The sequence below is a fragment of the Euleptes europaea genome, chromosome 17, assembly GCF_029931775.1.
Source record: "Euleptes europaea isolate rEulEur1 chromosome 17, rEulEur1.hap1, whole genome shotgun sequence".
Classification (NCBI taxonomy): domain Eukaryota; kingdom Metazoa; phylum Chordata; class Lepidosauria; order Squamata; family Sphaerodactylidae; genus Euleptes; species Euleptes europaea.
The window spans coordinates 15,844,231-15,988,409 of NC_079328.1; the positions used below are offsets into that span (position 1 = coordinate 15,844,231).

At 45.2% G+C, this 144,179-nt stretch overlaps 3 protein-coding genes across 3 annotated transcripts; 1 reads left to right on the plus strand and 2 right to left on the minus strand.

Moving 5' to 3' along the window:
• Positions 1-15,201: 15,201 nt before the first annotated feature.
• Positions 15,202-65,981, plus strand: RRBP1 (ribosome binding protein 1). The gene is made up of 22 exons (XM_056862466.1): positions 15,202-15,898; positions 17,980-18,128; positions 20,995-21,117; positions 21,735-21,887; positions 28,855-28,973; positions 30,818-30,971; positions 36,179-36,317; positions 38,261-38,442; positions 39,147-39,184; positions 41,665-41,755; positions 42,566-42,658; positions 42,996-43,088; positions 46,249-46,326; positions 50,391-50,480; positions 52,914-53,006; positions 57,215-57,286; positions 57,827-57,922; positions 58,479-58,562; positions 62,039-62,122; positions 63,493-63,591; positions 63,746-63,889; positions 65,787-65,981. The coding sequence occupies exons 1-22, from the start codon at positions 15,220-15,222 to the stop codon at positions 65,826-65,828; spliced, it is 2,895 nt and encodes a 964-aa protein (XP_056718444.1). The 5' UTR covers positions 15,202-15,219; the 3' UTR covers positions 65,829-65,981.
• A 204-nt stretch (positions 65,982-66,185) lies between these two features.
• DSTN (destrin, actin depolymerizing factor) lies at positions 66,186-86,400 on the minus strand. The gene is made up of 4 exons (XM_056862519.1): positions 86,356-86,400; positions 78,264-78,571; positions 77,389-77,465; positions 66,186-66,424 (listed from the first exon to the last, which is right to left on the minus strand). The coding sequence occupies exons 1-4, from the start codon at positions 86,356-86,358 to the stop codon at positions 66,315-66,317; spliced, it is 498 nt and encodes a 165-aa protein (XP_056718497.1). The 5' UTR covers positions 86,359-86,400; the 3' UTR covers positions 66,186-66,314.
• Positions 86,401-107,242: 20,842 nt separating this feature from the next.
• LOC130489167 (uncharacterized) lies at positions 107,243-119,553 on the minus strand. The gene is made up of 6 exons (XM_056862903.1): positions 119,515-119,553; positions 116,234-116,313; positions 114,685-115,518; positions 112,112-112,292; positions 109,714-109,861; positions 107,243-107,627 (listed from the first exon to the last, which is right to left on the minus strand). Exons 1-6 carry the CDS (start codon positions 119,539-119,541, stop codon positions 107,323-107,325), a joined length of 1,575 nt encoding a protein of 524 aa, XP_056718881.1. The 5' UTR covers positions 119,542-119,553; the 3' UTR covers positions 107,243-107,322.
• Positions 119,554-144,179: the final 24,626 nt, after the last annotated feature.

Consider the following 144,179-nt stretch of genomic DNA (forward strand, 5'->3'; position numbering starts at 1 on the left):
AGTAGTGCTGCCCTCTAACTTCTCATGGGCCGGAAGGGGCGACTCCAAGGTCTTCTTTGGGCACCGGGCAAATTATGGAATTCTGAGGCTCGAAGGAGCAGAGGAGCAAACTAACAGTGCAATCCTAAAGAGTTATTCCAGTCTAAATTTAATAATTTCAATGGGTTTAGACTGGAATAACTGTGCCTGGGATTGCACTTTATAGCAAGAGATTTAGACTGGAATAACTGTGCATAGAACTGCACTTTAACGCAAGAGATTCAGACCAGAATAACTGTGCATAGGATAATTCACAGTGGGTAGCCGTGTTAGTCTGTCTGCAGTAGTAGAAAAGGGCAAGAGTCCAGTAGCACCTTAAAGACATCTGTGGATTCACATTCTAGCTGTATCTGAAGAAGCGAGCTGTGGCTCACGAAAGCTCATACCCTGCCAGAAAATATTTTTGTTAGTCTTTAAGGTGCTACTGGACTCTTGCCCTTTTCTACTTGTGCATAAGGTGCAGACTGGAATAACTGTGCATAGGACTGCACTTTACCGCAATGGTTCAGACCAGAATAACTGTGCCTAGGATTGCACTTTAATGCAAGCGGTGCAGACTGGAATAACTGTGTCTAGGACTGCACTGTAACGCAAGCGGTTCAGACCAGAATAACTGTGCCTAGGACTGCACTTTAACGCAAGCGGTTCAGACCGGAATAACTGTGCCTAGGATTGCACTTTAATGCAAGCGGTGCAGACTGGAAGAACTGTGCATAGGACTGCACTTTAACGCAAGAGGTTCAGACCAGAATAACTGTGCCTAGGATTGCACTTGAATGCAAGCGGTGCAGACTGGAATAACTGTGCCTAGGATTGCACTTTAATGCAAGAGGTTCAGACCAGAATAACTGTGCCTAGGATTGCACTTTAATGCAAGCGGTGCAGCCCGGAAGAACTGTGCCTAGGATCGCACTTTAACGCAAGTGGTGCAGCCCGTACAAGTGGTGCAGCCCGGAATAACTGTGCCTAGGATTGCACTTTTAACGCAGCCCGGAAGACCTGTGCCTAGGACCGCACTGTCAACCTCTTGCATTAAAGCAATTTCCCAAAGTATGCCTCCCCCCCCCCCCCCCACCACCACCACTAGACAGCTCTGGGAGGATCAGCCAACTACCGGGAACCCGGACCGACCACACCACCTCCCCCCTCCCGGCTGGGTTAGGGGGCCAGCAGCCCCTTCCCTTCCCCCCCCCTCCCCTCCTCCGGCCACGCACGTGGCGTGGCCCGCCGGCCTCCGGCTGGAGCCGTGCGTCCGGCGTCCCCCTGGGCCCGGCTCCAAGGCCCATCCCGGGCGAGGGGCGGGGAAGGCCCGCCTGCCTCCGGGACGGACGGAGGGAGGGAAGGAGGGAGAGAAGTGCCACGACTCCACGCACGCAGGCAGGCAGGCAGGCGGGCAGGCAGCGGAGCCTCTGCAGCCGCGCGCCTCCGGGCGGAGCAGCCACAGGCCGGAGCGCAGCAGCAGCAGCAGGAGGAGGAGGAGAGGAAGAGGCGGCGGGCGAAGCGCTGCAGGCAAGGCGGGGAAGGCTCGCCCTGGGCTGGCCGCGGAGGGACGGAGGGAGTCCGGGGGCCGCGCTGGCGTGGCCGTCCCCTGCCCCGCGGAGGCTACATCCCTGGCTGGGATGGGAAGGGAAGGGGGTGCCGGGGAGAAGCGGCCGTGCGCCTTTACGCAGCTGTGCCTGCCGGCGAGAGGAGGAGGCGCCGGGCAAGGGGGGGGGGGGAACCGTGCAGCCTGCAAAGCCTGCAAAGCGGCTGCCCGGAGGGCTGCTTCTCCGGCTGGCCGGCCTGCCCCGGGCGGCCGAGCCAGCCAGCCAGCCTGCAGCCTGCAGTGGCGACGTGTCCACTTCTCCCGGCGGGCGGGACCGAGGGAGGGGCGGCGCTGCGCGGAGCTCCGCGGGCGGCTGCGCCGGGGAGGGAGGGATGGATGGATGGGGCGTGGGGGGGAGGCGCCGCTGCCTTCTTCTGGACCAGACCCTGGGTCCATCCAAGTCAGTATTGGATACGCTCTCCAGGGTCTCAGGCAGGGGTCTTTCGCATCACCTACTTGCCTAGTCCCTCTATGAGATGCCGGGGATTGAACCTGGGACCTTCTGCGTGCCAAGCAGAGGCTCTCCCACTGAACCACGGCCCCTCGCCATGACTCTCCAGGGTCTCAGGCAGGGGCCTTTCACATCACCTACCTGCCTAGTCCCTTTAACTGGAGATGCCAGGGATTGAACCTGGGACCTTCTGCGTGCCAAGCAGAGGCTCTCCCACTGAGACACGGCCCCTCGCCATGACTCTCCAGGGTCTCAGGCAGACCCTTTAACTGGAGATGATTGAACCTGGGACCTTCTGCATGCCAAGCAGAGGCTCTACCACTGAGCCACGGCCCCTCCCCATGACTCTCCAGGGTCTCAGGCAGGGGCCTTTCACATCACCTACCTGCCTAGTCCCTTTAACTGGAGATGCCAGGGATTGAACCTGGGACCTTCTGCGTGCCAAGCAGAGGCTCTCCCACTGAGACACGGCCCCTCCCCATGACTCTCCAGGGTCTCAGGCAGACCCTTTAACTGGAGATGCCGGGGATTGAACCTGGGACCTTCTGCAGGCCAAGCAGATGCTCTCCCACTGAACCACGGCCCCTCGCCATGACTCTCCAGGGTCTCAGGCAGGAGTCTTTCACATCACCTACCTGCCTAGTCCCTTTAACTGGAGATGCCAGGGATTGAACCTGGGACCTTCTGCGTGCCAAGCAGAGGCTCTCCCACTGAGACACAGCCCCTCCCCATGACTCTCCAGGGTCTCAGGCAGACCCTTTAACTGGAGATGCCGGGGATTGAACCTGGGACCTTCTGCAGGCCAAGCAGATGCTCTCCCACTGAACCACGGCCCCTCGCCATGACTCTCCAGGGTCTCAGGCAGGAGTCTTTCACATCACCTACCTGCCTAGTCCCTTTAACTGGAGATGCCGGGGATTGAACCTGGGGCCTTCTGCGTGCCAAGCAGAGGCTTTCCCACTGAGACACGGCCCCTCCCCATGACTCTCCAGGGTCTCAGGCAGACCCTTTAACTGGAGATGATTGAACCTGGGACCTTCTGCAGGCCAAGCAGATGCTCTCCCACTGAGCCACCGCCCCTCGCCATGACTCTCCAGGGTCTCAGACAGGGGCCTTTCACATCACCTACCTGCCTAGTCCCTTTAACTGGAGATGCCAGGGATTGAACCTGGGGCCTTCTGCGTGCCAAGCAGAGGCTCTCCCACTGAGACACGGCCCCTCCCCATGACTCTCCAGGGTCTCAGGCAGACCCTTTAACTGGAGATGATTGAACCTGGGACCTTCTGCAGGCCAAGCAGATGCTCTCCCACTGAGCCACCGCCCCTCGCCATGACTCTCCAGGGTCTCAGGCAGGAGTCTTTCACATCACCTACCTGCCTAGTCCCTTTAACTGCCGGGGATTGAACCTGGGACCTTCTGCGTGCCAAGCAGAGGCTCTCCCACTGAGCCACGGCCCCTTCCCATGACTCTCCAGGGTCTCAGGCAGACCCTTTAACTGGAGATGATTGAACCTGGGACCTTCTGCATGCCAAGCAGATGCTCTCCCACTGAGCCACGGCCCCTCCCCATGACTCTCCAGGGTCTCAGGCAGGGGCCTTTCACATCACCTACCTGCCTAGTCCCTTTAACTGGAGATGCCAGGGATTGAACCTGGGACCTTCTGCGTGCCAAGCAGAGGCTCTCCCACTGAGACATGGCCCCTCCCTGGTGGAGAGGGAGAGGGGAGCCGCCTCCGCAGCCGTGCGTCGGCTCAGTGGCGGGCCGGATCCCCTGCTTTCCCACGAGTTGTGGGTGGGACCCTGGTAGCGCTTTCACACGCACCGCATATGGCACTTTCAGTCCGCTTTCAGTGCCCTTTAAGTGGGTCTGGCCCCTTCACACAGTAAAGTCCGGCTGCACTTTAAGGGTCATTTGCAAGTGGATCTGGTCCCTTCACACAGTAAAATCCATCTGCAAAGTGCATTGAAAGTGCATTGAAAGTTCTTTATTCGGCATGTGCGAACGGGCCCTGGTGGGGTTCTCCGGGACCATTTATGCACAGGAGTTTTGCCTTGGATTTGCTTGTGTGTGTGTGTGTGTGTGTGTGTAAAGTGCCTTCAAGTCGCAGCCGACTTATGGCGACCGCTTTTGGGGTTTTCATGGCAAGAGACTAACAGAGGTGGTTTGCCAGTGCCTTCCTCTGCACAGCAACCCTGGTATTCCTCGGTGGTCTCCCATCCAAATACTAACCAGGGCTGGCCCTGCTTAGCTTCTGAGATCTGGCGAGATCAGGCTAGCCTGGGCCATCCAGGTCAGGGCTGCTTCTCTCTAGAGGCACATTTCCCCCCATCCGAATCCTCAAAACTCAACAATAAGCCCCCGTGCACAGTTTGGAGAATTGGGATGGGGAGAACGTGCCTCTAGGGAGCAGCAAATCCAAGGCAAAGCCTGCCTTGCATAAATGGCCCGGGTGACCCACTGAGGCAGCAGCGGCACCTTTTGCTCCCTCCCAGCCAGGCCCGGCCAAGGGATCCGCAGCCCCGACAGTGCCTCCAGCCCTTGTGGGGGATTCCTTGGGGCCGCTGGAGCTGGAGAGGCGGCTTCAGCTCCTGAAGGTTCCTCCAACGATCGTGAAGATCTTGCCTGGGGGTCCTCCGTTTTCGGGATGCAGTTGTCGGCTTAGCGCAACAGATCACAATGGGTAGCCGTGTTAGTCTGCCTGTAGCTGTAGAAGAAGAAGAGTTGGTTTTTATATGCCAACTTTCTTTACCTCTTAAGGGAGAATCAAACCAGCTTGCAATCCCCTTCTCTTCCCCTCCCCACAACAGACACCCTGTGAGGTTAGGTGGGGCCGAGAGAGCTCCAAGAGAGCTGTGACTAGCCCAAGGTCGCCCAGCTGGCTTCATGTGGAGGAGTGGGGAAACCGACCCGGTTCACCAGATTAGGGTCCGCCGCTTATGTGGTGGAGTGGGGAATCAAACCCAGTTCTCCAGACTAGAGTCCACTGCTCCAGACCACCGCTCTTAACCACTACACCATGGTAGAAAAGAGCAAGAGTCCAGTAGCACCTTGAAGAACAAAATATCTGGGAGGGTATGAGCTTTCAAGAGTCACAGGTCACTTGTTCAGGTATCTGAAGAATATCTGAATCTGAATCTCAGAGAGAGAGAGGCACACAGAGGGAGAAGTGTACATTTTGGAGCCTAAAAGACGAACAAAATTTCTGGGAGGGTATGAGCTTTCGGGAGTCACAGGTCACTTCTTCAGGTATCTGAAGAAGGGAACTGTGTGACTCAGGAAAGCTCATACCTTACCAGAAATTTTGTTCGCCTTTTAGGCTCCGAAATGTACACTTCTCCCTCTGTGTGCCTCTCTCTCTCTGAAGTGGAATGTAGTCATAAAATGGAGCCTAGGATAACATCCTTTAAAGATTGTTGGAAACTTAAAGGAAAGAGCGGATCAGCCCTCTCTAGCCCTTGGTGAGGATTCCTAGCTACTCAATGATGATAGAGTAGTAATCATGATTTCTCAATCGATGATTTCGAGCAATGATAATGTCTGCTCACTCATTGATGACTGGGTAGGCAAGGTGGGCACAGAAGGTCATTTTAGAGCAGCTTTGTAGTGAAGCCAGAGGGGCTTTTCCTAGGCTTGACCATTCTGAAGCATGGAAATTCTCTTACGGCATCGGGAAGCTTTGGCCTGTTCGTTATGGCGAGAAGTAAAATCTGAGTTGCAACGAGCGATTCCGGGAAGTGCAGACGTCTCGTGCATGCGCCCACCCCGAAGCATATTTGCAATCTGTCGGTTTAGATTCTGTTACAAATTGAAAGCGAACGCAGGCGGAAATATTGCAGTAAAATAACCGGGAGGCTTTGGCCACCTTCATGCTGGTTTAATGCTAGCAGAAGCATTTGTGGAGGTGTTACCATCAAACGTGGTGACGGAGGCATCTGAAGAAGTGGGTGCGAGTCCACAGTCTCTTCTGCTAGAATAAAGACTTATTAGCCTTTAAGGTGCACAAAACTCCCACTTCTGCCTTTCTGAGGACTCAAAGTTCCTGTTTTCCACTATTATGTAACTAGTGGCAAGATGTAAGCATATGTTTGGCCAAGGCACATTTCCCAGGTGGAGTTCCGTGCGGGAGAGAGAGAAGGCATTTATTTACACACTGTCTCCTCGCCCTCCCTCATGTGTGAAATGGGTAAATGTTTTCTGTTGCGATCATACTGTCCTTGTACAAATCTATGGTGAGTCCACACTTGGAATACTGGGTACAGTTCTGGTCACCCACACCTCGAAAAGGATATTGCAGAGCTTGAGAAGGTGCAGAAAAGAGCGGCCAAAATGATCTTGGGACTAGAACAACGGACCTATGAGGAGCGGCAGAACGCCCAGGCTGTTTATCTTAGAAAAAAGATGAGTAAGGGGAGACATGATAGAGGTCTATAACATTATGCATGGTTTGGAGAGAGAGGACTGGGAGAAGCTTTTCTCCCTCTCTCGTAATACCAGAACGCGGGGTCATCTGCTGAAGCTGGAGGGTGAGAGATTCCAAACAGATAAAAGGAAGTATTTCTTCCTGCAATGCATAGTTAAATTGTGGAACTCCCTGCCCCAGGATGTGGTGATGGCTGCCAACTTGGAAGGCTTTAAGAGGGAAGTAGACATGTTCATGGAGGATATGGCTATCCATGGCTACTAATCAAAATGGATACTAGTCACAATGCATACCTATTATCTCTAGTATCAGAGGAGCATGCCTATTATATTAGGTGCTGTGGAACTCGGGCAGGATAATGCTGCTGCAGTCATGTTGATTGTGGGCTTCCTAGAAGCACCTTTTTGGCCAGTGTGAACAGATATTTGGACTTGATGGGCCTTGGTCTGGCCCAGTTTGCAGGGCCATCTTAACGCATGGGCCCGATGGGCACTTGCCCGGGCCCCCCACGAGCATAGGGGCCCTATGCTAATCTGCGTATGTTAAGTAACTTTCCATAAATAAATACTACTACACAGTAGTCTAGACTATACTAAACTTTTTATTCCTGTGAGTGGTTGTCTTAGGGGCCCCAGCACACTGGTTTGCCCAGGGGCCCCTAATGCTGTTAAGACGGCCCTGCCAGTATGGCTTATGTTCTTATGTAAGTATATGTTTGGTCAAGGCACATTTCCTAGGTGGAGCTCCGTGTGTAAGGGAGAGAAGGCATTTACACAAACTGTCTCCTCTCCCTCCCCTGTGTGTAAAATGTGTAAATGTTTTCTGCAATCTTAATTGTTCCACTACATGTTCTGTATTGGTGACCTTGAGTCCAGTAGCACCTTTTTCCCCAATTTTTTTTTAGTTGCAGCTGACTTATGGCAACCCCATAGGGTTTTCAAGGCAAGAGACATTCAGAGGTGGTTTGCCATTGCCTTTCTCGGCATCACCCTGGATTTCCCTGGTGGCCTCCCATCCAAATGCTAACCAGGGCTGACCCTCCTTAGCAGCCAAGATCTGACGTGCCTGGGCTATCCAAGTCAAGGCAGTAACAGAGACCAACAGGGTTTTGGGAGTATGAGCTTTCAAGAGTCGAAGCTCCTTTCACCAGATACCTTAGTCAGCTTTTGACTCAAAAATCTTGTTTGTCTCTAGGGTGCTACTAGAGCCAGCGTGGTGTAGTGGTTAAGAGCGGTGGTTTGGAGCAGTGGGGTCTGATCTGAAGAACTGGGTTTGATTCCCCACTCCTCCACATGAGCAGCGGGGGCTAATCTGGTGAACTGGATTTGTTTCCCCACTCCTACACACGAAGCCATCTGGGTGACCTTGGGCTAGTCACACTCTCTTAGCCCCACCTACCTCACAGGATGTCTGTTGTGGGGAAGGAAGGTGATTATAAGCTGGCTTGATTCTTCCTTAAGTGGTAGGAAAAGTCAGCATAAAAAAACCAACTCTTCTTCTGGACTCAAATCCAGTTGTTCTGTTGCGGACCAACATGGCTACTCCCTGAAACTATTGATCACCTTGGTTCAGGTGATCAAGGAATCTGCTGTGTTCAGAGATCTCTGCCATGGCTTGGCTTCAGCTGAGACAACAGTGACCTCTTGTCGGATAGTCCGAAGCCCTCGGCCTCAGCTTTAGAGCCCCTCCCTGGCCACGTGGGGATCACAACAGTCTCCTTCGAATGCCTGGTACAGTTCTGGAAACAATGGACAAGCCGTGAAAATAATACGCGCATATAAGTCATTTGAAACAGAGCCAACCTGTTGCCGAGGTTGATGTAATGCATGTTGACTCATGAATGTGGCCTTTCCCTCCGTGCTCCCCCGTCCTCTCGCTGCCTTGTGTGCCTGCCTGCCTCAACGTTGTGCCGTCTCCCTCTCTCTGGCCATTTATTCATAGAAGGTTTTGCATTGGATTTGCCACTCTTTAGACCAGTGGTTCCCAACCTTTTTTTGGCCAGGGACCACTAGGACTTTTTTGTTCGGTGCAGGGACCCCAAGGTTCAAAATAAAAATGCAGAGAATTTGAAAATAAACTTTAATCATAAGTGTTAGTTAAACAATACACTTAGAATAATATTTGAATATATATTTTTATAATAGAGAACTTTTAATTGAAAATATTAATTTATTATGGGTTTCTAACTTTGTTTCGCGGACCTCAATTTAGTTCTCGCGGACCCCTAGGGGTCCACGGACCCCTGGTTGGGAACCAGTGCTTTAGATGCACTTTTTCCCCATCCATATTCTCAAAACTCAACAATAAGCCGCCATGCAGAGTCTTGAGAATTCAGATGGGGGAAATGTGCATCTATAGAGTGACAGATCCAATGCAAAACCTTCCATGAATACATGGCCTCTTGTCTCCTCAATGTGTGAGTCTGCCTTTGTCCTCCCCTGCCCCCCCCCCCCCAGACGCAGCCTGACTTCTGCGTTCCATTCTCTGGAACCCAAAGGAAAACATCTGTGGGAAAGTAGGGGGTCCGTGTGCGATTCTATGCCCGCGGGTCCCATCGGAACCTGTGTTTCAGTCCTGCCTCCATACGCAGACCAAGAGATTTGGGACTGAAAGAGCAAGGGAATGTGGGGTTGCCCGGAGGCTAAGTTGTAAGCGAGATCCGCACCTGAGACACTGCAGAACCTGTTGACTGCTTCTGTGCTGTGGAGGTTACAGAAAGAGGGCCAGTGTAGTATCGCAGTTGAATGCGTTGGACTGGGGACACCGTGTTGAAATCGCTGTTTACCCGGACATTTACTGGAGGACCTCAGCCTAGTCATTCTCTCCCAAGCCTGCTATCTCGCAGGGTTGTTGTGAGGATAAGATTTATTTATATATTTACCTCCCTTATCATGTGCCTTTGAAATGCGAGGTGGATTTTGTGTGTGTGTGTGTAAAGTGCCGTCACTAGGTTGATACCTGCACACATAGTATTTGAGAGACTTATACTAACCAGTATTATAGCAAGAACCTATTATACCAGATGTTTGAGTAATGGGAAATAGAATTTAAAACATATACACATGCCTGGTTGGGTTTGAACTGTTTGTATTGGTATTCATTAATGTATTTCTGTAAATGTGTGCAGGTTTAACAAAGGGTTTTAATTAACCACTGATGAAGGCCCCATAGGCCGAAACGCGTTTGGTATGTGGTTATAGTTATCAACCTCAGGAAATGCCATTGTGCTATTTTAATCCTTTTAAGTAATTTTAACTTTTATATAGCGCTTCTAATAAATTATACTTTCAGTATTTATACATAGACTTATATATAGGTACCCAACTTTTGTTTGTAGGTTGGGTTTTATTCCCCCCCTTTTTTTCTTCCGGTTACAGAAAGAGGGCCAGTGTAGTATCGCAGTTGAATGCGTTGGACTGGGGACACCGTGTTGAAATCACTGTTTACCAGGACATTTACTGGAGGACCTCAGCCTAGTCATTCTCTCCCGAGCCTACTATCTCACAGGGTTGTAGTGAGGATAAGATTTATTTATATATTTACTTCCCTTATCATGTGCCTTTCACTTTGAAATTCGAGGTGGATTGTGTGTGTGTGTGTGTGTAAAGTGCCGTCACATGAAGCTGCCTTATGCTGAATCAGACCATCAAGGTCCATCAAAGTCAGTGTTGTCTACTCAGACCGGCAGCGGCTCTCCAGGGTCTCAGGCAGAGAGGTCTTTCCCATCACCTTCTTGCCTAGTCCCTTTAACTGGAGATGCTGTCAAGTCACAGCCGACTTCTGGCGACCCCAGCAAGGGGCTTTCAAAGCAAGTGAGAAGCAGAGGTGGTTTGCCATTGCCTTCCTCTGCAGAGCCTTCCTCGGTGGTCTCCCTTCCACATATTGACCCTGTTTAGCTTCCGAGATCTGACGAGATCAGGCTATACCATGCTGCTTTCCCTCCCCGAGGTGGATTACAGAATTATAAAACAATACAATGAAGACCAGTATAGTACATACATAAGTGGAAAGGTGGGGTAAAAATGTGTTAATTTATAGTTTCCGTGCTTTGGGGTGTATAAGTGACTGTAAGCAGCTTCATTCTTCTATGGAACACTGATGTCATTGGGTGAAAACGCATGGTCACTTTATCCTCCTTTAATCCCTGTTTTGGCCAGGATTCAGCCAGGATCGAACGCATGCGTTTCACCTAATGTGCGTTCGATCCTGGCTAAAATAGGGATTAAAGGAGGATAAAGCGACCATGCGTTTTCACCCTTTGTTCCTTCTATTTGTCACTCTCCAAGAACTTCAGAATGAGTACCTGAGGTTTCTTAGTCATATATAGACACAATGACCACAATTCAAAGTCCTGCCTAGCTGCACCCCCAAGGGGCTTTGGACTGGTGTTTCTCAAACAGCCCCCCACAAAGATACATGGCGCACCATCCTGGGGGGATCCCGTTCACTGGAGGACTGAGCCCTTCTGTGTCTGGAGTGGAGGGCAAGTGCCACCTTCATGGCAACAACAGTGTTCTTCTCATCCTTAGGAGTCAACGACAGCCATTTGTGCATATGGGGGAGCATAGATGAGGAAAGAGTGCTAACTTTGGTGACCCCAGGCCTTGACCAGCCAGCCTGGTCTTACCGGGATGAGCACAACATTGGTTGTTGCTACTGCCTGATTTTAATTATGGCTTCCTGGGCGAATCTGATGAAATTAAATTGGAAAACCTATTGTCCGATAAAAATCACTGGGCATCCAGCCAAGCTGTGAAATTTTGCCTCGGGATATGCAAGACTCGGGGAACGATAGTAAAGCCGTTGTAAAACTGTAGACTTTTATTCTTCCGTTGTACTGAATCATTCTTTTAAATCTGGAACTTTTGTTAAATCTTGTTATAACTTTTGTCATACTGATCAAAGACCGCAATAAATTTTATGATATGAATGGGACCCTGGAGATGTTCCAGGAGCCCAGGTGGATTTTACACTGGTATGGTCACGAAACATTCATGGGTGCTTTTTAAGGGTAGATGCCCAGTTTCAACCAGCGTGGTGTAGTGGTTAAGAGTTTGTAGTGGTTTGGAGCGGGTTGGATTCCCCGCTCCTCCACATGAGTGGCGGAGGCTAAACGGGTGAAATGGATTTGTTTCCCCGCTCCTACACATGAAACCAGCTGGGTGACCTTGGGCTTGTCACGCACTCTCAGCCCCACCTATCTCACAGGGTGTCTGTTGTGGGGAGGGGAAGGGAAGGGGCTTATAAGCCAGTTTGAGTCTTCCTTAAGTAGTGGCAAAAGTCGGTATATAAAAACCAACTCTTCTTCGTCCACTTAAACAAGGTACTGTGTGAACGCAAAGTCTTATGGCTATGTAATTTTGCCTCATCATGGTTAATCCAGCCTTAGTTCTAATAGTGGATGACAGTGAGTTGGGTTGCTGATATGGATGATGCCTAGGCTTGCCAAGTCCCTCTTTGCCACCGGCGGGAGGTTTTTGGGGCAGAGCCTAAGGAGGGCGGGATTTTGGGGAGGGGAGGGACTTCAATGCCATAGAGTCCAATTGCCAAAGTGGCCATTTTATCCAGGGGAACTGATCTCGATTGGCTGGAGATCAGTTGTAATAGCAGGAGATCTCCAGCTAGCACCTGGAGGTTGGTAACCCTACTGAGGCCCATAGCCCCAAACACCTGCTTTCAGAAGCCGAGACACTGTAATAAGGAGGCCAGCAGCGTCGCCATTCAACTGGTGCTGCTGTTCCACTACTTCCCTACTGCTTAGTTTGGGAGGGGGTGTCTCTTGTTCCACCCTGACATTCTGGTCTAGGCAGGAGGTCTGAGGTTTGTGGTTAGCTTGCGGCTGGTAAATAAAGTTTGTTTCATGTTTCGCAGCTGGTGGCGGCAGCTTTAAGCTGGCAAAAGCTGCCTTGCTTGGGAAGAAATGTATTGACCCCTCGGGTGGGTCTAGGATTGGTGGAGAACTGGCTGACCTGGAGCTTTTGGTTCAAGGACTTTCCCCAGCAGCATCCCCAAACTGCCTGGGGCTCTTGCAAGGAGCGGTGCCAGCCCTTAATATGAAGGTGGCTTGGCTCTATGGAGATACAGAAAGGAATTGCAACTCAGAAGAAGAAGAGTTGGTTTTTATATGCTGACTTTCGCTACCACTTAAGGAAGAATCAAACTGGCTTACATTCACCTTCCTCCTCCCCACAACAGACACCCTGTGTGGTAGGTGGGGCAGAGAGGGTGTGACTAGCCCTAGGAAACCCAGCTGGCTTCATGTGTTGGAGTGGGGAAACAAATCCAGTTCACCGGATTATCCCCCGCCGCTCATGTGGAGGAGTGGGGAATCAAACCCAGTTCTCCAGATCAGAGTCCACTGCTCCAAACCACTGTTCTTAACCATTGCACCACGCTGTCTCTCCAACATGAGAGAGAAGAGGCAAGAGGGTGCTGATCTATGTGCTCTGAGAAGGCTGATAGTGATTTCCCTGGTATTCCCTGCCCAAGCCATGTTTTAAGTGAATGAGATGTGGGACTGGTAGTTTCGGGGCAGGGGGGGTATCCAGAGGCAAGCCCTGAAAGAATGATTTGGGACAAGCCAACTTGAAAATGGATTAATAGGGGAAGCTTCATAGCCTGTGGGTTGAGGAAGCCTTCTTAGATAGTCCTTGGCTTCCGTTGTGAGAAGTGTATGTGGAAGCAGAAATGGGTTATCTTCCTTAGAGATACCTGCTCCTAGCTTTAAGCTCCCGAGTGACTCTTTCATGACATCAGCAGCCCAGAAGGTTAGACCAGAAACAACGTGTTGAAATTAAATCAAAAGTTGAAACTAAATCAAAAGAGTTTCTGTCTAGACATTAGGAAATATTTTCTAGCAGAGGGGTTCCTCAGTGGAACAGGCTTCCTCAGGAGGTGGTAAGCTCTCCTTCCGTGGAGGTTTTTTAAGAAGAGGTTAGATGGCCATCTGTCAGCAATGCTGATTTTATGACCTTAGGCAGATCGTGAGAGGGAGGGCATCTTGGCCATCTTCTGGGCATGTAGTGGGGGTCACTGGGGGTGTGGGGGGGGAGGTAGTTGTAAATTTCCTGCATTGTGCAGGGGGTTGGACTAGATGACCCTGGTGGTCCCTTCCAACTCTATGATTCTAGGAACAGCTTGCCAAAGGCAACGTTCAGCAGCCGGAGAAGGCCCAGGGGGCAAGCAGTTCACAAGCAGCCCTGGGAGGGTGGATCCAGAAGCAATTTCTGAAGGGACTCCCAGGCCAAATTATAACACGCAGGCAACGTGGAGAACAAGTAGGGTTGCCAGGTCCCTCTTTGCTGCCAGCAGGAGGTTTTTGGGGCGGAGCTTGAGGAGGGCGGGGTTTGGGGAGGGGAGGAGCTTCAACACCATAGAGTCCAATGGCCAAAGTGACCATTTTCTCCTGGTGAACTGATACCTATTGGCTGGACATCAGTTGTAATCGCAGGAGATCTCCAGCTAGTACCTGGAGGCTGGCAACCCTAAAGACAAGGTCATTGGAGGAGGAATTGCCCACTCAGAAGAAAGCTGCTGATATAGAAGGGTCACCATCTGCAATAGTAAGAGTAGGCCAGAGGAAGATCCAGGCATCTGCTGGGCTGGGTAACCTCTATGTTAATGGGTTCATGCTCAGAACCCAAGCCTTGTTCTTAGCAGCCTCATTCTCTGAAAGGAAGGAGAACGGTTGCATCTGGCTTTCATACTAACCACAAATAGCGCTAGTTGAGTGCTTCCGAGCATGCCTGGAGTATCAGTAAAACACGTTTGTTCTTAGACAGTGTTCAGATGCTTTTTCTGACTGTGCTCTGGATCTTGAAACACTGTGTATTAGCCCAAAGATTGGCCTGGGTCATGCCAGCATGGAGATGGAGAAGAGCTATATCCTGTGGTGGCTCAAATCGAGTGATACCTCTCTGGTGCTCTGGTACCTCTGGTGGCAATGAAAGTAGAGGATTGTTTCAACCCACCACCATCCATTCAGTCTTATTGTCCAGCAGAGCTGTTTGAAGCCGGGCCAAAAGTTTAGTTCTGGGTTGGAGCACTCCATATGACTGAACAAGAAGTACAACTAGGAAAATAATAATAATTAAATTGATGAGCTGAGTCTGATGTGTTATCAGACTGGGACCTCTTAGTTGTTCTTCCAAATTTTAAGCCATTAAGCCTTTGCCATCTGTATTAAACCAATACGGTTGCCAGCTCCGGGTTGGGAAATACCTGGCGATTTTGGGGTCGGAGCCTGAGGAGGGAGGGGTTTGGGGAGGGGAGGGACTTCAATGCCATAGAGTCCAATTGCCGAAGCATCCATTTTCTCCAGGTGAAATGATCTCCATCGGCTGGAGATCAGTTGTAATATCAAGAGATCTCCAGCTACTACCAGGAGGTTGGCAACCCTATAAACCAACAATACTATTTTTAGTTCAGGTGGAAGGGGAAAAAAGATCAAGATGGTAGATATTTGTTTAAAAGGGAATTTTTTAACCAAGTTACTCTTCACGATATGTATGCAGCAGTCTCAACAATCTAAATTTTTGAAGACCTTTTTTGGAAATTATCAGACATTGCTGGGAAAAGGCATTATTATGTAAGGTGATTTCATTGGTATGATTGGTACTTGTTTAGTGGACCAGGCTCTGTAGAAACCAACATCAGATGTTTGTGTGTCGTTATTTTATCATTAACTTGCTCTGTTGTTTTGCAGGTTAAGACAGGAGAGTGAAAATGGATTTTTATGACCCTCAGATGCTGGGTGTCGTGGTCTTCGGTGGATTCATGCTGGTCTCGGCTATTGGAATATTCCTGGTGTCCACCTTTTCCATGAAAGAGACATCTTACGAAGAAGCCTTGGCGAAACAGCGTAAGGAGCTGGAGAAAGCCAGCCAGCAGAAGGTGGAGAAGAAAAAGAAAGAAAAACCTATTGAGAAAAAAGGAAAGGCCAAAAAAAAGGATGAGAAACCCAACGGAAGACTACCTGAGCTGGATCAAGATCCGGCTGCTCCTGTTAGTTCTAATGATATGAATCCTGAACCAACTCCAGATGTTGAGCCAACCGTCTTTGAGTCCCCTGTTATAGTGCTTTCAGCTCCTCCTCTGGAGAAGGAGAAGCCCACCTTGTCCCCTGGAGACAAAAAAAAGAAGGAAAAGAAAGGAGCAAAGACAGAGCAGGCTGCCAGCCCGGCAGTTTCTTCTCTGCCAACTGCTGTCTCTCAAGCTCTGGTTTCTGAAGTGATTCCCAAGGAGGAGCCAGTAGTTGCTGTTCCACCAGTTGGGGCTCAACAAACGCCTCCGTTTACGAATTCTGAGATAGTCAAAAAGCAGGAAGTGCCTCAAAACCAGGAGGAACTGAAACAAGATACAAGTTTGAAAAAGAAGTCCGTTGCCAAAAAGAAAAGAGAATCAAGTAAGTCTCTTTCCGCAAACACCATGTTGAAGACTGTAGGTTGCGTGTTTTATAGTTTGCTTATTCTCAAAGTTGGCATATCTGAACATATGAAGCTGCCTAATACTGAATCAGACCCTTGATCCATCAAAGTCAGTACTTCTACTCTGACTGGCAACGGCTCTCTAGGGTCTCAGGCAGAGGTCTTTCACATCACCTACTTGCCTAGTCCCTTTTAACTGGAGATGCCGGGGAATTAATCTGGGACCGCCTGCATGCCAAGCGGATGCTCTACTACTGAGCCAAAGCCCCTCCCCTATGCATAACTATGTTTAGTTAGGATATCCCAAGCTCAGGTGATTAAATTCTCATCTCACCTTCTCACTCCCTTTCCCTGGCCTCCAAAAGACAACCTGAACGCACTAAGTTTACACTGTTCCCTGAAGTCACCCAGACTGTAGCTCTGGTGAGACTTTTGTACCCAGGAGAGTGATAAGCACAATAAAAGTAATAGGTGGTCCGTGGCCTATTGCAGCATCTTTTTGAGCATAAGCATATAGAAACAAGTACATATGTCATCCATTGAGCACAATCCATTCAAAGCTAAGCACTTTACAGTGCAACTCCTATGCAGAGTTACTTTAGTCTAGGCCCACAGAGATGGTCCTCTTTAGGATTGCACTGTTAAAGTCCCGATTCCTGGTAGTGGGAGAAATTCAAGCACTTGCATCACTTTCTTGTTGATTTCAGTACCTTTAAAAATGCTGAACTTTAATTGGATTGTCTCTGTGATGCACATGCCTTTTCTCACGTAGAAGTAATACCTATTTCGGAAAACTGTTATGAAGTGGACTAAGAGCCTAACTTAAGTATTCAGAAATAAGTTGGACATGGACTATGCCCCTTTGAGATACACCTGGGAGAATTTCACCTGACGTAGAGTTTTCCCAAGAAAGCTGTGGCACCATAGAATCATAGAGTTGTAAGGGACCACCAGGGTCATCTAGTCCAACCCCTGCACAATGAAGGAAATTCATAACTACCTCCCCTCCCCCACCCCAGTGACCCATACTTCATGCCCAGAAGATGGCCAAGGTGCCCTCCTTCTCATGATCTGCCTAAGGTCATAGAATCAGCATTTCTGACTTCAGTGCCATAGAGTCCAATTGCTCAAGGTTGACTCAGCCTTCCATCCTTCCAAGGTAGGGTTGCCAGTTCCGGGTTGGGAAATACCTGGATATTTTTGGGGCAGGGCCTGAGAAGGGTGGGGTTTGGGGAGGGGAGGGACTTCAATGCCGTAGAGTCCAATTTCCAAAGCAGCCATTTTCTCCAGGTGAACTGATCTCTATCGGCTGTAGATCAGGTATGATAGCAGGAGATCTCCAGCTAGTACCTGGAGGTTGGCAACCCTACCGAAGAGTCTTGTAGTGATCCCTTCTCAATAGCTGATGAGGTGCTGAGGTGTAAATCTCCTTGCACGTTTTCCCCCATATAGCTGAGCTTTGTAAGGAAAGAAAGTAGTGATTAAAAAAAAAAAAAAAGAAACCTGGAAGTTCAGCAAGGTGGCTTAGCATTTCTGCAAATTTAAGGTCTCTTCTGGTGGCTTATCCGAAGTGGCCATATACCTATATAGAATCATAGAATCATAGAGTTGGAAGGGACCACCAGGGTCATCAAGTCCAACCCCCTGCACAGTGCAGGAAATTCACAACTACCTCCCCCGCACCCCTAGTGACCAGAAGATGGGCAAGATGCCCTCCCTCTCATCATCTGCCTAAGGTCACAGAATCAGCATTGCTGACAGATAGCCATCTAACCTCTTCTTAAAAACCTCCAGGGAAGGAGAGCTCACCACCTCCCGAGGAAGCCTGTTCCACTGATGAACCGCTCTAACTGTTAGAAAATTCTTCCTAATGTCTAGACGGAAACTCTTTTGATTTAATTTCAACCCGTTGGTTCTGGTCCGACCTTCTTGGGCAACAGAAAACAACTTGGCACCATATGATCTTCTTGAACCCATGTTTTTTAAATTGTTGGTGGCAGACTGTTTATATCTCTGTGGTTTGTACATTGTCAGCTTTTCCTTCCCCTCCTCTCTCTAGTGACAGCTGATGCTGATTGTGAGCTTTACCTTCCATACAAGACTTTGGCCTCTACAATTAAAAGCATGGTGTTTGGTGAAGGTGAGGCCCAGCAACTGATAGAAATTCTGTCAGAGAAGGCAGGAGGACCTCAGGACATATGGCACATGGTATGTACATCTTTGGATATGGAAAGCCCTGTTTTGAATGTAGACCCATCCTTCAACATCCCAAGTAAACACTTTACAGTTCTGTACAGCTCTTAAATGGCAGCATGAGGGGGAATGGCATTATGATGAAGCCAGAGGTAGCCCTGCACCCAGCAACAGATTTTGGATTCAGGTAAGGAAGGTAGAGTGGGATCATGTGAACACATGAAGTTGCCTTATACTGAATCAGACCCTTGGTCCATCAAAGTCAGTATTGTCTACTCAGACTGGCAGCAGCTCTCCAGGGTCTCAGGCTGAGGTCTTTCACATCACCTACTTTAACTGGAGATGCCGGGGATCGAACCTGGGACCTTCTGCATGTCAAGCAGATGCCACGACCCCTCCCCCAGTTCCCAGGAAGGTGTACAAACTGAGTTTGAGCTTTGCAGCTGCCATGGTGGGAAATTTCAGATAGGTAGCCATGTTAGTCTGTAGTGTCTTAAACACCAATAGCATTTTCCAGGGTAAGTCAAAGCTCTCTTCATCAAATGCATGATGCTCTACATAAAGAATTCCTTCTTCATATAAGTTAGCATGTTAGAATAGGCTAGGACACTTCTCCCAGATATCCAGTTTTCTATGCGGAGGGAATATTTTTAACACGTTTGAATTTTTATTATGTGACCCCACCCGCACGATGGCTGAAGTGGTACAGCCCAGACTCAGGTGTGTCAGTTCAATGAGAACCACACCTGACAGGCAGACAGATCTGAACCCCCTGGCATAGTCCTCAGGGAGGTTCTTACATGTAAACACGAGTGGAAGTATGAAGGGGAACTCCACATGAGCATCTACCCATGGACCGTGTTCAGAGGTCAGTCCCTGGGGTAATTAATCAGTGGGAGGGTGTTACTGCTTGTATTCTTCTGCCACTGGCAAACACGTTTCTTGGAGCAGCCCCGGTTCAAGGTGAATCCAGGTGTTATATACTATTCTGATGTTGTACTTATTTCTCAAATTTATTGTCAATAGAAGATTTCTAAAACGTGAGGTTAGTTTGTCACAAAGGATTCTTTTCTTCACTTGGGAATTTCTGCAGTCAGTTGAAGTTGGCTTAGCCTCCCTAGTGAGATCAGGGACCTGTGGGATCTCAAAAAATTCCGCAGGGCCTGCAAGGCGGAGCTATTCCGCCAGGCTTATGGTTGAGGTCAGCTATGGTTCTCTTTATAAATACTGGCCTCCCTAAAGAAGAAGAAGAGTTGCTTTTTATATGCCGACTTTCTCTACCACTTAAGGCAGAATCAAAGTGGCTTACAGTCACCTTCCCTTCCTCTCCTCAAAATAGACACTCTAAGGTGAGGCTTAGAGAGCTGTGACTAGCCCAAGGTCACCCAGCTGGCTTCATGTGTAGGAGTGGGGAAACCAACCCTGTTCACCAGATTAGTGTCCGCTGCTCATGTGGAAGAGTGGGGAATCAAACCTGGTTCTCTAGATTAGAGTCCATCGCTCCAAACCACCGCACTTAACCACTACACCCCCCACTGCTGATTCCCCATTTCTTGCTTTTACCATCTCTTGGAGCTTGCCCATCTGCTCGCCCGGCTGCAGACTGATGTTCGTTTTTGTTGGCACCGTTGAACATTTTTGTCCTTTAGCAGATTGCATAGCAAGCTTTTTAAACAGTTGTTTTAAATGCTTTTATTGTGTTTTTATTACATGTGGTATTTTTGTGAGCCGCCCTGAGCCCGGCCTCCTGGCTAGGGAGGGCGGGCTAGAAATATAATTAAATAAATAAAAAACAGCTGCCATGATGAAAAATGGTGGCTGGGGGGGGGGGGGCGGCATATATACCCAATTCTTAATTGGCTGGAAAGGCTACAGCTGCAACTCTGCAATACTTACTTAAGAGTAAGCCCCACTGAATATAGTGGAACTTTTAAGCAATCAGACAATAGGGCTAGATTGTTGATCTGGGGAGACATAAGCAACAAACGTATGGATGTACCAATAATGGAAGTGAAAGAAATATAGTACATAAAGGGTCCATTGATGCAGCTGATGAAAAAATCATGGCTGTACAGAGTAGATGTTGTGTTTATCCTGTGGCTTGTCTTGAGCGGTGATGCAAAGTTTCATTTTATTTTTCAAAACACTTTTACCATCTCGCTCCATCCTGTTACGATATTCAAGGGTACAAATATTACATAAACATAATACAATAACAGATCAAAGAAATGAAACAGCATATTAAAAATAAGTAAAAAACAAACCAGGATCAGAAGACACAGCTCGGTTAGCTGTAACCCTAATGGGGCACTGCAGTAGTAGCCTCTTGAGCTGGTATCTGGGTGTAAGCAAACATGAGCCAAAACCAGTCTTTCAAGGCAGAGAGAGTTCCACAGGCCAGGTGCTGCAAATAAAAAGGCAAATTCTTGTGTAACTGCCAGTTGTCTATAAGATGTTGGTGGGACACAGCGCAGGGCCTCTGACTGGTCACGTGCAGGTAGGTTGATGTGGGCGGACCTTAAAATGGTCAGGTCTCAAGCCTTTAGTATACAGCAGTGGTTCCCAAACCTTTCGGGCCACCGTCCCCTTGGTTCCACAAACTCAACCCCAGCGCCCCCTACCCAATCCTATAAAAGTATTATTCGAAATAGGGGTTTGCATGACTCACTAAAGAAGATAATGACAATAAAATTTCAGAACAGTAACAATTAATTGCACATCTTTTCAAAATCAAATTAAAACTTGATCCAGTGGTACCAGCTCTTCAAAGTCTGAAAAAAATTGTGATAGTTTACACCAAATTTGCCAGCACTTAGCTGATCCATGCACAAGAGAAGCTCTGAATTTGTTTGTTTTCTTCTGATGTTGGTTCTTGTTATAGGCAACTCAGAAAAGCGACCCTGTTGTTGTTCTGAAGCGACAGCTAGAAGAGAAAGAGAAGCAACTTGTAATGGAACAGGAAAACGCTACTGCTGCGAAAACTAAACTGAGGGAGCTTTCAAAGGTAGGTTTGATAGAGCTTTTGAAGTACTTCCATAAGAAAGCTTCGGAGTATTTGGAGGGAGAAATGCCTAAGTCCCTGTGCTTTTCTGTACTCACTGTCTTCCTCATGTCTTCTGCTGATAATGTGAACATTCTCCTATTAAATGATATGTGTGTGTGTGTGTGTGTGTGTGTGTGTAAAGTGTCGTCAAGTCGCTTCCGACTCATGGCGACCCTATGAATCAAAGTCCTCCAAAATGTCCTATCTTTGACAGCCTTGCTCAGGTCTTGCAAATTGAGGGCTGTGGCTTCCTTTATTGAGTCAATCCATCTCTTGTTGGGTCTTCCTCTTTTCATGTAATATACAGCTTGTCTATTTGCTGTACTCTGGACACTTTAGGTGATCATGTTCTCTGATAGGCTGGTTTAGGGTGGTTTTTTTCAGTTATCGACCACTCACCTGAAGGTTTTTTTGTACATGCATGAGTCAGCTCTCAGCTCTAGGTGGAACCTAGCCTGTCCATCACACGTATTTTTCAGGTAAAGTGATCCCTACCATACCTGTGCTGATCAACACAGCGTGTTTGGAACCCTCGCTCTCTGTTGGGTCTTACTTACGATGTCTGTCTTCTCTTGAAGGAAGTTGCTGCTGAGAAGGCAAAGGCCCTCCTTGTTGAGAACAAGCTGAAGGAGCAGCTCTTGGCCCATGAGCAGGAGATAGCTGCCGTGCAGAACCGCATGCAGGCGAGTTACCAGGATCACGTAACTGAGACCCAGCAGTTACAAGGAAAGGTGGGAGAAGTTGCTGCACAATTTAACACTGACCTCTTTCCTTAAGTTGTGTTGATGTCAAGGTACGGAGTTGGAGAGCTGATTCATAAACGTGTCCATTGAGTCAAGTGAAATTGAGTTTATGTGCTAAAAGCTAAAAGCACTCGTCCTCACAAACCTGAGAGAACAACATAATTTTGTACACAATTCAAGTGACTGGGTGTAGCATAAAAAGAAAGTATTGCAGTTTTATGATAAATTATCCCTGGCATAATAGATCACAATTTGCAAGATACCTAATGCTTTGGATGACTTGTGCAAACATATAACGTATGCTGAATATTCACCTTATGAAACAATTAAAGGAACACCTCTATACTAATATATAATCAACAAAGTCAGTATAGAACGCCAAAAAAGAAACATATACCATTTCGTAATTAAACTTCTTCAGTATGCCATGCAAGAGCTAGCCTGCAAACAAAATATATTAAAATTAGTTAAACATCTAACATTTCCAAACATGCATACATTAAGTACAAAGGACTCATAATAGGCTTACCTTATTACGTATTAATACAATTCAATATAAGATGAAACGACTTCTCACGTTCCCATTCACCAAAATGTACAGTGACATTTGCAAACAATTTTACCAGGCTTCGCTTAAACACCTAACAGTGGATATCAATTGCAGGTGTTCTAATACATTGTGTCTCAACCTGAAAAAACTTGCAAGCCAACCAATTACATTAATCAGAATAGTGGCTGCATAAATCCTATTACAAGCTTCCTCCCATCTAAGTTCATAAATAACAGGAATAGTCAGTTTCAGTATTAAGCCCAATTGGGCTAACCGTATTCAAGAGCTGTAAGAAGAAAACCTCTTTCTGAAGGAGTATCCCTTCCACATCTAGTCAGTGATATGGTCTACTTTTTAAATGCCACAGAATGGTGTCCTATTCACCTTATGAGACATGAAATGCATGATTCTTGTTTTGTAGAGTCAATGTTAGGTAGGCCTCTACTCCAGGAGATAGAAAGCAGGACAAAGTCAGTTATTGGGTACTGGAACCTCCCTTAACTGCAAAAAAAAAGGAGACTGCACAATCCCACCAAATGTGCTTGAAAAAATGCCTTTCTTACTCACCAACTCAATGGGATGCCCTTGGATGGGAGAGTCCATGTTGAGAGAACACTGCAATGCCTTGGAGTCTCCCACGGGGGAATACCTCCCCCATACTTGTCGGAATAGTCTCCATGTGAGCTAACAAGGTGTTAACTACACTGGAAATAGCCTAGCTATCCCAGCTCATGTCAGACGCCATGCAGATATTAGTTTCAAAAAATATATTTATTTCAAAAAAAAAAAAAACCACTGGGACACAGATTCTTGGCTTCCATAGTTGTGGCAAGACAAGTGATTATGCCATTGGTGGGGTAGTGAGACAGCCCTTTGGGGCCTCCTATAATTTTGTGAGAACCAGGATGCTTGTAATAAACCCTCACACCTCTTCCCCAAAGTGAAAATATGGTAGACTTGGTGAGGGGAGGGGAGAGGGCTGTATAATGCAGTGTTTGCTGCTGTCAGGTAATTATATTTGAATTATAGCAGGACTCCGAGACCTCTGAGGCAAGAGTAAAAGAGAACAACAAAAAACGGTTTACTTAACTTATGAGAGTTGTTTGAACAATTCAGCAGGCTTCCAAAGTGCCCAGCTGAGGCACTTACTTGCTTATGCTCTAATTACAGCTTCAGCAAGGTTTGAAGTACATGTTTACCATTAGAGTCACAGAGACTTTCAGCTCCAAACCACCTCTGAATGATATTTATCCAGCCTGCTATCTCTCAAGGCCTTTTGTTAGAAACAGGTACATTTCTGTGAGGCTTACTCAGCCTAAACACCAGATTAGATCCTCTCACTCATAGGGTTGTAAAATCACCAGTCTGCCCTCTCCCCAAGAGAAAAACATCCCACATTCACTGGACTGCTCACTACTAGAGATAGGCCTAACCTGTCACTTTGGCCTCATTCTGAAGCAAATCTGGAACTGTGGCTATTGAACTCTCCCGGCCTTATGATGAAGTAGACCATTAGTCCATCAAAGTCAGTGCTGTGTACTCAGACTGGCAGTGGCTCTCCAGGGTCTCAGTCAGGTAAAGGTCTTTCAGATTACTCTAGGGGCTCTTTCACACATGCCGATTAATGCACATCCAATCCACTTTCAATGCACTTTGCAGCTGGATTTTACTTTGTGGAACATTCCACCAGTCCTCTCAAATGTGATTGGTTGTTAGAGCATCATTCTGATCTGCTCAGGCTCTTACAGCTGGGTGGCTGTTTCACATTCATCAGCTGGATAGCCACTTGTTTATCGCAGGTAGGCATCCTATCCGGTCAACCTTAATAAAGTGCCATATTTGGGCCAGAAGTTCTTAGGAGATATCCTTGAAGTAGTGTGAGGTGAGGAAAAAGAAAACTCTTCCTTTTTCACCCAAGACAGATTGGAAGGCCTCAAACCCTTCATGTTCCTTTTATATCTACTGTCTAATGTAGAATTATGATAGTGGAAGGCTGCCCCCCGCTAGACTGAAGAGGAAGAAGAGTTGGTTTTTATATACCAGCTTTTTCTACCACTTAAGGGAGAACCAAACCAGCTTAAAATTCCCTTCCTCTCCCCACAACAGACACCCTGTGAGATAGGTGAGGCTGAGAGAGCTCTAAGAGAGTTGTGACTAGCCCAAGGTCACCCAGCTGGCTTCATGAGTAGGAGTGGGAAAACCAACCCCTGTTCACCAGATTGGCGTCCACCACTCGTGGAGGAGTGGGGAATCAAACCCAGTTCTCCAGATTAGAGTCCACTGCTCCAAACCACTGCTCTTAACACTACACCACACTGGCTGAAGGAATCCTAAAATCATCAATGAGTGGCCATTACTACTTTTCAGCATTACTTGCAGACCACTCCAGAATCTTTGGTTCCAGTAGGTTGACCGTCAGCGTCTGAGTGATTGAAGAGGCAACACTGAATTAACAGGTGCTATCAACAAATTCTCAACTGTTGTTTTATTTCTTCATATCATTCCAACAATCCAAAGAAGCACATCAGGATCTCCAGAGTAAAACGTGAAATCCTGAGTGACAAGCATACGTTAGGGATATTTTCAGTCTTTCACAGTTTCGAAGAAGTCAGGCAACACCAGCAGGATGTTAGTTTTCAAAAGGATAAATACATTCCGGAAGGAAGAAGTTTTCAGGATGGAGGCTCTTTGCTCAGTCCTCCATCTTCTGACTTCCTGGCTTCCCTGGACCACACAGAAGTACTTTTCCATATCCTCTTACAATCTAGTCACCAACATTATCAGGCCTTGCTCTGCAGTCAGTTGTCATTGTCTAAAGTCCACCGATATCCTGACAGCCCTTCTGAGGTTTTTGAGGATTGATGTCTCCGCCTATCTAGATGCCTTTCTGGCCCTCCTTCAGCGTCTCCAGGATGCCAGAGCTGTAGTCCAGAATTTTGAGAGGCATGGATTCCTGACCAGCCTGCAGAAAAGTTGTCATCTATCCATCCAGAGGCTCCCAGATTCTGGGATAATGATAGATTCTCATTCAAACACTATCTGTCTTCCAAAGCAGAGGGTCACAACCTTCCACTCTTGGTTGTGAAGGATCGCGAGGTGCGGATCCACAAAAATCTAGTCATTTTCCGGGCATGATGGTGTTTGGATCCTTATTTTGGACATGCCTACATGGAATACTGTTACAATACTTCCTTCTTCCCTTCCAGAAATAGATAGCTTGAATATTGAATCCCTCAATCTGAACATCCAAAGAAGTTCTCCTTGGCTTGATGTATTTCGTCACACCATGGGAGAACCACACAGGATGATAGTGACATGAGCTTGGGAGAACATTATGAGGATGGCTTCAAATAGGCAGTGCGGTCCAGACAAGAGACATCTTGCAGCACATACTACCTTACACTTAGAGTAGTCCAGCTGGCCACCCCCCCCCAATTAAAGCAATAGTATATTTTGATTTAGATGAGTAACATGTACAAAAACATAAAGTATGGCCTTGGGGGGCAGGCACCAGTTCCCTCCACATTCTCAGGAAATCTTTCGGCCTGTTCACTGGATGAAGTTAATCTGCATTCCATCTTAGTAGATCGTATCAAGGACACAGTGAATGTTCAAACAGGCTAGTAAAGCTGGCGGAAAGTAGATGCATCAAAGTGGTCTGTGAAGCAGCAGGTGCTTCAGCAACTAGTCCTCAGGGCTGATGAAACCAAGATAGGGCTCTCTGTCACCTGTTAAAAAGACAAGTGGCAAGATTTGGAAGGTGTCTCAAAGATGGAAGCTATCCCCGTAGGCTCTGTGTCCACAAGGCCTTCTTTGTGCCTTCTTTCCTCTTTTTCTGCTTCCTAGAACCATCAGAAGGAACAGAATCTAAGAGAGAGAAGTGATCGTCATGTTCTGTAGTGGCCTGGATGCCCTTGGTGGAATTTTCAGTCAAGAGTCCTTGAACAATGCCAGAGATTCCAGACCACCGTATCCAGGAATCTGTCCTTCATCCATGTCTGCAGATGCTCCGAGTGTCTGAAGGGTGAATGGCAGAGCTAACCATCATAAGATGGACCCCAAAATAGACTTTTAAATTCCTCCTGACCAGAACTGATATGTCAGGGTTGTTTAAGTGGGATAATAGCCCCTGGATCTTGATTGTATAAGCATGTCTTCAGGGTTCTGCTTTGTGATGGAAACTGTAAATTTAAAACCTTCATTTTTAGCCTTCACTGAGAATTCAGATGACTCAAAAAGAAAAAGGGGTGGCTTGTAATATTTATTTGTGTCCTGTTGATTGTGGCAGCTTACAAGTTGCCCTGCGGTATACCAATAAAACTTCCCAAATAAGACAATCAGTAAAATTGGAGAATGCTATTAAGAAGGCCAGTAGGTGAGTGCGAATAAGAATACCAGAAACCATTAAGTGTCTGAGTGCCTTAAAATGGCAATCCTTATGTGTCTTTCTGATAGTAAGCAATAACAACAACAACAACACTTTAATTTATATCCTGCCCTCCCCTGGCAACGCTGGGCTCAGGATGGCTAACATCAGAATGCATACATTTCATACATTAAAAATTACCCAATACATACATTTCATACATTAAAAATTACCCCATACATACATTTCATACATTAAAAATTAAAAGTCCATGTTTAAAACATTGCTGATGTGCTGAAATTAAAAAAAATAAAATCAAAGGTGCCAACTAAATGCCCAATGAGTTGTCTTGCCAGCTTTGGGTAGTGGTTAAGAGTGGTGGTTTGCAGCAGTGAACCAGGTTGGTTTCCCCACTCCTACACATGAAGCCAGCTGGGTGACCTTGGGCTAGTCACAGCTCTTAGAGCTCTCTCAGCCCCACCTACCTCACAGGTTGTCTGTTGTGGGGAGGGGAAGGGAAGGTGATTGCAAACTGGTTTGATTCTTCTTTAAGCGGTAGAGAAAGTCATCATATGAAAAGCAACTCTTCTTCTTCTTGCTTGGGTACCTCTTTGGGAATTCCATTTCAAAGTGTCTTCAGAAAGAACCTTGCTCTTCTTGGCCAAACTCAGTCTTTGTGGAGGATGGAATCTCGCAAAGGGTCCCACTTTGTTCTTAATAGATGAGCGTAGATTGGATGGCTTGCATGGGGAAAAGCAGATCCCTGGTTCTGTCCCTGGTTAGTATCTTGGATCATAGGGCTGGGAATGACTTCTGCCTGAGATTGCAGAAACAGCGGCTGCCAGACATAGGAGACTAGACTTCAGCAGATGGACCACTGGTCTGATTCAGAGTTAGGCAGCTTCATATGTTTATATCTGTACATCTAATTATGAACCTGGCTTTAGAATGTGCATCAGAAAAACCATGCAGTGGGGCCAGAGACAGAAGGGAAATGGTTTTTGTACAAACTTTGGGAAAGACTCAGCTTTGCAAAACAAACAAATATCTGAAATAAAAAATACCTTGGGAGGGTTAAACCCCCAATCATAGAAGCAATGTCTACTACTTACTGATAATCTTACCAAGATCTCACAAGACTACATGGGGAGATCTCGGCGGCCATTTGGGCGGGGGTTAAGCAACTAGCTTCCATGTCGTGGTTAGTTTGTATGGGGGGCGGGGGTAGAGAAAGAGAGACTGAAAACCGTAGAAGAGCAAAGGAAGAAAAGGAGGCATGGTAAGGCGAGAGATGGAGGGCGGGAGGGAGGTACAGTTGAAGAGGGAAAAGCAGAAGATGGTAGATGGGTGGGAAAAGGGAGCATCTGCAGCAGGGAAGGAAGGAAGCAGAGAAAGGAGAGGGGCTGTTGGGCCTGCTAGGAAGAGGGGGAAAAGGAAAGTGGATAGTGTGGGGAGAGGGATACAGGGGAAATGAGATTCCCCAAGGGTTATTGTGCTTGAATAAGCATGTTGTAGGACCACTAGTCACTAGAGTTGCCAACCTCCAGGTACTAGCTGGAGATTTCCTGCTATTACAACTGATCTCCAGCCGATAGAGATCAGTACACCTGGAAAAAATGGCCGCTTTAGCAATTGGACTCTATAGCATTGAAGTCCCTCCCCTCCCCAAACCCTGCCTTCCTCAGGCTCTGCCCCAAAAACCTCCCACTGGTGACGAAGAGGGACCTGGCAACCCTACTAGTCACAGAGGTTCCTCACCACACCATTTTTGACAACTGTGGCAGGTAACTGTGGCTTGAGTTATAGCCTATGGGTGTGATGAAATGTTCATAGTAGCTTCCCACAACCTAACCTGGCCCTCTCAGTTCACATTCTCAGCATACCAGTTGGCTTATGAGCAAGAGAGATTACAGAGGGAAGGAAAAGAGATATCTGTTGCCTTCAAGTAATGTGCATGTGGTGTATTTAAAGTCAATCTGTTTTCTGCATCGAGCCCATAGCAGGCATAGTCAGGTTTTTTTTTCCCAAACTGGTTTCAGATTCGGACGCTTCAAGAACAGCTGGAGAATGGCCCAAATACCCAGCTGGCTCGCTTGCAGCAAGAAAATTCCATCCTCAGAGACGCTTTAAACCAAGCCACGAGCCAGACAGAGAGCAAGTAAGATGGAAAGAGAAATATTGTTTCAGTGTATTGGTACACCAAGATTGTGAATATGACTGTCATTTTCAGCCTAGGCTGCATGTTGCTCTGGCAGGAGAACTGGTAGTAAAATGTTTGCAGAAACTTGACACAAGCTGTTGATGGCTTGTAGTAGATGACAAAGAATTTCAGGTAGTAAAGTCAAAGCTCTCAGAGGTGCAGTGAGCCTTGTGGAAGAAAGGGAAATTGTGCAGATTTCTTTAGGCAGCTGCATCTCTAGATTCTCTGACTCCACCTCTGATCCATGTAGGTCTCCAAAGTTATGTTTTATAGATCTGAAGTGAGACCCAGGAGTTCAGATGGGATTGTAAGTAGCCAGGTGGGTTCAGCAACATCTAGATGTTGGATGGCCTTTCTCCAAACCTGTGCTTTAAAATACTTGTTGGATAAGATGTGGAGCATTGTCTTAAATGTCCAGTGGGAGGACTACTCTTTTTTTATGTCTTTTTAGCTTTAATTCTCTCTTTTTTAAAACTAGTTGGTCAACCTGTGGTCCACGGAGCACCTGTGGCTCCAGAGACCTGCTTGGGACAGTTGGGGAAAGTGGATCAGCTTGGAGCCAACCAACTAGCAGTCCCTGGGGACTCCTCCTTCCCACCCACCCATCAATTGGCAGCAAGCTGAGCTGGCCTGATCTAGGCTGGTGGCAGCATGGCTCTGGGAGGCAACAGCAGCCAACCTGCTGGCCAGGAACAAACTGAGTCACATTTGTGTTCAGGCTTGGACCAGGCCAGTGATTAGGGTTGCCAACCTCCCAGTGGGACCTGGAGATCTCCTGGAATTACAACTGATTTCCATAAGAACACAAGAAAAATCCTGCTGGATCAGACCAAGGCCCATCAAGTCCAGCAGTCTGTTCACACAGTGGCCAACCAGGTGCCTCTAGGAAGTGCATAAACAAGAATCTCCAGATAACAGAGATCAGTTCTCCTGGAGAAAATGGCTGCTTAGGAAGGTGGACTCTATGGTATTATACCCTCGACTCCCCAGGCATTGCCCGCAAATCTCCAGGAATTTCCCAACTAGATTGAGAACCTTTACAGTAGGGTTGCTAGGTCCCCCCTCTCCATTGGCGGGAGGTTTTAGGGGGTGGGGCTGGGGCGATCGCGTGCACGCCACGATCACGTCACTTCCGGGTTTACCTCTGGAAGTGCCGCTTTGCCACGGCTGCTTTAGCACTTAAACCCCTGGGGGCAATCCCCGCTCCGGAGCAGCCGGGTGGATTGACAGGCAGTTGCCTGCCGAAACCACCCACCTGGCAACCTGAGGCTTGGCTCAGAACAGGCCAGCAGCCGGTGGATCTGGGAGGTGAGAAATGTAGGGCCAGGGTGGGGAAGACTTGGGAAGGTGGCTGTGGTGGTTGTGTGGGGCTGGGCTAAAGATTGATTGTATCAGAGTGGGAAGCAGAGGTGAGGAGAGAACTTGGTGGAGATATGAGAAGTGAGCCAGACAGCATGGTCTGTTGGGTGAGGAGAGAGCAGAAACCAGAATTTGGTCATTTCCTTTAGTACTTTTGAAAAGGTTATTTCTAGTGAAGATAGCATTGTGTATGTGGCCCTCATGTGGTATGATTCTTTTTGTTTGTTTATTATTACACAAAGCTTAGTGGTGGACCTCGAAGTCCAGTGAACCTGGAAGGCTAAGGAGCCCTATTGGATACCACTTTGCAGGAAGATTCAATTAAGGGCCAAGGAAACCAGGCGCCGGCACGTTTGCCTTATTTCATCTGACGCATGGAGGCCGATGGTTTCAGGTAGATTATCAGACTGGTATCGATGCACACCCTCTTTCCTGTGTTTCAGGCAAAACACCGAACTGGCCAAACTGCGTCAAGAGTGTAGCAAACTAAGCAAAGAGCTGACGGAAAATGCGGAGATGCTACAGCAGGCAGAGGAGCAGAAAAAGGCCCTGGAGACGAGAGTTGCTGCCTACGAAGGTCAAATCTTCCAGCTCCAGGTCAGTCATGTCATCTCCGCCACCAGCTCTGCTGTCTTCACTGTTGCAGTCCATGTGGGGGCACATGACTGCCCTTGGCAGTGGTCCAAAAGTTTGAAAGCATGGCTTCTGTTTCTAGTCATGGCTCAGATTTCACTTGCCACTTGACAAAGATTCACACTGGGCCTGGTTCACACATTTTTGTTCCTTTCTTATGTTGTTATGTTGACAATGAGGAAATTGAAATTGTTGAAGACTTTCTATTCCTTGGCTCCACCATCAACCGAAAGGGAGACTGCAGCCAAGAAATCAGAAGGAGGTTGAGACTGGGAAGGGCAGCCATGAAGGAGCTAGAAAAGATTTTGAAGTGTAAGGATGTGTCACTGGCCACCAAGACTAGATTAATTCATTCCATCGTATTTCCTATTACTATGTATGGGTGTGAAAGCTGGACAGTGAAGAAAGCTGATAGGAAGAAAATAGATTCCTTTGAAATGTGGTGTTGGAGGAGAGTGTTACGGATTCCATGGACTGCCAAAAAAACAGACCAGTGGGTTATAGATCAAATCAAGCCTGAACTGACCCTAGAAGCTAAAATGACTAAACTGCGGCTGTCATATTTTGGTCACGTCATGAGTCGACGAGTCACTGGAAAAGACAGTCATGCTAGGAAAAGTTGAGGGCAGCAGGAAAAGAGGAAGACCCAACAAGAGATGGATTGACTCAATAAAGGAAGCCACAGCCCTCAGTTTGCAAGATCTGAGCAAGGCTGTCAAAGACAGGACATTTTGGAGGACTTTCATTCATAGGGTCGCCATGAGTCAGAAGTGACTTGACGTCACTTAACACACACACACACACTTGTTCTTATGTAAGGGGGATTGGGAAACTGCCTAAAGGCAGCTCCACCCCGGAATGCCCCAGGAACACCCCCTGGGACAATGGCGCATAGAGGTGCGGTGTTCGGATGCCGGCGGAAAGCTGAGCCGGCATCCCAGGTCCGCACTGCCATGGCAGCGCAGGGAGGCCAGTGTGAGCGGCCCAACATCGGCGCCCATGCCAGTTTTGCCGCCACAAGTGGCATGGGCGCAGCCGCTTGCGCACCTCCTAACACCTCCCTGAAGCTGAGGAATGGGCTGTAAGTGTGTCTGTTGGTGTCTGTTGTTTGCCGAACTGCACATCTTACCTCAGTGACACTAGGTTTGCCACTGTTCTGTTGGTGCTCCGCTGCTGGAACGAGAGATTCCCTCCCGCATTCCAGTTCGAGGACCTGCACTGAACACTTTTCAAGGCTTTGCCTGTGCAAAACTGTTTCGCAGCAGAGGTCTCCGGGATTTATCTTATTAAAAGGCGATTAACAACCTTTAATTCTGATAATATAAAAGAGTAAGGGGGTTGAGTTCATTTCTTTGAACTATTAACCAGCAAACCAGACAGAATACCTGTAAAAACCTTTATCTTCTGTTGCGATAAGAAAATATTCTTTTTACTGGGCAAGACCGAAAAAAATGTAGGCATAAAAAAGTAACTCTACAATTACTGTGAAGATAAATGCTAAAATTATTTGAAGTTCCTAGCATTGCTTAATCATATTATAGTGAGTAAAAGTTTTAAAAGCAAATCAGGCTACTGCTTGTTGTCTCACTACTTTTAGGGATTATCAAACGCTCACGTTATCTCACCTGGTCTTCTTCTGACACTTCCATCCAGGGAAATCTGGAAATTTGCTTGTCACAGGAGAGCATATTTATAGAAAAATATCAATAATCGTCGATGAAAGTAACTCTAAGCAAACAAAGTTCATGGACAGTTGAAATGTGCTTGAACTCTTGGTTAGCTTGCAAACTCAGCAAGAAAAGATTAGTGATATCATAGCTGCCGCTACACTGCCTGGGCATGGGAGGGGGGAAGTAGATGGAATAAAACTCACCTATCAGGAACATAATCTGTGGAGATTACAGAGTCCACAACATGCTTCAAAGTCGTTCTGCTGATGGCAGGCTTCTCTTTTCCCAGCTTGGAACTCATGAGAGAAGGCTGGCTGCTGGGCGCAGGGCCCGTTTTGGAATCACTGCTTCTTCCTGGTCTCACAGCAGGCTGCCCCGAGGACCCTGGGATATGTTTCACATGCAGGAATTTCCTTCAGTGTTACACAATTAATCTCTAGCTGCATCGCGTCCAGAATACTGTGCACAGTTTTGGACATCCCGTTAAAAAACAAAACAAAACTGGGGAGAGTAGAAGAAAAGCCAGCAAAAATGACTAGGGGGTTGGAGTGTCTTCTCTTATGAGCAACAGCTAAAAAAAAACGATGGCTTTTTTATATAGGCGGCAATAGGGGCAGGGAGATAATTAGGAAGATCATGGCAGAGGTTTAAAAAATGAGAAATGCTATAGAAGAAGTGAAGGGAGAGAGACTTTTCTCCCTTTCTCTTTTAATTTTTTATTTACATACATACATACATACATACATACATACATACATACATACATACATACAAAAACAAAGTAGAAAAGTAAATACAGAATAGAAAAAGTATATTAAAAGAGTCGAATCTTACAGTCATTACAATCATTACATCTAAATAAAAACTGGTAGTATGCATTTAAAAAAAGATATAGACAATATTCTTCTTTGCAATACACAGTAACACAACATTACGTATTAATTGTCATAATAGTGTTATTGTAAAACATAGATTTTCATGATTCTTATAAATTGCCGTTTTCAAATTAAACATTATTATAGAACAAAGTTATTATTAAATCATAATATTGAATCAAATATATAATATTTAAAATTATTACTGGTAATAAACTTTTCTCCCTCTCTCATGACAGTAGAATAATTGTTTGTGGGGTGGGGAAGAGATGGTCCCTCAGTGGAGGTAAATGTTCTAAATCTATTGCCGGACAAAAGGAATGAGCTTATAGGGTTTGCTACCATGGAATATGGCGCTGGGTTCTAGTTTAGAAAGCCTGAAAACAATTACATCAAGTCATGTAGGAGAGGTCTAATCAAATGTGGTGACTGGTAAATACAACTTTTTAGGTAGCACTCTGCCTAGTCCCAGGGTACAGAAGGCAGCCATCTTACCCCTGCCATCCTGCTCTGCGTTTCCCCGAAGTCTGTGAGTGGCCCCTGTAGGCAGCAAAATATCGGGTGGCTTTTGTATCATCCAACAGTATAGCTCTTATCCTTCCAGGTCAAGTAATGGAACTGGATGTGCTCATTTTGTGTGTGCCGTCAAGTCACAGCTGACTTATGGCGATCATGTAGGGTTTTCAAGGCAAGAGATATTCAGACGTGGTTTGCCATTGCCTGCCTCCATGTCATGACCCTGGTATTCCTTGAAGGTTGCCCAACCAAATACTAACCAGGGCTGGCCCTGCTTAGCTTCTGAGATCTGATGAGATCAGGCTAGCCTCATTTACAATACTCTCAAAGTTTTGCAGATCGAGTGTTGGCCTTGGAATGGAGATGTCTGGGTTCAGATCCCTGTTCATATATTAATCTGACTGGGTAGGCTTGTGCCAGTCAGTCAACTTAATTTACCTCAGATTTCTTCTGAGGATAAGCATGTGACCTCTCTGTATGCACTTTGAGCTCCTTGGGGAAATGGTAGGAAACGAATGTGATAGATATATATTGCTGTCCTTGCTGCTCAATGTACAGGTGTTTGGAAACGGGCAAGTTTGCTTCCCAGGGTGCATCTGTTTGGCAACTGGTGAGACAGCATGGTGTAGTGGTTAGCGTGTCGGACTAGGTTCTGGGAGACCCAGGTTTTAATCCCCACTCTGCCATGGAAACTCACTGAGTGATCTTGGACCAGTCACAAACTCTCAGCCTAACCTGCTTCACAGGGTTGTTGTGAAGATAAAACTAGGGTTGTAAAAAAATTAGGTAAATTTCAGGTTTGGGTTTATTGGGCCCGTTTTTTTCCAGTAAACTGGTAAATACGGGTATTCGGCTTATTTCTGGGTTTACCCAAAAAATTTGGGCCCATTATCGTCTATGGAAATTTTTTCTGAAGCTCCTGTGGGGGTGTTTTTGGAGGTAGAGGCACCAAATTTGCAGCATAGATGGACACCACAGTTTGGTGAACTTTGGGAGAGGGGATCCAATTTTATGGGCCTGCAAAGGGGTCGCCCCATCTTCTGGGCATTTGTGAGAGCTGAGCTGTCAATCAGTTTTCAGGTTCAGACAGTCAGCGTTGCCAAGGACTGGCGGAAAGAGCCACTTGGCAGTCTGGTGCCTCAAAGTCTGGGTGCTCCATTTGTATCTGGAGTTCATAGCATAAGGGCCAGGCAAATTGGCTTCCAAACTGAGGAAAATGACTTAAATGCAAGAGAAATAAGGCATGGAAAACATTTATTTGAGTGGCAAATGACATCCTGTGACCTGTCCTTTATTATAGTCGTCAAAATCTGATTTCAAGAGATGGTCATGGTGCAGGGAAACAAAGCCATTATTCGGGGCAACCTTCAGTTTGAAAGCAAGTTTTCATGGGGGGTGGTGATATCGGAGCCAGCCGAAGTAATGACCAAGGCAGCTCTTGTGAAGGAGATTGCTCATCCGCGTGAGTGAGCCCAATAAGTAGCTGAAGAAGCAGCCGATTTTTAGTTGGAGGGTATATCCCTCTGGACGGGACTGGGCGAGCCCCGTCTTTTAAATTATTCTTCTGCTCTGCAGACTAGTCTTGTTGGGTGATGTACCTGGAAGGTTGGTCAGACCAAGTTGGCTCCGATTACACAACCCCTACCTCAAAAGGGCCCCTAAAACCAGTCTAAGATAGAAAAATGGGAGAAAGCACAGAGCCGTGGATCAGAGCAAGGGCGAATAGCTGAAACCCAAAAAAGTTGAATATCTATTTGGCTTTTCGGGAATTGCCTATTCGGCTTTGGGTAGATCCCCAGGTTTTGGTATTCGGCTGAAACAAAACCCAAATATTGCCGAAACAACTAATTTCGGGTTTATTTTTGGTTCAATTATATCGATATGAACAACCTTAGATAAAACAGAGTAGAAGAGAACAAGGGAACCCGAAGTGGGGAGAAAGGGGGGTATGAATGAAGTAAATGTGTGCCCTGAGAAATCCTCTGGCAAGAGCAGAAAAGAACCATGTGAAAGGAATGTTCAAGGTGCTTGCGCCCTCTGGCGTAGCTTTTAGGAATTAGTCTACAGTGATAGGTCTGGCCTCCCAAGTTAAACCTCCCCCTTCACGCAGGTGTCCCAGAAAGAACAGGAGTCTCCCCTGCAAAAGAGGTTGGAGGAGGTCAGCGAGGATCTTTGCAAGTCCCAGGTCAACTGCAGAAACTTGCAAGCAGAGCTGGACAAGACGAAAGAGCAGCAGTCAAATCTTTCAGGTAAGACCTGACTGTGTATGCCTACTTGCAGGGACATCTGGGCGCAAGCGCAACCTGACTTTGGGACTGAAACAGCATCTATAAAACATATGGCCTCTAACCAGGCCTTATAGATTAGAAACTGTACACAGTTTAGATTAAGTTGGACGTTGCCATCCCAGTAGCACCTTAAAGATTAACAAAATTTCTGGTAGGGTAGGAGCTTTCGTGAGTCACAGCTCACAGAAATTTTGTTAGTCTTTAAGGTGCTACTGGACTCTTGCTCTTTTCTGCAGCTATAAACAGGCTAATATGGCTACCCATCGTGATCTGTTGCCATCCCAGTTTACATTATAAACAATCACAATCTTAACTATGTTTATCAAAAAGTTGCTTCAGGGAGGGTCTTCTGTATCTATGAACCCAGATGAGTGTCTAGTTATCAGCAGCCATCACTGCAAGCAACCCAACTCATACAAATGTTATACTTCATCAGGTTCAGGAACTGAAACATTCCATCTTCTGTGCTATCCAGATTTCACAACAGACTCTGTCCTATTATTCTTGGGCTCATTATATCCTACCTGTCATATAAAAGCCTTCACGAACTGTTTTCCTAGAACCACCACGTTCTCTTGAGATCCTTAACTTGCCAACTGTGATCTGTTGTTTCTATATGCACAAGACCCTATCAAGAGCTTCACTGATGACTTCATCGAATCATAGAGTTGGAAGGGACCACCAGGGTCATCTAGTCCAACCTCCTGCACAATGCAGGATATTCCAAACTACCTCCCCCTCCACGCCTCCAGTGACCCATACTCCATGCCCAGAAGATGGCCAAGACGGCCTCCCTCTCATGACCTGGACTAAGGTCATAGAATCAGCATTGCTGACAGATGGCCATCTAGCCTCTTCTTAAAAACCTCCAGGGAAGGAGAGCTTACCACCTCCCGAGGAAGCCTATTCCACTGAGGAACCACTCTAACTATTAGAAAATGCTTCCTAATGTCTAGACGGAAATTCTTTTGATTTAATTTCAACCCGTTGGTTCTGGTCCGGCCTTCTGGGGCAACAGAAAACAACTCAATACCATCCTCTATATGACAGCCCTTCAAGTACTTGAAGATGGTTATCATATCACCTCTCAATCTTCTCCTCTTCAGGCTAAACATACCCAGCTCCTTCAGCCTTTCCTCATAGGACTTCAGTTCTTCACTGATCACTTTCTCTGCATACTTCTCATGACCCCTGCAAGGATCTTCCCAGTACAATATACTGTAATAGACTCCCTTATCCCTCAACTTAATGTATCTTCCAGACTTTCTTATTTCGGCAGGGGTCAGAAAGCTCTTAGGCACTTCTGCCTCTCCCGTTAAAGCCAGTGTTGAAAGGGTTCGGCTGCTCAGCCAAGGATTGTTTTTCACATGCAGTCAGGGGATGCATAATTACCTCCTAAAAATGCTCAGGAGCCTGAGGCAGCAGGGGAGGACAAAGATATGTGGCTACATAAGATGGGGCAGCCTCCGCTCCTGTGTGGCCCAGCTGTAAAGTTAGGCAAAAGTTTGGGTGTGGCCTCTGGCTGCTTTTACTACTGTTCGTTGACCTAGGGACCAATGAGTTCTGCACTAAATGCCTAGATGGTCTCTGAGAAGGCTTAGTTCTCACTATCCAGAAAACACAAAGTTTCCACAGAGGTCTACATGGGAGTAAAGAGGTTTATTTGATTTGCCTTTCCCTTCCCTTTCCCTCTGCACTAGCTCTTTCCAAGGGCAAAACTTCCAAAAGAAACTTTCTTCCACTACATTTTCCCTGCTTTAGACCAGACAGGTTGTGTGCTGTTAGAAGAATGTTACCTGCAGACGTTTACTCATTTTTGCCAGGTTTTAAGCAGGTGTTCCCTTACAAGCTGTTGTGCCTCTTCCTCAGTCTCAACGTTTTGTCCATTTCTCACTGTTCAACAGAACTTCAGTCTCAGCTGCTGAGCTCCAAAACAGAGCTGAAGAACAAACTGGAGGATTTGAGCTGTTTGGAGGGGAAACTGTCGGAAGCTACCGCCAAGAACGTGCAGTTTGTGGAGAGGGTCCAGCTGTTGGAAGCTCTCCTGGAGACAAGCCGGACGAGAGACGCAGAGAAAGACCAAGAGGTACAGGGCTTGCCACGGCAGCCTTTTCTTCTGATCGCATGGCCAAAATACTGTACCAGTGAGGGGACAGAGCAGTTTCACAGTCTGGAGTATCGTATCCATTGGTCAGACCTCGTTTAGAATACTTTGTCCAGTTTTGGGCTCCACAATTTAAGAAGGATGTTGACAAGTTGGAGCGTGTCCAGAGGAGAGTGACCAGAATGGTCAAAGGGAATCCATGCCCTATGAGGAGAGACTGGGTTTGTTTAGTCTGGAGAAGAGAAGGTTAAGGGGTGACATGATAGCCATGTTTAAATATTAGAAGAGATGCCATGTTAATGAGGGAACTAGCTTGTTCTCTGTTGCTCCAGAGACTGGAACACGGAGTAATGGATTTAAACTAAGAGAAAAGCGATTCCACCTAAACATTAGGAAGAACTTTCTGACTGTGAGGGCTGTTGGAAGGTGGAATGCGCTCCCTCGGAGGGTGGTGGAGTCCTCATCTTTGGAGATCTTTAAGCAGAGGCTGGATGGCCATCTGTTGGGAGCACTTTGATTGTGTGATCCTGCATGGCAGGGGGTTGGACTGGATGGCCCTTGCGGTCTCTTCCAACCTTGTGTGATCTTGTGATCTTGTGCTGCTGGCTGCAGTTTGGACACAAAAGATTGCTTTGAAGTCAAGTAACAAAACTGTCCTTTCCCTCCTCTTCCCCTTTAATTTGCAGGTAGCGAACCAAACAGAAAACAGCCTGCTGCAGTTGAGGTAAGATTGGTGAGTTTAAATATATCGGGTTGGGAACACATGAACACATAAAGCTGCCTTGTCACATGAAGTCAGTATTGTCTACTCAGAACTGGCAGCAGCTCTCCAGGGTCTCAGGCAGGGATCTTTCACATCACCTCCTTGCCTAGTCCCTTTAACTGGAGATGCCAGGGATTGAACCTGGGACCTTCTGCATGCCAAGCAGAGGCTCTACCACTGAACCACATCCCCCATTCAGAATCAGTTCTGTACGATATAATGGATTGAGGATGCTTTAAAAAAAAACATGCCTATTTTACTTGTGGGTGCCTACAAATCAGCTCCCTCCATCTTCTCCCTTCTCTCTGCCTCTGTGTCCCCGCTCTGCTGGTATTCTCTTCCATCTATCCTTTACACCAGGGGTGTCAAACACACGGCCCATTAAGAACTCTTATCTGGCCCGTTGAGAACTCTTATCCGGCCCGCAAGCCAGCCCATGCAGCCACACACTCAGTTCTGATCTGGGCTGGCAAGCCTGCTGTGGGCTTGCTAGCCAAGGCAGCCACCCCCACCCCAGATCTGGGCTGGCAAGGCATGACCTGGCCCAACCAAGTGGCATTTATGTCATTTCCGGCCCTCGTAACAAAGGAGTTCGACACCCCTGCTTTACACTCTCTTGCAAGGGTCTGCTGTCTTAGGCTTATGCAATGTGACTGGCATTCCTCAAGCTCCCGGGCATCAGCCTCTGTGCCACGCTGCCGCAAATTCTTCCAGCAGGTGCCAGCTTCTGCCTCTGTGTCTGACGATAAAGGAGGCTCCCGCATTCCAGCTTCTGCCTCTTGGGGCAGGCCAACAATTGGGCCGTGTCCTAACTTTTTCTTCATTTAACTTTTCATTTAAGGGAGAAATGAATAGATTAAGAATACTTGTAGAAATAGGGGTATCCGGTGAAATAATGGGAAGCAATGCCTAGCGTGCATGGGTCCCAAGTGAAAGTATCTGCTGCTGTCAGCCTGAGTAACCCCTTCGTGGCTTCCTTCAAGCTGTTTGTGGTGCTCAACGCTTGGCCTCCCTGGTTCTGCCAAGGACCAGCTGTTGCCCTCCTCTTCTGCAGCTGCTTTTGTGGCGGCTCCAGAACGTGTGAAATTCTGTTTCTGAGCTGTATTGCTGAGGATGGTGTCAATTACCAGCTCCTTTCCGCCTGCTGGGCAAAGCTGTTTGATCTCTCTGTTTTCCTGCTTTTTTATTTATGATACTTAATTTATAACACAGTATGCACGCAATTCATTGGAAGTCGCAAAGCAGCCGTCCCTGCCCTGGGCAACCACAACATTGGCTGTGTCTGCTTTCCAACAGCGTGAGCAATGTGGCTTTCAGACATGCTATGACAGCTGTATCCAAGTCAACATAGCTTAACTTTCTGAAATGCTCACAGAGGAGTTTACTACTGCTAACCTTGCTATCTTTGTCTTCTCCTTTCTCAGTTTTTTTTCCTGATGGCAATTAATATGAGAAACATAGAATCCAGTGTCATAAGACTTTTTGTCTAGTGGCTGCTGCGGGTGGCAGACCAGTGAAGCTTGGCCGCTTTTTAAAAAGCCATTTTATTTGTTGGATTTGTTTGTAAGGAAGAAGTAGAAAACAGGAAGAAAAAATACTGGTGATGCTGTAACCATAAACAGGTTTGACCCTGGTGCTGTTGAGCCAATAAACCACACCACAGGGGTGAAAGGAATAAAAAGTTTATTTCTGTGCACTCATATAAGGTGCCCCCCCCCCCGGCTCAAGGGGCTGTTGAAGAGAGAAGCACAGCGTCACTCCCAATCACAAACAGTATATAGCATCTCATTTCCTCCGTCCATTGATACATATTTGGAAAGCACGTTACTAATTGGCCCATCTACTCATTATTCAAGCATGCGCTCAGCTTACTATCTTGTATAATTAAATTCCCACTGCGATTGCGCAGCCATCCTTGGAGGAGGACCACTTTTTAACAAGAGGTGTGTTCTGGCCACATTTACGTCACTAGTTAACTCCCTGTCACTTTACAAGGTCAGCCTGAGCCTGTTGTGATCTTAGCAGTGTTTATGAAAGTCCAGATGTTCCTCTTGTTATCTGTTATTCCCTGCCAAAGCTGTGAATGCTAGACACATCTAAACTTTCCTTGGGCCTTAACAAGTATGAGTCTCAAAATCGCTTTTTGCAGACAAAGTTCTCAAGTGTATGATGGTCACTTTGCTGCAGGCACTTCTGCGAACTGGACGAATCCAAAGTAACAGTCAGAAGAAATCCTCAAAGGAGGTTTGTTCTGGAGGCTGGTCTTATTTTTAGAAAATGGCCAAGCGTGTTTTGAGCTCATGCGTGCAGATGAAAAGATTGCTCCGACGTCAGGGAAGAGCCCTCATGCTTCATAGTATGTGGGTGTAGTGAGTTAAGCGGGTGAAATTCTGAGCAAGCATTAGACAGAGAATAGAACTCCGAGTCTCTTTCTCTTTCAGATTCCAGGAATCAGTGGCACAAATCTCCACGCTAGAGAAAGAAGCTGCAGAACTGAACAATACAGTCGAACAACTGAAAATAAAAAACAATGTGAGTAACTGTTGAAGTCGCAGGTCAAGGCAAACATAGGGCGAAAACGCATGGTCGCTTTATCCTCCTTTAATCCCTGTTTCAGCCAGGATTCAGCCAGGATCGAACGCATGCGTTTCGCCTACTGTGCATTCGATCCTGGCTAAAACAGGGATTAAAGGAGGATAAAGCGACCATGCGTTTTTGCCCATAAGCACGACTAGTAGTATTAATGTCAATGCTCTTTTTTCAAAACTGTCCTCAAGTGCTTGTTTAATTTCCCCTTCACCTTGCTGAGTTCTAATCTTCAAAGTTAATGAAATGACTGGCATTATTAAACTGAAATGATAGAAATTAGCGATAGGTCCATAAAGCATTGACAGTTCCAAGGCCTTACCTGTGACCACAGTGGCCCAGAAATCACTCCTGGGTAGTCCAGAGTTCCACAAAAGCACCTCATTGAATTCCACTCATACAAAGCACACCTCTACACATACCTCAGCCGGCTTTAGATGCAGCTGATACAACTGGAGAATCCTTCCCTAATTTTATACTACTTTGGGTCTCAGGCCCCTATGTGGTCGGTTCTCTCCTTTCTAGGAACAGGGTGGAAATCACTGGGTCCAGGTGAATGGTGCCACAGCTTTCTTGGGAAAACCCGTCTTCTGTTCAGGGCAGCCTGGTGAAAATGTCTCCCTTTTATCAGAAGGTCATGGTGGGCTGATTCTATAGATTTGGAGGGGCCTAATCCAAGGGCATCTTCAGTATCTTGGCCAGAGATTACCTAGCACAATAGCCAAGATTCCATAGGGTTTGCGTTTGTTCCAACAGGACCTGCGAGAGAAGAATTATGAAGCCATGGAAGCTGTGACTTCAGTGGAGAAAGCATACCAAGAGAAACTGCTCTCATCAATTGGAGCAAATGTAAGCTATCCTGGAAACTCCATGCTATTTTATGCCATAGTTGTAGAAATGCAGGGGCATCGTAAATATTATGTGTCTGTAATCCTACAAATTTTGGATAGTTTTTTTCCCCAGTAAGTCATTTATATATAAAGTTGGGGGGCTCTCTTTCAAAAATTCTATGTCATCAAATCCAGGTTTACTACTCAACAGGGACTGGCAGCAGACCCTGGCTCTCTGAGCACACCTACTTGATACGTGTTTGTAGCAGTCACACTTTACAGTGGAGGTGTGCCCTCATTATTTTTAACGTGTACAGAATCTTGAAGCCATCTTCCATCTTTCTTTGCTCTTTCAGGAAGTGCTGGAACAGCAGCTTGGAGTGATTCAGGTGCAAACAAAGCAGGTCCTCTTATCTCTCTTCCCCCAGGTCACGTCAGATGTAGAACAGGTAGGTGCCGCTTGTTTAGCTTGTTTAAGGAACAAAAAGGTGAGATGTCTGAGGAGTTTCCCCTCTCAAGCTAAAGGGAGAGTAGCTCAGCTGCCGCTTGATGTGTAGAAAGTTTGGTCTCCTGTTTTTGCAGCTGATAGGGGAAAGACTCTGCCAGTGCAAGGGGTCAGTGCTGGACTACGTGGTTCTGTGCGAAGCAGCTTCACATGTTCATATGCAAAAGGAAAAGGGTGTGTTATGTAATGGGTGTAAACCAGTAATGGGAATCTCATTTGAGGATAACTCTGTGGTTGCATAGCTGGTGTTGAAAACATGAATTGTAGAAAGCGATTTGTGTGAAACTTTTTTAACCCCACTCTTCCAAAAAGGCAAGGATGTTCCCCCCTTTTTAAAATTGATTTAAATAATTTATTATTATTACAACATAAAGGAACAATTAGTAAATTTGACATCTACATGTAGAACTTATACATATTAAAATACAAAATAAGCTCCATGAGATACCTTGGTTTGTTTTGTCCACAAGAGATGTCTTGGATTTCCTGTTTATTTTCTTTAATTTTCTGACTTATTTCCTGTAGATCGGATGTTACTTCTTCTCTTTGGTATATCTTCTTTGATATCTTTGATTTTTTTTGGTGTGTGTTCTCTGTTCAGCCTGTTGGAGTTGAGATGAAAGATTTTTATTTGCTTGTTTCACGTCTGTTGCAAGTGTCTTTATTTCCTGAGATAGAGAGGACAATATCTTCTCAAATATGGTATCTGTGCCCTGTTTGGTATTGTAGTCTTTCTTGTTTCTAGTTCCTGAGGGCCATCTTCCTTGATGTCCTTCTTTCTTTAAAGATAGTATTCAACTTTTCTGTATAACAAAACAGATATACTGTATGTTTTATATCTATACAACTAATGAACACAACTGCTATCATTTAAATGGATATAAACTCAAACATAGATTCAAATTTCTTGCACTTAAGATAAGTGTGTGTGTATATATATATATCACCTATAGTTATTATTTTTAAAAAAGATTAAGTAAATATGTAAATAATAATAGATCCATAATGTCACATTCAATATTTACATTAAATATCAATATTCATTAACTTTATGTATGAACCAGAATTTTGCCTTACACAGAGCACCAGCTGATGGTAACAGAGATCTTCTTATATCCAGGGCTGCCAGGTCCCCTCTCTTCTCCGGTGGGAGGCTATGAAGCTGCGTTTGTGATTGTGTTCACGTGTGCGTGCGCGCGCCGATGCGCGTCACTTCCAGTTTACAACCGGAAGTGCCTCTTTGTGAGGGGCCTTTTCCTCTTAGTTTGAGTGGTAAAGCGGCCCTTTACCACTCAAACTAAGGGGAAAAGGCCCCTCGCAAGGAGGCACTTTCGGTTGTAAACCGGAAGTGCCGTGTACGCGTGCACATTTGCCCGCCGATCCTCATGTGGTCGGCGGGCAGAGGGGTAAATGGCCGGGGGTTTGCCCACCACCACCAGGCACCTGGCAACCCTACTTATATCAGTCTCAGTTTGATTAGCAACGCCATTTAATAAAACAAGTCTGTGAAGCTTTTTGTTTAGTCTTTTTGAAGAAAAATTCAAAACAAAAGGAGGGGGTAAAATTTACTTCCTTTGGGTTCTAGACAGTGTATAATAGTTGTAAAATCCAGGCATGCTTTTGAACAGAGTGGCAGGTTAGATCTTTTGGTTTAGTTCTCACTTCTGTAAATTGTAATGTATAAAACACCAGCAGATGGCGACAGAGATCTTCTTATGTCGGTCTCAGTTTGAATATTGAAACAGGTCTGTTTTGAGAGTCTTGAAAGAGGAAAAATATACAAAAAAAAACTACTTCCTTTGGGTTCTAGACTGTATATAATAACTGTAAAATCCAGGAGTGCTTTTGAAAAGAACGACAAGTTAGTTCAATTGATTTAGTTCCCACTTTAAGTTATAATATCCAAAACTTCTATGTTATTTAGTCTTTTAAAAAACCTTTAAAAATTCATACTAGGTTTAAACTCATCATGGGTAGTTGGTTAAACGCTGGAGAGTCTCTAATCATGGGTTTAATTAAATCCTCTATAATATCAGGAAGAAAGGTTGAAAGGGAAAAATAAAGTCTGCATTCACATTCAATGCGCTGTCACCATAGCAAAACGAAAGTAAAAAGATGGAGCGTATCTTGTTTCATAAATTAACTTAACTCCTATGTGATAAATTGCAGAGTTGAGAGTCTCCAGAAGTAAGGTTGCCAACTTCCATGTACTAGCTGGAGATCTACTATTACAACTGATCTCCAGCTGATAGAGATCAGTTCACCTGGAGAAAAACTAGGGTTGCCAGGTGCTCAGTGGTGGTGGGCAAACCCCTCTGCCCGCCGACCACCTGAGGGTCGGCGGGCAAATGTGCACACGCACACACACACCGCGTGCACGGCACTTCCGGTTGTAAACTGGTTGTAAACCGGAAGTGGTGCACACGCAACCCCGACCGCAGTCCCATAGCCTCTTGCCGGAGTAGAGAGGGGACCTGGCAGCCCTACTGGTAACCCTGAAGTTGCTTTGCTATAACTCTGTCACCTTGCCCAGAAAAGGTAAATTCGACGCTGGCAATAATTGGCCACGTTGTTTTCTAAGAATGATTTTTTTAAAAAGTTGTGGGCAGATCACAGTCCATTTTAGAGCCCAAAGAAAGATGCCCTAAGTTAGTGATTGGTTTCTAATGGCTACTGCAAACTCAATGATGTAATCTTTACATTATTTGAGTATCCAGGACGGGCAAGGCTCCAAAGTACAAGTGGTGGCCTTCATAGATCCAAGGATCCTGTTGTGATAACCAAGTCAAAGTGATCTATAAATGGAATGGACAATATACTTTCAAATTTAAGAGAAAGTTTTCAGTAGAACATAGGGTTGCCAACCTCCAGGTACTGGCTGGAGATCTGCTATTACAACTGATCTCCAGCCAATAGAGATCAGTTCCCCTGGAGAAAATGGCCACTTTGGCAATTGGGCTCGGTGGCATTGAGGTCTCTCCCCTCCCCAAACCCCGCCCTCCTCAGGCTCCGCCCCAAAAATCTCCCGGTATTTCCCAACCCGGAGCTGGCAGGCCTAGTCGAACATTTCCTAGGCATTTGTGTACTTTCTGTTTCATTTTCAGGCTTATGATGAATGGCTGCAGCAGTTTAAGGAAAAGGCTTCGGAAACATTGCAGCAGAAGAGTACAGTAACAGAATCCGTAAGTATTCGTAAGTAATCTCACATAGAGACTGTTCTACATGGAAGATAAATTGCATCCCTCTGCAATCAGAGGGAAATTGCATCCCTCTGCAATTAGGAATGCCTCCCTTAGAATACCCTATCTGGTGTAGGTACTTCTGTTGAGGGAGAACGTTTCCAAATTGGGTATTTGGTAGGATAATGCAGCAGGTCATGGAAAACCACTTAGGTTATATAAAACTGAGTCCAAGAAATAATGTATGCCAATTGATCATTAAAGTTAGACTGAACATCAAGAAGATTTTACATTACAGGGGTGTGTTGAAAATCGTATTAGATATTATGTGCCAAGAAACACAAAATTTGTTCCATAGTGTACTCTTGACAGGGAGGTGTAACCAGTCCTGACTCTCTGATAAGCATACCTGAATGATACTGAGGCTTCTGTCTTTCGCATAATATTTTGTAAATGTGCACCCAAAAATGTAATTTGTGAATTATATCTAAATTCTAGTACAAATATGGAAGAATAGTAGAGGGCTCAAGACAGAATTAAGTAAAATTGAGGATACCTGCCTAATTTTTATTATGCTCCTTTAGCTACAACTTTCCCTAAAAGCTAAAATGACTAAAGTGAGGTTACCGTTCTTTGGTCACGGTATGAGAAGACAAGAGTCACTGGAAAAGACAATAATGCTAGGAAAAGTTTAAGGCAATAGGAAAAAGGGGAGACCCAACATGAGATGGACGGACTCTACAAAGGGAGCCACGGCCCTCAGTCTGCAAGACCCGAGCAAGGCTGTTAACAATAGGACTTTTGGAGGACATCGATTCAAAGGGTCACCATAAGTCGGATCAACTTGACGGCAGCTTACAAAAATTAAAACTAAAGCAAAACCAACAACCTAAAATAACATCAAATAACCTAATCAGCAGAAGCCCAGTAAAGTGATTTTTAGAGAAACTGAACTGTCACCAAAAGCAAATGGAAAAAGAAAGGTTTTTATCTGGCTTTGAAGGGATTCCAATGTAGGCATCCAAATAAATCTATTGAAAGAGAGAGAAAGCATTCCACAATTCTGGGGCAGCAACAAAAAAGGATTTCCTTCTCATGGAGGGCAGTCTTGCTTCTATGTCAGATGGCATCTGAAACAACCTTTTTGATTGATAGATCAAAGTTAGACGCTATGGAAGGTTCTCCTGGGTACTCAAAACCCAGCCTATTATAAATTTAAAGTCAGTGCCTCGAACTGAGCCCAGATACAAGCAGGAAGATCTTTGCATCCAGCTCAACCCAGTAGCTGAGCAGTGTCATTTTGCACTAGCTGAAGGTTCCAGGGCCTTCAAGATCAGCCCCACATTAAGAGTGTTGCAGTACGACATCCTGGAAATCACCAAAGCATGAATGACAGCAGCCAGTCTCCATCTTCCAGTAGTGGGTGTTGCTGGTGTGTCATAGCAGCTACCATCCAGGAGCAAAGCCAGGTCCAGAAGTATTCCTAATTACAAACCTAATTGTCTCGTGCCTGGCACAGGAATTTCCCCCTCTATCGAGCCCTCTAGTCTCACCTGAGCTGCATTTCAGTTTGTTCATCCCCATCCAGTCCATTACTGCACAGTATTCAAGGATTGCTTTACCATTGCTTTACCAGTGTTTGATTAAAAATAATTGGTTTTCAAAAGCATACTCCCTTGCATCTTAGCTGAGTCTAAGGCATTTCACCTTGCCAATAAGAAGGCTCATCTAAATTTTTGGATTTCTAACCACAGAAGTAGTCTGGCGAGGAAAAAGTTCTGTTAAAGGGTATCTGGAAGAAGAGAGGTGAACATTTCCGATTTACGTCCTTAAACACTAAGGACCGATCCTCATTTAAGATCTTACTTTGTAATTGTTTACAGCTTGCTTTCCGAATACTATTCCTTGCAGCTTTCAGTCGCTCTAATGGGAGGGAGAATCTTTGGTCTAACCTACTAGTCCAGGTGAACACAGAGAGATCTGAGATTAACAACTAAAACATCAGGAGCTGTTGATGGCTCAAATAAGAGTACTGAAATACTGATGACTCTGCATACTGATAGATCACGATGGGTAGCTGTGTTAGTCTGTCAATAGCAGTAGAAAAGAGCAAGAGTCCAGTAGCACCTTAAAGACTATCAAAATTTCTGGCAAGGTACAAGCTTTTGTGAGCCACATCTCACTGTATCAGAAGAAATTTAAGGTGCTACTGGACTCTTGCTCTTTTCTACTGCATACTGAGGACACTGCGTGCCATATGTACAGCTGAACTTTTCTAGCAGTTTCATGTAAATGTTAAATAGCATGAGAGACTGAATTGAATGCTGGCTGTGGCTCAGTAGCAGAGCATCTGCTTGTCATGCCGAAACTCCCAGGTTCAATTCCCAGCATCTCCAGCTAAAAGGATCAGGTAGCAGGTGATCTGGCAGACCTGGAGAGCTGCTGCCAGTCAGACAGTACTGACCTTGATAGACCAACAAAATGTATGTGCCCTTTAAATGGATTAGAAGAAGAGTTGGTTTTTATATGCTGAGTTTCTCTACCTTTTAAGGAGAATCAAACCAGCTTACAACCTCCTTCCATTCCTCTCCCCACGACAGATACCTTGTGAGGTAGTTGGGGCCGAGAGAGTTAGGAGAGAACTGTGACTAGCTGTGATTAGCCCAAGGTTACCCAGCTGGCTTCAAGTGTAGGAGTGGGGAAACCAACCTGGTTCACCAGTTTAGAGTCCGCTGCTCATGTGGAGGAGTGGGGAATCAAACTTTGCTCTCCGGATTAGAGTCCACCACTCTTAACCATGACACCACACTGACTCTCAGGTGATAGAGCTGAAGTTAATAGACGCACATTAAATAGAGACATTTTGACTCTGGCATGACCTGGATAGCCCCCCGTTGATCTAACCGTATGTATTTTTCTGGCAAGGCCATAATAAAGTTGTTTGTTTGTTGTTTTGACCTGGATAGCCTAGGCCAGAGGTGGCGAACCTATGGCATGCGTGCCAGAGTGGGCACTCAGAGCCCTCTCTGTGGGCACGTGCGCCGTCGCCCCAGCGCAGAGTTCGCCTGAGTTCGTTACTAGAAAGCCAGAGGGACGCGGGGCTGGGCTGCTCCTCTCCCCCTCTCCACGCACGCCTGAGGGCATTTCTCACATCACCAGCCCTTCTGCCTAGCAGCCCAATGGGAGCGCAGGGTGGCTCACATGCGGCGTGAGGGAGTGGCGTGGACGGTAGCCTGTTGAGTGTGGCGAAGGTGATTCCCGTGGTGGGGTTGAAGAGGAGCTAGATTGGAGGGGAGCAGAGCGCTTGGGCCACAGCACGGGCTTTGCGGCGCCTCCCACCTTTCAGTGAAATTCCCTACTAAAAGAGGAACACCCACTCACCCAACATGTAATTAACCTGTGGAACACCTTGCCACAGGATGGCATCTAGCCTAGATGCCTTTAAGAGGGGATAACCTCAGTATTCAGGTTAAATTGCCGTGTTGGCACTTTGCAATAAATAAGTGGGTTTTGGGTTGCAGTTTGGGCACTCGGTCTCTAAAAGGTTCGCCATCACTGGCCTAGGCTAGCCCAATCTCGTTACATCTCAGAAGCTAAGAAGGGTCAGCCCTGGCTAGTATTTGGATGGGAGGCCACCAAGGTACTACAGAGTTGGGACGTGGAGGCAGGCAATGGCAAACCACCTCTGAATGTCACTTGCCTTGAAAACCCCTGCCAGGGGTCGCCCTAAGTTGGCTGCGACTTGACGGCACTTTCCACCACCGTGTTTTGATAGGGAGGGGAGAGAACGTGGCTTGGCCTCCCCTGCTGATTCTCCAGAGTTATTTGTTCTGTAGGTGAAATTCGGCACTTTGTCTGCTCTCGAGTTTGGCGTGCTAAGATGGGTATTGCACAGGTGGCCTGCGGGGGTTTGGAGAGTACATGGACCAATTTGGCCTCCAGGGCTGGTCCTGGGTGGCCCTCTGGGCACCTTTCGGCTCTGGTAAATGATCCTGTGAGTGATAATAGCCAAAGGGAAGGGCTGCAAGGCGACTCCATTGCAAGTTTATGAAAAAATTTCCTTTTAGGATCTGGAGCTTTCATTACGAGAATCAGATGAGGCCCGGCACACCCTGCAAGCAGAATGTGATCAGTATAGGACCATTCTTGCAGAGACGGTGAGTCAAATCATGTGTGCTACTCAGTTTGAATACTTAGGATGGGATCCAGAGACACTGAACCAGAGTTCTTCTTGTGCAGCTGGCTTTTTCTTCCTCCTCCTCCTCCTCCCTTCTTTTGCCATTTGCATCCCTTGAAAAGCCACTCCTGAGGGTTGGGGGACCCCCAAACAGTGTAAGCTTGGTACAAGGAGACTGAATTTGGAAGGGGGAATCTGCAGAAATTGGGGCCTTCCAATTGTGCAGGAGTTCTCTGGAGCCCACTGACTGGCTGTAATCCCTAGTGGCATGTGTAACTAGGGTTGCCAGCCTACAGGTGGGATCTGGGGATCCCCCAGAATTCCAGCTCATCTCCAGACTACAGAGATCAGTTCCACTGGAGAAAATGGACGGGATGGAGGGTGGACTCTATGGCATTATACCCCACTGAGGTCCCTGTCCTCCCCAGGCTCCACCCCCAAATCTCCAGGAGTTCCCTAACTTGGAGCTGGCAACCCAACTCCCCACCCCCACCAGTGGCCAGGGGGGCCCTGGCAACCCTATGTGTGACCCACACAAGATAGTTTTCCCCATGCCCTTGATTGTCAGGATAAGAGTCACATGTAGAGCTTCCTTTCTCAATAGAAGTGAACGGGAAAGACCCTGCATGCAGAAAAAAGGGCCATATGTGTTCTGGTATTTTCATACTCAGAAAGAGCTCTGGGTCAGGTTGGCTGCCCTCGGTTCATTGACTACACTGCTTCCAAAAAAACGTATCGTACCAGGGGTAGGGAATTGTCTAAAAAAAGGGAAATACTACAGTATTACTACTACTGGTACTATTGCTGCTGCTGCTACTTTTGAATAATATTAGTAAATAAGATAGCCTTTGCATAGCTGTGCGCAAAGCATTTCACGTAGATTCTCTCTCTGTAACCCTTCCAAATATCCTGCATGGCAAGTCATTGCAGTTCTCTCCATAGCATATAGAGGGTTGAGGCTAAGAGAGAGACACTTGCCTGAAGCTGCCTTACTCGTTTGTGGTCAGATGTTTTTTTTTTTTTAATACCGGTGCAAACATCCTCTATGAAAAAGATCCCAAATTTGGTAAGCGTGAGACTGTACTTCCTCAGATATTTATAGAATGTCTCCAACTTTGCACAGTTCATAGTCTCTGCTGGTTGTGGGGCGGGACCAAGCGTCATGCAGACCACGAAAGCTTGACCCCTGACTTCTGACAATCTTGAGATATCATAGGCAACGGCAGTTACCGTAAGTTAGACTGTGGACACCCGTGCCAATAATGGAGGATGAACACTAATTCCTGTGATCCATGATGTAGAAGAATAGGCACATGGGCTGCTTGGAGTTATCCCCCTCTTCAATGCCTCAAGCCAGTTGGCTAAGTCTGGCTAACCTGCATACCTGCATTCCTATGTCATGGGATATAAATACTGGAATACTGTGTACAGTTCTGGTCACCAAACCTGTAAAAAGGATTTTGCAGAGCTTGAGAAGGTGCAGAAAAGAGCAGCCAAAACGATCAAGGGGCTAGAGCAACTGCCCTATGAGGAGCGGTTAAATCACTTAGGGCTGTTTAGCTTAGAAGGAAGGCGGTTAAGGGGAGGTATGATAGAGGTCTATAAAATTATGCATGATATGGAGAGAGTGGACAGGGAGAAGCTTTTCTCCTTCTCTCATAATACCATCTGCTGAAGCTGGAGGGTGAGAGATTCAAACTACATAAAATGAAGTATTTCTTCACACAACACATAGTTAAATTGTGGAATTCCCTGCCCCAGGGTATGGTGATGGCTGCCAACTTGGAAGACTTTAAAAGTGGAGTGGACATGTTCATGGAGGAGAGGGCTATCCATGGCTACTAGTCAAAATGAATATTAGTCATGATGCATACCTATCCTCTCCAGGATCAGAGAAGCCTGCCGAATATATTAGGTGCTGTGTGGAACACAGGCAGGACAGTGCTGCTGCTGTCATCGTGTTTGTGGGCTTCCTAGAGGCCCCTGGTTGGCCACTGTGTGAACAGACTGCTCGACTTGATGGGCCTTTGTCTGATCCAGCATGGCTTTTCTTATGTTCTTATAGTCTTATATGTTAAACCATAGTTCTCAATAAGAGAAGAAAAAATGCAAGCCTTGTGGAAACCCAAATTCATGCCCTTTTTTCCTTAACCACAGTTGCATGTACTATTCGAATGCAGCCTTATGGAGCAATGGCTTATTTTTTGTGGCAATGCCTGGCCAAATATTTTCAAGTGTATCTTCATGATCCAGCATGAGAAACTTAAAAAAAAATGAAGTCTGAGATTCTCAGGAAGCTGCATGCCACATGGCACCCCAAGCCACACAGAGGTCCCTTTGCAGCAGGCCTTTGTGTTGTCTGTTGAATATATGGTTTCTTTCTGTTCCCTTTCATTCCTTTCTCCACTGATAGGAAAGGATGCTCAAGGACTTGCAGAAGAGCGTGGAGGAGGAGGAGCAGGTGTGGAAAGCCAAGCTGACTGCATCTGAAGAGGCACTTCAAAAGGTACCTGCTGAATGTGTGTGTGTGTGTGTATAGTCAGCTATGCGAAGTAGTTTTGCCAGACTGATTTGAATTAAGAAGAAAATGACCTTCCTCCAGCTACTGATCTAAGAGAAAAACAACATACCATACACTGCCCAGTTTGGCTTCAGTTCGCTCTGGGTTTGCTTCATCTACAATTAATCTCCAGTTTTTATAATATAAGAACTACAAGTTGAGTATCCCTTATCTGGACATCCCATATCCAAACTGACCCGAAAATTGCACCCTTCAAGGTGGCATGCAGGCAGATCTGTTCACCCTGGCCTCTCCTGACTTCCGAGGGGCTGGGCAGCGCGGATCTAACTTGCAGCCCAGCTTTTCCAAAATCTGGAGAGGCCGGGCGGCATGGCTGAGAGTCAGACCGAACTTTGACTACGGCAGGGAGGGTAGCTAAACTGAAGTCTAGGCTCTCTCGCAGCTCACCCAGACTTCAGTTTAGTTTCCCTCCCCGCCGCAGTTGAACTTCAGATCCAAAATACGGACCACTTCTGGTCCCAAGCTGTCCAGATGTGGGATACTCAACCTGTAGTATGTGTATATTTACTTCAACTTTCTATGAGGCTCTTGTGTTTTGGTTGGTGTGGGAGAGAGAGCCAAATTAGTGCTGACTTACGTTGTCTGAGAGAGAGCACGCTCTGTGCTGCTTTGCGCCACAGTGGTTTGGTGTGACCCAAGAGCTTTTGCACTGGGCACGCATTAACTTAGCGAATCTGCAAAGAGCTTCCTTAATGACCCTGTTCAGTCTGTCACATACAGCCCTTTTACCAGCAATATTTCCTCCCCCCCGCCCATTCTTCCTGCCCTTCGTTCTTTAACACCCAGCCTGAGAAGTTATATGAAATGCAAAAGCTAGCTTTTACCTGGTACTTCTAAAGGTACTATGCTGCTGTTTATATTGGAAGTCCAAAATAGGATAAATGAGTAGACAAACAAGCAGGAATCTGACAATTCATGGATCTGTTAGGTACAGAAGAGGAAAAAAGGAGGCTGTTATGAGGCACCTAATGGTAGAGTATTTCTTAAAAACACAGATACTGCAGCTTGGTGGAGAGCAAACCTTTGTACTTAGATGGACTCACATTCTAGCGGTATCTGAAGAAATGAGCTGTGGCTCATGAAATCTCATACCCTGCCAGAGATTTTGTTAGTCTTTAAGGTGCTACTGGACTCTGGCTCTTTGTACTTAGAGGCCATTTTTGCATGGTAACTAGCAGCGCGTTCCAGGCTGAATTGCCCCGCATATTTTTTTGAATTTTGCACGCTGAACCGTCATTCCAGAAGTGCCTGCGAAGCCGGCACATACCTGCTTCACATTACTGAAGAGCCCATTTAACGCGACCTTTGGTGTTTCCCGGGAAGAATCCCCCGCAAGGAACAATGCAAAACAACAGAGGCGCGTTAGCTATGCATATGCTAATAGTATTCAAAAATTACCTCGTGCTTAATTAACAGAGTTAAGGGGAAAATGCAAGCACTGATGGCTACGAAGCAATTCAACATACACTTTATATATATTTACAATGTTTACAACTTGGCGGTTGTATAAACCCAAATAAAATTATTGTAGAACAGAACAAAATACAATTAAGTTCCGAAATGTGTTGGAAGTTTCACCGGGTAGATTCTACCGATGCATACCGAATAGGAGCGTCACTTGCAGGCATGAATCGGCGCGCGGCTCTTCATGCCTGCAAGTGACGCTCCTATTCGGTATGCATCGGGAGAATCTACCCGGTGAAACTTCCAACACATTTTGGGACTTAATTGTATTTTGTTCTGTTCTACAATGCATATGCTATGCAAACAGGAACAAAGGAGCAGGTGAGCGGGGGTGTAGAACCTCCTTTTGCATCTGGACAGTGAAAAGGCATTTTTAAAGTCGCATTTTTTAAAAAAAGCTTTGAGCGAGCATCAAAATTGACCATGCAAAAATGGCCAGAGAGATTGAGAGAAGCAGATTTGAAGACAACTCAGCAGGATGAAAACAGGAAGGGTGTTGGTGTGGCACTGATCCGATAGGCAGCCTACTCAAATGCTTTGGGAGCAGAGAGTGCATTTCGCCCTTTGTGGCTGATAATATCGAGCTGGGTCAGGTTGGTCAAGTGGATCTGGAAGGTGATAAAGCTCCTCTTGGCAGGAGGGTATATAGTGCCAACCATTTTGAAATAGACAGTATTGGGGCCCCTCCTGAAGAGTCTGCCCGTGGACCTGAATGACTTAAACAGGGGCCAGCATTCCATTTTGGGGGCAAAGCGTTTAAGGTGCTGGTGGTAATAACTACACAGCTTTGGACTATCTTGGAGGAGACCCATTTTGGTCCACATTCAGGCCTGGGTTGGGACAGAAACATCTTTGGTTGCCCTGACTGATGACATCTGGCCAGGAGAGTGAGCTTTCCCGGACCTCTTAACAGCTTTCAGTACCATCAACCAAGGTATCCTTCTGGATAGGCTGGCCAGGTTGGAAGTAGGGGGCACCATGCTTCAGTGGTTCCATTCTTACTTCACTGATTGTTCCCAGAAGGTTGTTCTGGGGGACTGTTGCTTGGCCCTGTGGCATTTACTCTATGCAGGGCTGCAGGGATCTATCTTGTCTCCCAAAGTGACCAGAGACAGGGCTTTGGCAGGGTTGGTGACTCACCTTTGGAAAACATTCCACCTTGAAGCTCACCTGGCATTTTCCTTTTTTAGATGCCAAGCTGCAACTTGTCTTTTTACCCAAGCATTTGTTTAAGGTGTTTTTGACAGCTCTGTGTTTTAGGAGTTATTTGTGACATATAATTTCCCCTTCTAGTGTGTATTAAAATAATGTTACTCAGGCTTTATTACAATAAGTATGCCCATTTTGTCCAGATCAAGTAGACTCCCTAGCCCACATTGTTATAGTATGTCCACAAAATAATAATGCATGAAATAAATACATTGCTCCCTGGATAAAACAGCTAAAGACACTTTCTGAGAAGCAGATACTGCGTTATCTGCTGTCAAGTTGATCGGTCAGTTGCGTGAGAGATGTGGCAACTTTTCTCTCTATAGTGTCAAGGAAAAATTAAATTTCATTTCCCCTTTTTTAAAGTGTGAAATGGTAGATGAATAACTAATGCCTGTTAAATCTAGGAAAGGAAAGGAATCAGTATGGCATTTGCGTACACAGTTGTTGTGGGATGTTACATACTATTTAAACCAGGACTGAGGCACAGGAGGTAGAAGTACAAAATGGATTTGTTTATTTCTTTCTTGGTAGGGTTTAACTCAGGTTTTGAAACAGCTGTTGATTGAATGGTACTGTATCAGTGCTGTGTTCTGAAGTAAATGTTTTCTTTCTCAGAGATATTTTTTTTTCTTACGGAAGGGTTTATATGCAATTTAACCAAATCTCTTCGGAGTGTAGAGGCATCTGTGACGGACTGATAGCTACTCCAGTGAAACCCTATATAACAGAAGCAACTTTTAAAGAGTTGATCGAATCAGCCAGACATTCCAGTCATAGCAATACCAGAGTAAATAGTCTGCTTCTTCTTGAAGGCAGACTTCCTCCCAATTAAGATGATGTTTCTTTAGCAATCTTAAATAATCAACCTGTCTGCTCACCATGAGACAGACCCACAGAATCCCCTCCATGGTCAAACTCTTTTCCTCTCCCAAATAGTTGACAGTTAGCTCCCAGTTCTTCCCTGCCCTCTCATCATTTTAACATCCTCCCTCCTGATTAGCTGTTACTAAGGCTCTGCCCATTCAAAGCTTGGTGATGGGATTGGTACATCACTCAAAGACAGGCAAGGGCAGCCACCTGTCTGGCAAAGTTCCATCATTTTTGGTCTGTTTTATGGTCTGCTTCTAGCCTGACAACAATTTTATTAAGATAATTGTAGGCTCAGCATTTTTTTTTGTGCCCTGGCATTAGTGGCTTGTTTGATTTTATTGTATTGTTTCAGTTGTGAACTGCCTTGACCTGGTATCTGGAGAGGCAGTTTTTAAATAAATGAAACTTCATATTCAGATGATAGCTTACAAGAGTAATGTACACTACATTATAGCTTTCTGGAGTGCAATAAATATAATAGGAATTCTAGATAGGATGTGTGTGTTGAGAAAATTTTCTCTGGGACTTGAGATCCTCTGCACCCGTTCTCTAATTTCCGATCCTTGGTGGTGGGTTGCTTTGTTTAGTCCCAGAACCAAATGAAGTGCCTTGAAGAGGATGTGGAGAAGTTCAAGGTGGAACTCCAGAACACAAGCAAGGTATGGGGGCATTTCATAATTCCGAAGGGAGTGCTGGAGTCCTGAGGCAGCTGGATTCTTTTGCCAGGTTGTGAATTGGACTTTGTTCATATCCTTGAAGTGTTTACAAAGTGGTTTGAGAATTTGTGAGCGGTTAAAAGCTCAAGAACCTGGCGATTCTGGAATTGTTAATATATAACTGCTCTAGTTCTGGCTTGGAAATGACTCAAAGGGAAACATCGGTTTCAGTGGTCTAAGATTAGAGCCATTGACCTTCACACAGATTACAAAATTATGGATATCTAGAAAAATGTGAAAACGGGATATTTTACCTCTCCCCTTTGAAATGTGGGACATGGAGTCTGCTTTATGCTGGTATTTAGCACTCTATCATAGAACAAGGAGAAGCACAAGCTGGAAGGAATTCAGAACTGAGAGAGTTCATAATCATGGGGGAGGTACATGACTGCCAAGCACATGTTAATACTCACAGAATGCCAGCTGTCTCTTTCTAGTTTTCAAATAATGTGAAAAATTTTCATTGTATTTCTGGTCCAACAGTTAAAAGAGTACACATCCCTTTTGGAAGCACAGCTGGAAAATCATTTGGTGACGGCCAACTCAGAAAGTCAAACTTACACCAAAAAAGTGGAAGAGGTAAATATTTGTCTCTTCTGGGAGCTACAGAGGAGGGTGGGAAAGAGTGGGTTTGGAGCAGTGGGCAGAATTAGTTGCCTAAATTAAGGCTGAGAATCAGACCCATGGGAGGTTGACTATTGTATTCTGCTCTCAGCGAATCCTTCGATGAAGTAGTGTGGTTCTTGATTATGATTCTTCCTCTTGGTCTGTGGGAAATGTCACATTGTACACTTTGTAGGAGCCCCATGGCGCAGAGTGGTAAGCTGCAGTACTGCAGTCAAAAGCTCTGCTCACGACCTGAGTTCAATCCCAACGGAAGTCGGTTTCAGGTAGCCGGCTCAAGGTTGAGTTAGTGTTCCATCCTTCCGAGGTTGGTAAAACGAGTACCCAGCTGGGGGTGTGGGGGGGGAGGTAGTTGTGAATTTCCTGCATTGTGCAGGGAGTTGGTCTAGATGAACCTGGTGGTCCCTTCCAACTCTGATTCTATGATTTTCAGTCACATCGTAGTACAAAGTTGTGACCATCTGATCTTCTCGTTCATTGTCAGTTTATATGATTTTAATTTTTTTTTAAGTTAGAACAGTTCTTATCTGAATCTCGAGAACAGCTGAATGCAGCAAGAGCAGAAGCTCTCAGACAAAGCCAGGAGTTTGCACAGGTAACTAACTGGTTTTTGTTACGCTTTTCCTTCACAATAAGAGCATAACTTTTATAGGCTGTTGATGAGGCAGCACTGATGTTCACACATTCAAAGGGATGCAATGGAGATGAAAATGAGCTGGGAATCAGCAAGGCATAGATTTTTGTTTTAACTGCTTGGCTGACAGTGAAAGATCTCTTGGGGTTTTTAAAGATATGATAAATAACTGACACTGCACTCCTTGTCCAGAAGCAAGAAAGTGAGGTGTCTGTTTCTCAAGCTGAGATTTGTAAAACTCATTTGTACAATCCTTATTCAGCACTTAACGCTGTAGAATTAAGCCAAATCAGGTGAGATTTTAAGGACACTGGACAGGCCTCCTGTCTCTCTGGGTTTTTTTTTTTTTTGCCATTACAGCTGACCTGTGGCGACCCTGTAGGGTTTGCAAGGCAAGTGATGTTCAGAGGTGGTTTGCCATTGCCTGCCCCCCCACACGTCATGACTTTGGTATTTCTCCACATCATGACCCAAGTGTTCCTTGGAGGTCTCCCATCCAAATACTACTCAGGGCCAACCCTGCTTAGCTTCTGAGATGTGACGAGATCAGGCTAGCCTGAGCTATCCAAGTCAGGGTCCAGTCTCTTTAAAACTCTGCAAATAATTTTGGATTGGGACTTTGGGGTTGGATGAAGAGAAACTCTCCTCCCTTTTCCTGATGTTAATCAACTCTGGACATCTGGGGGGGGGGGGAAAGAAAGGTTAACACCTCATTAATCAACCCCCCAGTTGCTATTTGTTTACAGGGGCAGGAGATCTGATGACAGATCTTGTCTAGTTTGGTGCCTCTCTCTTTCCCTGGCCTTTATGCACTGACTACATACAACTGTTATGCAATGTTCAAAGTGTACAAGTAAGAGTCATGGAAAAGGCATCTGGACAGCAGCAAAATGCTCTGGGTTGTGTCTGCCTTATATGGGCAGAGAGGCAATGTTGTAAGCAAAGCTTGTTCCAAGGTAATTAACAACCATTATTGGCCAAGTGACAAAAAGGCTCTATCGTCGGTGATCCAGATGAATATGACCATGACTGTGATGCTGAAATTTTGCGAGACAGTTTTCTCTGAAGTGAGAGATCATGTTGCCAATAGTGCTCAAAAATGCTCATACAGGAATTGAATGATTAACAATGCTTCTGTATTTCATTGCATGTGTGTAAAATAAAAATTTACAAATGGAAATAAATATAAGCAAAGTATGTCCAATAGCTCTGGTTTGCAATGCAAAACTGCACTGTCCAGGAGAATGTAGTTTTGTGTAAATGTTAAAATAAGCTTTACACGCTTCTAAACGTAAGAAACAGTCACCAAACTGTTGCCGATATGTAGATACGTAGATGGACTAGGATACAGATTCTCCAACAAGGAAGCATGTTTGTTGCATGACATTTGAATCCACTTCGATTCCTTGTAAACAAGGAACTTGGTTTTCCTTCAGAGTTGGCTGTAGAATTATCATTTTGGGCAGAGCAAACCTGAGATTCTTAAATGTAAGGATGTGTCACTGGCAACCAAGATCAAGATAATTCATGCCATCTTATTCCCTATGACTATGTATGGGTGTGAAAGCTGGACAATGAAGAAAGCTGATGGGAAGAAAGTAGATTCCTTTGAAATGTGGTGTTGGAGGATTGTTACAGATATCGTGGACTGCCAAAAAGACAAATAAGTGGGTTTGAGATCAAATCAAGCCTGAACTGACCCTAGAAGCTAAAATGACTAAACTGAGGCTGTTGTACTTTGATTGCTTTATGAGAAGACAAGAGTCACTGGAAATGACAATCATGCTAGGAAAAGTTGAAGGCAGCAGGAAAAGAGGAAGACCCAACAAGAGATGGAGTGACTCAATAAAGGAAGCCATGGCCCTCAATTTGCAAGATCTGAGCAAGGCTGTTAAGGATACGACGTTTTGGAGGACATTGATTCGCAGGGTCGCCATGAGTCGGAAGCGACTTGATGGCACTTAACACACACACAATCCTGAGTGGGGGGCTGGTAGTTAGAAGATGGCCAGGGATGCTGCAGTCGTGCCGACTCCGGAGAGGCTTCCTGGCCCCCCAAAATGGGTTAAAAATATAGGGCACATTGACACAGCCCAAATAATGTACTTTCAATGTGGATTTTATTGTGTGAACTGGCAAAATCCACTTGCAAACGATAGTTAAAGTGCAGTGAAAGTAGATTGAAAGTGCATTATTTGGGCTGTGTGAAAGTGCCCTATAGTTTTAAGAAAACCCCATGAAACTCCTCCTTTGGGTTTCACAGGGCTAACCGCCTGCAAGAAGGGTTGTCCCCGGCTGACAGGGCTTAGGGAGCTGACTAACGCCCCGGGAACACCAACGCAAGCACTTGCACTGGGAAAACATGGCTGAGCAGGCAGCGCCGGCACCCAAGCCTCGCGCTGCTGCATTGTTCCCTGGAGCCAGCGTTAATCTCCCTACTCCAGCGTTCATGCCACTTTGGATAGTGCAAGTGGTACGGATGCCAGTGCTGGGGTCATGCCGAATCTTAAGCGGCTCCCCCCTCCCCCCACTCAGGATTGCTCGGTTAATATTTCTTTTATAATTCCTCCAATATATGTGCAACGGTACAGGTTTTTGAATTCAAGGAATTATGACTTTTCACAGGTTGGGTCTGGGTTTCCAACCTGACTTTCAGACTGCCCTGCCCACAGAGTTGAGATGGCCGGTGACTAACTATAGAGCACCTCCTGTTTGGAGTGCCCTCCTCCTTGAGGTTAGCCTGGCACATACTACACTGGGAGACAGCGTGGTGTAGTGGTTAAGAGCTGTGGTTTGGAGCAGTGGTCTCTGATCTGGAGAACCGGGTTTGATTCCCCCACTCCTCCACATGAGTGGCGGGCGCTAATCTGGTGAACTGGATTTGTTTCCCCACTCATACACACGAAGCCAGCTGGGTGACCTTGGCCTAGTCACAGTTCTCTCTGAACTTTCTCAGTCCCACCTACCTCACAAGGTATCTGTTGGGGAGGGAAAGGAAAAGTGACTGTAAGCTGGTTTGATTCTTCCTTAAGTGGTAGAGAAAGTCAACATATAAAAACCAACCCTTCTTCTTCTTGCCAGGCCAAAAGATTTTAAATCTAGTCTTTTAGCCCAGGTGTTTTTGATCTATTTTAGCTGTTTTATGGTCTGCTTTTAGCTTGAGGGCTGTTTGATTTTAAGCTGCTTAGTGTTTGATTCGTGCTGTTTTTATGCCCTGGCCTTGGATTTATTGTTTTCTTCTAGCTGTGAGCTGCCTGAGCAGCCTCCTCTGTGTCGTCCTACTTGTTCACGATGACGGCTGAAGAAAGAAGAAAAGCCACTGCCTGAACTTATTCTTGAGGGATTTGTCTCCGGTTACCCCAGGGTAACCACCTTGCCCCCCAAAAAATCTGCTAGTATCTGAATTGCAATGACTCGTTCATTTCCCCCCTATACAGTTAAAAGCCCAGCTGGACCAAACAGAAGCAAATTTGCACAATGAACGTGTTCTGAGGGAGACCTTGGCAGCGCAGCTTGAGGAAGTAAGTTTAATTATGGGTGGGCTTCTGTTACGTGGCCATAGAATGCCGTGGACATAAAAGACCTCAGTCCAGGACCACCTCTTGTGTAAGGTTCTGTCTGGCCAAGGGACTGTGTGCTGCTGCTGGCCGTTCCTCAATGGTTGTTTATGCATGGGTATTTTACATAAGAAAGGCCCTGCTGGATCAAACCAAGGCCCATCAAGTCCAGCAGTCTGTTCACACAGTGGCCAACCAGGGGCCTCTAGGAAGCCACAAACAAGACGACTGCAGCAGCACCATCCTGCCCGTGTTCCACTGCACCCAAAATAATAGACATGCTCCTCTGATACTAGAGAGAACAGGTATGCAGCATGACCAGCATCCATTCCAACTAATAGCCATGAACACCTCTTTCCTCCATGAACATGTCCACTCGCCTCTTAAAGCCCTCCAAGCTGGCAGCCATCACCACATCCTGGGGCAGGGAGTTCCACAATTTAACTTTCTCTCACATTGGCCCCCTGTCCGTCTCGGTTGTTCCTTGGAGTTATGCCTGAGTTTTCCCTCCATTAGAGATGACCTCACTGCCAGCCCCACAAATCCCGCAAATATATTTTAAAATATATGAAATACATGCTTATTTATTTCTATCCCGCCTTTCTTCCGACCAGTGGGGGCAACGTGTGAAGTACACAGAAGGAGCCCTGTTGGATCAGACCAGTAGTCCCATCTAGTCCAGCATCTTCTTTCTCAACACAGCCATCCAGTTGCTCTGGAGGACCAAAAAGCCAGGCATATAGGCCAAGGCCTTCCTTTGCTGTTGCCTCCAAGTAATACAGGATCTCTTCCAAACCTGTTAGCTCTTTTTACTCACTGTGGCCAGTAGCCATTTTCTCCATGAATCTGTATAATCTGAGAGCCATCAAGTTGTAGTAGTTAAGAGCGGTGGTTTGGAGCGGTGGACTCTGATCTGGAAAACCTGGTTTCATCCCCCACTCATGAGCGGCGGAGACTAAGCTGGTGAACTGGATTTGTTTCCCCAGTCCTACACATGAAGCCAGCTGGGTTACCTTGGGCTAGTCACATTCTCTCGGCCCCACCTGCCTCACAGGGTGTCTGTTGTGGGGAGGGAAAGGGGAGGTGATAGTAAGCTGGTTTGATTCTTCCTTAAATGGTGGAGAAAGTTGGCATCTAAAAACCAACTCTTCTTCTTCTAATCCCCTTTCAAAGCCATCTAGGCACTTGGACCATCACTATGTCCAGACAGTGAAGTCTACAGTTTAATTATGTGTTAAGTAAAGCAGCACACCTTCCCTTAAGGATAACCTTGTATTTATGCCCTTCAAGAATGTGCTGATTGGGATTATTTCTCCAATCTTTTGAAACTCCAGGCTCAGAATTCACTGCGCAGTCTGCAAACAGAACTTGAGAAGCTGAGACCTGAAGGGAACCTGACTGCCTCTGCAACAGAGGACGTTGTGCAACTGCAGGTAGTGAAACCCTTGCTTTCCTGTGACTCAAAGTTGAGTTGCAAGACAGAGAAGAAACAACTTGCCAGTGTTGGTTGTTCTCCTTATAGATGCCTGGCAGATGTCTAGCATTTGTTGCCATGAGAGTGAAACTTGCTTTTGTTACCCATTGCAGGAAAGACTGGAAAAGGAGAAGAAGTTGTCGAAGGACCTGGGATGCGCAGCAACCAAATTAAAAGAGCTTTTGCAAGCCACCCAAGGGCAGCTGGCCAAGGAGAGGGAAACAGTAGCGAGATTGCAAGAGCAGCTTCAAGGAAGGGTAACTTCACCTTATGTTTCCCCCGTTTAAAAAGACTTAGATGAGCCCCATGGTGCATGTGGTAATCTGCAGTACTGCAGTCAAAGCTCTGCTCACGCCCTAAATTCAATCCCAACGGAAATCAGTTTCAGGTAGCTGCCTCAGCCTTCCATCCTTCTGAGGTTGATAAAATGAGTGCCCAGTATGCTGGGGGTAAAGTGTAGACGACCGGGAAGGGCAATGGCAAACCACCCTGTAAACATAGTCTGCCTAGTATACGTCAGGATGTGACGTCACCCCATGGGTCAGGAATGACCTGGTGCTTGCACAGGGTTTTATCTTTAAAAGACTTGCCTCACTGAGCTGGCATTGTCTGATTTAAAAAGGAAGGCTCCTGCCTCCGATGAGCCCTGTGTTGCTTAGGTTTATTTATGCTATTTCTAGTCTGCCTTTCTCACAGGGACTCAAGGCAGATTACACCTAGCGAGGCAGTACAATCAACAAAAGGGGACATTCACTAGCCAATGCATCCAGATTTTAGAAGTCTAAAACCACCAGAAATAACTGAAGCATAGCCTGAGTATTAATGACACATTAAGTGGTACAAAAACTGCATAATAGGATCCTACTTACAACAAGCTATACACAGCAGTGTAGACTTACAGTCCCTAATCATTTATCCAGGTAGGTTTGTGAATAATTTTGTACATTGCAATACTATTACGTGCAGAAAAGCTCTCTTGAATAGTTCAGTTTTGCAGTTTGCAGTAAGCCGGGAGAGTGGGAGCTTTCCTGACCTCCTTGAGCAGACCGTTCTGCAAGGTGGGAGCCACAACGGAGAAAGCACGTCGTTGATTTTTCCCATTGGCAGGTTGGCACTTGTAGAAGCTCCTTGCTGCCATGAGAGAAGTTGATGTGACCGAGCATAAGAACATAAGAAAGGCCCCGCTGGATCAGACCAAGGCCCATCAAGTCTAGCAGTCTGTTCACACAGTGGCCAACCAGGTGCCTCCAGGAAGCCCACAAGCAACTGCAGCAGCATTCTCCTGCCTGTGTTCTACAGCACCTAATAGGCATGCTCATGTGATCCTGGAGAGCATTGGGGAGAGGCAGTCCCGCAAAGAAGAGGGGCCAATGTTTAGTTCTACTCTGAATTTCTTGCAATGAAAATGATAGCCCCAAGCTGACTTGATAGAAAGAAGTCATAAGAATAGTAGCACTTTTACGGGACATGGGGACGAGTTGTACTTCCCATTGCAGAGAAGGGGGGATCTGACACAAGACTGCCACTATTGCTGACAGCCTCGTGTTGTGTTTCTTGTAATATTTAATTTCCCACTTGCCTACATAAAGAGAGGGGTGCTTCACCAGTGATACAAAACCACATTTTAAACTCAAGTTTGTTATTTGAATGTGAAAACTATGCTGGCCAGGAATGCGAATACTGCTCTGTAGCTCGGGTTAGGTTAGGGTTAACAGATGCCTGTTAATTAACATGCCTGCCCGCCACCCCTCAGCTGGCCGGTGGGAGAAGCAGGCCAGCTAAATTGTGGACATGGTCGGCATGCGCTTACAGTGACACACGGCACAATAAAGTCCCTTCTGGGATAAACCTGAAAGCGACGGGGAAGCTCTAGTACAACCTTCAAAAACTCTATGGAAACCATCATTTTTTTGAGGGACATGCTAGAGTGTCCCCATCACATTATTGTGCACACATGCTGTGAGCTCCTGAACCTCCCCCCACTGAAGCTCCCGCCGGTGGCAAGGGGGAACCCAGAAACCCTATGTTTGGTCTTCCTGGATCTTGGAACGTTTTGAAGGCTCTGGCATGATCCTCCTTAAAAATTACTGATTCCTGTAGAATCCATATTGTGATATTAACGTGTACAATAATATACTTTTCATTCCTTCGCAGGGAGAAAATGAGGATAGTGCGAAGGAAGGAACATCTGTTTGATGAATTCAAAACCCAGGAGATGCTATTCACCGTACAAAATGCCTTACACATTCCTAAACTATACACAATTTGCTGTAGACAAAGAAAAAAGACATTAGTGACTCAAATTGTATTTTCATATCTTTAAAGGAATAAAGGTACATTCTGCTGCAACCAGTCTTTAGTGGATCTCTTCAACCATTTACTAAGAACTATATTCGTTCCTGGGTTGGGAGAAAGCCCCAACCAGCCTGTTGGCCCTCTCCCGCACATGCCCTCAAAGTGTTCCCATCCTCTTGCAAGGGCTAACCTCCTCACGAGAGGTCGACAGAAAGAACATATAACCAACACACTACGATATATCTTTAAGGTGGTTTTTTTATTAAGTTGAAAAGGCTACTTATATGCTAACCATCATGTCAAAATCTATTTTATTCTGAGACAACATCCTGACAGTTAACAATACTCTGGTCCTTTACACCGCATGTAACCCTTGTAGGTGTGGCACTAGACAGGACAGCCTTCAAAGGCCACGATTAGGGAGCCGCCCAGCTTCTCAGCAATGCAGGCTCTGTTGAGGTCCTCCGGCCCATTTGCTTGACACTCATGCTTTATGCCTGGGAAAGGAAGGGAACAAGTTAGGTAGCTGTGGGAGCTACTGGGTTCGCCCTGCTCCTGAGTCTCTCATACAGGATGGAGAGCCAGAGTGGTGTGGTTAAGAGCACTGGTTTGGAGGAGCGGACTCTAATCTGGAGAACTGGGTTTGATTCCCCGTTCCTCCACATGAGCGGCAGAGGCTAATCTGGTGAACCGGGCTTGTTTCCCCAGTCCTACACAAAGCCAGCTGGGTGACTTTGGGAATCACTGCTCTGTTAGAGCTCTCTCAGCCCCACCTACCTCACAGGGTGTGTGTTGTGGGGAGGGGAAAGGAAGGTGATTGTAAACTGGTTTGATTCTCCCTTAAGTGGTAGAGAAAGTCGGCATATAAAAACCAACTCTTCTTCGTTTCTCTGCTGCTGGTCATGGGCATTTTCAGCCATTCTCCTTGTCTTGCGGAACGGCCCGCCAGAGAAGGCGAGGGGATTGCCCAGACATCTGTTTCCCAGAGCCATTGGCTGAATTCTGTTTTTTAGGCTATGGTGAATTGCGGACGGTCTTTTATTAGGTTAGTTTTGACTCTGCCATATTCTTAAATCTTTGCTAGTTTTGCACGTTTTTGTGGCCTGCATATATTGTAAGCCTTGGGACTCTGTTTCTCAAAGGGAAAAAAGCATGATACAAGCATTTTTCAATCAACAGAGAGCCAATGTGGTACAGAGGTTAGTGTCGGACTAGGACCTGGGAGACCCAGGTTCAAATCCCAACTGCCGTGGAAGCTCGCTGGGTGACCTTGGATCAGCCACACACTCTCCACCTAACCTACCTCTCAGGGTTGCTGTTAAGGACAAAATGGAGCAGCAGAGAATGACTGCTTTTGGTCTCAGGGAGAGAGACAGGGTATGAATGACGTAAAACAAATAACGTAGTAGGACTCAAACTTGGACTTGTGGGGAGTGTTTAATTTCCCCGTTTCCCCTTCCCCACACTATTCCCTTTCCCCTCCTGGCAGCCTACGTAGCCTCTCCCCTTTTCCTGCTTCCTTCTCTCCAACTACCAACCAACCTCTCTGCATCTGCCCCTTCCAGCTTTCCCTCCTCCCCTCTGCCAGCCTCCCCCCAGGAAAAGTCAAGCCAAGCAGCAAAACTCATGCAACGGTTGAGCCACTCAGGTGAGTTGTGTGGTTGCCAGCTCCAGGCTGGTCGAGTCGTGCAAGCTCTGCGGTTGCGAGTCACCCGAGCAAAGTTGTCTGTGCCAGGCCAAGGCTTGCAGACAGCGAGTCGCCAAGGCAAGCTGCATGGAGGCCACTGCCAGGCCTGGCCCCAGCAGGTACTTCCTCCATCAGGTGAGAGGAAATGGGCATGGCCCTTTCTAGGGCTGTTTCGGCCTCCTAGTCTACCCCTGCTCCCTCCCACCTTTGATTTACAGAAACCAAGGCTGGGAAGACTCAGCAATATAGTTGCAGTTAGCCTAGTAAACCCCTAAATAGTCAGTGAGATATCAGAGTATAGTCATGTAAGAGCTTGGTGGGAATTCATTTCTTAAAGGTACAGAAGTTTTGTTTTATTTTGGGGAGGTTTACCTCATTTTCTAAGATTACTGTTTAGATTTCAGACTTTTCTGGATTTCTTCTTAGGTTTGTGGAGAAATCTTCCCTGCTTGTCTCTGGTTCCACTGTGTAGATTTTTTTGATCCACACTTTAGGGCCAAGTTCAGAAATAGCTAGATGATAGTGCCTCCTTTTTGCTGAAGGTGCTTTGAAGGAATGAATGACATCAATCTGAAAAAACCAAGGTCCCAGCACTCAACTCCAGAATTAGGAGAATTCCATGGAAGAATGGTGTGTGTTGTGTGTGGGGGTAGGTTAAGGTAAAAATCTAAATAAAAAGGGTAGGCTTACAACTTCAAATAGCTACTTCTGGGCAAACGGGGCCTCTGCAAGTCCTTAGAGCTGGCACGGCATTGTGGTTAGAGTTTAGGGCTAAAACCCAGGAGAACTGGGTTCGAATTCTTTACCATGGAAGCTTCCTGGGTTACCTTGAGCCAATCTCTCAGCCTCACCTATCTTGCAAGTATGTGAGAGATCCCCCTCTCTGAGTTTGCTTCTTCAAATCAGTTGCTCAGACGTTGATACAGAAACAATAGATTTATTGAAGCCTTCAGGAGATGAGACAGGCACAGGTAGAAAGTTGCAAGTGAGGGGCTATACGGGTTTACAGAATATATTGACTCCAGGGCACTGGGGCACTGGGGTTCACACTTATTGTTATGGGAAGTTACAAGCTTGGCATAATACAAAACATCAGACGGATCCCAGGAAGTCTGGTGCGGCTATCACACTTCCAAGGCCGCACCAGCCTGAGGGAGTACTGGCAGGAAAACAGCGGGGGGGAAGATACATGGGCCATCAGGCCTGGCGCCTGAGACCAGAAGGTGTGAACTGCTTTTACGAGTTCACTGATAATACCGCAGGTGATGGAAAGCAGAGACACAAAGACAGAGACCCTCACATTCTGCCCCCCTTAAGGCCCCCCTCCGGGAGGACGAGGCTTATCGGGATAAGCGAGGTGGAATTCTCGGACCAAGCGAGGAGCTGCCATGTGGGGTGCGGCCACCCATTCGTCATGAGCGGAGCCAAGGTTTTTCCAGCGAACAAAGTAAAACAGTTTCCCTTTCTTCCATTTGGAATCTAAAACCTTGGATATTTCCAAATGGGTATCCCCTCCTACTACGGTAGGAATCTCATGAGCGGGAGGGGGGTGGAACTGGGGAGCTGCTACATAAGGTTTGAGGAGGCTTATATGGAAGACTGGATGAACCCCCTTGAGTGTCTTAGGGAGACTCAGTTCCACGGTAACCTCGTTGATTACCCTGGTAATGGGGAAAGGTCCTACATAACGGTCGCTCAGTTTTTTGCAGGGGCGAAGAGAGCGGAGGTTTTTGGTGGACAGATAGACTTGCTCCCCCACCTTGAGTTCCCATCCCGGAGACCGGTGTTTGTCCGCTTGTTCCTTGTACTTGCTTTTTGCCCTTTCCAGATTTTTGAGCAACCATGGCCAGGTGGATTTAACCACCTGAATCCACTCCTGAAGATCAGGGGTAGACTGGAGCTCTGGCGAGACGGGGGCAGAACCGAAAGGGCCAAAATCCGTCCCGTATATAACTTGGAAGGGACTAAAGCCGGTAGAGGAATGAGGCGCATTGTTGTACGCATATTCGGCAAATGGCAGCAGGTCAACCCAGTCATCCTGGTGGAAATTTACATAGCAGCGCAAATAACATTCTACTACCGCATTTACTCGTTCTGTTTGACCATCCGTTTGGGGGTGATAGGCGGAAGAAAGGCCCTGTTCCTCCACTCCCATTAACTTTAGGAAAGCCCGCCAGAATTTGGCAACAAACTGGACCCCCCGGTCGGAGAGGACCTTCCTCGGGATCGAGTGTAGCCTGAGGACGTGCGTGATGAACAGTTTAGCTAAGCCCTGGGCTGAAGGAAGACCTGCACATGGAACGAAATGAACCTGTTTGGAAAAGAGGTCTGTGATAACCCAGAGAACCGTTTTCCCCCGACTTGGAGGTAGGTCGGTGATAAAATCCATGGCGATGACTTCCCAGGGACGGGAGGGGTTCTCAAGCGGTTTGAGAAGCCCCGGGGGTTTTCCCATCCGTTTCTTGGCTGTGGCGCAGGTGGGGCAGCTGCGCACATACAACTCCACATCAGATCTCATACCGGGCCACCAGAATTGCCTTCGAACCAGGTGAAGCGTTTTTACGAAACCAAAATGACCTGCTAGCCTGGCCCCATGTACAAGTCCCAATACTTCTTTGCGAAGGGAAGATGGGACATATAGTTTCCCCCCTTGCACCCACCGAGTGTTGGTTCGTTCCAAGCCAGGGGGGAGGAGATTGTGCTCCTCCTCCTGCAAGGAGGCGTCCCGGAGTCGCTGTTGGAACACTTCCGGGATACCTTTGAGCGTAGGGGGGGTCTCCGGTTGGCGGGCTTGGGATCGGGTGGTGACGGCTAAGCCAGGGACTTCCCCTCGCTGTTCGGGAGTGAACAGGGAGTCGACGGGGCGATCGAAATCGTTGCGATACTGGGGAAGTCGTGACAAAGCATCAGCTAGGGCATTTTCTTTGCCAGGGACATGTTTGAGGGTGAACCGGAATTTTGCAAAAAATTGGGCCCACCGAATTTGTTTGGCATTGAGTTTTCTAGCTCCCTTGAGAGCCTCAAGATTCTTGTGATCTGTGCACACTTCGAACGGCAGCTCGGCCCCCTCCAAGAAGTGTCTCCATATGGTAAGGGCATGTTTGACCGCTGCTGCCTCCTTCTCCCAAATGGCCCAGTTGATTTCGGACTGGGAAAACTTCTTGGAGAAGTAGGCGCATGGCCTTAACCGTCCCCCCTCATCCCTCTGCAATAGGGCCCCGCCCATTGCTACATCCGAGGCATCCACCTGCACCACGAAGGGCTTGGTGCAATCCGGGTGAGCCAAAACGGGTTCGGATGAAAAAAGTAGCTTCAAACGTTCAAAAGCTTGCTGGCACTGGGGAGACCATTGCAGACGGGCTGAGGGGAGTGCGGCGCTAGCCCCCCTGTCCTTGGTACGCAACAGGGCAGTGAGGGGAAGCGCAACTTGGGCAAAGTTGGGAATGAAATTCCGGTAAAAGTTGGCAAACCCCAAAAACTGTTGAAGTTGGCGGCGGGTAGTGGGGGTTTCCCAGTCCCGCACCGCCTGGACCTTGGCGGGGTCCATTTCCAACCCTTGGTGGGAAATCACATACCCCAAAAATGTAATAGAAGGTTGGTGGAATTCACACTTGGACACCTTAGCATACAGTTTGTGCTCCCGCAGCCGCTGGAGCACTTCTCGCACTAGGCGCACATGTTCTTCCATGGTCTCAGAGTAAATAAGAATGTCATCGAGAAATACCACCACCCCCCGAAACAGTAAATCATGCAAAACTTCATTAATTAATTGCATAAAGACACTCGGAGCCCCCGAAAGTCCGAACGGCATGACCAGGTACTCAAACATCCCAAAACAACTGGAAAAGGCCGTTTTGGGTTCGTCTCCTTCTTTGATGCGAATGCGGTGGTAGGCTTCTACCAAGTCCAGTTTGGTGAAGATTCGGCCCTCCTTTAATTGTGCTAGAAGGTCAGGAATAAGAGGGAGGGGGTAAGCATTAGACTGGGTGACTGCGTTCAGTCTGCGAAAGTCAATACACAGTCTTAAATCTCCCGTCTTTTTCTTTACAAAGAAAGCTGGGGCTGAATAAGGAGCCTTGGAGGGGCGTATGAAACCCCTCGCCAGATTGACATCCAGATAGTCCCGCAATACAGTCTTTTCACTGGGGCTCATGGGGTAAACCTTTCCCTTAGACAGTTTGCCTTCCCCTACGATCTCGATGGCACAGTCCGTTTCTCTGTGGGGAGGCAGTTCGTCGCACTCTCTAACATCGAAAACATCAGTAAACTGCGAGTACTCAGAGGGTAATTGAGGAGAGACTGGGGCGGGGGACCCTACCAGTGCGGCGGCTGGAGTTCTGAGTACCCGTTCCTTGTCATGCAACCCACAGGGGTTTTCGGGGAAAGAAAGCACCCGTTTAACCCAATCAATGGAGGGATTGTGTCCCCTTAACCAGTTCATCCCTAACACCACAGGGGTTACAATAGGGGCGATGGTGAAATACAACCGTTCCCAATGTTCCCCCACGGACATAATCACGGCTGCAGTTCTGTGGGTCACAGGGCCCCGTTTAAAGTCACTCCCGTCCATTTGGGAAAAACGGAGGGGTCCCGGAAGCCGCTTGCGCCGGACCCCCAACTTCTTGGCAGTTTCCTCATTTATCATGGTGCGGGCACACCCCGAGTCGACCAACGCGGGGACCTCTAACGGGGGACCCCCTTTGGGTAGGGACAGATGAACACGCACAAATACATTGTCCTCTTGGGCGCTTACCATCGGTGGAGCTCCTTGCACAACGATAGGGACGGTCTGCTGCGGAGCCCCCTCTACAGCAGACCGACGGCGTTTTTTGCCGGCTGTTCCCACTCTTCCTCCTCGCTGGAAGAGGGGGACGGGGTGGTGGCTTCCGGGGAGCCGTCCGAATCAAAGACGGTATTTGTAATCCGGGACCCCGATGGGACCGTAGAGTCGGATGCCCCATCCTGGGGGCGCGCGTGGAGAGCGGAGGGTGCGCCGGAGCGCCGGCTCAGTGGTCCACTTCTGCGGCGAGGCTGGCTGTCGGCGGCCGGTTTCGTCGGCTCGGCCTGGGTTTGGCGGGGGGGGGTCGGACGGCCTGAGCGAGAGGGGCATTGCGATGCAAAGTGACCCTTTCCCCCGCAGATCAGGCAGACGCCGGCCTCGAACCGCTTGCGGCGTTCCGCGGCCGAGAGACCCCCGCCACCCCCTTGCCGGAGTTCCCGGCCACGGTCACCTCGGGGCCTGGGGTCTCGCCCAAGCCGTTGCTTGGACAAGTTCAGGAGTTGCTTGCGATTCTCGATGTCAGCAGCATGGCGAACCCAACCTTCCACATCCGGGGGGTTCCCTTGCATGAAGGCCCAATGTTGGAGGTCTGGGTTGAGACCCTCCCTGAAACACTGTACCAAGGTAGCTTCACTCCAGTCCAGAATTCGGCTAGCCAGTGACTGGAACTCACTTGCATACTGCGCCACCGACTTAGTCCCTTGGCGCAGTTGCATCAGGGAGGCTTTAGCCCGCTCACCCAGAGTCGGGTCCTCAAAACGGTTTCGGAGTGCTACCATGAACTCGTCCAGGGTTCGCAGTACCGGCGAGCGGAGTTCATACTGCAACACCATCCAGGCAGCCGCCTCCCCTTGCAGTAAGGAAGCCACGTACTGCACCCGGGACTCCTCAGAAACGAAGGTTCGGCCTTGTTCCCGCATAAAAATGTCCACTTGGACCATAAAAAAGGTCAATTGGTCTCCCGACCCGTCATACGTGACTTTCAGGTCCCGACGGGCCGGGGGGGCAGGGGTTGCGGGCGGAACTACCGGCGCCCCGTCTGGGGGAGCACCGGCTGGAGGTTGCAATTTCAGCGCATCTAGGGCCGTGGCCATCTCACCCATTACGCGTTGCATGGTCTCCATCTGCTCCTGCATAGCCCGGCGGTCTTCCTGCCACTGCTTTCGTTCTTCCTCCATGAGGGCCTCTTTGCGGGCCGGGTCCCCTTCGAGTCCCGTGCTGGGGAAGGCCAACCGGCGATCCTTCGCCGCAGTCCGCGAGAGCGACCAGCCTTTGGGAGAGTCCAGCCAATAAGTAAGCCCCCGGGGACGTTCGTCCCGATCTTGGTCGGGGGCGCGACCCTTCGGTTTCTTTGGCTTGGCTCCCTCCTCCTTCGGGTCCGGCTTCTCCGGCTCGTCCGGAGCCTTGGGGGCATCGGGGATAGGGGTGGTGTCCTCGTCGGCTGACATTCTGTCCAAAGCGGTACAGCTGCAGTCCGAGAGGCAAAGACTTGCAACTTAATGTGAGAGATCCCCCTCTCTGAGTTTGCTTCTTCAAATCAGTTGCTCAGACGTTGATACAGAAACAATAGATTTATTGAAGCCTTCAGGAGATGAGACAGGCACAGGTAGAAAGTTGCAAGTGAGGGGCTATACGGGTTTACAGAATATATTGACTCCAGGGCACTGGGGCACTGGGGTTCACACTTATTGTTATGGGAAGTTACAAGCTTGGCATAATACAAAACATCAGACGGATCCCAGGAAGTCTGGTGCGGCTATCACACTTCCAAGGCCGCACCAGCCTGAGGGAGTACTGGCAGGAAAACAGCGGGGGGGAAGATACATGGGCCATCAGGCCTGGCGCCTGAGACCAGAAGGTGTGAACTGCTTTTACGAGTTCACTGATAATACCGCAGGTGATGGAAAGCAGAGACACAAAGACAGAGACCCTCACAAAGTACTTGTTGTAAGGATAGAGCACAGGACGGGATAACAAATGTGGTAAGCTGCTCTGGGTCCCAATTAGGGAGAAAATGAAAAAATAAAATTAAAAGAATACAAATATGGCAGGTGTAACAGGCAAAGTATCTTGCTCGTTCCACATTTAGTCTTGTGGACAGGAACCATGATGATGAAGTTACTTAACAGGTGTCCACGATTTGGATTTCACCCTTTACTATCACAGCAGAAGCAAAAGGAGAGAGGAGCCAAAGAATCCTTAGAAAATTGCCTTGAATCTGGCATTACCACACGTGGGCAGGGAGCCACATTAACTGGATGTGTCAATATGAACATGGCCTATTTTCTAGCCAGGCTCAGACCCATACAAAAATAGCTGGAACGTAAGCAAAAAAACATTCCTTCTGCTGACTATCCCTCCTATGCTAAAAGAGCTGCTGATTTAGATTCTACACCCAGTTTAAAGGAATGTTTCCAACTTGGGCATTAACCAGGCCAATGACTATAGCAGACCTGCTAACAAAGTTTCTTTGCTCCTTTGAAAGCCTACAGGGAATAACAACAATCCAGGTAGGTTGCCGTCAGAAACAAAAATATACTGGGGGAACAACGTAAAAGCTGGGCTGACGAATTAGTAAATTCAAGCTGTCAAAACGATATCAAGCATTCAAGACAGTGCTCAACACTTAGGCAGCCCATTTTAAGAGCCACAGGTTCCAAGCTTCCATGCACACGGTGAAGAGGGAGGCAAGAGACCAAACAGGCAAATAGATAAAGCAGATAGTAGAGCTACCTATTGGCGAAGTTCTGGGAAAAGGTCAGATTCCCTGGGCAGGGATCCAAGCGTTTGGGCAGCAATAATTCAAAAGTAATCTGAGATAAGAATAAGCAGACACGTGTGATATGCATCAGAACAGGTGCTTTGCAGCTCAGAAGACACAGGTGTTCCTGGGCAGGCACAGATTTGATTGGGGGACCGATTCTGGCCCCATTTATAAGGCAAGGGGCTTGAGCCAAACACACAAAATCTCTGACCAAGCTTAGGACAAAAATGGGGCAAAGAGGGCACAGAGGTGGGCTACTTGGCTGGCTGAAATGCTCCCAAAAATTTCGAAAAAGGAGTGAGAAGTCTCCATGTGGTGAAGGTCTATCTGGAGGCAGACTTATCACATTAGCGGTTTTGTGGGCAATACAAACAGAGCAAATTACATTATTAGGACTGTCTGACCTGTGTGCCCTATGAGGAGCAGTTAAAACGCTTAGGGGTGTTTAGCTTGGAAAGAAAGTGGTTACGGGGAGACATGATAGAGGTCTATAAAATTATGCATGGTGTGGAGAGTGGACAGGGAGAAGCTTTTCTCCCTCAATACTAGAACGTGGGGTCATCTGCTGGAGGGTGAAAAATTCAAAAGCGACAAAAGGAAGTATTTCTTCACACAGTACATAGTTAAATGGTGGAACTCCCTGCCCCAGAATGTGGTGATGGCTGCCAACTTGGAAGGCTTTAAGGGGGGAGCGGACATGTTCATGGAGGAGAGGGTTATCCATGGCTACTAGTAAAAACGAATACTAGTCATGATGCACATCTATTATCTCCATTATCAGAAGAGCCCGCCTAGGATATTAGGTGCTGTGGAAGACAGGCAGGAGAATGCTGCTGCAGTCTTCTTGTTTGTGGGCTTCCTAGAGGTACCTGGTTGGCCACTGTGTGAACAGACTGCTGGACCTGATGGACCTTGCTCTGATCCAGCATGGTTTTTCTTATGTGTGTTTTTTTCCTTGACATAATGTTAACACAGCAGGAACCTTTTGCGGTAAACAGTTTACTGGCCGATCCCTTGGAACAGCCTTGATTAACTGCCCAGTTGCCCAACACCAGGCAACGTTGCTACTCTCTGGAAAGGCTGTGTTCCTCAGTAAAGTGATGGGCTTGGGTGTGACCTTACTCCTTCCAGTAGCTTTCCATCTTTTGGTGTGATTATAAGCTAGAAAGGAGCTGGTACTATGTCAAAAAGGGTGGTGGAGGGAGAAGGTGAACCAAAATAGAGGCTCGGTGGCATCACTGATTAAAGAATGTAGAAAAGAGAGGGGAAAGGGGGCAAGACGGGAAGCCTTTGCTCACCTCACTAGCCAATGATCTGAATGAGGTATCTGCCAGCTATACTCATGCTCTTCTTACAATCATTAGATAAGAAGGCAAGCAAGAGTTTGATCACTGGATATTTGCAGCGAGAGATAAATACACTAATGCATCTGTGATGAGAAGGGACTGTGGCTCAGCGGTAGAGCCTCTGCTTGGCATGCAGAAGGTCCCAGGTTAAATCCGCGGCATCTACAGTTAAAGGAACCAAGCAAGTAGGTGATGTGAGACCCTAGAGAGCTGCTGCCAGTCAGAGTAGGCAATACCGACTTTGATGGATCTTGATGGTCTGATACAGCATAAGGCAGTTTCATGTGTAGAGTTCTGAAATTCTCACTAATGGTTTCACCTCCAACTTTAGACACCAATACTTTGTTAGTATTTGGCTTTTGTCATTACACCTCCTTGCAATGCAACCATTTGCTACACACAGCCACGCTGGTGTATTCCCATTTCCTCTGCTCAACTATACGGTATTAAAAGACAGCAAAAAAGGTCATCTTTTTATTTGATTGAGGTATCAAGATTATCCACCTCAACCAGCATTTGTGGTGCACAGAAATATCGGCTCTGTGCTCCACAGTGGAACAACAGTACTGTACCAAACGAAACCAGGCAGCTTTTGCCATGCTTCCATGTGGCACAATCCACCAGAAAGTCCTCCTATACAACACTCGTTAATATGAAACAAGTGGCTGATTTGTATGGCATTCTTGCACAGCTCGTGTTCATTTCGGTGGGTTGGCGCATGGATATTGCTCTTGGGCACAAGTGCAACTTTTATTTACCTGGAGCATCATGTAACTTCCTCAGCAGTCCAGTAAAACAGCAATTCTTTTTTAAAAAAACCCAAAAACCATATCCAACACAGAAAATTTCCGGTAATAAGTGAACGACCATCTGAGATTACATACCTGGGAATTTCTTTCTGATTGCATCTTTAGAGCTTGCGTAGATCATTTTGCTTTTAAGTGGAGCCTGTTCCGGTGCCCTGGTTAGTATATCCAAACAAACCAAGGTTAGTGCACTTATCACCAAGCCACAAGAGTAGCTTTAGTCCATATTTTTATATACCACTGCATGGACAAGAGCCTCTCCCCTCTTGCTGTATTAAAAAGCTAGCTCTTAAGATTCCATTACACTCTTGTGCAGACAAAAAATGGAAATTAGGGCAAATGAGAAGTGGATACTGTGTTATAATTTGTCAAATAGACTGGTCAACTGTGTGAGAGATGTGGCAACTTTTCTCTTTATAGTGTCAAGGAAAAATTAAATTTCATTTCCCTTTTTTTTCCCCCCAAGTGTGAAGTGGTTGATAGATAGCCAGTGATGTTAAATCTAGGGAAAGGAAAGGTAAGAAATTTGGGCAGGGCCATGCAAGTAAAAGGGGTGCAGTGGGACAAAGTCAGTAGGCTGCATTCTGGGACAAATCTGACAGAAGACAAAACCTGCCTCTTTCCCTGGGCACTCAGGTCACGCATGGCAGATTTTGCCTGAGATTTCCCTCCAAGAGCACCAGACCCTGTTATCACTGGGGAAACATAGCCATGAGTGCGAAACTTGCCTGCGTTCTGCAGAAATCTGGAAGGGGTATAATGGAGCTAGCACATAGATGCCCTGTGACCCCAACCAAGGCCCCCTGCCCCAACAATGTTGCACTTCTGACAATTCAAACAGCGGCAGTCGCTGTACCCCTAATACATTTGCTGTGTCTGTTCACATAACTTCATTGGCACGGACTGGAATGCTGCATGGCATTGCCACCCACGTGCTATCGCTTCCATCTTACCACAAGAAGAACACCAGCTCCTCTTTTTTGGACTCCTTTGTTTCAAAGCTTGCATCATACAAGGCATAGCGGCAATCTTTTTCTGGCAACATCTGCACAAAGTGCTTGAAAGGATCTGTAACCGACACGCCAATGTCACCCACGAGGATCTCTTTGCCTTCCTCCACAATGATGCATTTCTTGTCTGGGCTGAGGCAAAAGATAACGGCCTTTTTCCTCTTCTTGATTTCCTCGGGTGTAGAACACTTCCGAACTTTCATGTCATAAAAGATGCGGCAGACCTCATCAGCGACTTGCACACCGGATGCCTGTTAAGGTACAAGGATGGGTTTTAAGAGCCCCCGTTCCTTTCTTGGGCTTACAGACACTGATTAGAGCCATGAGGAATTTCTATGCACTCAATAATTATTTCTAATATATCCATTTTGGGGTTGGACCCAGCACAAAACAGCCATTTGAACTAGAGCTCTTATGTAAGCGGAAATGCAAGAAATAAGACTGCAGCAGCCACTAACACTTTTGTTTCCACTTTGCAAGATCTTGTGCAAGTTTCTGGGTCCTATATTATACAGGAAGGAAAGTGTCAAGAGTTGCACACAATCTTGTACGGAAGTCTGTTTACATTTCTGCATTGTTGGATCCAAGCCTTTTTTAGGCAATGTAAGCAGAACAACATTCAGGATGAAGTGCTCACCATAAGTTTTGATAGAAAATCAACCAAAAAAATTGCAATACCTTGTACTCTAAAACCACTTCTGCTTTTTTGCTTTTTTTTTTTTGCTATAGCTAGTTTGTCAATCGTCAAAATGAAAAGGAAATGACAGATCTAAGTAAGTGCAGAGAAGCAAACTAACATGATCAGAAGGTTGAAGTATCTTTCCTATGAAAGTTGAAGCTTTTCACTCAAAGATTAAGGGAAATGCATGAAGACAATAAGCACAGAGAAGACAGCATAAGTAGCTTTGTAGTTACACCTTCCAATTAACAGTCTGAGGCCCTGTGCAGTTTTAGAAAAGAAAGCATCTTAACTTACTGAAAATAAACCCCAGAAAATTTCAAAATATATGTAAGGACTGCATTGGCTGGATTAGATCCAAAAAACCAGATGCTGTGCATCTCAACCATGTTTAAACAAATAATCTCCACCCTACACTCATACTGAAGAGTATTTTATTTATTTAGTTACTTATACCATCTACACCTCATCTTTCTCCCCAATGTGCCCCCAAAGTGGCTTACACTGTTTACCTCTCCTCCCTTTTTTTGCTCACAACAGCCCTATGAGGTAGGTTAGGCTGAGAGTGTGTGACTGGCCCACTCTGCTTCCTTGGCAGAGTGGGGATTAGAACCTGGACCTCCCGGATCCTAGTCTGATGCTCTAACCACTACTGTAAACTAGCCAAGCAAGATGGCAACAGCCAGTATTGTACAGTCAAAGGTAGAGATTTGAAGGCCCCGGGGCCCCAGGCGAACTGGAAAAGTAGGGGGAAAACAGGATTTGGGACAGAATTTTTAAAAAGTTCCTACAAAGTATTTTCTTATAGAATGAAAAGTGAAATGCTTTATAAGGAAAGGTTTTAAAACATTGTTTTAAGTGCCCTCTGCTCCCTTAAAACACTTCTGAAAATAACCTACAGCGTTAGGCAATTCCCATTCCATATACCATGGACATGTTCGAGCCTGTTTCAGACGCCACCACCTTCTGCACCATATGGAAGAAACGGGTCTGTGCTTGGAAACAGACAGACCATGTGAAGAAACTAGCATGAGCAAGAGGAGAAAAGCTCCTTTCAACCTGGGACAACAGTCAATTCTCCAAATTCAAGCGAGGTAAAAGTTAAAGGTTAGGATTGAAAGCTTTTAAAAACAGAATATAATTAGAATTAACAAATTTAACCTTAGCCCTCACTTCGTTAAGATGAAGGTGAACATTATATTTGGGTAGAAGTTTTTTCCCTCCAAAGAATGAAAAGCAATATGAAGGGAGGTTGACTGCTTGTGGTGTGTCTACTAACTTTACTGGTTTCTGTGCTAAACAGACATTGCAGGATTTTGGACCATTTCTGGATAATGCTGGTTGCATCCCAATCATAAAAACATCATTATTAAAAGATTAAAATTAAAAAGCCAGTGTTTGGTTTCTGTCAATTGGGGAAATGGGAGGGGGGAGAGGTTCGTTGCCTGAGGGGGAAGTTTGCTGCTCAGCCTTTAAGATAGTAAACTTGTAATTATTGTTTCAGTATACCTTAGGCATTTTTTTGCTTTTGAATTTCATAAATATGCCAAGCAGTACAATTTTATGCATTGTGAACATGCATTTTCTCATCTTTCCTTTGAATTCCAAGGGTTAGACACCGGTGTTTAAGGCAAGGTTCTCAGAAACAGAGGGTGCTGCGGCTGCATTTTTCATTGGTTCCCAGAAGTTCCTCTACAAAAGGTCTTTGACAGTGCTAGATGACTGAAATGACATTTGGAGAGAGTACAACAGGGACTGACAGCATCTGCTGTTCATTTACAGACTGCAGCAACGACTGGCACAGTAGAGCAATTTGCACCACTCAGCACCTAAGGAAAAGGGGTGCGTGGGGCCCTTGTGAGGAAGTAACAGCGGCAGTCTGCAAAACCCAGACCTCTATAGCCCTCCCTCACAAAAACTAAAGAGCCATAGCAAACTCATCCCCCCCTCTGCCAGACATGTTGCAGACAACTAGCTAGCAAGACTTATTTTACTGTCCTAACAACATAAGCTGCATCATTTGTAACTCAGCAGACAAAAATTGTACTACCAAGCTTATTTATTGCATTCAAAAGTATAAATGGCTTAGCTTTCTGCAAGTAAAATAACAGATATACCTAATACTTGAGCAAGAGCTGCAAACTCCCTGAAACAGAGGGGATTTTTTTTTTGCAATTTCAGGTTTATACTGTAATTATTTCATATATGACACTACATAATTTAATACAAAGAAAGGAGGAAAGAAAAGGGAGAAAAAGAGAAGGGGAAAGGGAGTTACAAAAAATCATAAAAGCAAATGGTCTTATCTTTTTTATTACAAAACACAATGAAAATTGCCCTGTGTTCACGGAACTTATTTGCACATTGCATTCTTTGGTAATTTGTTAATTTGGTTAGTGAGGCTACATGCCGGATGTGATGAAAGAAATATTTTACAGAAGGGGATTCTGTTTCTATCCGTATGTCGCAATAACCGTTTTAGCAGCTGCATGCAGAGTTAAGAACGACCCAATAACTGAAGCAGATACGAATCCTTTTAAACATCCTAGTAGAATGACCTTAAGATCTGGTGGTATATTACTACATAACATATCACTGATAATCTATTTTGGCAAAAAGTGATTCAGTTTATGTTTTGGACATGTACCAAACCTGCATGTCCCCGACTACCTCTCCAACATACATCCGATAAATTTGTCTATACGGTTGCTAATTTGTGAGGTGCAAAGTATTTTATACATTTATATACGCAAAAGTATTTTATACATTTTTTCTTTTTTTATTCAACTAGAGATACAACTGTCACTGATTAGAGATTTATAAATGGGTTCTGAGTAGCATAACATTATGCCTTCTCAGTAAGACCGTAGCTACTTGCCTTGTTTGGGGGAAAAAACCCTGAAAAAGAGGGGATTCCTTCAATTGGTACAAGGAGAGTCAGCGGAAGTTGACCAGACAGTGTTGATGCTGGGGACAGCTTGGACACTGCGGCCAATGGGGTTGCTCCAGATGATTTTTACTGCGTTGCAGTATTTTAGGCTGCAGAACAGATGGCTTAGCTGTCATCCAAGGCTCATAAGATGAAAGCAGCTGCAGTGGATTTCAGCCCTGCAGAAAGCTGCAAGGTTGGACAGGCTCCTAGCCACGTACCAGAGTTCCGTGTAATGGGTTGAAACCAATGGTGGACTGGTCATCAAACACAGTTGTGGCAATCATCCTTAAAATTCCCACCTCTCCTCCAGGGCTCTGAACCAATCCTTGTGATTTAGGCCTCAAGCAAACCCAAGTGCAATTGTCAGCCAATTGGAGCCCAGGGAACTCCACTGGATGGGAGGGCTTGAGCCAACCTCTGCTCTTAAGGATAAAGAATAACTTTCCCCCCTTTAGACAGGGATTTCATGGCTCTGGAAAGGAGTGTCAGCCAGGCTTTTACCTGGCTTTTAGTTAGGGTTTGGGGGTCAAATAGGCATCCTGTTTGTGTGACAAATAAGCATCCTGTTAATGGCCCATCATTCCTAACCGGTGTGTGTAGGTTCTGTGGTCAGGTGCTCTGTGAGAGAAAAGACCAGCCTTGAACCTGCAGGGGTAACGTATCCAGAGACAGGGGAATCAAACCTGCCCTCAGGGGTTATCCACACATCACATTGACCTTATTAAATACTTTATTTTCTGTTAAATAAACCTTTGTTGTTCATCTCCATCTGTGTCTTGTCTGTCAAGTCAAATATCTAAGAATACATTATCTCTACTGACCCCACGAATAAGTACAGCCTTGGTTTAGCACATGGATCCCCAACCTTTTTGAGCCTGCGGGCACACCTGGAATTCTGACATGGCACGGGGGGTGGGGAGCAACAAAATGGCTGCCACAAAACGGCTGCTGCAGGAGGCAGAGCCAGCCACAAAATGATTGCCATGGCTTAACTTCAGTAACAGATCCTTGTGCTGAGGTGGCAGCTGCTGCCAAAGCAACTTTTTAAAAATCTGCACAGCCAATCAAATCTCCAATAGTCAATCAGAAGCCTTGCTGAGCAAAAACCCTACCTGGCCCCGCCCACTTCCTAAAACCATTTGGCAGACGCCATAAAAGGTGTCGGCGGGCGCCCAGGCACCCACAGACACCACGCTGGGGACCCCTCGTCTTGCAGGTTTCCAAAATAAGAGATCTTTAAGCCCATAGTTTACATGCTACAAATCTTTAATTTAAAGGTTGTGTCCCCCTTTTTATTTGACTGTGGGTGATTGGGCTCTAAAGAATCTGTAAGAGAGATCAGAGTGGGGGATTGGATACTCTTCAATCCAGAAGGCAGTTGCCTCAAAGCCTTCCCCCCTTTCACCCCATAGCTGCCACAACAGAATCAGAAGGGGAAATGATATCTCCAGTCACAAGGGCTCTGGGATCATTGGTCTTGAGGGTGATCCTGCCAGGAATCAGAATGAGACCTAGATCTTTGGGTTCAAGAACAATACTATCTTACACAGGACCACAATCCACAAGATTAACCGCAGCGGCTGGAACCAGATTGATAAACCCTCACATGCCTCGTCTCAGACAGCCCATACCACCAGTACTGAGGGTCAGTACTGAAGTGCCAGAGAGTCTTCTGACCCTTAGAGATGGAGACATCTGGCACTGGGAACATCTCTGTCAGCGCCGGCAGAAAAATCTGAACCAGGATGTCTTGGGCGGGTTCTGATGGCTGCAATAGGATGGGCAAAATTGCCCTTGACGGCACAGCTGCTACTGTCAACGACTGTGTTAGTCAGTTTGACTGTGGCCCAAGGCCTTTTTTTTTCTGTGGGCCTTTTGCTAATGATTGGGTTGATACCATTGTTAGCCAAGATGTCTACAAAGAACTTCCAGGTGAACCTTTGAATACCAGCTGCTGGGGAGCAACCCCAGGGGAAGACATTGGCTTCCATGGCTGCTTGCCCACTCCTGGAAATTAGGGTGTTGGATTAGATGGTCTGATCCAGTAAGCACTCTTCCATTTTTATGAAGCGGAAAAGGAACAGCTCAAGGCCTCATTGACACAGAATGAACAGGAACAACATTTGCCTAAGAAACGCCTATGAATTCATCAATAGGTCGCGGAAAACAGCCAAGGCCCTTCTACTGTAGCTCAATCTCTTGGCACTTTATACCGCCAGACATCCTTCTGTCCTTCTCACTCCCATCTACCAGTGTTCTGCCCCCAAACCTCACAAGGTGGTCAGAACAACAGACTAGGATCTAAGAGTCCTGGGTTCCAATTGTCACTCTAGCATGGAAGTTTGTTAGATCAGTCACACACTCTTAGCTGAAACTACACTTACAAAGTCGTGAAGATAAAAAAAATAGAAGAAGAGAATGAGCTAAGTTTCTTTGTGCCCTCATTGAGGAGAAAGGCAGGGTATAAAAGAAGTAAATAAAATTAAGTAAATTGAACTAATACCAATTATTGTGGTCATTAGTTGATGGTCAGGATGCACCCTTTCATCACCTTCAGTTTATAGCAAGAACAATAGGATAGCTGAAGGGCTACTTAACCCCACAACTGAATTCTCTTTCAAACAGGCACCATGCTGCAGAAGGCCAGTGTGGCTTGACCAAATATTGTCATTAGATGAGCAACTTCACCCACAGGGTTCACTGAGGGTCTTCGCCCATTCAAATCATTAGCTGAACAGTCCTTAACTTTTCAGTTCCACTCTAGTTTGTTTTTAAAAAGCAGCAGGTACAAAGCAAAACTTAGGGGGGAAACCCCAAAAAATTCAATAAAAAACTTTAATTTGAAAAAAGCAGGGTCTCATTTCCACAGTAACACTATATTTTAAATCTAGAATTGGTAACCAGGGAATTCTGTTAACATTCTCTTGCTTCTTTATGAATTGAGATGATCCAGCCAGACCACCCCCTTTAGAAGAGTTGGTTTTTATATGCCAACTTTCTTTACCACTTAAGGAAGGATCAAGCCAGCTCACAATCGCCTTCCCTTCCCCTCCCACAACAGACCCCCTGTGAGGTAGGTGGGGCTAAGAGAGCTCTAAGAGAACTCCGACTAGCCCAAGGTCACCCATCTGGCTTCATGCGTATGAGTGGGGAAACCAAGTTTTTTTTTTAATGAAATACTACGTGTCATTCATGTGAAACCTGCTTAGGAGACTGTATAAACAAAATGCTATTCAAATAACCATAGTTTAAAACTAGGAGATATCAAGAGGGGCTACTGTTTGCTCCCAAAGCCCCACGTGGGGGCAAGCATCTACTAGGGAGCAGCAGCTGGGGTGATGGAGGGGCGGAGTCCGAAGAGGGGACCCCCCCACACAGACTTGCAGGAAGGAGCCGAAGCCACACAAATAGCCCCACGGGGCTTGGGGCGAAGGGAGGGACTTCTTATTAAAAATATATATATATTTTTAATTGAATCACATACAATTTCAATATTGTCATCTTCAAAGTTTCATAAATTAAAACAATTTCAATCAGCCTAATCTATATTAACTTTTCTTGCCTCCCCCTCTCCCCTCCTCTATCAGTTTTAATATCTATATAATCCCCTCTGTATTTTTTTCTAATTCATTATTACAATGTAACCATTTCCATAAATTACATATCATTCTATAGGCTTTAATTAGTGAGTACTTCATCCTTTCTACTTTAATCAATAGAATTAGATTAAATCATAACCTTTAACCTTTCCCATATTTAATTCATTTTCACAATATATCATCCATTCCCTCCCATATTCTTCATTGTCTTTAAGGGAGGGACTTCTCAGGCGCGCCCAGAAGCCACGCCACCCAGACAGTGACTGCCGCCAAAATTTTTAAAGCGGAAATAGGATTAATCTTCGCGGGAAGCAGTTCCAGCGCACCCTGGCATTCTGCTTTTGGGTGCATTTTATTTTTGGGGTGCATTTTGCTTTTTGACGCATTTTTTTCCCCCCTGCTGCAAAACGCACAGCGCCCTGCGAGGGCTTCCGCGCCGTCAACGGTTGACGCATCGGCGCGCTCCTCTCCCCGTTTGAGTCATCCACGCCGCAGCCATCCTGGGACTAGTTAGGGCAGGAACGCGGCAAACGGGGCAAAGAGAAGCGCCCCCCCCCCGCGCGCCAGCCCCGCATTCTGAGCCCTCAAACACGGGGAGTGGGGGGGGGGGGCAGAAGCAGCCGCGGCCTGCCCTCAGTGCTCCCCCAGCTAGCCCTCCGCGGGGACCCCACCCAACAAAGGCGGACCTGACCCGAGCGGCGAGGAGGTCCCGGAACACGCTCGCTCGCTCGCCCCCCTCCCCACATTGGCCCGCCCGACCGACCCCCGCTCTTCGCAGGCGGGCCCCGCCCGACCGACCCCCGCCTCAACCCCGCTCCGACTCACCATGACGAAATCTCTGCGGCACGAAAGGCGTTCCTCACACGACGCCGGAAGCTCCCGCGGACAGAGCCGGATGTAGTGGCGCCCTTCCCATAGAGGCGGCGGGCCAGAGCGGCGGGCCCCGCCTCTTCCTCTGCCCGCTGGGAGGACCGGGCAGCTCCCCTTCGCTCTTCCTCCCTCGGGACCCAGGGGAGAGGGAGAGGAGAGGAGGGGGGAGGGGTCTGCGCCTGGAACGGCGGCCCTGGCAGTTGGGGGAGGGTCACACCGAAAGGGGATGTATTATTCTTATTGTGGATTTAATTTACACCCCCCGCCCTCTCCCCAGAGAGGACTTTGGCTGGCTTACAACATTTAAACAATGCAATAAAAGGTTAAATAAATGCTTAAATAAGCAAATGCTTAAAGAAACAAATGTAGTAGAAGAAGACTTGGTTTTTATTATTATAAATAAATGCTTAAATAAGCAAATACTTAAAGAAACAAATGTTGTAGAAGAAGACGTGGTTTTTATTATTATAAATAAATGCTTAAATAAGTAAAATACCTAAAGAAACAAATGTAGTAGAAGAAGACTTGGTTTTTATTATAATAAATAAATGCTTAAATAAGCATTGGTTTTTATTATTATAAAATAAGACTTGGTTTTTATTATTATAAATAAATGCTTAAATAAGCATTGGTTTTTATTATTATAAAATAAGACTTGGTTTTTATTACTATAAATAAATGCTTAAATAAGCAAATACTTAAAGAAACAAATGTTGTAGAAGAAGACGTGGTTTTTATTATTATAAACAAATGCTTAAATAAGTAAAATACCTAAAGAAACAAATGTTGTAGAAGAAGACTTGGTTTTTATTATAATAAATAAATGCTTAAATAAGCATTGGTTTTTATTATTATAAAATAAGACTTGGTTTTTATTATTATAAATAAATGCTTAAATAAGCAAATGCTTAAAGAAACAAATGTAGTAGAAGACTTGGTTTTTATTATTATAAATAAATGCTTAAATAAGCAAATACGTAAAGAAACAAATGTAGTAGTAGAAAAGGGCAAGAGTCCAGTAGCACCTTACAGACTAACAAAAATATTTTCTGGTTTCATGAGCCACAGCTCACTTCTTCAGTTCTGATCTCAGTTCTGAAGAAGTGAGCCTTGGCTCACGAAAGCTCATACCCTACCAGAAAATATTTTTGTTAGTCTTTAAGGTGCTACTGGACTCTTGCCCTTTTCTACTACTGCAGACAGACTAACACGGCTACCCACTGAGAAATGTAGTAGAAGAAGACTTTGTTTTTATTAATGCTTAAATAAGCATTAAATAAGCATATTTAAGCATTAAATAAGCAAATACTTAAAGAAACAAATGTAGTAGAAGAAAAGTTGGTTTTTATATGCCGACTTTCTCTACCACTTAAGGAGACTCAAACTGGCTTACAATTGCCCTCCCCTCGGGGTAGGTGGGGCTAAGAGAGCTGTGAATAGCCCAAAGTCACCCAGCTGGCTTCATGTGTAGGAGTAGTGGGGAAACAAATCCAGTTCACCAGATTAGCCTCCGCTGCTCTGCGCTGGAAGACTACCTTCTCAGTGGGTTCTCAGGAGGTCCTGAGTGGTGGTGGTGAGTAGTTAGAGTACTTTCCAGGGTACCCTGGGTCTAAGGTAGGGTGGTAGGTTGCCAACCTCCAGGTACTAGGAGATCTCCTCCTATTACAACTGATCTCCAGCCAATAGAGATAAGTTCCCCTGGAGAAAATGGCCACTTTGGCAATTGGACTCTATGGCATTTAAATCTCTCCCCTCCCCAAACCCCACCCTCCTCAGGCTCCGCTCCAAAACCTACCGCCGGTGGTGAAGAGGGATCTGGCAGCTGCCACTGGCGGGAGATTTTTAGGGCAGAGCCTGAGGAGGGCGGGGTTTGAGGAGGGGAGGTGACTTCGATGCCATAGAGTCCAATTGCCAAAGCGGCCATTTTCTCCAGGGGAACTGACCTCTATTAGCTGGAGATCAATTGTAATAGCAGATCTCCAGCTAGTACCTGGAGGTTGGCAACCCTAGTCTAGGTAGTCTGGTAGATAGTGCTGGGGAGGAGCCAGTGGTTGTGGTGCATGTTGGCGCCAGCGACGTGGGGAAATGTAGTCCGGAGGTCTTGGAATCCAAATTTAGGTTGCTAGCAGGAGACTAAAAGCCAGGACCTCCAAGGTAGCTTTCTCAGAAATGCTACCTGTTCCACGTGCAGGACCAGCTAGGCAGGCACAGTTGGTGAGTCTCAATGCGTGGTTGAGATGGTGGTGCAGGGAAGAGGGCTTTAGATTTGTAAGGAACTGGGCAACATTTTGGGACAAGCCGGGCCTATACAAAAGGGATGGGCTCCACTTGAACCAGGATGGAACCAGACTGCTGGCACGTAATATAAAAAAGGTGGCAGAGTAGCTTTTAAACTGAACCTGGGGGGAAAGCCGACAGGAGCTGAGAAGCATCCGGTTCGGGCAAACTCAGTGCATACGGACAAAGGGAAAATTGCTTCAGATTGCCCACATAGGAATTACTTAGAAATGAAAGGGAATGGGGAAAAATGATGGATAGCCACTTAAAGATGCCCTAAGGCACATGCCAGGCAAGTTGAAAGAGAGAAACAGTGTGGAGGTGCTTCTATGCTAATGCTAGAAGCCTCCAAGCAAAAATGGGGGAATTAGAGTGCATGGTTTTAAGAGAAAACATATAGTGAGCATTACAGAAACCTGGTGGAGGGGAGAGAACCAGTGGGATACAGTCATCCCTGGTTACAAACTGTATAGAAATGACAGGGAAGAGCGTATTGGAGGGGGTGTTGCTATGTATATCAAGGAAGACATAGTGTCTAATAAGCTAGAGACCATAAAAAGGGCAGACTCATCCACAGAATCCTTATGGGTGACAATTCCGGGCCCCAAAGGAGATTTAGTACTGGGGACATTCTATCAGCCCCCTGACCAAATGGCTCAGGGTGATCTTGAGATGGAGAATGAAATTAGGGAAGCATGTAAAGGTAATGAAGTAGGAATAATGGGAGACTTCAACTTCCCTCATATTGACTGGATAAATGTATGCTCCAGTCAAGCCAAAGAGTTAAAATTTTTAGACATCCTAAATGACTGTGCCCTCGAACAGACTGGCCCTCGAACCTCCCCAACCAGAGGGGAGGTGATCCTGGATTTAATACTCTGTGGTGCTGCCAGTGACTTAGTGCAGGATGTGGATGTAGTTGAGCCAGTTGGCAATAGTGATCACAACGGCATCAAATTCAATTTATATGCAAGTGGGAAAGTGACTGGGAAATCTCACACAATTACCTTTGACTTTAAAAGAGGGAACTTCTCTAAAATGAGAAAACTGGTAAAGAGGAAGTTGAAAGGAACAGTTAGGAGGGTTAAATCTCTTGAAAAGGCTTGGGGGTTACTCAAGTCCACATTATTAGAGGCTCAACTAGCTCGTATACAGCAGGTCAGGAAAGGTAGTAATAAGTCCAAGAGGTCACCACCATGGCCAACGGGTAAGGTGAAGGAAGCAATTAGAGGGGGGGGGGGAAATCTTCCTTCAGAGACTGGAAGGTTTGCCCAAATGAGGCAAACAGAAGCAAACACAAACTTGCACAAAGGAAATGCAAGCAGATAATTAGAGATGCAAAAAAAAGATTTTGAGGAGCATATTGCTAAACACATCAAAACAATAAGAAATTCTTTAAGTATATTAGGAGTAGGAAACCAGCTAGGGAAGCAGTTGGACCATTGGATGACAATGGGAGTAAAGGAACTCATAGGGAGGATAAAGTGATTGCTGAAAAACTAAATGAATTCTTCTCATCTGTCTTCACTGTTGAAGATACAGGGCAGATTCCTTCTCCTGAACAGAGATTTTGGAGAGGGGAAAATGAGGAACTGAGGCAATAGTGGTAACAAGGCAGGAAGTCCTAGAACATCTAGACAAACTGCAAACTAACAAGTCACAGGGACCAGACAGTATTCATCCTAGAGTTCTTCAAGAACTCAAATGGGAAATTGCTGAACTTCTAACAAAGATATGTAATATGTCCCTTCAATCAGCCTCTGTACCAGAGGATTGCAGAATGGCCAATGTAACACCCATTTATAAAAAAGGTTCCAGGGGGGACCTAGGAAATTACAGGCCAGTTAGCTTAACATCTGTTCCGGGTAAATTAGTGGAAAGCATTATTAAAGATAGAATTGTCAAGCATATAGAAGGGCAAGGTCTGCTGGGCAAAACCCAACATGGCTTCTGTAAGGGTAGGTCCTGTCTCTAACCTATTAGAGTTTTTTGAAAGCGTCAAGCATGTGGACAGGAATGAGCCTGTGGATATTGTGTATTTGGATTTCCAAAAAGCTTTTGACAAAGTCCCCCACCAAAGACTGCTAAGCAAACTTCATAGTCATGGGATAAGAAGACAAGTCCTCTTATGGATTGAGAGCTGGCTGAAAAATAGGAAGCAGAGAGTAGGAATCAATGGTCAGTTCTCACAATGGCGGGATGTGAGCAGTGGGGTGCCTCAGGGATCTGTGTTGGGACCGGTGCTTTTCAACCTGTTCATCAATGACCTGGAGTTAAACTGAAGTAGCCAAGTTTGCAGATGACACCAAATTATTTAGGGTGGTTAAAACAAAATCAGACTGTGAAGAGCTCCAGAAGGATCTCTGCATACTGGAAGAATGGGCATTAAAATGGCAAATGAGATTCAATGTGAGCAAGTGTAAAGTGATGCATATTGGGGCAAAAAATCCCAACTTCACATATACACTGATGGGATCTGTGCCGGCAGCGACAGACCAAGAAAGGGATCTTGGGGTGGTAGTGGATAGCTCAATGAAGATGTCAACCCAGTGTGCGGCTGCTGTAAAAAAGGCAAATTCCATGCTGGCCATAATTAGATGAGGAATAGAGAATAAAACTGCTGATATACTGCCCTTGAACAAATCTATGGTGAGACCACACTTGGAATACTGTGTACAGTTCTGGTCACCACACCTAAAAAAGGATATTAGAGCTTGAGAAGGTGCAGAAAAGAGCAACCAAAATGATTAGGGGACTAGAGCAACTGTCCTATGGGGAGCGGTTAAGATGCTTAGGGCTGTTTAGCTTGGAAAGAAGGCGGCTGAGTGGAGACATGATAGAGGTCTATAAAATTATGCATGGTTTGGAGAGTGGACAGGGAGACGTTTTTCTCCCTCTCCCATAATACTAGAACATGGGGTCATCTGCTAAAGCTGGAGGATGAGAGATTCAAAACAGATAAAAGGAAGTATTTTTTCACACAACGCATAGATAAATTGTGGAACTCCCTGCCCCAGGATGTGGTGATGGCTGCCAGCTTGGAGGGCTTTAAGAGGGGAGTGGACATATTCATGGAATGAGGGGTATTCATGGCTATTAGTTAGAATGGATATTAGTCATGCTGCATACCTATTCTCAGAGGAGCATGCCTATTATTTTGGGTGCGGTAAAACACAGGCAGGATGGTGCTGCTGCACTCGTCTTGTTGGTGGCTTCCTAGAGGCACCTGGTTGGCCACTGTGTGAACAGACTGGTGGACTTGATGGGCCTTGGTCTGATCCAGCAGGGCCTTTCTTATGTTCTTATGTAGTCTAAGGGAGTTTCCGAGCAAGGAAAGGCACAATTTCCCCCTTCCTACAGGTATCCTGCTAGAAGTAGCCACCTAGGTCTTGATGAGAGTGTTGCCTATTGGTGCTGCCAAACTCCTCGAATCTAGCACAATTTTTGCTGATCCTGCTTCACTCTATAACATACTTAATCTGTATTTTTTGCATGCATGAAAAAAGAGATAAAACTTCTTTTAAAAGCGCCATTCCTTGGAGGCGTGCAATATTCTACAAACTTGCCCATGATTACTTTTCGTTTCATATCATTACCTTCTGCAAACCCAACATGATTAGAAATGTCTAACGCTGCCTCTACAGCAACATGTAGAAAAATGGAGGATTCGCTTTGATCACTTTTCTCCACTGCTCATGAGACTGTGCCAGGCTATACTTTCTCTAATTTTTTTCCACTGATCTGCAACATCCCCTGATAACAGCAGACTTGCTGGCGGTTATAACAAGTTATATTTACTGAAGTTCCTGCTTTTCTTGTTTTCTCTGGGTGTGGCTCACAGCTCCTTTGACTTCTGATTCTAGCCAGGAAAAAGCTTTCAATTTAATCTAGTGCACACTCCATTCTCCAGTTCTGTCACCGTTTACTAGTTCTGGGTTCACTGATAACAATTAACAGAACAAGCAAAGGCTTAAAACAACTTTAATGTGAAGTGCAACTAAAACATCTCCTACAGCCATCTCTATAGGCTTGTTCTGCAATTAAGGGCGTGAGATCTTAAGGCAAGTCCTAACTCTGCAAAATAAAAGGAAACTCTTTAAATTATAAATCTACCTTGTTCCAAGCATTCCATCTGTAATATGGATTAATAATACTGGCTTACTTGATGGGGTTTTTGTGATCATAAAGATACGTGAAGAATGTGAAACTCTAAAGTGCTGTATAAATACTAAATCATAGTCCAAGGTTGTTAACAAAAGGGATATATTTCAGAGCTGTGTTTTAAATAATGCTCAGCACAAATGACAGTCAAACCTGATTATAGATAATATACATAAATATTCATAAAAACAAAGAGAGAATACACCAGAGTAAATATAACATATATTTATACAGATATATATACAATATACAGATATATATATATATATATATACAATATACATAACATTACAATATACATAATACACGCACACAATATACATATAATACACTATATATAAAATACACTATTATATATATGTATGTGTATGTGTGTGTGTGTGTGTGTATATATATATATATATATATATATATATATATATATATATATATATATATATATATATTACAGTATATATATAAAATACATAATTTACATAAAAACAGAGATAATTCACTCTCTTCCTATTCCAGTTCTTCATCCCTCTTCCCACATTCTGGTCTTCCATCCTGAAAATGAAAATGCATGAATGAACCGCAGATTCTTCCCCATGCGAGGCTGGCAAACATTTCTTCAGCCTCACTACTATGCCAGGTTATACATTTTCTGTTGGGGGTATGGAAGGGGTGAGCGGCTTGAAAAAAACACCCTGAGAATTCAAAGGACCTAATAGATATAACGTTACAGAGCTAGAACGATCTAGCAGATTATATATATTTTTAAAGCCTCCTCCTTGGAGGCATGAAGGGGTAGGGTGCCCACAGAAGACTGCAGCAGGGCAAATGGTTGTGACGTGGGCAGGACCGTTTCCCATGCACATGGCTTTGCTGTGATCCTTCCAACAAGGTAAAGCAGGTTTTGGAAAGTATTCAGAAAAGCCAAGGAGAAGGTGGAAGGTGCACAGATGGATCATGAAGCTGTGTGGAAGCAGACACACACACACACACACACACACACATGCTTCCTGATAGGTCCCAAACAGCAAGTGTAGAAACAACATAAGTCTGCCTCCTATGGATTTTCCAAAAGAAGTGTGCGTCGAGAAGAGAGCAGATAGGAGCCACCCACCAGCCCAACCCGAGATTTACTCATGCAGCCTTGGTAGTTCAGCCCTAAGGTCTAGACTGGACACAGAAAGGAAAGCAGAAATCCAGCTGCTGGAAGGAAGGCTGGATTTATGAACCACCCGTGTATGACTGTGACTCACAAGCCCTCAATTCCATCAGATAGAAGAAGAAGAGTTGGTTTTTACATGCCGACTTTCTCTACCACTTAAGGAAGAATTAAACAGGCTTACAATCACCTTCCCTTCCCCTCCCCACACTTTGAGGAGAGAGATGTCCCAAGAAAACTCCTTTCCCTCTTTCCGTCTGAGAACACAAGAAAAGCCCTGCTGGATCAGACCCAGGCCCATCAAGTCCAGCAGTCTGTTCACACAGTGGCCAACCAGGCATCTCTAGGAAGCCCACAAACAAGACGGCTACAGCAGCACCATCCTGCCTGTGTTCCACAGCACCTAATTCAATAGGCCGGCTCCTCTGATCCTGGAGAGAATAGGGATGCGTCATGACTAGCATTCATATTGACTAGTAGCCATGGATAGCCCTATCCTCCATGAAGATATCCACTCCCCTTAAAGCCTTCCAAGCTGGCAACCATCACCACATCCTGGGGCAGGGAGTTCCACCATTTAACTATGCGTTGTGTGAAGAAATACTTCATTTTATCTGTTTTGAGGGAGGACATTTGGAAGAGGATTAGCTGCTTGTGGTAGGCGCACAGTTTTGCTGGGGTGAAAGAAAACGTGTGTGGAGGACCCCACAGAAAGTATTTCTCCTCTCAAACTCCTTTCAGCTCTCTTCTGAACGACAGTTTGTCCGCAGCCTTGGATTCACACCGTTTTTTTCAGTCTGTTGCTGCTGCTTCTACCCAGGGAGTCCCCACTGCATGGAACTCAGGAAGCCCTCAGTTTAAACTTGGCATCCACACAACATTGCATTCATTCTGAGCATGACTCATGGCCCCTCCTAGGTCTTTCTCCTTTCAAACTATTTGAAGGACAACCTCCTTTGACACACTTCAAAGGAGGTGAAATGCAAGGTGGTTGCAATAGCTTTTCTTCCCCCACCCTCCCCCATTTTTGGCCCGTTAAAAGGCTTTTTTCTTTTCCCGGTTGAGCCACGCTGTAGCTCTAAAGTGTGGCTGAGCTGGGAAAAGAAAAAAGCCTTTTTAAAAAGCCCGGGAAAAGAAAAAAGCCCAGGAAAATAAGAAGAAAAATATATTGGAAAGGATATTGCAAAGGATCAAACTCTACAAACTTAAATAGTTGGGCCAACAATGTAAGGGAGATTTATGTTTTAATTAAATTGACCTACTATCAAAATAACAAAAACATAGAAGAATTAGATGGAATATGGAATCCCACAATATCAAGAATGGAGAACACGCTTAAAAGTCTACATTCTGCTGTTGGTTTATAAAGAGATCAATTGTTTATAGGTTTTATAAGTTTTATAAGTATTGGTTGATGTTTGTTTGGAAAGAATTTCATTTTTAATGCTGTATTATTGTAAATGTTAATCAATATAGTTAAATAAGTAAGTAAAGAAATGAATAAAGTGTAGAAGATTCTTGTATGTATTTTGCATGTCAGCTGGGCAGGCCCTTGGCACAAAAGACATTGCATACAACCGTTTTCCACACCCTCGCCATTTTAATATTAGTTCCACTGAACCCTGATTCTTGCCTTATTGAAATATTGGTTCGCAACAAGCTCTAGGCCTCTGGAAATGCTCCTGGCCAAAGTTCTCTAACTATATGATGACCTCCTTACCTCAGTAACCTTAAAGGGATTAGCTTCAAGTAATCTCATCATTCTATGTAACAGACAGCCAATGTTTGCTCAAAGGATGCTGGCTACAAGGTGGAATGTGTCATTGTCTTCTCTATGCCTTGATCTCATTAATCATTAATTGTGGTATGCCTTGCCTAAGTTCCATTGTTATCCATTGTAATATTCCTTAATAAAACTGAGAGATCACTGGGGCAATTCAGATTGATCTCTGGAACTCAAGACACTGTAAACGTCTTCCCTCAAAGCATCGTGCGTGCTTTCCCCAAGGCACTTTCGGGGTGCCTTTCCTTCAATAAAAGGCTTTTTTCTTTTCCTGGCTGAGCCACGCTGTAGCTCTACAGCAGGTGTGGGGAACCTTTTTTCCACCAAAGGCCATTTGGGTATTTATAACATCATTTGCAGGCCATACAAAATTATCAACTTAAAAATTAGCCGACCAAGCCCCAAGCAGGCAGCTGCCAAAGATGACCCCCCTCCCCCACATGGCAAGCAGGCAGGCATCCAGCCAGTGGCGCACTCACCCACCTGGTGGCACAGGATGGTCTGTTGCACCAGCTGGGCGTAGCCGTTGCTCCTGCTCTGCACAGTTGGGGCCGGATTCTACAGCCAGCTCCTGCTACCTCCGCCTGCAGGGATGAAATGAGGACACACTGGCTACGAACTCCCCCCCACCTCCACATGCATTCTGGCCCTGCCCTCTTTAACCCCTCCATTGTCGCCACTTCCGCCCCCCGCCCTCTTGTAGTACAGAGGGAATACGTTTCTCCATGGCCTGGTGAGGAAGGGTTCTTCTGCAAGGGGGAAAAGGTTCCTTTTCTCAGCAAAACAAACTCACATCTGCCTTGAATAGAGGCTATTCCTGTCCGCGGGAGGGGGCAGATCACCAGTCTTAAATCCTTCTGAGCTAGAGATCTGCCAGGACCGACGAAGGGCCAGACCTTAAACGGCCCCCGGGCCTGACATTCCCCACCCCTGCTCTACAGTGTGGCTCAGCTGGGAAAGAAAAAAGCCTTTTAAAAAAGTCCAGGAAAATAAGAACAGTTGGTTTTTATATGCCGACTTTCTCTACCAGTTAAGGGAGACTCAAACCGGCTTACAATCACCTTCCCTTCCCCTCCCCACAACAGACACCCTGTTAGGTAGGTGGGGCTGAGAGAGCTGTGACTAGCCCAAGGTCACCCAGCTGGCTTTATGTGTAGGAGTGGGGGAACAAATCCAGTTCACAACTTTAGCCTCCGTCGCTCATGTGGAGGAGTGGGGAATGAAACCCGGTTCTCCAGATCAGAGTCCACTGCTCCAAACCACCGCTCTTAATCACTATACCACGCTGGCTCTCGTGCCTGCAATAGCTGGAATTACAAACCCATCATAAATTACCTGTTTAGGCTTGGACTTAGTTGCCACTTTTTTCTCAGCAGAGTCCTCTTCTTCACTTTCTCCTTTCCCATCTGCTGCTGAAGAGCCAACCAAGAGGAAAAGCTGAAATTAAGGAGAATTTGATTGAGACACTCAAGCCTGCTGTCTTCCCTGCCCTTCTCTGATCTGGTCATCTTGTATCAGATGCTCCATGGAGTGATTTTTGTTCATGATCTTTCCTTTCTTCTTGAACAGGTCTGCTCTCTGCATTCATCAGCCAAAGACAGGTAAACCTTACTGGGGACCGGGGCTTCTGCTCTCTTATTTATTTTGTTTCATTTCATTTACTTTGTACACCGCCCTTCCCTAGGTAGGCCGGGCTCAGGGCAGCTTCCAAAAAATTAGAATACAAGTATAAATATAGAATTAAAACATATAATTTAAAAACATCAACCCCAGTTTCACTTAGCAAGATGGCATCCTATTAGGGTTGCCAACCTCCAGATAGTGGCTGGAGATCTCCTGCTATTACAACTGATCTCCAGCCGAGAGAGATCAGGTCACCTGGAGAAAATGGCCGCTTTGGCAATTGGACTCTAGGGCATTGAAGATGCTCTTAAAAACTGCTTTGAGTCGATGACAGACAAGCAGTATACAAATATTGTCGAAGGCTTTCACGGTCAGAGTTCATTGGTTCTTGTAGGTTATCCGGGCTGTGTAACCGTGGTCTTGGAATTTTCTTTCCTGACGTTTCGCCAGCAACTGTGGCAGGCATCTTCAGAGTAGTAACACTGAAGGACAGTGTCTGAAGATGCCTGCCACAGTTGCTGGCGAAACGTCAGGAAAGAAAATTCCAAGACCACGGTTACACAGCCCGGATAACCTACAAGAACCAGTATACAAATACTGTAAATAAAATGGAAGGTCGTTTAGCCGGTGGAAATGTAGGCCTGGACGTCCCATCAATCATGGGCAACTTTGCTTAAAGCATCGCATTCAAAAGAGTTGGGAGGTGGATGTGTATGGTCATTTATGCATGGGTACTTTCACTCACATTCACCCCCCATCTGTCTTGGTTGTTCCTTGGAGTTTTGCATGAATTTCCCCTCTATTAGAGATGACCTCGCTGCCATCCCTCACAAATCCTAGGACTTCCCGTTCCTCTGTTAACCTGATTCTCTCCCGAGCTCAGCCGGGGTGAAATCCCTGTGCATAAATGCGGGACATGCAAGCTTAGTTTTGCTCACAGCCAATTACAAAGCAGCATGTCCAGAGGAGGGAATTCAAATACTTCCTGCGAGCTCTTTCTGAGCAGAAGAAAGGCTTTTTAAAACTGAGGCTGAACCCACATGCGATTGGATGCTGCAGTAGTGTAGCACTTAGCAGTTGTTCCCAAACTGATTTTCCTCTGTGGATAGGGTTGCCAGGTCTAGGGTTGCCAGGTCCCTCTTTGCCACCAGTGGGAGGTTTTTGGGGCAAAGCCTGAGGAGGGGAGGGTTTGGGGAGGGGAGGGACTTCAATGCCCTAGAGTCCAATTGCCAAAGTGGCCATTTTCTCCAGGTGACCTGATCTCTCTCGGCTGGAGATCAGTTGTAATAGCAGGAGATCTCCAGCCACTACCTGGAGGTTGGCAACCCTAATAGGATGCCATCTTGCTAAGTGAAACTGGGGTTGATGTTTTTAAATGATATGTTTTAATTCTATATTTATACTTGTATTCTAATTTTTTGGAAGCTGCCCTGAGCCCGGCCTACCTAGGGAAAGGCGGTGTACAAAGTAAATGAAATGAAACAAAATAAATAAGAGAGCAGAAGCCCCGGTCCCCAGTAAGGTTTACCTGTCTTTGGCTGATGAATGCAGAGAGCAGACCTGTTCAAGAAGAGAGGAAAGATCATGAACAAAAATCACTCCATGGAGTCTCCGCTGAGCAGAAACCAAGACTAGAATTGATAATCAGGGACTGGCTGGTCAGAACATCTGTCATTATAGTCCTTTCTGTTATGGGAGGGAATTGCCTGTATTATCTATTTGGAAATTGTGTTTCCTGACCATCTATTTAAAAAGGAACAGCCAGACAACTTGCAAGAAAACAAATACAATTCCCACAAAAATTACAATAAAAACCAGTCAATCAACCCATAAAGCCCTCATTAAAAGCAGTAGATCCCTGAGCCATCAAACTGCAGAAAAAGCCAGCTAAAATAGAAAATTACACGTTTTGTGTTTTTGTGTGCGTAAGCAGCAGAATGAAACAGGGTTACTATATAAGGAAGAGGACTTTCAAACCAGGCCCTCGTGATATGGCAGGCCTAATAAATCTAAATAAGGGCTTTGCCTTCTCTCCCTCGGAGAGTTACTTCTCTACGGCAGCAGGTTCAGGAGATCTTCTGTAGTCCAGAGCTGTGCTACTCTGGTCAAGAGCTGTGAGTAGGGATGCCAGCCTCCAGGTGGCAGCTGGAGATCTCCCACCATTGCACTTCATCTCCCAAGGAACGGATGTCAGTTCACCTGGAGAACATGGCCGCTTTGGAAGGTGGACTCTATGGCATTATGCCCCACTGAAGTCCCTCCTCTCCCTAAGCCCCTCCCTCCTCAGGCTCCATCCCCCAAAACCTCCAGGTATTTCCCAACCTGGAGCCGGCAACCCTCTTGGCGAGGCCTGAGGATGGAAACGGCACGCTGGCAGGCCGTCTACCGCTTCCCTCCTGGCTTGGGCTAGGGGTGCCAGGCAGCTCCAGTTTCCTGCTGACCCCTCGGTGGTTTTGTTGTGACCCAATTATCTATAGAGTCCAATGAAAGGCAATTGAGAGGAGGTTGGATAACTAGCAGCTCTTTTATTTGGCCAAAGAATAGAAGCTGGATGCACAGGCTCCGACCCAAACATAGGCAGGAGACTGACACCCCCACCCACCCCAATTTTCAAGAATACGAGTTTAGTCATGCTTTGTTCAGCATTGTGATACATATTCAGCATTCAGAGAGTTCCTTTGTATTCAAGAGCTGGGGGGAAAGGAGGGGGAGAAGGTTGCAACGGATGCTGTGTGTGTGCGTATCTGCGTGTTTCTGCTTCCAGTCACTGAAGTGAATGGAAGGGGGGATGCTTATTGGTACACGTGTATGTATGAATGCTGGGCATTTCCATGGGCACTTCAGTTTCATAACTGATGGGAGACATGGACCCAGAAATAACTAGAGGTGTCGCCAAATATTTGGCAATAGTCCTGTCTTTAAAGTCACGATAAAGTTAAATCATGTGTTAAACAGAAATATTATCAACGTACTGTCTATATTGCTCCCTATAAAGATATTTATCTATTCTTATATTTGTAATTTTAAAATAATTTATGAATTCCAAGATTTTAAAGCCGTATTGTTTATAATATTCTATCACTCTTGATGTTGTAAATTTTGATGTTGTAAATTTTGTTTTAATCTTATGTATCTTTTAAATATTTTAACATTCTATGATGTTGTAAATTTTGATTTGTCTTATGTATGTTGCGCTCAAGATCTTTGGTCGGATGAGCTTGAAATAAAAGGAAAGGAAAAGGGACCTTGGCAACTCTACCTCTGAGGCAAACTTGACACATTTTTCCCCAGGCTGGTTTACAGGAAGGAATTCAGATTAAAAAGTCTTCTTTTTATTGTGTTTAAGATTATTAAGATAATGAACACGTAGAGTTTTGAAAATGGAAAGTGCTATGCAAGTACTACTATTAGTTGGAATATTATTCGCTATTTATTTTTCAGAGCATGCAAATGGGCCTTTGTAGTCTCAGAAATCCTACCTGTACAGAAACCACACACACAAACAATTGCTGCTGCTTATCATAGAATTGGAAGGGACCACCAGGGTCATCTAGTCCAACCCCCTGCACAATGCAGGAAATTCACCACTACCCCCCCATCCCACGAGTGACCCACTACTACATGCCCATAGGATGGCCAGGATGCCTTATTACCCCTTTGAAGGCAACTCTGGCCTTCAACGCAGGGATGCTTCCCTGCGGTCATCTCCGCTGACTACGTATAATCAAAGGGGCTTACCTTTGATCATACGTGCATTTTCCGCCCGTCAGAGGTCGCCTCGCTCTCCTCGCATGTTTTGCCTGTGTTTTAACCAGAGTCTGGAAAATGCATGCATAATGTGCAGCAAGAGCGAGGCGACCTCTGACAGGTGGGAAAATGCATGCATAATCAAAAGTAAGCTCCGAAGCAGTCAGCAGGGGCGACCACGGGGAAATGTCCCTGCATAAAAGGCCACTGATTATTCTGGAATAGCCGAACTGGTTCTATGTTTACAGACAGGTGTCAGAGACATGGGTAAGAATTCACACTTGCATTAAAAGAGATAATTTTTCCTTTCTCTGTTCTTTGGCCACTCTCAGAGCAAGCATGGTGGGGTAGTAAAGCATAACACAAAGCTATCAATGGAGCCCTCAGCAGTATTGTTTCACACAGCTGCTGCTGTCCACACATATGGAAACTTTGATTTTCCTTTTCCATCTTTATTTTCAAGGGTAAATGTCTTTCTTTTGGATGACAAGTCTGAAATAAGGGGGTCATACAGATTGGTCGCCAGCAATACAGACCAGAAATGGTGAGTCTGATGTAGAATAACTGCTTTGCTTAGGCACAATAGTAGAAAGAATACAATACAATAGTCGAGAGGAATTCCTTGGACTGGCTTGTGCAAGATTTGGGGCTTGGATTCTCCATTAATTTATAGCAGCACTAATGCCCTCCAGTTTTGAGAAGGAAAATAAGTATGCCTGTAAACAAAGACTAGATTTGAGTCCAGTAGCACCTTAGAGATGAACAAGATTTTCGAGGTATAAACTGTGGCTTAAGGTGTTTTCTGGGGATTTTGAATCTGCTTAGTATCTGTCACACCTTCAAAAGAATAAAGTATAATCTTAGTCAACCTGTTCATCAGTGAACTGGAGCTGGGGGTGAACAGCAAGGTTGCCAGGTTTGCAGATGACACCAAATTATTTAGGGTAGTTAAAACAAAAATGGATTGTGAAGGGCTCCAAAAGGCTCTCTCTAAACTGGAGGAATGGGCATTAAAATGGCAAATGACATTAAATATGAGCAAGTGTAAAGTGATGCATATTGGGGCACAAAATCCCAACTTGACTTGTATACACATCTTCATAAGACCAACTCTGTGTGACTTTTCAGCTCTGCGTTGGGCGCCAAGTGTTTTGAGAAAGTGGGCATGGACAGGTAGCCCTTGTTGAATTTTTCATGGTTGTGGTATAATGTTGACAGTGATTTTCTAGACAGCACTTTACCTTGCCAATAGCTAGGGTTGCCAAGTCCCTCTTCACCACCGGCACAAAGTTTTTGGGGCAGAGCCTGAGGAAGGTTTGGGGAGGGGAGGGACTTCAATGCCATAGAGTCCAGTTGCCAAAGTGGCCATTTTCTCCAGGTGAACTGATCTCTATAGGCTGGAGATCAGTTGTAATAGTGGGAGATCTCCAGCTACCCAACTTGGGAACCCTACTGGGTTCTGATTAAACACAATTGGATGGCATGGCTAAAAGACTTAATGCACCTAACTGGAACTTCTACTAAAACCATCTCATATTCCCAATTTGAATGCAGTTTTATAATTTAGGTGGAAGAGGGCAGTTTTATAATTTAGGTGGAAGAGGGCAAATTTTGTTCTCTCTTCAAAAAATCATTGATGTTCCTATCAAAACGTGGCCAGAATTTTGGTCTATACATGTGCAAGGAGCTCTCACCAGCCCGCCTACACTGTCATTGTTGCAAATCATAGTACAGGATAAAAATGGCTGGGCCCATGAGAAGGGCTCAGATAAAGGCGGTAGCCAGGAAAAGAAGCTTTTGTCCCTTTTGCATAAGAGGCCTGGACAATGAAGACAGATACTGCCAAATTAGTAGGGTTGCCAACCTCCAGATACTAGCTGGAGATCTCCTGATATTATGACTGATCTCCAGCCAATAGAGATCAGTTCACCTGGAGAAAATGGCCACTTTGGCAACTGGACTCTATGCCATTGAAGTCCCTCTCCAAACCCACCCTCTCAGGCTCCGCCCCAAAAATTTCCCGCCAGTAGCGAAGAGGAACCTGGCAGCCCTACAGATTAAGGTTTCATAGTTTAACATGTATATTAGAGAGCCAGCATGGTGTAGTGATTAAGAGCAGTGGTTTGGAGCGGTGGACTCTGATCTGGAGAACCAGGTTTGATTCCCCACTCCTCCACATGAGCGGCGGACACTAATCTGGTGAACCGGGTTGGTTTCCCCACTCCTGCACATGAAACCAGCTGGGTGACCTTGGGCTAGTCACAGCTCTCTTAGAGCTCTCTCAGCCACACCTACCTCACAGGGTATCTGTGTGGGAAGGGGACGGGAAGGTGCTTGTAAGCCGGTTGGAGTCTCCCTTAAGTGGTAGAGAAAGCCGGCATATAAAAACCAACTCTTCTTCTTCTTTCATTCCAGATGTGTCTCGGACACAGTTTGTTTGTAAGGAAACATTTGGCACCACTTACATGTTATAAAAACTTTATTGCTGCAGTTAATAACCTCTGTGTTTAACACAAATGACAAGTACAGTTTAAAAAACTGCCCCCTACTGCCCAGCAACACTGAGTAATACTGTGACAACGGGAAGCTCTCAGTAAAGGATGCTAAAACTGTAGGTTACTAGGATTTTTATACAGGACGAAAATTCTGGACTGTAAAATGCTTTGTAGAAAGTGGAACAATATGCCAGTGTAAAGCAATATACAGTAACTTCGCTACAAAATGTTTAAGTACAATATTAATTGCAAACATTTGTTATTCTCCTATAAACACAAACTACGTTTCAGCAGTTCATTGGATTATTCAGATGCTGACAAATTTCAAAGTTTAAAAAGGTCTCCTTGAAAATATCTGCGTTATCTAGCAGCAACAGTTTTGCAAGTATTCTTAACCTGGGTCCCTGAATAAGTAGTGAACCAGAACTAGTGAGCTCAAGCCAGAGGTTTTGCCAGAGTTCAAGTAAACTCCATGTTGATAAATGGATCCCAAAGCCCAGATCTTCAGATCCAGCTAGAATAAGGGCACCTATATAACAGGCAATGGAAACTGAGCACCAAGACCAGAGGGGGGGGGGGCCACAGGGGGGTGCAAACCCCAGGCGTTGACGCTGTTCCATAAAAGTCCTCTTCTCGCAGCATGGCGATGTATAGAACGGCACTCGTGATTTTACATGGCAGCCCGGCCTTTTTGTTTCTAGTGAATAATCTTGTTGCTCAGTCCTTACTCTCAAAAACCAATATACAAGGCTGTGGACACTGCGTATGAGCTCAAAATGAGGCAACAGTCCTGCAACCTTAACCAAAGCATTGGGAACAAAAAGAACAGTATGTATTTCCTTGATCTCGCAAACCAGAAAGAAGCAGATCCCCCAACATCCCTCAGAAAGAGTGGAACCTAACCCTTTTGGCTTTTTTTGATTCGTTTAAACCTTCCTAGGCAGTGCAGTAACTAGCTCCAGAATTCTCTAAATGATTTAAAGGTCCACTTGATGGTAAAAGTTCAGCCCATGCTTAGATGGGCTATGAGGCTTAATATTTTATCCAAACCTGAGTACATTTTCTCATATGTATCTGAGAAAAACACATTATTTAGGCTCCAGCATGACAGAAGGGAACAGGTCCACGTAATTGCACTTCAAGGATGCACAAGAACATAGGCCAAGAGAAAATGGCTGATTACTGGAAGGAATGGTTAGCCTGAGCGTATGGGTGAAAGGATGAGGTATCACGGCACCCCCAGAAGCAAAACGGATGGACTCAACAAACTGCCATACTTTCAAAGCTGGTGAAACTACCATCCTGGTTCCAGGCAAGAGGGGAACCGAGGCCCATACACACATACAAAAAACCAATTCTCTCTGACATCTCCTACAACCCCTTCCGAATGCCTATTTCAAAATCAATCCACTCATTTGTAATGCTTAAAATCTATTGTAATAGATGATCGCGAGGTTTTCACAATTCAATTTTGAGGGTCTGTTATAGCATTTACTTTTGTTTGCCTTTGTTAGAAGAACTCTGATTTGCAGCGATGCTTCAGAAAATCAAAGCAAGATTTTTAAAGGGCTTCTTAATTCAGAGTTTAATGGGACCAAATGAATCAAACTGTTTTAAAGACATGATAAAAGATCCTAATTTTTGACACTGTATTTTGTATGATTATGCTAATATTTCTTTTCCTTTCTTGTCTCACTTTTTTTCACTTTTACCTTTTGTATGTTTATGCCCGTATTTTTCAACTTCTACTAAGATTTATAAATAATTTTTCAAGGATCCTAGAGAACATTTAATGAGTTTTTACTGGCCCATTTAGGTGGCTTGTTGGATTTACCTCTCAACAATTTAATTAAGAATAGCCACCACTGTGACTACATGTGAACTTTTGGTCTTACAACAGGATAGTAGCTTCAGTCCCCCATACAAAAAAATAAAAAAAAAATCAATGGTAAGTTCTTCATCAGTGATTGTAAAATTTGTCTTGAAATTTCCCAGATGAAATTTGGACACACACAAACAGTTTTGCTCTGCTCTGCTATGTACAGGGAATTAAATTAATATTAGGGACACATGCTGGGCTTTCAACTGCACCTTAACTCTTAAAACAAGCCAGTCAAAACACTGAAACTATTTTACATATTGAAACACAGGTTAATCTGTTTGTGATTACATCCATTACAGTCTGTGTTACAAAAAAAAGTGAGTTTTTGAAAAATCTGTTCCTAGAAAACAACAACCAAGAAAGCATTTAGTGCTGGGCTTAAAATGTTTGTGAACTTCATACAGGCTATCAGAGCAATCCTGAAGTGGGGGCGAAAGGGGTGTGGAGTCGGCATGACCACTTACGCTGGTGGAGGGGAGCCGCTCGGTAACACCATGCATGGGCGCTGCCGCGGCAGTATTTCTCCGGCACAAGGGCTTGCGGCGGTGCCAAAGGGGATGTTCCTGGGGGCAAGGCTGACTAGTCAGCTCCTTGAGCCCTTTCGCCCCAGAAATGCCCCCTTTTGCCGGCACGAACTTGCACCTGCCAAAAGGGAGGCGCCGCTCTGTGAAAGTAAATGGAGCAGCTCCACAGGTTTTTGTTAAAAATATATTTTTGCCTTGCTTCTCCGGGGCAGTAAGCCGCTCAGGAGGCGGTGCGGTTGCGCCATCCCCAGGTCCTCTGGAAGTACCCCCCTTAGGACTGCGCTGAAAGTCATTTTAAAAAGTTAGGGTCTATGTTATATGCAGGCCTTTGGTGAAAATTCAAATGAATACGTTAAATCAGATTCTTTCCATTTTAATCTTATTATAAAACAATTTAATATATGTTCATAAAATTATTATAAAATGAACTGAAAGTTCTATAAGCTTTGCAATTCACCTTGAAAACAATTTTTGTTGTAATACTAGGAACAGATTGGATTTAAAGCTGGAACATATGAAATCTCTCCTGCTGTGTGGCTAGATTCTCTAATGTGTCGTTTTAGCCTTACAAAAGTGCTAAGCAGAGATTTGGACCAGGGAATCAGCTGGTAACTCCACCACCAGCACCACCAGCACCACCATGCTGCCCTGCTCCAAGTCCCTCCTCCCCATGGCTGCTTTTTAAGGCCTAGCTACATATTGTGGAATGCACTGACAGATCAAGTCTGGTCTGGAGCTGTACAACCTTAGACTCTTGGTGAGGGACTGTGTGGTTGAACAGAAAGGACCCTCCCTTGCCATGCTAGTTTTCTAGGTGCAGGGAGCGTGTGTGTGTGTGTGTGCGCGCGTGCGTGCGCATACACAGAACATACAGACCATGCATCTTGAAATGGTACAGCCCAGCAAAGGAGACTTTGCATGAAATGGCAGAATGGATGCTTTAAGCTTCTGGATGCCTCCCAGAGTGACTGAAGCAATTCTTTCATCGGCTGTTTCATGCCCCTGAATCCATTCTGAAATATTTCGGGGCGGCATGTGAAAAAGTCCCAAAACCTGAGAGTTGTTTAGCTTGGACAGAAAGTGGCAATCTAACTTACATACATCCTTTACCATGAATCCTATTATTCCTTGATGCAGGCCAACTTGCAGTCATGATATTCTTGATATGTTCGGAAGCAGAGAGGGGGAGAAAAAAAAGTTCACCTGCTAGACCTTAGCTGATTTTGAATAGCTGAGCAGAGTAGACGATGCTTGCCCAGGTCTTCCAAGTGTAACCATCAGACATGGAAAATATCTGTTCTATAGTCTTCACATTCTGTATAACGCGAACCATTTGTCTCTGCATGGAGACTCCCGAGCACATCTTTGTTTTCAGTGTTTGGCTCGGTTGCTCCAGATTTTTCAAATGTGCTCTTTTTGTTCGTTTCTGGACAGTTCTGTACATATATTACACGGTTATAAGCCTTAAGTCTTTTCCACAGCTGTACATAGACTTTGCACTGAATGTACATGAACAAAAGTCCTCCAGTGAAACCAATAGCCACCACTACCAATTTAGTCCAAAATGGCCACTCAAGAATCCCTGGGAAAAAGCAAAGGGGAAAAAAAGTTTAAAAGTCAGTATACTTTGCACCTGTTAAGTAAAGCTGCAGCAAGCCAAAACACAGTACTTCTGTGAAGTACTTTACATTAAGGTCTGCAGACATTATACAACCATTTAACGGGATTTACTGTGTCAAGCAAACATGAATTCTGTAACTTGCATATAAATGCCAATTGAGCAAAATTACACATTTTGCATAAAATAATTCAATCCTTTGCAAACTGTGGGGAGTAGCAAGGAAATACGCAAGTGCTGAAGACTCGCTTCCTTCAGGCCTGTGCAATTTCACCAGGCATTGCCCTTAGACTTTCAAGCGTGTTTTGTTTTAGCCAAGCAAAGCTAGACCTTTAGTTTAACTTGCATGATTAGTACAGGGTACGTACACGTGAAGCTGCCATACTGAGTCAGACCATTGGTCTCCTCTGACTGCCACTGGCTCTCCAGGGTTTCAGGTGCACATCTGCTAACTCTTTGTTCCCTAACCTGTGGGTCCTGACCCAAAAGTGGTTTTGCTAAGCCTGTGGAAGTGGATTCCAGGGTCTTGCAGTTTTAATGCTTTGTGAATGCTTTTTCCCTCCAAGTGGGTTCCCTTACCAAGTCTGCCTTTCTCCCTTGGACTCAAGGTGGATTGCACAAAGTGAGTCAATACACTCAATGGGTGAGACAGTCAATAAACAATGCAATAGGATTAGGGTTTTAAAACCAGCCAGAAGTTAAAAAAAAAGAACTGAAGCAAAGCCTAAGTTTTAACATGATGCAAAATTCCATAGTAGGATCCCAGTTTCAGCAAGCTATACACAGTAGCATAGACCACAGTCCCTAGTAATTTTTCCAAGTAACTTCATGAATCATTTAGTACAGTTTTGTGTAGTTGGCAGAAAGCCTTGAGAGTGGGAGACTTCCTGACCTCCTCATGCAGGCTGTTCCACAAGGTAGGGGCCACAACGAAGAAGGCGCCAACAAGAGTGAACAAATTTGAACCTGAATCCTAATAAGATGGCTGTACTGCTGGTTGGGAAGTCTAGAATCATATAATTGGAAGGGACCACCAGGGTCATCTAGTCCAACCCCCTGCACAATGCAGGAAATTCACAACTACCTCCCCCCACACCCCCAGCGACCCCTTCTCCATTCCCAGAAGATGGCCAAGATGCACTCCAAGATGCCTGACGTCCTGAAGGGCATTGTGCTTCCTACTTTCAATGGAGTTCACTGACTTGGTCGAGAGCCTAGGGGGATACACTAAACCAGTAGGGGACTAGAGCAACTGCCCTATGAGGAGCGGTTAAAACGCTTAGAACTGTTTAGTTTGGAAAGAAGGCGGCTGAGGAGAGACATGATAGAGGTCTATAAAATTATGCATGGTTTGGAGAGTGGACCGGGAGAATTTTTCTCCCTCTCCCGTAATACTAGAACGCGGGGTCATCTGCTGAAGCTGGAGGGTGAGAGATTCAAAACAGATAAAAGGAAGTATTTTTTCACACAACACATAGTTAAATTGTGGAACTGCCTGCCCCAAAATGTGGTGATGGCTGCCAACTTGGAAAGCTTTAAGAGGTGAGTGGACATGTTCATGGAGGAAAGGAGTATTCATGGCTACTAGTTAAAATGGATACTAGTCATGATGCATACCTATTCTCTCCCGGATCAGAGGAGCATGGCTATTATCTTAGGTGCTGTGGAACACAGGCAGGATGGTGCTGTTGCAGTCGTCTTGTTTGTGGGCTTCCTAGAGGGACCTGGTTGGCCACTGTGTGAACAGACTGCTGGACTTGATGGGCCTTGGTCTGATCCAGCAGGGCTTTTCTTATGTAACCGTTACTGCTGGAGAAGCAAGGTAATACAGCTGCAAAAACCTATTACAACTCTTATTTAGCCTGGAAGACGGCCCTCTACCATGACATGGACCAGTCTTGCCACCTGGATCCATATGCCTCGGGATGCCTATCCCTGAGTTAGCGCTTACATTCTAAGGCTTTCCTAACATTGTTCCATCAAAGTAAAACAGCTTAAACAAAAAGAAAGAAAAAATAAATTTTGTGTCAGCAGAAGCAAAATCACATACCAGTAGACTGCCCTTGCTTAATCTCTTCAGCAGTCCTGTCTATAAGGACATAGAGTGACCACACCACACACGTGATAGCAATTATGTGGAACGTTACAGAGCACATGATCTTCCTCCGCTCACTGGTTGTCATCTGCAGCTTCTCCCACTAGGAAGAAATCCAGATCAAGAGGTTAGGTCATACAAGAGAAGTCAGAAGAACCGCTAGCAATACTTCCCACCAACAGAAACCAACATTCACTCAGCAGAGCTGACTGTTCTTCACAATTTAGCAGAAGGGGTTTAGTGTTCCCTACATGTGCAATCCTAAACAGAGTTACTCCCTTTTAAGCCCATCTCTGCTTAGAATGCTACTGTTGGTTCGCAATGTTCTCTACAGGTCAACGTGGATTTCCTACTACAGTATACTTGATCTTAGCCAAAAGGCCGAGAAGCGCTTTGTGATGGACCCTATAAAAGTATGCTATTAAATATATTACTAAGTAATATGCTGAAAATATAGAATGAATTATTCAAATATATGGTAAGCGGCAGTAATATTTGCAGCAAAGTGGAAAGCAGACAAATACCCAACTCAGACGGAAAAACAAACTGGCAGAATATGGCGTCATGGCAAGTCTAAAATCTTATATACATAACAGACCAAGACTGGAATTTCAGATTTAAGAAAGAAATGTTTTAAAAGAAGCTTTTCTAATAAGCAAATGTAGGTGAAAATAAGACTGGGTTATTGTGAAACCACTGTAATGAAACCTAGTATAGAAATGAATTATTAGAAATATATGTAATAAGTTTTATATATAAATGTTAAACTCACTAATTGTTCCTGTTTGTTGTAATAATAAAGTCTTTAAATTAAAAAAAATGGATTTCCTACTATTATTATACCTGTTCCTTTATTTCCCTAAGGGGTGACAGAAACCTGTTACTCTTATAAAATGAATGACCAAAGCTCAATTCAATGTGAAAGAGAAGCATCTTTCAGACTACTGACAAGTCAAAATATGGAAATAGCATAAGTGACATGAAACAATCGTATTTCTCATACTTCTCGTTCATTTGCAGCCTGCCATGTTGAAGGTTCACCAGTGGATAACACAGCTAGAAGACAAAGTTCATTTAACTCTCCCTTCTCTCAAATATGAATTACATACATAATTCCTCTGGGGAAGCACATACATTTATAAAGCTCTTTAGATACCAGCCATGGATTTTAATTCTATTATGGACACCTACCTTATAGTCACAGAATTGAAAGGAATATCCCTTATACTAAATATGGAGCTACTTCTTGAAACAAGGAACAGAGGTCAGGAGACACCTGCTAGCCGCAGGTATGTTGTGGGAGAACTGAATGGGTTGACTGGTCTCAGCTGTATTGGGGTTACTCCTTGGCTTGCTATTCTGGATTTCCCCACAGTGTGCTTCCAGCAGGAATATTTTGGTGGGGGCGGTGATTGTGATAGTTGCAAATTGTTATCAGCGTGTATCGCGTTTGTGATAGCTCACAAGGAAACCAAAAAGGGCACAAGGGATGGTCACTGGATGCAGCAGTCTTGCTGAAGTTAAGCAGATCGGGTGGGTGCCTGGGTAGGAGACCTCCTGTCCTCAGTGATCCCCAAGCTATGGGTGCCTATGAGTGCCACGGAGAATAGCAATGTGTTTCCTAAAGCCTACTTGTTCTAGGAAACACTGGTTCAGAAGAGACCAGCAGGGGTATTATCTGGCGTAAATCTCCATTCTGAGAAAGTTATATTCCTGCTTTCAAACTCTGATGAGTGTATATCCCATAGAACATCACTGTATGCCCTAACAGCAAGGAAAATAAGGGACAGAGTTGATACTTCAGATTTCCAAAAATGATTTTATCTGTGGATGATGAGCTTATTGTTTTGTTAATATTAATTGTCATAAGGTTGTTTATATTATTGTAAACTATTTTTATAGATCTTATTCTTTTACCATGCACAATATAATGTGTTATATTTGTTCACGATGTTTTGTAAAAGCCTATGGCAGTATACAAAAAAATTTACTTACTTACATTAAAACATTCCAACACCATTTAAAACAAAATCCAGTAATCTTACCTACAATAAAACAATAGATGGTGCTCAATTAAAAGTATATAATAGCTGCTGAATGCTTGGCAGTCAGACTGAGCCTCCCCCAATAATGTATAACCCGGCAAAGCCAGAAAGGAGGAGGGGGGTTAGGGAGGCCAGCAGATGACACCCACGGCTGCCCTCAATTATAGGCCTTGGTGGGAAAACCCCGTCTGACAGGCCCTGTGGAACTCTTTAAGGTCCCACAGGGCCCTGACGTTACCGGGGAGAGAGTTCCACCAGGCCGGAGCCATGGCCGATAAAGCCATTTGAAAACCATTCCCAGCACCTACTTTCCGTAACGGTTTCACTTTGGTTTCCATGATGAATTCGTATTTGCAGAGTTCGCAGCACCGGGTGTCCGAGCTCTTGATCCACTGCTGCAGACACGACTGATGGACAAAGTGGAGGCTCCCCGTGCAGCGGCATGGAGTGATCAGAGGGCTCTCCTCGTCTCCCTCACAATGGCATATCCTATGGCAGGAGCAAAGCCATTTGTTCGGAGCAGGAAAGCACGGCCACCACCCAAACCAAGAAGACATGCAGCAGAAATATGGGGATGGCATGAAGAAGATAAAACAGCCTCTGCAATGGGCAGCCAGCGCAGATCCTGAAAGACTGACCCAACAAGCTATGCTCAGGGGGAATAACAGTCAAAACCAACAATAAATAGGCAAACAGTGCTGAGCCACAGCTCAAGTCAAAAACAAAACTAGCACTGGGACTAAGGCAACAATAGTAAACTGGTTATATAAGTACAAAGAATAACCTATTCAACAACATAGGCAGCTAAATACCACACAAAATAAGAGGAAAGTAAATTGAAACGGGTCCTGTTAAGAGTTGTAGCCAAATGGCACATTGTTGATACACACAGGAGCTGAAGAAGTGCGTATCCATGAAACGACCTGGCCCTGGACATCTGTCATCCTTTTCCTTTGAGGGTCCACATCACTGACCTTGTTCATTCCCTTAGATATTATCTCTACAAGGCTGTTTTGGACCATGCTGGCTTGACTTCTACGAGACATGCTATGCAGCCCCAGGGCGTTCAAGTTTTCATCTGATACCTATGGACTTTGGGCTGCGCATGTTATAGATGGCTTAAGGTTTTTGTATATTGGGGTTGCTGTATATTGGGGTTTCCACATAGTGAAACGTTCCAATTTACTTTACTCTTATTTTGTGTGGTATTTACCTGCCTATGTTGTTGAATAGGTTATTCTTTGTACTTATATAACCAGTATAATATTGTTGCCTTGGTCCCAGTGCTGGTTTTGTTTTTGACTTGAGCAGGGGGAATAACGGACATTAATAAGCTAGCTACACACAAAAGCCACCGACAACCCATGAGGCTTCTTTAATTCATGAGGCAGGGAAGGTCAAGCAGGGAAGCGGGAGAGACAAACTTCCATAATCTTTCCCACAGAAGTGTTAGTATATAAGCAGGAAAGAAACAGGTTTATTTAAACAGAGCGAAATCCGGCTTCAAGTTATGCAGAGAGTTACGTAACCAAAACCACAACAATCCGGAAGCCTTCTTCAGGGAACACATTTTGTTTTTAATGCTGATTATGTAGTGAAAACAGGACTAAGATATGGGGCTGGGTCAGAGCCAATTTCTAGACAGCCCCTTGTGCCACCTAAAAACAAACATCTTAACTTTCTCTTTCCTATGCTAAAGGAAAGAGAGCCAAAAAACTTTCCCTGCTAATTTCTAGATGCCCCCTTGTGCCATGGCTGCCACCACCTAAAAACAAACATCTTAGCTTTCTCTTTCCTAATGCTAAAAGGCCACTTGACAGGACACACCCAACCACAGGCCCCCATGCCACACAACAGATGGCAGCCATGGAAGGTTGCTGGGTGACCTTGGACCAGACACCTACCTCATAAGGTGGTTGTTGGGAGGAAAAAAATGGAGGAACCGAGAACGATGTCGTAAGCCATTTTGAGTACCCAAGGGGGGTTGGGAAAGTGGGTTTAAATATCTGATACTTCTATAAGATCTCAAAGGTCCATGATAGCTTTCTGCTGATTAGCTCAACTTTCTACCCCTAAGCATGTGGACCCAAGATGATAGATTGCCTTGAAGTCTATAGGAGTGTAGTGTGGGTAGCCTTGGAAGGAAGACAGTGATTGCCAATAAGGAAGGAGAGAGGATGAGAAGAGTTGGATTTTGTGAAACACAAAAACAGAGTGCCTGTGTTGGTCTCCCTTTCTCCAATAGCCTAATGCTGTTGCAAAAAGCAACAGCAAGGGGGACAGTAGCATGCACAGGCAAGAGGAGAGAGACAGTGTGGATACTAGTTAGTGTTGGAATAGGGCTGCAGAGATCTGGTTTCAGACCCCTACGCTGCTACAAAAAGTCTGAGTGTTTTGGGGGCCAGTTGCTCTTCCTCAATCTAATCTACCCTCACAGGGTTGTTGAAAAGACGGGGAGAATCACGTACAAGCTCCTTGGAGGAAGGGCAAGCTAAAACATGCGATGGGAGACTAATCTCCAGCTGCTTGTCTCAAGTAGCCCAAAAGGCAACAGCTTCCAGCCATTGCTGCTGACGGCATTCCACTGGCTGAAGCCCCCCCACCCCGGGTGTCATTCCTGAGGGTTTCTCCAACTTCAGGAGTGACGCCCTGAACCCACAAGAGATTTCAGCAGTGGAAGGGAAGCGGAGAAAACACTGCAGCAAGATGGGAAACAGACAGCTTTGAATTTTCAAACAGGAAAGCTTCTGCTTGAGAAAAATATCAGCAAGCTAGGGAGGCCGCAACTCTTTAACACTGTGGATACTGACGCAAGCAGGAGCAGAAAGACACATAGAGAAGAGTGGAGGAGTTAGAGGAAGGTGGTGGTCCTCAAACCAACCTGCAGGCATCCCCGGATACGGACACAGGGGAGAGAGGGGGACATTTCTCTGACAACGGGGAAGGGCAGTCTAGGTCACTATCCTTCTCAACCGAGCAAAGTGGTGCCCGCAGCTCGCAAGCGTCCAGCCTCCCAGAGGCACCGTCCTCAAAGACATCATCGTCTCCCATGTCATCTGAACAGAAACCGGTGCTCTCGACCACCACACTGGAGGACTTCTCTGACTGGAGGCGGCCGGAGTAGTTCTCCAGTTCATGACCGCTTGCGCTGGAGCTACGAGAGAAGGAGAAAAGGTAGCGCAGCAGCTTCACACTCCGGAACATTTCATGGTCACACTTGTCCTCCAGAAGAGGGATGTTTATTGCGCTCTGCGTATCGCTAGCCCCAGAGGGGCTCAAGTACAGGGTGGTGAGCGACCGGAAATAAGAGGGCTTGGAATTACTCAAAGAGAAGGGTCTGAGGTTAAGTGATTTCTTCTCCGCGGGATAGCATTTGGTAAACTTTAAACACGGCTCCCGGTTTGGTGTCAATTTGTCTTCTGAACATGTTCGATCCATGTAGCTAAAGCTTTTGACTGTACTCTGAGCATTCCGGTCCATGTCATTGAGGGACTTGGAGAATTTCAGAGATTGGGTGGTTTTTCCATTCTTAGACTTGGGAGCAAGGACACATTCCTGGCCATGAAGATTCCTCTTGGAAGCCTGCACCGTTTCCTGACAGATTACTGTCACAGTAGTCCCTTGGGACAGAGAATTCTGACAGACAGGATTTTTCAAGACAACAGCAGATTGCACTGGACTGTGATGACAACATTCAGAACACACTGCACTGGAACTGCATGCATAAACAATGGGATAAAAGCACAGAAATTAAAAACAAGTATAAAAAGAACGCACAGTTTTGTAAGTGAAGAGGTAACAATTACAGCAAGTGTGGGAACGGCAAGCGGCAAGCAGAATGGAAGCGGCATCAAAAAGAGCTGCATTGTACAGGCTATCAGTATGGCTGAACAACCCACTTATTATAATGTGATCAGGCCAATATCCTATTTAAAAGCACAGCGTGGGTAGGCAAGAGGCGGTTCCCTCCAAAACAGCTTCTCCCTAGTCATTTTTCTCCTGCTGCATCTCTGAGGCCAGAAGCGAGCTTGCTGGGAGAGAAGAGCAGAGGGGAAGGACATGGAACAAGGATTCAGTGCCCAGTGTTTTAAATGCCTCCTCCACCCCCCCATAGGAAATGGGCATGACCTGTGTTGTAACACACCGGTTTCGCTGCTATAGCATCTCCTTTGGCTCTTAGTTCCTATATAAATTTTGCTGGGGAAAATTTCCTGCATAAAGGCTGCTTCTAACATTAGATTTCCATGCTTGCATTTGGCAAACACTTAAATGGCGGCATACTGGAGGCTGAAGACATTTGCCTTCCAAAATGTCTAGAACCTCAACTGTGAAATCATTCACCCCTGGTATTATAAAAGGCACATATGTGCAATCATTAGCTGCAATACTGAAAGGGGTGTTTCACTACAGTGACACAACCAGTACTTTACCTACAGATGTCCCGACTGGATGGTGTAGTAGATGCTCGAGGGAAGCTCTGAGGAGCAGAAACAGAGGTAGGACCGCCAGTCTGCAAGAGAAATTATACTTTCTTTGAGCCTCTGGCTAAACACAGTGTACGAAGTGGTTATATAGAAATAGATAACCCTTCTCAATTTGACATACCACAGCTATCTTTGAAATGGAAATGATTAGCTTTTAACTGATATGTAGAGCGTTAGGGGGGAGGTAGTTGTAAATTTCCCGCATTGTGCAGGGGGTTGGACTTGATGGCCCTGGTGGTCCCTTCCAACTCTATGGTTCTATTATTCTATGAAAATTAAACTAACACTGGAAAAATGTGATGTTGAACATGAAACTGCTGGTTCCTATGTTCTGACCCAAAACTGAAAAGTGTATCTCCTGTTTGATTCTAGTGGCTAGCACCTATTCTGATCAAAATCATGACCTACTGGATTAGAATGCTAAACGTGGCACAGCCAATCAAGAGACATTTCCAACCCCAAGTAAGCTGCTGTTCCAAAAATCAGTGTTGGTTGCAAACATGCTTGTAAAACACACCATCCAGCCACCTTTCTGCTTATATTTGTTAGAATGTCTGCTCAAGTACCAAAATAGGAGGTATGAGAGTAATAATACATTCAGTAGACATCGTATATCAAACCTTATTCTAGTCAAATTAAAAATTAATTTCAAATATCCTTTGCAGGTGGGAGATGCATCAATAAAATCAATCCAGTTTCTTCTACAAGGAAAAATGAATTGGGAAAGTTGCATTATGAACCTAAGATACTGAACATTCCTTAAGGTATAGGGGGAGGGGGCAGACGTTGTCTATCTAAAAAAATGGGGTTTTTGCCAGTGATTATTGTAGTTTTATCAATATATTATAAACATATTGAATGCCAGGCTGGTTCTAGGAAAAATAGCTCATCTAGAAATTGATCCTGAATGAACAGGCCAGTGGTTAGTGCAAGCCAACGGCTTCAGTTGCCAGACAATAGACGTCTTAGTTCTTTTAAGTGTACTAGCCATTGCTTTTCATATTCCTTGTGCTGATCTGTTTATTTTGTCTGTTGCAAAAATGTGACCTATTTCATTTGCTCTGAGACCTTTACTGCAAATAACATATAAGATATAATTTTTACTTATGTGTTACTGTATTGCATTTTTCAAATTTTATTGCTGCCAATTCTAGTGTGGTATTGTTTGATTATATTTTATTCAATTGGAGAAATTCCAAATAAAATTTTTAAAACGATACTGAACGTTGAGATATTTTGGGATCCTGTTGCACAGCCACTGAGCTGGATTTTAGCGGGTATGAAACTACTGCTGAATTATTGTCGAAGGCTTTCACGGTCAGAGTTCATTGGTTCTTGCAGGTTATCCGGGCTGTGTAACAGTGGTCTTGGTATTTTCTTTCTTGACGTTTCGGCGGCAGCTGTGGCAGGCATCTTCAGAGGAGTAACACTCCTCTGCTGAATTGGTTAACAGCTGTACCCTGTGGCACAATACATGCCCACGAACCGATGGCAGGGAGCGGAAGGGCTAACGTCAGTTCCATGAAGCTCACTATGCAATAGACAGTCAAGGAATACTGCAGAACAGGCTCAACGCTGATTAGAAGGCTGACAGAGATGATACCAAACCATTGCCTTGGAAGCTCAATACCATAAAAGAGGTATGACAGCCCTCACGAATCACAACAGAAGGCCAGGGAGAAAGAGGCTGGCCGTGCCATCTGGTACTTGAGAGAAAATGATAGAGTCCTGTGAGTTTGCAGAACTAGATTGCTCTATTGAAAACCATGTCAAAGAGGGAACCTACGTGATCATACCTTCTAACCTACATGCACTATGAGAAAAGAGGGACAGCATTTTAGGGTTGCAAAGGTGATCAGAAAACCCAAGCTCAAGAGAAGAAGAAGAGTTGGTTTTTAAATGCCGACTTTCTCTACCACTTAAGGAAGAATCAAACCAGCTTACAATCACCTTCCCTTCCCCTCCCCACAACAGACACCCTGTGAGGTACGTGAGGTTGAGAGCTGTGACTAGCCCAAGGTCAACCTGCTGGCTTCGTGTGTAGGAGCGGGGAAACAAATCCAGTTTACCAGATTAGCTTCTGCCGCTCATGTGGAGGAATGGGGAATCAAGGCCGATTCTCCAGATCAGAGTCAACCGCTCCAAACCACTGCTCTTAACCACTACACCAGAAGGCATCTGGTACACTTGTCAGGCAAGAGTCAGGAGCCATCTGATGGGAAGAACGCTCCCCTGGTTTTCAGCGAGGGAAGACACGGAATCCCCAGACTTTGAGCAAATCAGCTCTCGCCATGGACCACATTTCAAAAGATGACAGAAAATAGATGACTGGGGGAGATTTCCTTCCATCCTCTGGTGACTCTGAAACAGATGGTCAAGAGTGCTCCATGCCAGGCAGTCCCAAATATTTTGTGCAAAACTACCCAATGCAGTCTATATCCAATTTTCATGCCTGCCCATTCATAGGCTGGCCAATACTCTGTAAACATTTTATTTATTTATTTAAATATTTATACCGTCCCTCTAAGTTCAAGGCGGCTTACAAGTAGCAATCAAAACATTACAAATTGAAACTAAATACCCCCTCCCCAATATGCCTGCATACCCCATCAAAAGCCGGGGCAAACAAACTAGCCCGGTGGTGTGCCTCCTGAAGATCTCCAGTGAGGGGTTCCCCTAACCTCATCAAGGAGCCCATTCCACATGCCCACAAAGTGATAGTGCAGTTTCTGGCAACCCTGCAGAGAGGTGCAAGCCAAGCCTTATATGGTTCTCCTTTAAGAAGTGGTGTTTCCCTGCCCTCACAGGTATGGATAGTGAATCACAGTTTGCTGGGAGTGTGAAGAAATCCACATGGAAGAAGTGGAAAGTATACCCACCAGTGACCCAGGGTTTCATCTTTGCTATGGAACATACCTTCTGGCCACCTGAAGCAAAATCAGAGGCACTGGAAGTGATTGGATTATTTGCAGGCAGCCTACATGACAGCACATTAGAACTTGACACTGTAAGCGATCTGACCAGAGGTCTTCTCCCAAGGCAAACAAGGGAAGATGATGCAAGCACCAGCACCCCCTCCCCGCTCCAGTACAGGATACCCTTAACTAACACACTAACAGTGCAATCCTAAGGAGAGTTACTGCAGTCTAAGCCCATTGAAATGCAAGCATTAGAACAGGGATGAATAAATCGATGGTTTGACCGTATTTCAGATCTTCATGCAGTACCTTTGAGATGTTACTTGACTGATTCATAGAATGTCCCAAAGCCTTATGATTCATAGACTGTCCCAAAGCCTTCTTACTCTGAAAGAGAAGAAAAAAGGATTACTGTGGTGAAAGAGAATCCACTATCAGAATGTCTTCTACTGTAGCGAAGGTCATAGTCTCATAGCCCCTCTCTGCCTATTTTGATCATTCATTTGATTTTTACCCCGCCCTTCCCTGACCTGAGTCCAGCTCAGGGTGGCTGACACCAGTTAAAATGAATACACTATATATCATAAATTAACATTTAAAAATCTTACCGATATAAAAAGACAGCGCCACCACAAGATTAATGTCACTACCGGGGAGAACAAACAGGGAGGAAGTGAAAAGGGAAGGAAGGGCAAAGAAAAGGGTGGGCAGGAGGCGGCGGGGGGGCATCTCTCTTCAGCACTTGTCTCCAGCCTTTGATGAAACGGAATTTAACTGCAAGGGTGTGCAGACTGCCTTTCCTCCCAAATATCACTGAACTGCTGCTGCTAGCCAGTCCCCTCAAATACCTTCAGCAGCTTGCCCCTAAGAGAGTGCAGAGTGTACCTGTGCAACTGCAGCCTTTCCCCACTGAATCAGGGCAGAAGCCAATGGTGTCGGGCTCCTAGAAAATCTTGCATTCCTTTTTTCAGAAGCAGGCAGGTTTGCAGGTGACACCAACACTAAATTACACATGATGGTGAGAACCAAAGCGCAAAAAACTACAGTCAGGCAACAAGATTGGGAGGTGACCACTGCCCACTTAAAATCTCAGCTTTGGCCTCACAAAAGCACAGTTGCTGCTAAGAGGCTGAACCCTCTTTTGCCCTCAAATGAGATTCTGATCACAACTGGCATGACTGAATCAGAGCAGCAGCCTTGCAAAGGTAGCCCAGGTGGTAGATAGAAAAGTAATCAGAAGTGGCTGGCAGGCCTGGGGACGACCAAGGAAGGGATTTCTGAAACTCTTACCAGGTCTTCCCCGAAGGCCCAAGACCAGCTATTCCCAACTGACTGGGACCCAGAAATAGGGACCATCTCACTACCCTTTGGAAGAAGTCGGCGGCCATAATGTGTTTATTGTTGTTACAGCCAATAGCCAGCATAGAATTACAAAACAGTGCAGGTACATATATACCGTTAAATGAAAGCGGAGAAAATAGAATTAGGTATCCTAAAAAGGATGTTAAAATACATTTATCAACACATTAAAATACCAGTAAAAAAAACAACATTATACCTTGGTTCACCCATCACTCATCATCTGATGCATCGCAAATAATATAACCCTTTTTGTTTGAACATTCCTTTTGGTAATGGCCTTCCAACAAAATTTAGCTACATCATAGGATATAGCGGGATTTTTATCCTCAAGCAGAAATTGAATAATTAAACTCTCTTTAGTTATAGATTGATGTAACAGGCCAAATTGTTGTAACCAGGGTTCAATTATGGATCTTCTAAGTTCCAAATAAAATTCGCAATGTAATAAAATGTGTGATAGGGACTCTTCCACTCCTGCTGTACATAAGCATTTTCTCAGCTCTCTGGGTTGATTTAAAAATTTACCCAGAAGAACAGCCGAGGGGAGGGCATCAAATCCTGCTCTAGAGAATGCCCATCTCAGCTGAAGTGATGTGATGTTGAAGAGATATGGGGCCATGGCTTTGGAGGCCATAATGTGGTTGTGGCTTTAACTTGCAGAGAAGTGCAGGTTTTTATTCAAAATGCAGTAAAGAGGATGATTTGACAACTACTGGAGGACAGGACTCCCATGGAAATTAATTGACCAATTTGAAAAAATTTAACAGAGGGCGAGGTCACCCTCAAACCCTGATAGAAATTAATTAGTATATCTTAGTACAACCACCAGAACCAGATATGGTTGTTGCTGTTAATGGTGAACAATAAAAAAAAAGCGAGCACACCACTATATTTGGTTCAGTGGGGAATAAAATTATTCAGCTTAACAATCTCCATGTGTTTTGCCTATGCTTCGTCAGGAGGATCTGTAAATATATACAAATATTTAAAAGCCTCAAGGATTATAGGTACATGTATTGTCTAAAACACAGGAATTGCAAAACAATTGTTCAAGGACAATGGTAGCTGAGCATGTAAAAAATATAGCTGATAACATAATAGCCAGAAGCTGGTGCATATTGAGTAAATTAATGTCAGTTTCCTCACCAGTTTGAGAAAACATATTATATAATGCACATGATTAGAACCATAAATGTTCTTAAATAAAAGGTACAGGCTAATCTCACGAATACACATAGGTTAAGAAGGGGAGTATAGCTAATTTGTAGAATAGCATTGCCAAAAAGTTCCCACAGCAATTGAGTATCTTAGAAAAGAATGTGAGCCAGACAATTTTTAGGTGAGCGGAAGCAAATCTGAACTTCTGTATAACCCATAAGGGTCCAGCTCTTTCCATCTCACAACCCACTCAGCATCTTTTCCCCACACCATTCTGCCATTTTGTGGTGATCTGATCTGTATGGCCCAAAATGTGAAGTCTGCGGGACAATGGTTGTGGTCTAAAAAAGGTTGGACCAAAGGAGCACCTGATTATTATTTTTAGATGAATGTTATTTTTATGTTCAGAAATGCAAATTCTGAGCTTCTTAGAGGTTTTACCAACAAATATCTTATCACAAGGACACTTTATAATATAAATAACTCTGTCAGAACAGCCTGTGGTAAAATGCTTAAGACTATATTGTTCCTTGTCAAAAAGATAAATGAATAATGAAACTTTTCATACTGCATGTGAATTTCCCAACTGTGTAGTTTCTACAGGGGAAGTGTCCCTGGGGCAAACTGGTCCTGGCAAGACCTATTGGATCCTGTCAGGTTGAGATGTATTTCTGTGTACTAATTGATCTCACATATTAAACATTCTCTTAAATGAGATCTTTTTTTTTTTTGGTCACACATGGTGGACATTAGGAAAAGTGCGCAGGCACCACTGAGCCCATGGGCGCCACATCAGGGACCCCTGCACTAGGCTTGATGGGGTTGAGAAAGTTATGTGATATTACCAATGAGTACCGATCCAAGATGGCGACCAGCACATAGCTGTGTTTTGCTTTTATCCAGCGTTTTAAAGATTTACTATCTTAATTTGTTTTACTCCAATTTTAATTTAACTGAGAGGTTTGGTTTATTTTGACTGCCCTCGATAATTAACAACGAGACCTGGAAACTTCACATAGAACTCTGTACCGGACAGTTGCTGATTAGCAAAAGAGAGGGCAAGACGAACTGTGTCCTTGAGAGCAAGATTACTCCCACTTCTACTCCACTGTGAATAGTAAGATAAATGGGGAAGAAAAAGCGCCTACACTCCAACTTACCTTTGAAGGCAGCTAAACAACTTCGAATTGATGACTGCTTATTAAAAGAGACAGTAAGTGAATTTTCCCCTTATCTCTCATCAAATAAGTTTAGCATTTTGACCACAGAGGAGTAATCGCCAACACTGCTTTCACCAGATCACTGTTCTATTAATGAAAATAAAACTGATAATGCAACTGAAAAGGCTGCCTCTCAGTCGACCTCACAACACAGAGAAGATATTACATTTGAAGATGAGGAGTTTGGCATTCAGCTTACAAAGGACACTTTGCTAAAGTTCATAGCTGACCATTGCCTATTAACAGGGGAGACAGTAATAGCAATTTTTCAGAAGCTTAATTATATTACTAATAATATTGACTTACTATGCAAACTACTCAATGATACAAATGCGAATGGAAATTATTATAGACAAGAAAATGATGCTTCAAAAACCCTAAAGGCAAACTCTCAAGTTTTTAATTTAGCCTCCAGTTTTAAGAAGCCTGATCTTCCACCCTCCCCCATACAGGAAAATGACAATCAGGCAGGGGGAAATGTTGGCTCAAAACTCCGTCTTCAAACGAACAATTGGTCCTGATTATTCATCCCAATCATATAAATCAAGGCCGCTGGATAAATAAAAGAGCCAGTGGTTCTTGTAGGTTATCCGGGCTGTGTAACCGTGGTCTTGGAATTACACAGCCCGGATAACCTACAAGAACCAATGAACTCTGACAGTGAAAGCCTTCGACAATAAAAGAGCCAGTCTTCACTCCTTAAGCCAACTTTTAAACGTAGAAAAACATTTTATTGACCTTATTAAGATAGACAGACTGCCGAACCATCATTATGGAACCAGATTACTCTTAACCTTCAACTCCTCCATAATACCCCTGATGTTATTAAAAATGCAGAGATTTCTCTCTTCTTTTGGAATTACTCCCCGCAGAGTGTTCAAAGATGAGACGATCCACCCACTGAAATTAAAACTTACTCCTGTAGTGCCTGAGGCCTTCCATAGAGAACCGATAAGCAACAAAGAGCACGTAGCTCAAATTCCTCTATGTAAATCAAATCTGTTAAGTGAGCCTGATGCCAATATGCATGGGAGAACTCTCTCCACCCTAAATGAGTTAGGCAATTCTATTCAGAAGCTACACTCAACAATGACCTCTTTAACATCCTCTTTATCAGTAAGGCAGATGACCCAGAGCTATCCAAGAACACATAGACAAGGCAATTCCAAAATAAATGCCAACTCAGCCTATGAGAACAAATCCACTCCGCTCAGTGAAGATACCGAGAAAAGTCATCATACTGACCCAACTATGGTTTTAACTTCGCCCTTTACACGTATTGAAGCACCTTTAAGGGCAACTGTACTAAAAGAGATGCCTCTTACAACGAAGATCCCCAAAATGAGCCACTTAGAAGATCCAATTATGCTCCCAAAGGGTGAGACGAACCATACTGATTCCTTTTGCACTAAGGAACCTGAAGACATAAACCATTCTACTACGAAAGCACCAGGGAGTGATTTGATTCCTCCAGAATTGATTAAAACAGATATAGACTGGTGGGCACCAGTTCTCGCAAAGCTCTTCACTTATATAGATCAAACTGCACAGATTCCCAGAGACTGGGGTTTGGCCATTATCATTCCAATTTACAAAAAAGGGATGAAGTCAGATCCATCAAATTATCGCCCTATAAGCCTTTTTAGTGTGGTGAGCAAACTTTATGCTAGACACCTGTCCTGGAAGCTCTGGGACTGGCTTGATAGAGAGGAGATTCTAGCAGAAGAACCAGCTGGATTTAGAAGAGGCCGTTCCATAATAGACCAATGCTGATTCTACGCCACTTGGTGGAGAAATACACTGATAGATCGGAGGGGGCCCTTTACGCAGCCTTCGTTGATTACAAGATGGCATTCGATAGCATCTCACGTAACAGACTCTGGAAAAAATTAGTACTATAGATCGGAGACTGCTTGTCCTCATAAGTACACTTCATGAGAATAATTTGGCAGTGAGATGTAACATCCATGGCCATTTATCACACAAGATACCAGTTAAAAGAGGAGAGAAGCAAGGATGTATTTTAGCTCCACTGCTCTTTAACTTTTATGTAAACTCTATGGTACGATGCCTATCTAACCCTAATTTCCACCCACCCAACATGGCAAACAGACCAATCTCCACACTCTTGTATGCGGATGACACGGTAATCTTAGCACATACAGAGGTAGGACTTAGAAGAGCCCTTAGAGCTCTGGCGTTTTACTGAAAAGAGGAGCACTTATTAATTAATTTTACTAAGACCAAAATCATGGACTTCTCTCACAAGACCAGAAAACATAAGTGGCAGATAGATGGCCATGAGATCGACCAAGTCAAGATGTTTAGATACCTTGGCATAACATTTCAAGCCTCTGGCTCATGGTCAGCTCAGCTGTCCCAAGTGTCTGAGACATCCCAGAGGACTGCCATGGCAACTTTGAGATTCTCCCTTACAAAAGGGGGTGCCCATATACCTTCTGCCATGAAAGTCTTCCAGGGGAAAGTGATCTCTCAACTCACGTTTGGGTCGCAGATATGCCTCTATAACAGTTTTCACAAATTAGAAGTAGTCCAGTCAAAATTTCTCAGATCCTTATTTGGTGTCCCTCAATTATTTCAAATGCACTGATTAGACTGGAAGCTGGGATGGTACCATTAGAAACACGAACCTGGTACCGATCCATTTCCTATTGGTTAAAGATAAAATTGTCTTCATCTGGTTTAACTCCCCTAATCTTTGCAGATAATTTCTCCTCAAAATGGATTAATCTAACCGAAGATAAACTCCAACGTTTAGGTTTATCAAGTACAACTCTTCTAAATCTTGGCTATCAAGGAGCAAAAACAATTGCCAAACAGAGGCTTTGGGACATTGCCCTTCAAGATGACAGATCAAGGGCTTACTCAGTCCCAGTAGTGGAGAACCGTAAAAAAATTTCGGCCCCTCCAAATTATCTCTATACCTTAGAACACCCTAAACACTGGAGAGCCTTCACCTTAGCACGTTTTAATGCCCTTCTATCTGCTCTTCTTGACGGGAGGTATGCCAGCCTCCCTTACGAATTCCGCCTCTGTCCATGCCAATCTGGAATGGTGGAAATGGTTGAACATGTGCTATTACACTGCCCATTTTATCAAGACTTACGCAAAACGCTCATTCATCCAATTTTGTCTAGTTTCCCAGATAGAGACAGAGTTCGCTATACCACCTTATTATTAGATGATTCTGTTAAAGATATTACCTATCAGGTTGCGAGATTCTGTGCTAGGACATGTGCAATAAGGCAGAAGAAGCTGTTAAAATGACTTTTACGTCAGACTATTTTACCAAGAGCTGTTGTAACTAAATTTACGATTTATTGAGCAAATATCAGACATTCTGTTTTAATTATTATGATATCTCTTTTTGTAAAAACTGGTCTTTGACCGTAATAAACAAATGATGATAATGATGATATTACAAACACAAAGACTGGTGACTAATACAAAGCTTCAATTTCACTCGTCCCAATCCATACAGACTGGTACTCAGCAGTTCTACATATGCTGTTGTGCAAGGATTTCACTGACAGACAGCTTTGATAATATCAGTCACCTACTCTGAAGGTAGAACAGCATCCTAAGACACCTCTTACGCTGCTTGCTGGGTGTAAAGTGTAGACAACTGGGGAAGGCAATGGCAAACCGCCCCATGAACATAGTCTGCCTAGTAAATATTGGGATGTGACATCACCCCATGGGTCAGTAATGACCTGGTACTTGCACAGGGGACTACCTTTACCTTTAAGACACCTCTTGCCTGCATACATACACATAATCAGCGCTGTCAAAGTCAACAATCTTTTCTGCAGCAAAAGAGCACCATGCGGTATTCCACTCTCCATGCCCATCATGTATACCTCCAATCTAAGAAAAGATAACTTGCTACAAGCAGCAGCAGAAGAAGAGTTGGTTGCCAACTTTCTCTACCTTTTAAGGAGAATCAAACCAGTTTACAATCTCCTTCCCTTCCTCTCCCAACAGACACCTTGTGAGGTAGGTGAGGCTGAGAGAGCTCTAAGAGAACTGTGACTACCCCAAGGTCACCCAGCTGGCTTCATGTGTAGGAGTGGGGAAACCAACCCAGTTCACCAGATTAGAGTCACCCGCTCACGTGGAGGAGTGGGGAATCAAACCCGGTTCTCCAGATTAGAGTCCACTGCTCCCAACCACCACACCACGCTGGACGGGGCTACAGATAAACTCCTCTGTTTACCATCTTGGCAAGATAGTGACAGACTACAAAAGTTATTCGCACACATGTAGATGGGAAGGCCAAGTGGTGTTGCCTTCTGGTGTGACTGAACAGGCCCTGCAGATGACTCCAGGAGATGAGGAGTTTGCTCAGCTAGCCCAGGTATCAAGTTCCTAAACCCAAATGAAGAGATACCCACTCCAGTTCCATTCCACCACCACCAAATGAAACAAGATCCTTTAATGCTAACAGTAAAAGGCACCCTAGCACTAAATCAGTAAGTAAATAATAATCACTGCCAGCAGCAGCAAAGATAGAACACTAAAGATTTTAGTCCTCCTGCCAGCCAAAATACTCTCGCCAAGTACCTTCATGCAATTAATGATCACAGGAATTTCCCTGGTCAACAACTCCAATTTACTGAGAGTTGTGACTAGACCAAGGTCACCCAGCTGGCTTCATGTGGAGGAGTGGGGAAACAAATCCAGTTCTCCAGATCAGAGTCTACTGCTCCAAACCACCGCTTTTAACCACTACACCACGCTGGCTGGATACACAGCAAAGATATGCCAGTGGCCAGTCACCACAGCTAGGTGCTGGAGGCATTTTGGCACAGCCACAACAGAAGCAGGTGGAGTCAGGGATATGCCATGGGTATAGCTGGACTGAGCTCCTTGAGCCAGGAGAAACCCCCCAAAACAGTAAAGTTACACTGGCAAAACAAGTGGTGCAGCCCAAAGGTGCCTGTGCAACAGGAAGTTCCAAGCTGCCTCCCAAGCCCCCTGTCTTGCCCCCACTTCTTTGCATAGCTCAGGATGTTGCCTACAGCTGTAGCCCAGCAATTGGGCATACCCCCCACAGTGCACCCAATCACAGCTCCTCAAGCTCTACATAAACCCCAGAACGGATGGCCGCAGCGCAGATGATGGGGTGTGCCGCCAGGGTTCTGTCTCCCAGACCTCTGACATGTGCACATAGAACACACAGTGTTGCATCGTGGTGGTGGGAAATGCACAGAGAGGACACAGTATTAAGGTGCTATCGCCTAAGCGAGAGAGCAATCACTGCAGCAGCATTACTAACACACCTCGTTTTACTAACATAGCAATCCAGGGCAGTTCTATCAGCGATATGCCCTTTTCTATCCCACCCCTTCCCAATGGAAGTCAGGCATGAGTTTATGTAGTGCTTGGGGGACTGCGATTTGGTGCCCAGGGGGGTGCCCAGGTGTGTCAGGCAAAGGGGTATACTCCAAGGAAAGTGTGGCTTAGATTGCTGCCTATGGTGGCAAGGGTGGGACACCTTGCCAGCACAACACCTTGCCAGGACGCCCACGCCTCTGCATATTTATTTACCTCCTTTGTACCCCCCATTTTCCTCAGTGGGCACCCAAAGCAGCTTACACCATTCTCCCCTCCTCCATTTTATCCTCACAACAACCCTGTGAGGTAGGTTAGGCCGGGTGAGTGTATCCCTGGCCCAAAGGCCACCTAGCAAGCTTCCATGACAGAACGGAGATTCAAACCTGGGACTTCCAGATCCTATTGTGACACTCTAACCACTAGACCACACAGGAAGCATAACTGCAGTACAAAGAGGCCAGCAGCCACCCTACCTTGCCGCATGGAACACCTAGCCAAATGTGCTTGGCTCCTCTTGCCGTACAGCGGCAGAGCTGTGCTGTGCTGCCCCAGAACTTACATAAGACCATAAGAAAGGCCAGGCTGGATCAGACCAAGATTCATCAAGTCCAGCAGTCTGTTCACACAGTGGCCAATCAGGTGCCTCTAGGAAGCCAACAAACAAGTCAACTGCAGCAGCGTAGTCCTGCCTGTGTTCCAAAGCACCTAATAGGCATGCTCCCCTGAGCTTGGAGAGAACAGGTATTCATCATGACTAGTATCCACTTTTACTAGTAGCCATGAATACCCCTTTCCTCCATGAACATGTCCACTCCCCTCTTAAAGCCTTCCAGGTTTGCAGCCATCCCTACATCCTGAGGCAGGGAATTCCACAAACTTGAACCCGTGCCCCTCATTTGCCACATGGGCATCTTTCCCCAATGAGGAGGTAGTGTAGCCCTTGTTGGGTTGGTGTGGCATATGACCCTGCTGCTGCCCTGATGTCTGCAGTCGCCCTGCCTGGCAAAAGGGGACTGAGTCACAGGCCGGCCCTTGAATGCACATCGGTGGGAGTCCCTGGAGTACGTTAACTCCAGGACTTCTGCTCCTTGCATCACAGGCCTCTGTGGGGGTTGCAGTGTCTGCCAGTATTCCCTTCCTTTCTCCAGCTGTGGGCGGTATGCTATGGGAGGGCTATGGCTGCATTGACGGGCAGTGGTTGTCTGTGCCCCTGTATGCAATTCGCAGGGATGTCAGCAGGGTGCTTTCTCCTGATTGGTGGGTACCAGGGTTGCTAGGGTCTCTAACACACTCACTGTGAGGCCTCAGACTCCTAGAGGGGTATTTGTTGGATTTTACCCTCTGTGGAACAGCCACAGGATGGCAACTGGCAAAGTGAGTGGCTATGGCAGAGCTCTGCCTGTGTAGCTTCATTGTAGCTGCTGGCCCTCAGGATCACACTGCTTGGGTGGGGCTGGCTTTATTTATTTATTAGCTTTTAACCACCCACCCTCAGTCCCTGGCTGGAGCCAGGCTCAGGGTGGCCTTCCCATCTTTATGTTTCTGAAACAACTTATAACCAGCCATATTGGTCCACGGAAAACTTAAAACTGAAACCAAAATCCATGTAACCGTTTTTTTTATTTGTGCCAACCAAAACGACACAATCTCTCAGTCCAGCCTACCTCATAAGGTTGTTGTGAGGATAAAGCGGAGGGGAGAATGATGTAAAAAAAAAATCCACTGTGGATTCTGATCAGGGAGAAAAGTAGGATGTTAATTAAAAATAAACTCTCCACCGGGCCAGATGTTTCTTAAGCCAGTTTTCACCCTTACACATAATCAGATCATACCCACTCTAAAAAAAGGTAAAGGTCCCCTGTGCAAGCACCAGGTCATTCCTGACCCATGGGGTGATGTCACATCCCGACGTTTCCAAGGCAGACTTTGTTTACGGGGTGGTTTGCCAGTGCCTTCCCCAGTCATCTTCCCTTTACCCCCAGCAAGCTGGGTACTCATTTTACCGACCTCGGAAGGATGGAAGGCTGAGTCAACCTTGAGCCGGCTACCTGAAACCAACTTCCGTCGGGATCGAACTCAGGTCGTGAGCAGAGCTTTTGACTGCAGTACTGCAGCTTACCACTCTGTGCCACGGGGCTCTTCATACCCACTCTACATGGTGGAAAATTTTAGCCTGTAATCCACTGACAAGTAAAATGTTGCCCACATTTAGGAAAGTGCTATTAGCTACTCACCATTAACATATCAATTGTACGGTTTCCTCGCTCAGGCAGATCACCAGCTGAAGGCTAGTCTTGAAATACATGCCTTTGTCCTGTGGGGGAAAGCGATTTTAAAGCAGCCTCCAAACACAGTCAGTGAGCAAATTAAACATGTCTTCACCAAAGCAGTACATTTTACATTTTTCCAGGTGTCATCATACCTGGTACAAAAGAAGAAGATGACTTGGTTTTTATATGCCAACTTTCTCTACCACTTAAGGGAGAATCAAACTGGCTCACAATCACCTTCCCTTCCCCTCCCCACAACAAACACCCTGTGAGGTAGGTGGGGCTGAGAGAGTTCTGAGAGAACTGTGACTAGGCCAAGGTCACCCAGCTGGCTTCATGTGTAGGAATGGGGAAACCAACCCATTTCACCAGATTAGCATCCGCTGCTCATGTGGAGGTGTGGGGAATCTAACCAGTTCTCCAGATCAGATTCCACCGCTCCAAACCACCACTCTTAACCACTACACCACGCTGGCTCTTGCAACACAAGATGCATCGTGTGTGTATGTGTGTCTCTCTCTCCACACATACATACATACAAACACACCTTGTTGCTATTTAACTGAATATAAAAGTAATTGTCTATAGTTCAATAGATTGCTTCATACATCCTCATTCTGCTTATTAATTTATTAATATTTACTGATTTTAATTTGGCCATTCCTGTGTAACTGATGGTATTCAGGAGACACAATCAAGAAATTTTGCATTTTAGAAGATTGCTCCCTGCACTGAACTGTATCTTTTATACTGCTCTGTGAACCAGTGGGGCGTGGTGAGGGCATATGTTTTTGTTTTGAAATGTCTAAGTCCATGTTGCCAAAGAGATAAACATATTTAGCCTTGGGAATCTCTACACCCGGGATTGGTAACAGATGAAGAGATTCCCAAAGGTCAGGCTTACTTCTAGCTGGGAAGATGCCAGGAAACAGGAGAGGCTGCAGATTAACACCCAGCAAACCACTTCAAGGCATATTTGCGACAGGTGTGATAAATTAGTGTAGGACAGTGCCAAAAACTATGCAAGGTGTCAATGTTGGGATATCAACAATTTTTAAAGCATTCTCTTGCTTTAAGAGTATTACTAATATGGAAAAAGCCAAACAGGTAAGCAGTTTCACAGCTCGCATCCGGCTGTGATGTGTATTAACTTTTTTTTAACTTATTACTTTGTGATGAGCAGACTTCTTAGTTACCCTGTTGCTGCAAATACTGCTACCCCCTATTGCAAAAAAGAAAAGAAAAAAGCAGAAACAAATCCAACTGGACCCCAGTTGTGGTACTACTGGTGGTGATAAAAACAATACCTGAAATACCAAGAGCAACTTTAGGGCCATTTGTGTTCCAGGCTGAAGTGCCCCGCATATTTTTCAAGCTGAACCGTCATTCAGGAAGTGACTGCAAAGCCGGCGCATACCTGCTTCGCATTTTTAAGAGCCCCTTTAACGCGACCTTTTGTTTGCTCCGCCCTCGCCTCAAAGAATCCCCTCAAGGAAGAATGCAAAATGACAGCCATGTGTTAGCTATGGAAATAGTGGTTGGCTAATATTAGGAAGGAATAAAGGAGCAGGCAAGTGGGGTGTGTGTGGAATTTCTCCTTTTGCATCGGGACTGTGAATAGGCATTTTAAAGGTCGCATTAAAAAAGAGAGCTTTGAGCGAGCATCAAAATTGACCCTGCATAAATGGCCTAGGTGTACCAAAGGCATTCCCAGCAAGTTTTGTGCTCTCTCTTTGACCTTATTAATCAATTTATACATTACAGTTTATAGGTTGTGTCTGATTTCCTCCCTTCCCCTCAATTCCCAAGTGCATGGTGCCTGATACGGCCTGGAACCACAGAGCAAAGGTTTCACACTTCCCCCTATGCTGTTTTCCCAGCCTGAATGAAATGTTAGCACAGAGCTTCATTTCACCATTCTAGAATGAGGCTCAGCTGGTGGTGTTCTTGAAATAAGAAATAAACCCTACAAACTGCAGTTCATCCTGGCCCATTGCACTTTTTTGCCAAGATCACAAAAGAGTCACTCCAGTTCTGCAAATTATTTATATTATTTCTAACTATATCGACAGGGATCAATGAAAAAGAACAGAATACTGCCCTGTGACCAATGCCTTCCACACAGTACAGCTTATAAAGGAACATTTAGCTATCCTTGTGGTAGGTGCTGACAAGGTGACTGATCATCTCAACTGGAATTTTCTAACAGCATTACTTACATAGCAATTCTGGCCACTGAATTTTCCAGAAACCAACAATACTAAGTATTCTCCAGTTAGCTCAAGTGATAGTAAATCACTTTTCTCACTGACCGTGTTACTCCTCAAAGAGCTTTTGTAATTAGGTACCCGACAAAGTAGGGATGCTTCTGACCACTGATTCAGTTATCCTGCCAACTGAGGTGCTTACTAGGGCAGTCAAAAGGAGTGGGGCCACCCCCTTGTTTGAAGGCAGACTCTGCCTTTTACAAACCTAACAAAAAAGAGCAAAAGTCCAGTAGCACCTTAAAGACTAAAAAAAAAAAAAAATTGGCAAGGTATGAGTGATCCAGTTATACTGTCAACTTTCAAAAATGCAAAATCCTCACAGCCCCATCCTAAGCCCTGGGGCCTGAAAGGGCTTAGGATGATGATTAAATGCTACAGGGGCTATCTTCTACCACCCATGTTTTACTGAGGATTGGCCTGCTGCTGGACAAAAGGCAACGTTTTAATAAATAAATGCCTTCATGTCAGCATCTCCCTTGATGAGATCCAAACCCATGCCTCCGGCTTGCCACATAGATGCCATTCCCCCATAAGCTCCCAGTGGACAACAGGAATGCCTTTGCTGAAATCGCACTGTCTGTTCCCTCGTTGCTGCCACAGGGCTTGCATTCTCCTTGCTTGGCAGAAGGCCGATGCCTCCTAGCCCACAGCAAGACCTGGACCCGTGTGGACGACAACTTTAAGAGGGGAGGGAACATGTTCATGGAGGAGGCCTATCCATGGCTACTAGTCAAAATGAATACTAGTCATGATGCGTACCTATTCTCTCTAGTATCAGAGGAGCATGCTGTGATGAAAAAGAGTTAATTTTGAGAGAAGCTCAGAGAAATAGAGAGAAGAAACTGGCAGTGAGTGGGCAGAACTAAGGAGCTCACTCTCTCTGTTCTGAAGAAAGGAACTGATTCTGATTTTGGTAACCTGCATGTTCAGTAGCTAAATTTGACTCTGGGAACCTGAGGGTTCAGATTTACCTAAACTGGTGTAAAACAAATCCTGTGGAGTGACGGGAAGATTGGGAGGAAAGGGACCCTTTCTCAGGTCACCAAAAGGGAATAAGCTCTGGGAAGGAGATATTCCAAATACAGGGTGTTATTTGAGGATTACTGCCACAAAAGTGGGGTATATCTACAGTGAGAACTGGAAGAGAGATTTGAGGAGAAATCTCCATACTTCTGTGTTTTTCTGGGGAGACTGTATAATCTCCAACTTCCCTGTTAGCTAGGCAGCAGAGTCTGAATAGAAACATCTTAACATCTGAACTTAAGTTAAGAATTGTAATTCTGAACCAACTAAGCCATCTAAGATCTATGCCTTCTCTGAAATGAAACTTATAAAAATAGGTCTGGTTCTATGCTTTTCCTAATCACCGTTTTCCCTCCAAATCCACCCCTTGTACAGTGATTAATAAATTATTTGGTTGTTAACGTGAAAAAGCCTCTGGTGTCCCATTTCTTCTAAGGTAAAAGAAGTAAAGGGGACTAAGGAGAAAAATTAAAACTCCAAATAAACATTCTGGCAAACAAGCTTTCTCTCTCTCCCTCAGTACACACTGGGGGGGTGGGATCGTGATACATGCCTAATACATTAGATGCTGTGGAACACAGGCAGGATGCTGCTGCAGTCGTCTTGTTTGTGGGCTTCCTAGAGGCACCTGGTTGGCCACTGTGTGAACAGACTGCTGAATTTGATGGGCCTTGGTCTGATCCGGCATGGCTTTTCTTATGTTCTAACTCTGGATCCAACCCATGAAGTGACACAACTCTTTCATACAAATGTGTTTCCACCTCTCCTAGTTTCATTTCAGTTACACCCAATGCATTTGTTGCCAAAATTAGTTATATTTAAACAAAATATAACTTTAAAATGTTGTATATGTCTACTGGATAAGAGGGTTTTCCCCCAGTGACCAAGGGTAGAGAAAAGGCAGTCTTTCCTTTGATGAATCAAGCAGGCACACAAATCAATCTGAATTATCTTTGGCTAACACAATCCCATTCATCTTTTCTTCAGGCCTGCTGAGATCTAATCATAAAATTCACACCCAAAATGGCCTCCCATTTTGAGTTGTAACCACTAAACCTACGAAGTGGTCATACCTTTACCAACTTCTTTTGGATTTTTATAACAAATGGCAGCACTATGGTGGGGGGACACACACCTGTTTTTAAACTGAAATTTATACCGAAGCACCCCCCCACACATCCAAATTCCTCCTAATCAAAATTCTGTCTCTGTGGGCTTCCTAACAGAAAGTGACCAAGTTCCTTAGAAAGACAAAATTCTCGAGCAAAAAACACAGAGATAAAAAAGCAGGCAGCCACATTTAGTAATGCTATAGTTATGTAGTGTTACTGCTCCCAATTTACTTCAATATTTTGATTACAGACCCCTGAAAAACCACTAGAATGAAAATCATTTGATTATACCTGTTCTTTCTCTCTGATTTCGCTCTTCGAGATTCTGCAAAAAGCTACATCCCAAGCTGGAATGAAAGAGAATTGATGAAATGGCCTATTCATCTCATCACCAATACAGGACTGGTCTTCCTGAACTGAATTCCTGATATGAAGTCCATTTATCTGCTTTTACCAGGCCATACACCTATAACAAAGAATTAATTCACAAATTAGAGGAACAAATAGCAAGGACGACTGACAAGAATTATACAACTCAATGGCTATTAATCAGGGATATTATTGGCTCTTGGGTAGAAATAGCTAGGATCTAAGAGAACATTTTAACAGCAAAGGAAGTCCAAATTGGCATTCTGAGTGTGGAAAGCAAAATTAGTAAAACGGCAAATACTGTACAAATCTATAAATTCATCCAGTTAGTTACTCAAGCTCATTCAGAGACTACCATTTCTCCTGAGGTCTGACAGTCACATACTTGCTATAGAACACAAAGAAAGCAAGAATTTTTATATAAGCCAGGGTCTGCACCTAACACTGGAATCCATGAAGAATTACAAGGGCGTGTTAGGACACAAGCCTCCCTTAGAGAGTCTGCGTGGTTTGTGGCCCCGTCTCCCTGAGAACTGAGACATTACGAGCCTCACAACACAAAGAGCACAAACAGGGCTGCTCGGTGTTTACAGCTTCATTCTGTAATTTTAGTCAAGGTTCCATTAATACGAGGGCCTAAACAGCACAATTCTGACCCACCACACAACACCGGTGCAGTGCTGATGTCAGCACAGCTAGTCAGTACCCTGTGATCTCCTGGGAGAAATATGCCAGAAGACCCAACCTGAAGATTACAGAACCAGATCAAAGAGAACGTGTGTGCGCGCGCGCATGAACAGGTTTAGAAGAAGAGTTGTTTTTATATGCCAACTTTCTCTACCACTTAAGGATCAAACCGGCTTACAATCACCTTCCTTTCCCCTCCCTACAACAGACACCTTGTGAGGTAGGTGGGGCTGAGAGTGTGTGACTAGCCCAAGGTCACCCAGCTGACTTCATGTGTAGGTGTCGGGAAACAAATCCAGTTCACCAGATTAGTCTCCGCTGCTCATGTGGAGGAGTGGGGAATCAAACCCAGTTCTCCAGATCAGAGTCCACCACTCCAAACCACCGCTCTTAACCACTACACCACGCTGGCTCTCCATCTCTATGGCATCAAAGAAAACTGGGAAGGTGATGCCCAAACTGTTCCATATGGACAAGGGGGCAGGTAAAACAGTAGAGGGGAAAAGTGGACAGCACCATACACTTACATGAATGCTCCAGAAGCTTCAAGAACAGGCTTGTGGCAATTCAGGATTCAAGAATACACAGAGGCCACAAAGACCTTAAAACATCAAGAACATAATGGGGCTGGCTCTGAAAAGTCTTCAGAACGTGTTAGCTGGTCTCAGAAAGACAGTGATGGAAATCAGGCAATTGCCTAATTTAAAGAGGCTGTTAACAGACACAGTTAACATCAAAGTGGAATTACGCCGAAGACAGAAAAGAACAAAGAGCCCACAACTGGTGCCCCTTGGTAAGCCACAGTCACTGGACCTAATGCCAGTGTCACTACATCTGAGGTGCTTAAACACGTGATCTTACCAATGTTGCATATGCAATATCTTGTAGAACATTCCCAACAGCAGTTTATACTGGTAGATGGGCCGGTGGGCAAGAAAAAGAAGGAATGGACATAAATTTGACAAAGAACAAACCTCCTGATGAAGAAGAGTTGGTTTTTATATGCCGATTTTCTCTACCTTTTAAGGAGAATCAAACCAGCTTACAATCTCCTTCTCTTACTCTCCCCACAACAGACACCTTGTGAGGTAGGTGAGGCTGAGAGAGTTCGGAGAGGACTGTGACTAGCCCACCCGGCTGGCTTCATTGTGTACTAGTGGAGAAACCAACCCAGTTCACCATATTAGAGTCTGCCATTCATGTGGAAAAGCAGGGAATCAAACCTGGTTTTCCAGATTAGAGTCCACCTCTCTCAACCACTACACCACACTACAAACCTCCTTTAAAAAACCTGTAGAGAAACATTTAACCTCCCTGATCTTTCCATCAGAACAACTATCCCCAAACAGCTGCGTTCTGCCAGATGCACAAAACACAAGGTAGAGGAACAGAAATGTATTCAGAAATTCAACTATAATCAAGGCCTAAGCAATTATCATGGTTTCATCTCACACTACAAGACCTGAGTATAACACGTGGTCGACTTCCCCATATACAATCTTTACTGCTGAATGTTCCTTTAAGAATTCTTGCATGAACATTTCATCAACTGCTTTCCCAAGCTTGTAGCTAACAGTCCCACTGGCATCTGATGAAAACGTATACTCTGTAAGTAAATCATTAGTCTTAAAGGTGCAACTGGATTTTCTTAATATTTTCTATAGAGGCAAACACATTCAAATTGTATAAGCTGACTGGTCCAGGAAGCCGTAGGTAAGTTTACCAAGGATTTGCTGCACTGGGCAAAGGACTTCAGTGCCCAAAGGCCTGGACCAACTCTCAAGTTTATTTTTAAGCACAACTCAAAGTGCAGGTGATCCACTTAGATGCCTAAATGATTGGGGACCAGAGTTTTTGAAGGACAACCTTGGCCATTTATGCATGGCTGTTTCCTCGTGGTCACCCGGCCAAACTACTTTGGGGATTTGCTTTGATTATGCTTGCATTTTCCGACTGTGAGAGGTTGCCTCACTCACTCTGCACGTTTTTGCGCATTTTGCCCACGTTTTCTGGGTTCGTGTTTAGCCAGCATCCAGAAAATGTGGGGGAAATGTGCGGGAAGAGCAAGGCAACTTCTGGCGGTCAGAAAATGCAGGCATAATCAAGCAAAGCCCAGAAGTATGAATGACGACAAAACAGCCATGCATAAAAATGGCCCTTCCCCTTTAAGAATGTGCATGCTCCGGAGCCACTATTGAGAGGGTTGAAACTGGGAAAGAGAGCATTGTAAAGTCATAGAAGTCATATACATCATGTGTCGTTTCCACCTCTACCCTCTAATATTCATGCAAACATACTGTGCGGTTTTCCTGCCAGTAGAGCAGTTTCACACTGTGGTGCGTATTTACAATAAGTAAATAATTTATTGCAAAATGGAAAAGCTCTCAAAAGCAAAGCCCGTCAACCACCATCTCTTCAGTGAAGAGAAAGAAGAAATAGTGGGGGAGGGGAAAATAAGATTCCCCCAAGTCCTTGGAGGTCCCCCCGCTTTTCATCAATATACCAAATAGTACAATTTTCTATGCTAAATTATAAATGATGTGCTTTATGGTCGTTAAATCAGTAAAGGTAGTTTAGGTTTGATGGGAAAATAAGAACTGAGCATATTTCAATTTCCCCCAAAATTTCTGCCCCACCCCAATGGGGGAACTGAGCTACAATTTGTTCAGGTTTAATTATAGGTTTAAAAATATCAATGTATCATTATGCGATTAAGAAAAGATCCTAATCTGCAGGTATGATATGGGGATTGCAATTAATTACTGAAAAAAGACAAAATTTCATTATCCTTAATAAAATTAATCATGACGACCCAACATCAAAAATCTACATTTTGCATTACAGGTACATATAGAGAATACTGCAGATCTAACTGGACTTGTAATCTGTTCCATACTTGTATCAATGCAGTTCTCATCATGTTCAGTCACCCCATGGCTCTGTTTCTCTTTTCTCAGCCAAACAGATAAAGAAATCCCAATTGTTCTGTTTCCCAGGATATTTTGCCTTATTTCTATAACAATATATAACTGCCATTAAGTATCTTTCTGTATCTGTAGTAGAAAGCGCTGTCAAGTCACAGCTGACTTATGGCAACACTGTAGGGTTTCCAAGGCAGGAGATGAACAAATGCCTGCCTCTGCAAAGCAACCCCACACTTCCTTGGTGGTCTCCCATCCAAGCACTAACCAGGGCTGATCCCTGCTTAGGTTTCAAAATCTGACGAGATCGGGCTACCCTGGGCCATCTGGGTCAGGGCAGATAATATCTTGGCACTATAAAATTACAATAATATAATGTGGCAATATTGAAAACAGCAGATCTTCAGAAACATTTCATTCCCACATGATAGCCACAATCAAAACCTTAAGATATTACATTGCTAAATTGTAAAGCATTGTAATGTTGCACTCTTCTCAATATGGCACTGTATCTCAGTAAGACTGATCTTCAAGTGCAAGCAACCCATAGCGGCAGTTCCTTTTTGTTTCCAAATCAGTGCCCAAGAAATCTGAAACTGACCAAAGTTCAGGATTGTACTTGATTCCATGATTGCTTTATGCCCTTCAGCAGCTGATCATCAAGTATACCAAACTAATCTCATATCTACTGCACCATCTCCCGTGCTATGCTTCACAACAGCTTCCACAGGAATTTCTGTAGATGCCACCCTAAAAAATGAGCAACATCAACTGCTACTTGTAAAGGTGAATTCTCTGCTGTGGTCTCCACCTTGTGAAATGGCCTGCCTAAACTGGTCAGAAAGGTTCCCACCCTTCTGTCATTCCACAAACTATGAGAGCCAGCAGTGGTGTAGTGGGTAAGAGTGGTGGACTCTAAATCCGGAGAACTGGGTTTAATTTCCCACTCCTCCATGTGTGGCCGACTCTAATCTGGTGAACCGGGTTGGTTTCCCCCCTCCTCCACATGAAGCCAGCTGGGTGACCTTGGGCTAGTCACAGTTCTCTTTGAACTGTCTCAGCCTTGCCTACCTCACAAGGTGCCTGTTGTGGGGAGAGGAAGGGAAGGAGATAGTGGGGAGAGGAAGGGAAGGAGATTGTAAACCAGTCTGATTCTCTTTAAAAGGTAGAGCTAATTGGCATATAAAAACCAACTCTTCTTCTTCTATGTAAAATACTATTGTTCAGGAGGGCATTTTTCTAAGGGAAACAGGGCTATATTATAACAAAATAATTTCAGAAGCTTCTTTTATAAAGGGAACTGGATTTGAGCTATATACCACTGTGTATAGTATTATCATCTTATCCTCACCGCATTGTTTTCATATTTACATAACACCATTTTCCACATGTCTAACATATCACGTTTGTGTTTTGTTTCAGGCTGCTGTAATCTGAGTCCTATTATGGTGCTTATCAGTTGTCCCATCCTATTGATTGTATTGATTTACACTGTGTAATCTGCCTTAGCCCTGACCTGGATGGCTCCGGCTGGCCTGATCTCACAAGATGTCAGAAGCTAAGCAGGGTCAGCTGTGGTTAGTACTTGAGTGGGAGACCACCAAGGAATGCCCGGCTTGTTGTGCAGAAGAAGGCAATGGCAAACTACCTCTGTTAATCTCTTGCCTTGAAAACCCCATGAACTTGCCGCGTCGGCTGGGACATGATGGCGCATTACATACATACATAATCTGCCTTGAGCCTCACTAAGGAAGACAGGCTATAAAGTAAATAAAACAAAAATAAGTACACACAGTTCCAGTATTGCTTTCTGATCACACAACAGCCAATCTTTAAATGTATCCAGGGAATAGCAGCAATAATCTCCAATTTTAAAATAAAATACACAGCAGCCCAGAAACAGGCGGAGAGCAGAGATCAGTATATTTTTTTATTTACTATATTTATAGTCCACCTTTCTCACTGAGATGCCAAGGGAATTACACAACGCAAATAGATACAATCAACACGAAGAGAAGCAATGTACTAGGGCTAGGAATACAGAAGTATGTACCTTATACCTATACTGCTATGTATCCCTATAGCAAATGGTCTTCAAGTATATCCAGACTACAAATGAAGAAGAGTTAGTTTTTATATGCCGACTTTCTCTACCACTTAAGGAAGAATCAAATCGGCTTACAATCACCTTCCTTTCCCCTCCCCACAACAGACACACTGTGGTGGGGCTGAGAGAGCTCTAAGCTGTGACTAGCCCAAGGTCAGCCAGCAGGATTCATGTGGAGGAGTGGGGAAACTAGCCCAGTTCACCAGATTAGCGTCCACTGCTCATGTGGAGGAATGGGGAATCAAACCCGGTTCTCCAGATTAGAGCCCACCACTCCAAACCACTGCTCTTAACTACTACAGCACGCTGGGAATGAGCAGAAGATCCAAAACTGAATGGCAGATTCCATATTATTCAGCCCTGAAAGAGCTCTGAAGACAATAACTGATGATCAAGACAATAAATTCTTATTCCTAAACAATATGCAGTAATCCAGAACCAAGCTAAAGTATCTTCTGCATGATATTCTGCCCCATATTGCTCTTTGTCCCAGTAGCGGAGACAGCAATAGCAATAATTTCTGTTGCATTGTATACAAAGATCCCTAAACTTTAAAGTGAAACTTGGCATTGCTCTTAGGTCCCAAAAACACTCAATATATCACAACTACTCTCTCAATACATCCAGAAAGTCAGAGCAATTATTTATAAATTAGCATATAAAATTGGTATATGTCACATATTTAGGGAATTTAAGTTATAAACGTGTCAGTTTTCTACTAAGAAATTCACAAATAAACCCACAATTGAGAGAAAATTGCAAACTGATGCACCCTATGCTACCTTAATACATATACCTTAATTTTTGCTATCTGAAAAGTAGAGAAATAGAAGTTAAAACAGAAAACACAAACACTGTGGTAACTAACATAATATATTATCCAGTCAGAAAAAGAGCCACACAAAATAAAGCGAGTAGCACATTATGACAATGTAGTCAGACTTTATAACATTAAAGCATTGAACTACAAAAATAGACTTTACATATTTTATCATTTCTTTCACTCTTCTTTAGATCTTTTCCACTGTGTCCAACAGGAAGAAATCAGGGCCACACCAGCAGTAGCAAGCAGAAGAAAAGAAACAAGGTGCTGAACAAATCCTTTATTGTTACTTCCTGATCCTGACTTGTTTCGCCTGTGGCTTCGTCAGGGGATCTATCGTAGCATAAGCCTCCGGTCTCACCTTGGGCAGGTCTCACCACAAGGTGAGTCTCAAGGTGAGACCGGAGACTTATGGTATGATAGATCCCCGATGAAGTCACAGGTGAAACATGAAATGTGTCGGGATCAGGAAGTAACAATAAAGGATAATTCAACACCTTGATTCTTTTCTTCGGTTTTTATGCAAAATGAAGGGTTGGCTTTTAAATGCCGACTTTCTCTACCACTTAAGGAAGACTCAATGTGGTTTACAATCACCTTCCCTTCCCCTCCTCACAACAGACACCCTGTGAGGCTGAGAGAGCTGTAACACACCTGTGACTAGCCCAAGGTCACCCAGCTGGCTTCATGTGTATGAGTGGGGAAACAAATCCAGTTCACCAGATTAGCCTCCACCGCTCATGTGGAGGAGTGGGGAAGCAAACCCGGTTCTCCAGATCAGAGCCCACAGCTCCTAACCACCGCTCTTAACCACTATACCATGCTGGCTCACTTTTGTGCAAAGTGCCTATTCCCCATAGTTCCCATCATTTCAGTTCCCGCTTGTGTGTTCCAAGTTTGTCCAATTTGAGGCCAGAGTGATGTGACCATATGCTGTGTGTCTTGTTTGAAACATGGGCATTCTGTGGTTCTGGAGGAGAGTTTTATGGATACCATGGATCACCAAAAAGACAAATAAGAGGGTTCTAGATCAAATCAATCCTGAACTGACCCTAGAAGCTAAAATGACTAAACTGAGGCTATTGTACTTTGGTCAGATTATGAGAAGACAAGAGTCACTGGAAAAGACAATAACATTAGGAAAAGTTGAAGGCAACAGAAAACCCCCCAACATGAGATGTATTGACTCAATCAAGGAAACCACAGCCCTCAGTTTGCAAGACCTGAGCGAGGTTGTTAATGATAGGACATTTTTGTTGCTTTTTGCCATCAAGTCACAGCAGATTTATGGTTACCCTATAGAGTTTTCAGGGCAAGAGACGTTCAGAGGTGGTTCACTATTGCCTGCCTCTGTGTCATGACCTTGGCATTCCTTGGAGGTCTCCCATCCAAACACTAGCCAGGGTTGACCCTACTTAGCTTCTGAGGAGATCAGGCTAGCCATGGCAAGGATGTTTTGGAGGTCATTAATTCATAGTGTCACCATAAGTCAGAAGCAATTTGGCAGCACTTAATGTTGTGTTTAAGTTTTTTTGCAGATTGAAAACTTCAGAATTAGTGTACAAATTTTTAAAAAGGTATTCATGTGAAGAATAGAATCTTCTTGAGTTCTGTCTGTGGGAGTAATATTTTTGTGTGCCAACTGGCTCCATTAAAGTATTTTCAAACAGCCTTTTGATGCTATTACTTTGAGAGATCAACATGCACTTAGTATATAAATGGTGCCAAGACTGAAGCATACTGGAATCCTTAATACATAATGCCAGACTAGTAGGGACATGCTTATACTTAGTGGTGAATAATGCACTCAGTACATGTTTAGAGAATCAATTTCCATTTCACATATTCAGCGTTTGATGCTTGTTTTTCTAAGTAAGCAACTATTAATACGACTGATTTGTAAAATATGGAAATATACATAATATTTGTGTTATATGTAAATTAGGCCACCTGGATTCAGGAAAATGGAATAAGGCAACCATATGAAAGGAAGGTATTGGTGTAAATTACAGAAGGAGAAGAGGATAGAAGCAGTAGTAGAAAGTACCTCAAATTCCTATTCTACCTACCTAGGCTTCCTTTATAATAGCAGCACGTAATCAAACACAGATTTGCTAAAATTGCCTAATGACCACTCACAACCCACACCATGCTACTGGAAGATGTGATTTAGGCACAACTTCCCCCTTAGGAACCACTACGATACTTAACATATGAATAGGTAATGGGGCTTCCTGACTGATCATTCTTATCTTTCATAGTAGGACAGTCCCACATCAAATGTCTGCACTGATGAC

Coding starts and splice junctions, on each gene's coding strand:
- LOC130489167 (XM_056862903.1), bottom strand. CDS start 119,541: ATGAATCAGTCAAGTAACATCTCAAAG. Junction 116,314..119,514: donor AGTCAAGTAACATCTCAAAG/GTACTGCATGAA, acceptor TTTCTCTTGCAG/ACTGGCGGTCCTACCTCTGT. Junction 112,293..114,684: donor GTATCCGGGGATGCCTGCAG/GTTGGTTTGAGG, acceptor CTCCTGCCATAG/GATATGCCATTGTGAGGGAG.
- DSTN (XM_056862519.1), bottom strand. Junction 77,466..78,263: donor GAGCTGGTGTTCTTCTTGTG/GTAAGATGGAAG, acceptor TATACTAACCAG/GGCACCGGAACAGGCTCCAC. Junction 66,425..77,388: donor AATCAGAAAGAAATTCCCAG/GTATGTAATCTC, acceptor TTCCTTTCCCAG/GCATAAAGCATGAGTGTCAA.
- RRBP1 (XM_056862466.1), top strand. CDS start 15,220: ATGGATTTTTATGACCCTCAGATGCTGGGTGTCGTGGTCTTCGGTGGA. Junction 18,129..20,994: donor CTCAGGACATATGGCACATG/GTATGTACATCT, acceptor TTCTTGTTATAG/GCAACTCAGAAAAGCGACCC. Junction 28,974..30,817: donor ACGAGCCAGACAGAGAGCAA/GTAAGATGGAAA, acceptor CCTGTGTTTCAG/GCAAAACACCGAACTGGCCA.